Source organism: Erythrolamprus reginae, chromosome 2 (assembly GCF_031021105.1).
Source record: "Erythrolamprus reginae isolate rEryReg1 chromosome 2, rEryReg1.hap1, whole genome shotgun sequence".
Lineage (NCBI taxonomy): Eukaryota > Metazoa > Chordata > Lepidosauria > Squamata > Dipsadidae > Erythrolamprus > Erythrolamprus reginae.
In genome coordinates this window covers 204,125,035-204,269,213 of record NC_091951.1, presented here as the reverse complement: position 1 = coordinate 204,269,213, position 144,179 = coordinate 204,125,035, and the positions used below count along the sequence as shown (strand labels likewise).

The 144,179-nt window shown below is 41.9% G+C and overlaps 1 protein-coding gene across 3 annotated transcripts; it reads left to right on the top strand.

Annotated features, from left to right (window-relative positions):
- The first annotated feature begins 38,820 nt into the window (after positions 1-38,820).
- On the top strand, positions 38,821-125,713 carry L1CAM (L1 cell adhesion molecule). 3 transcript variants are annotated; one of them, XM_070741372.1, is made up of 27 exons: positions 38,821-38,995; positions 50,237-50,251; positions 50,502-50,607; positions 52,454-52,650; positions 54,691-54,813; positions 55,554-55,724; positions 59,665-59,776; positions 62,851-63,035; positions 64,348-64,479; positions 64,575-64,718; positions 65,436-65,547; positions 66,380-66,546; positions 68,749-68,926; positions 69,019-69,143; positions 71,401-71,502; positions 73,389-73,586; positions 74,248-74,318; positions 85,853-86,072; positions 89,037-89,152; positions 90,154-90,373; positions 91,533-91,655; positions 93,879-94,040; positions 97,425-97,547; positions 98,562-98,726; positions 113,282-113,398; positions 114,661-114,733; positions 123,798-125,713. In XM_070741372.1, the coding sequence occupies exons 1-27, from the start codon at positions 38,905-38,907 to the stop codon at positions 124,024-124,026; spliced, it is 3,777 nt and encodes a 1,258-aa protein (XP_070597473.1). In that variant the 5' UTR covers positions 38,821-38,904; the 3' UTR covers positions 124,027-125,713. The 3 variants fall into 3 exon arrangements, with proteins under 3 accessions (XP_070597473.1, XP_070597472.1, XP_070597475.1); XM_070741371.1 differs by having other exon boundaries at positions 113,282-113,410; XM_070741374.1 differs by lacking the exon at positions 50,237-50,251 and having other exon boundaries at positions 113,282-113,410.
- Positions 125,714-144,179: the final 18,466 nt, after the last annotated feature.

The following is a 144,179-nucleotide window of genomic DNA, read 5'->3' as shown; positions in this document are numbered from 1 at the left end:
TCAGCAGCCTTTGGAACCTGGCCTTTTATCCCTTAAATTACATTTCACTGGTGTCTTGGTAACAAATTGTTAGGGACTTCTCAGCCACAACTAGAACTATTTAATGGACACCAGGATGGCTTCTTCAACAAAACTGTAACATGTTTCAAGTTTCAAGTTTTATTGGATTTATATGCCGCCCCTCTCCGAAAACTCGGGGCAGCTAACAGCAATCATAGACAATATACAATAATAATCCAATACTAAAAGCAAATTAAAACTCCTTAATATAGAAAACCAAACACACATACAAACATACCATGCATACCATTGTAACGGCCTAGGGGGAGAAGAAATCTTAATTCCCCCATGCCTGGCGGCAGAGGTGGGTTTTAAGTAGTTTACGAAAGGCAAGGAGAGTGGGGGCAATTCTAATCTCTGGGGGGAGTTGGTTCCAGAGGGCTGGGGCCGCTACAGAGAAGGCTCTTCCCCTGGGGCCCGCCAAGCGACATTGTTTAGTTGACGGGACCTGGAGAAGGCCCACTCTGTGGGACCTAACTGGTCGCTGGGATTCGTGCGGCAGAAGGCGGTCCCTGAGGTAATCTGGTCCGGTGCCATGAAGGGCTTTATAGGTCATAACCAACACTTTGAATTGTGACCGGAAACTGATCGGCAACCAATGCAGACTGCGGAGTGTTGGTGTGACATGGGCATATTTAGAGGAGCCCATGATTGCTCTCGCAGCTGCATTCTGCACGATCTGAAGTTTCCGAACACTTTTCAAGGGTAGCCCCATGTAGAGAATGTTACAGTAGTCGAGCCTTGAGGTGATGAGGGCATGAGTGACTGTGAGCAATGACTCCCGGTCCAAATAGGGTCGCAACTGATGCACCAGGTGAACCTGGGCGAACGCCCCCCTCGCCACAGCTGAAAGATGTTTCTCTAATGTGAGCTGTGGATCGAGGAGGACACCCAAGTTGCGATGTACATGTACATGGCGAGGTGCCTCACTCAGCAACTTGGCTGTATCTGCCCCTTCAGCTGCAGCTTCCAAACCAACCGCAGTAGTAGCTCCCATTACGGGACTTTACAGCAATTTAAATGAGGTTACCAGTGAATAGATAATCACAGATAGACTCTATCCAGGAAAGTAAGTAATTGGTATACAACTCCCTCTGGCAATAGACAAGATCAAGCTGGATCAACAAGTGTTGCACTCATTCCTCACCCCCACTCTTTCACTCCCTTCAGCAACAGGGGGTCATCAATAAGGGCAACTAGGGCTGGTTTTACCCCAAGACAGACTTGAACACAAGAGACTAATTAAATTATACATTAAACCGTAGCAGTCGGCAGCCTCCCAAACTCATGTTTGTGGTTCTGGAAGCTCTATGAACGTTCCACCACATTTCATCAAGTAGCCAGAGAGTTGGCAGGGTGGATTGCTGCCAATTTGAGGCAGGAGATTGTAAGACCTAAGATTACACCTTTGGGAAAAGAAAAATCCCAAATTGCACCCTGGAAACCTTAGCCTCGACAATGGGTATGACTTGGCCTCATCTCCTTCACGTAATTGTCTCACCTCCTGTCAAGATTCCCCCTTTCTCTGAAAAAGCTATGGTAAGTGCCTTATGTAGTCAACCAAAGATTATTCACCACTGCTTAAACGGAGCCCCAGTTTAGAAGTCTTTTGAAGAGGACTAAGGCAGCCTCAGAGATAAGGCATTCAAGGGCCATTCATCAAATCACCTTCAGTAATGTTATATTTTCAGTATTATTTTGCTTATGTGGTATTGTTGATGAACGCATCTTGGATATTGCTGGTTTGTACGGCATCCAGAATCTTTAGACCGGGCAGCATAAGCATTACTGGGATAAATAAATAATAAGAAAACAGCAGGCTTCTCATAACAGGGTAGAAGGGAGGTCTTATGAGCCCCCCCCCTTTCTGGAAGGCAGGCCTTGCTCTGACCCAGCCAGGTTTTTCCCCTGTCCTCATGGATTGACGCCTCCACTCCTCGGCTCCTCTTTCAAAAGGTTCTGCTTCTTTGGAGAAGCCCTTTGGTTTGTGCGAGGGATGCTAACACATTTCCTGCTTCCAGTTTTTCAAACTCCTCGGTTGGTTTTTGAGATGAGGAGTAGTAGATGCTCTGAAACCACTTGCAGTCCACAAGATCTTCTCCTCCCCCACTCCAAGCATCCTGGAAGCCCGTCTTTGCTGTCTCTGTGGCTCCTCTATCTCGTCCCCTGAGGAATCTCTGGCTTGCCCATCAGAAACCTCAAATCCCCAAGAGCATTTTCACAGCCTTCAAGAGTGATGCAGTGGTTAGAGTGCAATACTGCAAGCTGCTTCTGCTGACCGCTGGCTATAATTCACCAGTTCAAATCTCACTACTGGCTCAAGGTTGTCTCAGCCTTCCATCCTCCTCCTCCTCCTCCTCCAATAATAATAATAATAATAATAATAATAATAATAATAATAATAATAATAATAATAATAATAATAATAATAATAATTTATTAGATTTGTATGCCGCCCCTCTCCGAAGACTCGGGTTGGCTAGGGCTTCTCCTTCAGATCTGTACAGTTACAACAGCCACCATCTCTAGCTGGCCAGCAGGGCCTCTTTTAGGGGAGAAAGGCTGTCGATCACCCTTGGGGTTTGGCTCGGAGGATCCGGCTCCGCTGCCTCCCGACCCGCGCCAGAAAACCTAGTTGGCTGGTTCCGAAGGATTTCGGGTTTGTAGAAGCCTTGCCGGGAACTGGGCGATCTGGGCGTGGACCTTCGAGCAGACTCGCAACATCCAGGAAACAGGGCTTCGAGAAGCAGCAGCTGGCTCCCTTCTCTTCATTGATTCTTCCCTTCTGCATTTGTATTTATTTATTTTTTGGCTCGGGCTCCCGTCTCCGGCATCCTTCTCTCCATCTGCCCCCCCCCCCCCATCCGCCGCCAAGGCAGCCTCTACCTTACCCGCTCATTTTGATTTAATCTGATTTATTTTATAATTTCCGTGCCAAAGGACTCTGGGCGGACTCTAAAGCACCCGGGAGGCGACCTTCCCTTCCCCGTTCCAAAAATGAGGGACCCCCCCAATCTCTCAGGATGCTGAGAATAGACCCCGTGCGTTAACCCCCCCCCCATACCGACCCCACCCGTGTTTCCCAAATTCTTCTTAGAATACGTCAGGGCGTGTGTGTGTGTGTGTGTGAATGCGCGCGCGGGCGCACGTACAGGTGCCAATAAACCCCAATTTTCAACTTACTCCTCCTCACAGGCTCGGGGGACCGAACCGGAGCCGGGAAGGAAAGGCGGGAAGAAGGGGAGGGGAGGTAGGGCGGGGCACGGAGGGAGGGGACTCTCCGCCGCCGCCGATGCCGCCGATTATGTCACATCGATCAGACGCTGCAGCCGAAGCGGTTGGAGCCAGCGAGGCGACCGCAGCGGCCGCGGAGTGAGCGGAAGGACGGGCGCGGCTCAGGTAGGGGGGCTAAGAGGACCCTTCGTGGTGGGGAGCCGAGCCGTTGCCCTTTTGATTAACTTCGGGGCTCTTCCATTCACGGTCGGATGAGGGGGTGTTCTAGTCTGAGGAGAGGTTCTGTCCCGTTCCCCCCCCCCTTCACACGCCCGGGGGGGGGGAAATCCCACCTGGGATGGTTTCTCTAAATCTTGGGGAGAGGAGAGAGAATGGTCGGGTTCCCAAATTGGCGCCAATTCTCCTCATGATTCCCCGGAGAGCCTTCTCCTCCTCTTCCCCTTTGGAAGGTTTTTCGGTGGGTCCCCCCAACCCCCGCGGCTGAGAAAAGTTGCGCGGCTGGGTGTGTATTGGGAGGGGGAGATGAGGACCCCCCCCCCCCGTATCCGGTGCAATTTAAAGGCTCTGCTATGGCGGGTTTGGTCGTCTGGTTTTTATGACAGAAGAACCTGAGGAGGCGGCTGGGAGGGAGGGAGATGGCTCCCCGACCCTTAGGCGGGCGGGCGGGTGAGCGGAGTAGGAGGGGGGGTCCCATCTGCAGAGAGAGAGAGAGAGAGACCTGCATGGGAATGCGGGGTTCCCGGGGTCGAGGACGGGGAGATTTTAGAGGAGAGGTCGGGAATCGAAATCTGACAAGTTGGTCCAAGGGACGTTGAAGACGGATAATGCGGAGAGGGTGATGGGGAGGATTGTAGCCGCGATGGAGGGTGGAATCCAAGCTATGGCCGTGAACGAAATGACAGGGAGAAAATGGTTCACTTTATATGTTCAGAATATATGCCGGATCCATCAGGGTTAAAAAAATATGTGTGCGCAGGTGTGTGTGTGTATTTGTGTGCTTGTGTGAAGGAGTAAGGCTTACACTAGGAGTAGAAAAGGAGTAAGGGCAGACTGTCTGCAGGATGGGGCATTTGTGTGCGTTGGTCAGGGAATGGTCTCTGGGTGTTTTGCAAATAGAAATAAATAAATAAATGATGATGATGATGATGATGATGATGGATGGATAGAGATGGATAGATAGATAGATAATCTCTGGGTGCCATTAGAGAAGGAGAGGAGAAGCAGAGACCAGTCTGTGTATGAATGTACCAGTGCAGAAGGGATGCTTAGTGAGCAAGGTAGTGGGGTGTGTGTGCGTGTGTATGTGTGTGTAAAGAGCACAGGGAGTAGGGGAGCCTGGGGTGTGAGAAGCGGAAGCATTGTGTGCTGGGAAGGATGCTGTGGGAATTGTGGCTAGCGTATGGGGGGCTGAGTTATGGCTGTGGAGTGAGCAGCAGAAGGGTGTGGCAATTGGAAACGGGCCTAAAGCAGAAGGCTCTTCCCTCCTCCAGCCAGCCCGGGGATGAGATCACCTTTCTTAAGCAGCTGATACGGAGGGAGGGGGGCCAGTTGCTCCTGATTTTACATATTAAAATTACGGTGTGTGTGTGTTGAATCTTGGGTTGTTCTTTGCCCTTGGCAGCCTAACATTGTGGGCTGTTTGCAGGGATCCATCTGGGCTCAGAAGATGCTTCAGGTTGTTGTTGCCTTTCCTCTACAGTCTATGTGTGTTGGTGTGCATCCAAGGGCAGGTGGGATGTCCTGCTGTTCATTTGTATGAAACATGATGGTGATTTTGATGAAGCATTGCTCCCGTGGAAGGTGTGTGGGGGGGTACAAAACGTGAAGCTGCACTGCTCTGGGGAGGGGGGGGACAATGGCAAATGGTTTGGGACAGAAGGATAACATTCAGGGGGAGATGTCTAAGATGGGGATGGATGCGTACAAGAGTACGGAGTCGTAGGTGGTGCTGGGCACGCTCGTCGTTGATACAAGCAGCAGACTTTTGGGGTGTAATAAATGGGGCTTGTGGGCATGGGGGAATATTCATTGGGTGGTTATGTTTCTGTACAGAAGAGAGTGGGGAGGCACCCTGGTGTTTGAAATATTGTGCATGCAGAATTGTGTTCTGTGTTATATGGAGGACTGAGAATGAAGCTGAGAATGGACAAGAATCCAAGGTTTTTGAGTTTACATGCATTTGCTATGTCGCTAGGTATATAGTATGACTAGTGCACTATATTGTACTATATTGCACTATATTGTACAATAGTGTACTATAATTTAGTGTGACTAAATTGCAGGTAAATGGTAGAGTTCTGGATTTTCTGCTTTTAATGGCGTTAGTGCATAATCTTTACTGTCTAAATCCAGTATTCAAGTATCTTTTGGACCTGTCAGGAATGGTTGATGGATATTGGGACATCTAATATATTTCTCTTTCTCTTTCCATGAAAAGAGAGGCAGTTTGTATGTAGGGAGCTATATGTATCCTGAGTGCATTATGACATTAAAATGTTCGTTTTTGTTTGGACTCCTTCTGTATGTAGGGTGTTTGAGAACCTTAGTGAACATATGAAGATATGTTCACAAGGTGGAGAAGTAATAGAATCTGTGTTCATGCAAGGGTTCTTCTAAATTGTGTTTTGTAGTATTGTGTGTGTGTGTGTGCCACAGGTCTTATTTTGTGCAAGAGCTTGCCCAGTCAACCCACATCGAATTGGCTGAAGCCTGGAATTTCATCATAAAGATTAAGCCAGTGGCCAAAAGCACTCAAGGGAAAACGCACAAATATGGGCCATTCTTCACTTACTACATAACAGGGACTGAATACGAACCTGGCCTTTTATCCCTTAAATGACAGGTCCTGTGAACAAGGGATCAATAATGCATGGATACGGTGGCTTTCAGCTTATCTCAGATTGTATCTCAGAGGGTTGTTTGAAAAGGATGTTAACTCGTATTGTATTTCGGCCATGATCTTTTTTGCGTGTATGTTGTACCCAGTGAGGGTTTTACAGGTAAGACTCTTCTAAAAGGTATGAATATCTGACCGTGCTAAGACTGATGGAAGCATCCAGGCAAAATTCTGCTTGTACCGGATTCTGCTTGCCTTTCTTTAAACATTCCGAAGTCATAGAGCTTTGATTGCATGTCCAGCTTGGGTTCTGTTTCATTATGGTAATGCCACCATTTTAAAAGGGTACTTTCTATCATGCACAGAGTGTTTTTCTCTTGCTAGAAAATCAGTGCAACTGAAAAAAGAGATAAGAACTAGATTTCAGTGGCTGTAATATTGCTTTTGCTTCAAGAAGGAAATACGTCCATCTATTTAAAGAAGGTGGTATGGACAGCTCATCACCCATTTTGATTATGTACTTTTAACACAACTTAAGCAGGGGATTCTTAATCTTGGGGTCAATGGATAGATTTAAGGGTATCCATGAACTTAGATGGGGGAAAGTACAGTTTTAATTTCACTAACTTCTAACAGAAATTTAAGTATTTCTGTCCCCCCTCCCGCAAACTCAAGGATTCTCCTTGGATTTCATTTTGGAGGAAAATAAATCCCATGCTTTAGTGGTCACGTGCTCTTATCAGCAAGACAGGAATTATTGGGATTTGCAATCCAGAACATTCAGACTATTAGTCCCTCACTTCTAGTTTTATGGGAAAAAAAGGATCAAATCAGATTTGTAGAGATTTATTTCTCTTTCGTTCATATTGGGGTGTAACGTATGGGGGCTAAGACTTTCTGTCATCCCACCCTTTTTACATCTCCTTGCTTGGTGGAACAAGGAATAAATCCTATAGGCCTGACTCAATATTGATAGGTGGGGAGGAGGAGATTAGTCCCAAATATTGGACTCTTACAAAAGCCTTGCTTATTCCAAAAGGATTTGAGTGGATAGACATAGCATCCTTCCTTAGACCCCTTCCGTGTTCGAATTCTTAAGATCTAAGCATAGACACTGCAGTAATCAATTGAGTATTTAGAAAAATGAATGGAAATGAAGGGCATTTTCTGCCCTGAGAGATAATGCGAAACAGGTCTCTGAAGCTGGGTTAATTAAAATGACTTGGAAATATATTCTGGAAAGCTGGAACCCTTTTGTGATACTGATTTTCTCATATTCAAGGAAAAGGGGAAAACCTTTTTCGCTTTGATTTTTTCTTTTGGTTGGGAAAAACCTTTCACATCATTTGATTGTTTTGCTGGTTCCCTTATTATTGGGGAGATGCTGTTCAGTTGTCGCTTTCATCAGCCTAATAACTAACCCAAGAATGCTAATATCCGAGGGACATAATTGTAGTAATAAAAAAAAAATCCACAAGGGTCATTCGGGAGGGGGGGGGTTGTTCTGCCTCTTTTATTCCAGTGGGGAGGAGGTGGTGGCCTGCGGATGACCTGTCCTCCCACTCTTGTGCTAAGCACAGTTAATAATCAAAATGTTCTCTTTCCCGGAAGAACGGAAGCAAAGCTGGTTCTTCCCCGTCTGTCTCTTTTTCCTCCAAGGCCCCGACAAGGGCGGGGGGAAGGGTTGGGGGGACGGGACTGGGCAGCAGGTGGCAATTGATTTACAGGAGAATCTGTCTTGCTTGCTGCTGGTGGGGATGGGGAACAGATAGCTATATGTTGCTGGGCAACAGAGAATTATGGACTGGCACCCATCAATCCAGCTTGTCAATAATGCTAGTGATAGGGCAGAGGGAAATACCAAAGGCCAATGTATCCAGCTGCAGAGATGCCCTTGCTTGGGGCTCCCATCCCTCCTAGCTGGAGCCCTTTTTCCTTCCTTCCTTCCTTCCTTCCTTCCTTCCTTCCTTCCTTCCTTCCTTCCTTCCTTCCTTCCTTCCTTCCAGCAACCAGCCCTCTCTCCATCTTATTATCTCTGCTCTCGTCTCTTCCTTCTGCATTAGATCCTGGTCCCTCTTGTTTTCCAGGAAAGCCTCTTTGTTCCAGGGAATCCATTTCCTCCTCCAATGGCCATATTGTCGCCTGCTTTGACGTTTCCCAGAGCAACAGGACTGGAGACTATGAGTCCCTTTTCCTCTGGGTTTGGGGTTGGCTGGGGGCAAAAGAGCCCAGGTGGCATAGTGGTTAGAGTGCAGCACTGCAGGCTACTTCAGCTAACTGCTAGCTGTAGTTCAGCGGTTCAAACCTCACCACCGGCTCAAGGTTGACTCAGTCTTCCATCTTTCCGAGGTGGGTAAAATGAGGACCCCGATTGTTGGGGGCAATAGGCTTACTCTCTGTAAACTGCTGTAAAAGCACTATGAAGCGGTGTATTAGTCTAAATCAGTGGTTCCCAACCTTTTTCTGGCCCTGCCCCACCTAAGCATCTATAAAATCCTGATGCCCTCCCCCGTGACATATAATTCTTACTATTCAAAAAGTGAACTCCTACTCATGCTGAGGAAGCCTAAAAGGCCATTAACTTGGTTTAAACAAGGTTCCAACTGCCCCCTTTAAAAATCAAATTGCCCCCCTGTGGGGCGTGGCCCCCACGTTGGGAACCACTGTTCTAAATGCTATTGTTATTGCTAATGGCAAGGAAGAGACTGGGATTCATGGCTCTCCATGACATGCAGCCTCGGGTTTTTCTCTGAATGGCGGCTGAGTTGATGTCACCTGGGTCCCCAGCTTCACTAGGGCTGCACCTGCACATCCATTAAATGTAACCGGAGACCTCGTGACTCACCCGTCTATCCACACTGAAACTGCTGTTTGGCCTGCCTTGAATCTCCACGATCCCTTCCTCAGCCTCTGCAGAAACAAGACGGCCCTTGAAAAAGAGGGATAAAGGGTACTAAAAGGTTGCCACCCCCCACTATTCCTCCCCTGGGTGCCTGTGTCCTTGAACTTTTTATTAGAGATAAAAGGGATGTTCCAAGAGTTAATGATTTCTTTCTACTGTTCCCCTCAGAGAAGCTACCAGAGAAATGAGAACGTTTAGCTTCCACCAACCTTGCAGATGATACTGCATTGCTCCATTGGGCCCTTTTCATTTGTGGATAAAATTGGAAGAGCCCTTCTTGCAGCTTGCCCTAGCCTGGCCCACTATGAGATCCAGATAGCAAGAAAGCACAAGCCAACTGAAGGCTGGAAGGGCTGAAATGGTAGAAATACCTCTATCGCTCTAGAAAATCATCCATCGCTTGGTTGCTGATTGTGATCAAGCAGGAAAACTTTCCTAAGTGGGAGGGAATTGGTTAAACCTTTGATTATGTCTGAAAATGACTAATATCACAGATTATTATTCTTATTCTTATTCTTATTCTTATTAAAATTTGTATGCCACCCCTCTCCGTAGACTCGGGGCGGCTCACAGCAATAACAAGAACAATGTAAGAACAAATCTAATAATTTAAAAAACACTAAAAATCCCATTATTAAAAGCAAACATACATACACACAAACATACCATGTATAAACTGTATAAGCCCGGGGGAGATGTCTCAGTTCCCCCATGCCTGATGGCAGAGATGGGTCTTAAGAACTTTACGAAAGGCAAGGAGGGTGGGGGCAGTTCTGATCTCCAGGGGAAGCTGGTTCCAGAGGGTCGGGGCCACCACAGAAAAGGCTCTTCTCTGGGGTCCTGCCAAACGACATTGTTTAGTCGACGGGACCCGGAGAAGGCCAACTCTGTGGGACCTAACCGGTCGCTGGGATTCATGCAGCAGAAGGCGGTCCCAGAGATATTCTGGTCCGATGCCATGAAGGGCTTTATAGGTCATAACCAACACTTTGAATTGTGACCAGAAATTGATCGGCAACCAATGCAGACTGCAGAGTGTTGGTGTGACATGGGCATTTCTTGGGAAGCCCATGATTGCTTTCGCAGCTGCATTCTGCATGATCTGAAGTTTCCGAACACTTTTCAGAGGTAGCACCATGTAGAGAGCGTTACAGTAGTCGAACCTCGAGATGATGAGGGCATGAGTGACTGTGAGCAGTGACTCCCAGTCCAAATAGGGCCGCAACTGGTCTGTGGAGAGGGGCAGCATGCAAATCCAATAAATAATAATAATAATAATAATAATAATAATAATAATAATAATAATAATAATAATCCAGACCCCAACAGCCTCCAGACACCGGCATATCACTTCCACTGCTTTGTTGACTGGACTTATCTTATGGTTGTTGAGTTAGAAAGTGGAGGCTGTGGCAGCTGTTTCTTCTCATATAGATACGTTGGGGAAGAGGGCAACTGAAGCAATAGTGAGATTGGCTTTAATGCTCATGATCTTATTTGCAAAGCTCAGTCCAGGCAGGACTTATTGAAATCAACAGCAGTTGCAATGTTACACAGATCTCAACTAATCACATTTAGGGAGATTGCCTTGCATATTTGTTGTTGTTGTTGTTGAGTTGCTAAGTCATGCCTGACTTAAGGACTCCATGGACCATAGCTTGCCAGCCCTTCAGTGCTCTTCTGTTTCTTAGAGTTTGGCCAAATTCATGTTCATTGCAACACTGGCATTATCTAACCATCTCATCCTCTGCTGTCCCCTTTTGTCTTCAATCTTTCCCAAAATCAAGATCCCCACTTCTCATTTGGTGGACAAAGTACTTGAGCCCCAGCTCCAGCATCTGTCCTTCCAGAGAAGAATCAGAGTTGATTGTCTTTAAGATTAACTGATTTTCCCCCCTATGTGTCTACTTACGTAAATCAAGATCTTTGGATGCCATATTAAAATCTTTCCCTCTTAAATGAACCTGTCACAGACAAAAATAGAATTCCAGCCAGAGTGGCCTATCAGATCTGGGAAGATACAGTGTCACATTTTTGCTCAAATAATAGCACAATCCATTCCATTCAACTGGCTACACATGTCTGTAACTCTCCACCTTCTGTCCTTTGTTATATTCCTGATTTGTCCAGAAATTCTATTCCTGGGGAAGGGGGAAAGTGTTAATTATATGCTGTGGTCAGGACCAGACACCCAAGCCTCTTTGAAATAAAGTTATGCTGTAGGCAAATCTTAATTTTGTTTCTACACTTCTATCTAGCAATATGTATTGGCAGCCATTAAAATCCCTGAGGCATCTCCTTGGTTCTTTTCATGGTTTTTGACCTCATTGATTATTATTAATACGGTTCATTTGGAGTATTTGCCCCTTGTACATTTCCCTCCTACAATCCCATTTCCCACCTCTTAGGGGCAAATCCACTTGTGTGGGATAAAGCTAAGAAAGCTGTACTTCCCCCCCCCCAAAGAACCTGTACCACTTATAAGCGGAGAATTCCTAGCATGAACAGTTAATATGAATTATGCACCTATTTCATGCTCCCTGTGGATTTCTCATGACAAGGAAAATAAGTGGGGGAAATGATAGAATAATATAGGAAGGTTACAAATGGAAGTCAGTGTGCCTGAAATTCTTGTAAAATGTTATGACTACATGCATCCTTTGAAGCACTCTAGCGTTTTATCTGATGGTTGTTGAGTTAGAAAGTGGAGGCTGGGGCCAGTGTTCCTTCTAATTTTTTGGGGGGGTGGGCGGAAAAGTATAGTGTCTGAGCGGCAGTCCCTTTGGGACTGGGCGGCACATAAATAATAAACAAACAAACAAACAAACAAAAAACCTACCCTGTTTTGCCTCAGAGAATTTCAAAATAAAATACTGTACTGTGTGTCTATAACAGTGAGCTCATAATAGGGCAACTCTATCAATATCAAAATGCCACTTAAATAGTTGAGCTAGTTTCAAACTAGATTTTGATTTTCTTTCTCTCTTCCTTACTCCCATTCTTTTTCTTTCTCTTTTCCTTCCTCTCTTTTTTCTATCTGTTTCTCTCTCTTCCTCTCTCTCTCCTTCCCTCTCACTCTTTCCCTCTCGGCTTCTGGGCAGGTTTGGAAAACTCTGAGTTGATGATGATTTTTAAGTGAGCGATTGCTCACTGCTCAGCTTAGAGGGAACTATGGCTGGGGCAGCTGTTTCTTCTCATATAGAGTAATCTGTTTGGTTCCCACATGGTTTTGCAGCCCCAAACAACTGCCTGTATTATGTATTATGGGTTGGGAAGCGTTAGTATTCCAGTAGCCGTTGGAACTACAGTTTAACCAGCATCCATCTCCATTGGACATGCTGGCTAAGGCTTCTGAGAACTCTAGTTTCTTGACGTTTGGAAAGTCAGAAGGTCATCTCATGTATGGGCAATGTATTTCTCTGTATGTTTGTATGTATGTATATATATGTATGTATATATATACACACACACACACACACACACACACATATATATGTATATATACAGTATAAATACAGTATATATATATGTCACATGTTTTTTTTTGCTGAATTTGAAAATTAAGGGCGACTAGGATAGATCTATTTCGGCCTTATTTTGGCCTCATCAGCTAGCCATACCCACTGGGACTTGAATATATATGCACGGTATATAAAATAACATACAGAAGTAACCCCAAACGAGCATGTGTTCCAAATTCTATGTCGATTTTAACCAGGCCTCTGAAAGCAGGACAGAAGGGTGAGGTGAGATCTTGGAGCTTATTTGGAGGCTCTGCAGTTATTCTGTGTCTTGTGCTGCCATCACTACTCTGGAATCTGAGTCCAGAACAATTGGGGCCTTGTTATACACTTGCAGTGTGCTGTTCACTGGGCTGCTTGTGGCCCCCAAGTTTCCGCTGCTGTGCCATCAGTCTGACCCAGCCTCAGGGCATCCTTTCTACAAAACAAGCTTGATTTGGAGATCAGGCAGACTGGTGGGATCTCAAAGGGAGTGGGTGGAATGTGCTTCAGTTATATATGGGAAGCAGGGTGGGGAAGGGCTACACACCAGCCGCTTATCATAGAGGGAGAAGTGGGAGAGAAAGGGGAAAGTAAATGGCTGGTTCTTTCTCTTGTTCTGTAGATAGGGGAAACAGGTTTTCCTGGGAAACAAGACATGTAGGGGAAATTTCTCCAAACCCAATGATGAGTGGACTGTGTACACTACATGCTCTGCTTAAGCCAAGTTTATATTGAACTGCATTAGAGAAGAACACGAGGTTCTGCCCACCGGAGAAGGGAATTAACCGCGTTTATATAACAGTACAATAAATACAGCTGATGTGTCAGTTATCATACTGTTTTGATAGCAAGAATTGGCTTTACAGACAGCCTTCATTTGCCCACTGTAATTGGGTTCAAAATCTCCATCGTTATGTGATTGTAAATTGAAAAACCAGGTGACAATTCCAGTAGTCTTGGTTGCTGTTGATAAGCAGGTATTGTTGGTTGTTAAGCAAGGACCTCATGTGACCATGACCTCCGGCATCCTGCCAGCTTCCCCACTGCTTTTGTTTGTGGAAAGTCAGCTTGGAAAGTCACAAAAGTATGATTATGTGACTGCAGGATGTTGCAACATTGTAACCACTGAGTTCCTGGATCACAGTCACATGACTGAAGGGATGCTGTGCCACCCATTAGGTCCGATTGTAACTACTACTCCTTCAACGCTGACATAAGTTTAAGCAGTGGTTGAATGAGTGGTTGTTAAACAAGGACCATTGGTATGCTTACTGTGTGATATACAGTTAGCAGAGCGTATACTGATAGTCCCATGAAAACTACAGTCATAAGACGTGATGGTTGTAAGTGGGTAATTATGTAATCAACCTGACTTTATGATCCTTTTGTTGTTTTGGTTATTAAGCAAATGCCACACTCATTGTTCATTATGGGGCGTTTTTGCCAAAACTTGAAAGAAAATATTGATTTTTGACAAACATGTTATAAATTGTGGTCATGTGATTGTAGGACACAGTAATCGCCCATAAACGCAAGCTCATTGCCAAGGCCTGAAATGTAGTCATGTGACCTCTGGGGAGATCTGTCTAAGTGACCAGTCACAAGTCGCAGACTATTTGTATCTGTGAAAGTCAGATTTTTGTGGTTACTCACTTCCCAATTTCCTGTCAAAAGATACTAATGCTATATTGCTGTAGTAATACATGGATATTAGCTGCAATTTTCTGTCAGCATCTAGGCAAATCAATGGAGCAAGTTAATAGAAAGGATCTATTGAATCTTTAGAGGCCTAAATAGATAAAAGATTTTGGTTTGTGTGTTAGCATTGGGTTTTCTCCCTCAGATGTCCTTCGCTGAGTTTTTCTTCCAGAATTAGGAGGCCCATTCCAAGCCTAAAAAGAGCAGGATCAGGAAAACAGGATGCAGAAACAAGAAAAGACCAAATGAAACCCAAAATTAGGTTTTGCATGTGTCTAAGATATAATCCTAGTATAGTTAAAATCTATATTGTATATTGTTTTATCACTGCTGTGAGCCGCCCCAAGTCTGCGGAGAGGGGCGGCATACAAATCTAAATAATAATAATAATAATAATAATAATAATAATAATAATAATAATAATAATAATATAATTCATCTCTCTTTTGGAATAAAAGACAAGACCTTCAGTACCATGTATTATATGTTACTTTTCATTTTTACCTGCAAAATCAAGAACTGGTAAATAAGATATCTTTCAAACTTGCTAATCATCATTATCATCAAGAACTGGTAAATGAGATCATATAAGTTTCAAACTCATTATTATGTCCATGCTGTGTATAATGTGCAAACTTTTTTTTATTCTGTTCAATCACACTGGGGATTGCCTGGATAAGTCCCTGAAGTTTTCTTGGCAAGGTTTTTCAGAAGTTATCTGCCATTGATTCCTTCCTAGGGCTGAAAGAAAGTGACTGGTCCAAGGTTAACCAGCTGACTTTATGCCTAGGGATTAGAACTCATGGTCTCCTAGTTTCTAGCTTGATCCCTTTCATACTACACCAAACTGTGTATCCAAGCAAATGTGAATTGCTTTTGAATTAATAATAATCTGGCAGAACTAGGCCTTTATGTTTCCATTTATACATTTATTTATTCATTGTAGATAGCTCAGCCAACATAAAAGACTTCAATGCATTAAAATTACAAACACAACAGCAAAAGTAAATCAAGATTAAAATAAGGAAATAAATGAATGTTCGCTTAAGATGGATACCTTCCTCTAAAATGAGGGGATTGGCCAGTCTTTCTCAAGAGGAATTGAAATCTAGCTTTCCAAGTGCCGTGTTCGTCAAATGGTCTCTACCCATGCCTGGCAAGAGAGTCTCATAAGACTGCCCTGTTTTAATTCACCTTGTTTTGAAACACAAGTGATATTTCAGCATTTTGAGGTCAGAGAATCCACTCAATCTCAGATGGAGTTCTGAATTCTCAGTTCTGAATAGGACCTTAAGCTTATTCTCAACCAATTAAATGCCCGTTGAAGCATGCAAGGAACACACGGTGGGTCCGTCATTTTTTAAGTAAGGCCATTGGGAGTGTGAAAGATGTTGGGTGTGTTTGTGGGATGATATTCACTCACTCCAAATAACCTTGAGCAGATCTCACTGGACATCCGTTCTCAGAGCTCAGAGTGAATTGGGTTGGCAGTGGGGAAGACTGAAGGATTAGAAAGCCAAACACTCTTTTGTTTCTCGCTAGCAGTCACTTTGGCCAACCACCAAGTAACCCTGAGGTTTTTGCTCTTTCAAACTCAGTGGAATGTGAAGGAGCTTGCTGTGACCCCGTCCATCTGTTGGCCAGAAGAATAACTCTCCACAAAGTGACTAGAATGGGATCATGTTGGTCAAGGTGGGAGAAACCAGCAAAAGAAACAAAAATATATTTGAAAATGGGCTGGATTAAATTTGGGACTGTGACCAGAAAAAAAGTATATAAAAAAAAAATTATCTCAAGTTTGCCAGTGGGAGGAATTGGGTCAGTGAAACATTCAGAATGCTACCATCTCTCTCTCTCACCCAGAACAGAGTACACAACTGCAACATGAAGGAAAAGCTGAAACATAAATGGAGAACAAGCCATCATTCCATTATACAGGGGGAAAAAATACATTGGAGCCACTGCTAGGAAAAGGGGTTGAAACAGGGGTGAAACTAAGGTTCTGGAGAACCGGTAGCGGGAAATTTGAGTAGTTCAGAGAACTGGCAAACACCACCTCTGGATGGCCCCAGAGACGGATGAGAATGGAGATTTTGCAGTATCCTTCCCCTGCCACGCCCACAGAACCGGTAGGGGAAAATTTTGAATTTCACCCCTGAGTTGATAGAATTCTACAAGTCGTATCCTGCATGCTTTCCCTAACTTGTGTAAGAGAACAAGACTCGCTCCTTGAGGTCTAAAAATAATAAATAATTCATTTTTAATTAAATGGAAATATTCTATTTGTTTCAGGGAGCTATTCTGCTGGCCACATTCCTAAGGTCACCCAAGAGCTGATTAAAAGAGAAAAATAAAATAATAAATCCTAAGGTATTTAGGTTTTTCTCAAAACCAATAGATTTCAGAATGATTTATGGTCAGCTCCAAATGGCAAAAAAATAAACTAAGCAACTTCAGAATGTTTCTCTCTTTATCTTGATTTTAAAATATAGCTATTTCAGAATCTGATAATAATGCATAAATGTCAGCTCTGAGCTGAACTGTTGGGTTCCTCATGTTCTTCAAACATGGTTATTTTTCTGCTGACGTTTCATTATCAGGGTAGGTAACATCACCCATGCATGGGTGGGTAGTGGGGAAAAATAAAATGACGCATTTATTTATTTATTTTTATCCCATCTTCATTCTGATAAGTAATTCAAGATAACACCAGTTCCTCTTCTTCCTGTTTTATTCTCACAATAAATTTGAAAGGTAGATTAAACATGAGAATTATTGACTGCCTTCAAAATCAGATCTAGTAAAAGCCTTATAGTTGACTTAGAATTTAAATCCAGGCTTCTCAGTTTTATCAGTGGTGCATCTAAATAAATTTCCAGTCTAGTCTTTAGTTTGCTCTTTGTGTGAAAATAAGAATGGATTCACAATGTTCGGGATGGACTAAGCTGGCCCCATTGTGTTTGAGGTACCTCTCAATTTGAGGTCCAACCCTCCAAGCATCTCTTATAAAGGGAGGTTGAGCTCTTTCAGGTGGTTTTAAAGAAGAGGAAATTACTACTTTTCTTATCTTTAAATTCCGTCCTGAAATTAGTCATCATACAGAGCAGCCTCCTTCAGTGTGGCTCCCCAAAACTACACCCCCCCCCCAACATCTGCAGGACAGAAGATAAACAAAATTTGCAGTCCTGGGGAAAGCTGCTGCAGAGAGAGAATGGTTAAGATACAAAGGGGTGGGGCGGTTACATATATCAACAGGAGATTTTCAGAGAGAGGTGGATAATCCTCAACTTTGTGGCTCATTTCTCCCTGGAAGGATAGAAATTGACATTAGTTCTCAAGTGAGAATTATAAAGGCTGCCTGTTTATAGATTCAGAGACAATTTCTTCCCATTCCCACCTTCACCCCACCCACCCCATAATCAGGGCCTTCTTTTCTCTTGATATATATATATTTTTCCCTGCCCTTCCTTGTTGGGATTTGCATGTTTTCTTTTGCAAATGAAACCAATGGAGGAAAGAGAGTCAGAGGTGGTTAACCCTTTAGTTCTGCAACGGAAGGGCTGGTCTTTGTGTGCTGGGGATATCGAGGCTGTTTTTCTTGTCTTTTCTTCCTGGGAAGAATTGGGAATTGGAGGCCCAGGTGCATCTCTTTCTGATTGTGGATAAGGTGTGTGTGTGTACGTGTGCATGTTGGGGGATTTACTGGTTGGAGCAGGTTGGAGCAGGAGCCAATTCTCTTGGGTTTTATTTTCCTATGAGCAATAAAGATTGCGCCTCCTCCTCCCTTTCCTTTGTGTACGTCTGCATGTGAGTTTATGACTCTTTGAAAACAAGTATGTATGTGGGTGGGTGGGTGGGTGAGTGGAGTCTTGAAGGCCTTGTTAGCTTATTTTTGCCCATGGTTACCCTGGAGACCATAGACTGGTATAGCAGTAGGTCCTGTGAGGAAGTTGGCCTTGAGCTGAGGAGGCACAATTCTATCACATAGCTTGTGAATCCAGAATATGCAACATTGGGATAATGTGCTCCCCCTCCACTGGTGGGATTTTTACTACCGGTTCTGTGGCCGTGGCTTTGTGGGCGTGGCAGGGCAAGGATACTGTAAAATGTTTCTGTTTGTAAGCCACCCTAAATCTACGGAGAAGGGCAGCCTAGAAATCCAAATAGTAAATAGTAATAAATAAATAAAATCTCCATTCCCTCCTCACTCTAGGGGAAGGTTACTACAAAATCTCTATTTCCTCCCAATCAGCTGGGACTTGGGAGGCAGAGAATTGATGGGGCCATGGCCAGTCAGAGGTGGTATTTACCGGTCCTCCCAACTACTCAAAATTTCTGCGAGAGCAATCATGGGGCTTCCCAGATACACCCAAGTCTCATCATCACTTCGCGGCCTGCACTGATTGCCAATTAGTTTCCGGACACAGTGTTGGTAAAGACCTATAAAGCCTTACACGGCATCGGACCAGAATACCTATGGGACTGCCTTCTCCCGCACAAATCTGCCGCACGAATCCCAGCAGCTGATTAGGTCCCACAGAGTTGGCCTTCTCCAGGTCCCGTCGACTAAACAATGTCCTCTGGCGGGACCCAGGGGAAGGGCCTTCTCTGTGGCGGCCCCGGCCTGCTGGAATCAACTCCCTTCAGAGATTCGAACTGCCCTCACCCTCCTCGTCTTCCGCAAGACTCTGAAGACCTACCTATGTCGCCAGGCATGGGACAATTAATGTTTTCCCTTGTTAATTGGTAAGATTTTTTTTGTTTTTAAATGATAGTGGGTTTTTAGCTTTAGTTTTTAATTATTGGATTTGTACTACATTGTTTATTGTTGTTGTGAGCTATCCCGAGTCTTCGGAGAGGGGCGGCATACAAATCTAATAAAATTATTATTATTACTATTATTACCCTTTCTCCAGACTTGGTCAGAACCTGCTGGATCCCATCTTTGTCTCCCTCTCCATGCTTCATTGCACATCAGGAGTGGAGTCTGACTTCAGTGGATCTAAGAGAGTGGGCTAAGGAAGGGCGTGATCTCACCAGAGAGATCCAAGCATGTATCACCCACTAAATAACCGGCTGTGGAGGTCTTGCTACTCTCCGAGCTTGGTTGTTTGCATTGCTCAACAGGTAACATCACTCCCATAGGTCAGCCCTGAGCTCTACTATAGATATTACCTACGTTCTCTTCTATTGTAACCTGAAGTACCTGTTTCTGACAACAATAAAGAAATCCCTGGAAGATGGGCTTCCTTCCCAGGAAAATGAAGTGGCCCTCCAGGCAGTAAGCATTGGCTGTGGGTAACTATAAACCAACACGTTTAATGAGCCCGGCTTCCTCTTGGGCATGTAACATTGAAATGAATGGCAGAGAAAAACAACTCAGCTTGTGTGCAGCTGCGCTTTATTTTAAATGGGTTTGGTGGAGAAGAATAGTGTGGTAGAATGTATTTTAAATGAAGGAGTGGGAAATGACATTCTGTGAAGATTGTTTGCCACAGGAACCAGAACACGCTGGGTCAGCCCTAGGAATCTCCCACGCTTCCCAAAATAGGCCCTCAAAAACAGGCACTGCCCGGAATATTTGGCCCAGGATCCCAATTCAGAGTCTTTGTGAAAAATGGGAACAAACGGCTTTGGCGTCAATTGCTTTCTTTCAGTCCCAGTTCTGTTCCAGGAAGATGGGGAGGAGATAACCCAGTGCCCTGATTATCCAAGCAGGTTTGCAAGAAAATAAAAGTCAGTTCAGACGGCCAGAAACAATCTTGTGGGATCTGAAGGTTTCTGAGGAAGAACAGGGGAAGATAAACTTCATGTCTGGGGTTTTTATATACAATATATAATTCTGAAATCCAAAGTGACTTGGTAGAAGAAAAGATCAGCAAGCTCTCATGTGGAAATGCCCCAAGGATTTTAATTCCTTATTTTTGATAAATGTAGTTGTCCTTCATAATTTCTTCTAAGAAGCCCATCTCTGGGATTTTCTTCATTTCTGTCAGAAGCAGAGATTTTGGGTCACTTTGTTTTTGTTAGCTTGGACTTCTGGCCAGATCTTGCCCTTCTTTGACATACTCCCTTAGAGCCACTGAAGTCAAGATTCTATGGGCACATTGAAATAAATCTCCAACATGACTGCCAGCATCCAATGATGGATATGACAAAAGAAGAAGATTGAAGGAAGGGGGGAACACATTGTTCCAGGGAAGCATATGAATCATTCTGGCCTGGGTGTAGATTAGCAAGTAATGTGACATACTGGTAATTGTCCATTTTCGGCTCAAGGCCAACTTTCTCACAGGACACACTATTAGGTCTATGCCAATGTATGGTCTCCAGGGTAACCATAGTCAAAGATAAATTAACAGGCCTTCAAGATTCCACCCAGCAATCCACCCACATGCATACATTTTTAAATTTCTTTTTCTGAGCATTTTATACATACACATTAACAAAATAATATTTAAATATTTAAACTTTAAAAAGAAAACAATCCCACATTGCCAGGCGCAAGAAACCAGGAGTTAGGATAGAGTTCAAAAGTACTATGAGTTTATTTCACACAACCTTACTTATGCACAAGAATCTGATCTACTAATGGTCAAGGCAAATTCGCTCTAGATTAGAGTCAACAGAATTAATAGGCTGTTTGGATTTAGGACTCTTATGGAAGCATGGTGACTCCAAATTGATGATGCATTTGACCCCACTTTCAGGCTCAGCCTGTTATCTTCTACACCCACAAACTAAAAATACCAAAACACCCTCTCCCTTCCCCAATACATATATGTTTTCATGATGGAGTTAGAGACAAGTCATTGCAGGATGCTAAGATGTCTGCCTTCGCGGAATTTATTGCTTTTTATATAGTTTTCCAAGCAGCAAAAGGTAGAAATGAGCAACACCATTTTCATTGGTGAATTCTTCCTGCACATCCTTAAGAACATCCTGTTGACACAACCTAGATGAGATCACATACCAGCCAGGGATAATGTCCTAAATCATTCTGGCTATGTGAACTGGGTGAGATCATGTAGGCATAAGAGGCCCATTAGGAGTAGGCAGTTTGCTGCATGGCCTCCATCTCTGCACTTTCATACAGTCACACTTTCATATGCAGTAATACACAAAGAAAAAAAAAGCCAGGAGGAGGTGGATCCTTATTGCTCATAGGAAAATAAATACAGTATATAGGTGTGGACTCATTGTGTAGCTTGAGCTTGGTTGTTATCCAGAAGTCTCTGTTGCTCAGCTATAAAATGGGTATACAATTTTTTTTAAAAAAATAAAGATAACTGAAAATAAAGCTTCAGATTTTTAATGCCTAGGTAAAACCTTTTGAGGAAGGCAGTGCTGTGTTAAAAATTATATTTTCTTGGGAAATTTTTTATATCTGCTTCTTTTATCCAAGAAATCATTTTATTGAAAAAGAATTTCAAACAAAAAAAAAGCTGAAAAAAGGAACAAAGATATCCAGCAAATGTAATCCATGTCATAAATAAATGCATGAAAACAGTACAATACATATGTCAATGGATGGAAGCCATAATTCATTGCAATCATCCATACTAATCTATATTGATGAGCTATTGGTTTGTGGATTGCAGGTAGCATCAATTCTGCAGTCCACTGCATATTTAGGGCAATGTTTCCAATGCCAGACAATACTTCTTTTGGCTTGTGAATAGGGTACTGAAAATCCATTTTCTTTCTCCAGATGTCAACTCCCATCTTCTCTTGGGAAAAATGGAAAGGGCCCTGAACTGGAAATTGGCAAGATTAAAGGCCAAAACTTGGTGGGATAGAACTCAAACGTGTAACTTATCTTTATTCATACATTTAATGAAACATGTCCAGCCCATATCCAGCTTAGATGTCTCTGTGTACAGTGGTATGGTGGTGCTGAAGTTATTCATGGGAATAACTGTGATTATCCAATCTCAAAAAAGATCAAATATATGATTAGATGACCCAGTCTCATGCAGACACCTGATGGATTTAGGATATAAATGAGATTACACTTCAAAACTCTTTCCAGTCTTGAAAAGTCAACCGGAAAAGGAATCAAGTCCATTTCACTCAGCCTTTCTCTACTGGGACTTAAATATGGTACAAGCATATCTGAGGGGCAACTTTTTTCTGTTGAGTGCTCACAACATTGTCTTTGACTGACAACGAGTCAGTTGAGGTGACTGGGGCCCGTTCTTGTCCATCTGTCTGGGAAGAGTTTGACCTGGTGACACCTGATGAAGTGGACAAGGCCATTGGAGCTGTGAGTTCTGCCACCTGTTTGCTGGACCCGTGTCCCTCCTGGCTGGTTTCACCAGCAGGGGGGGTGACACGGAGCTGGGTCCAGAAGATTGTCAACGCTTCTTTGAGGAGGGGGTCCTTTCCAGATTCCTACAAGGAGGCACTTGTGTGCCCCCTCCTCAAGAAGCCTTCCCTGGACCCAGCCATTCTTAACAACTAGTGTCCAGTTGAGAAGGTGGTGGCGCTCCAGCTCCAGCGGTCCTTGGAAGAAGCCGATTATGTAGGCCCCCAACAGTCAGGATTCAAGCCCGGCTACAGCACGGAAACTGCTTTGGTCGCTCTCATGGATGATCTCTGGCGGGCCCGGGACAGGGGTGTCAAACTCGCATCGTCATGGCGGCATCATGTGACACATTTGGGACTCCCCCCTGCTAAACTGGGTGTGGGTGTGGACAGCGCATGATGTATCCAGTCCGCAGGCCATGTGTTTGACACCTCTGCTCTAAGGGTACACACAAAATATATACAATCTTTTAGATTTGGTCCCCATTTTACTTTGGAGATGATTGCAAGCAATAACGGGCAGAATGAGGATCAGCAATGGAGACGGACAATGTTGTGTTGATACGGCTTTTGGCTGACTCAAAGAAGGATGGAAAATGTAACTTATCCATGAGGAAAGGCCTGAATGTTTTCACATATGAGGCTTTGGCTTTATTCAGTATTTAGAAGTGGCTAAGAGAGGCAGCCACAGAGGAACAGTTTTGCATTTGACTCTTACCTCTGCCATAAATTTATGAGGTTGCCCAAGGCTTAAAATATAGGTAGCTCTCATTTAATTGGGACTGGCAACTTGGCCATTAAGTGAAGTGATTTCTAGATGAAATTGTCCCTATACTTACAACCTTCAGTTTTACTTTGCTTTACAGACCTATAAAAGTCACAAATGCAAGAATTTGTCATAAACTTAGTTTTTTGTCACTAAATAAAACCATCGTTAAACAAGGTCTGCATATGTCATTTTCTATGAACTATGGGCCCTCACTGACAAGACAATAAGTTGCATCTGTAAGCATCAATTCTGTAGTCCACTCCAACCAATTGACCTCCAGTTGGGTTGGGATTTCAACACCCAGAATTCTGACCACATAGAACCATCACAATAGAATTTACTGTCTGTTAAACCATCTTAAGCTTTTCTTTGTCCCATTTAAATGGACTACTGCAAAACATTGTATCCTGAAATGAAACAAGTATTATCAATGAAGATGTTTTTGAACATCATAGTATATGGTTGGAATGGGAATCCCTGGCCTCAAATCATCATTACAGATAGTCCTCAATTAGCAACTGCTTCATTTAGCAACCGTTCACAGTTATGATGCTGTAAAAGTAAAAAGTAACTTTACGACCAATCCTCACATTGACGACATTTGCAGGTAAAGCAAAGGAAAGCTGAAATAAAATCATAAGCATTGTTGCGATATCAATTGTGTTCACTTAATAACAAGTTGTTCGCCCCAACTCCCAATTGTGCTAGTTAAACGAGGACTATCCGTAACAGTGTTTGCAAAACACAATGCACCAACTAACTATTCTTAGTTTTGTGTGTTGCAAAAACTCAGCCTACCAGGCAAGGTTTTGATTTAGTGTGCCAGAAAAAATGTGACTGATGGAATAAACCAGGATTAAATTACAGTATCCATTTGTAAGTGGATTTTGCAAATACAGATAATTGCAAGACTCACAGGATGGATTTGGCTGGGTAACTCACCTTCCACTTAACCTGTGCTTATTGTGAACTACACAATAGTTCACATATAGTTCAGATCTATAAGCACATATATATGTGCTTATAGATCTGAACTACAGTATCCTAAGCTCCTGGGAAAAAAGATTCAAATCTGATCATTATACTGATAACGATTAAACCACGTCAACCTGATCCAAATAATTTACAGAATTTAGGGTGGCATTAGAAATGTTACATTTAGTGTAAACACTAAAATCTCTACATTGAAAGCATCTCCAAGCATACAGTGAATTTACCTTGCACAAAATTGTGGAATCAGAGGACCCTAAAATCATAGAATTAGAAAGCTTCTTAGAGGTTCTGCAGTCCTATCACCTACTAAGAGAGTAAGGGAATTATCCCGCTTGCTAGAGGCAATTGGCTGCACCATGTATTCCCGGATAATTAATTAAAATAAACTGCTAATAGCATAGAACAAGAACAAAAAGGAGGCAGTGGAGAGGCAAATTCTTTTTTTTAAAAATTGCTCTCTTTGTGAAAAACTCATTGAGATGGAATGAATAGAGTGGTAACTGCTATGTATTAAAAGCAGCGAGACTTAGTCAATCTCAATTTGCATTGAGATCATTGTAGGTAGTTACCTTGACTATTTTAAGTGGGGAGCATAGCAGCCAAGCCAGTGATGGATTCAACATTTTTTTAAACTACTGGTTCTGTGGGCGTGGCCTGTGGGCATGGCATGGCTTGGTGGGCGTGGCCTGGTGGGCGTGGCAGGGGAAGGATACTGCAAAATCCCCATTTCCTCCCGATCAGCTGGGACTCAGGAGGCAGAGAATGGATGGGTGCCAGTCAAAGGTGGCATTTTCCAGTTCTCCGAACTATTCAAAATTTCCCCTACCTGATGAAACCCATTTCTGAACCAGTTTATGTATGGCTGGTGGAGGAACTGATTTGAACATGGAAGGAGATGAAAGGAGGAATGTGCTTGTCTTGACACATAATGTTTGAAATCCTATCCTCTGCGGTGCGTAAATTTAAATTCCCAGTTTTAATTCCCTTTGACCTTTTATTGTTTTAAAACACTGAAAACATGACAAAATCTCCCAGTGAAAATGCAAGACAATTCAAAAAGATGTGAAGAGCTTCACTTGATGGGTATTAAACAGATGCTATGTATATCCTCTAGAGCAGTGTTTCCCAACCGTGACAACTTGAAGATATCTGGACTTCAACTCCCAGAATCCCCCAGCCAACACTCGCTGACTGGGGAATTCTAGGAGTTGAAGTCCAGATATCTTCAAGTTGCCAAGGTTGGGAAACACTGCTCTAGAGGGCATCATGGCTGGTAATAGTAAACCAGATAATTTAAAAGGGAAAATAACACTGGTGCTGGGGATCAATTATTCTCATTTTTTAATTTCTCATTATGTTACAGTGGGGCGAAATCTACTTATTCATCAGAGTTTACTTTTACTTCTATGAAGAAGCAACAGTGTCCATTGTATTAAATTGTACAAATTAAGTAATTTAATTAATAACCCTTAGTAAGTCTATATCAGGGGTCCCCAACCGTGGCAACTTTAAGACTTGTGTACTTCAGCTCCCAGAGATCTGGGAGTTGAAGCCCACAAGTCTTAAAGTTGCCATAAAGTTGGTCTATATGTTGCTATTTCAGTTAGATGAGAGTCTGCTATCTTCAGATCATCACTGGAAATGTAGATGGTATCTAGCCAGGAAAAGCTCCAGACCCAGACGAGATAACTCCTCCTTGCTTAAAAATCTGTGTTGACCAATTGGCCCCCATTTTCACCTGATAAATCATTAGAGATGTGCTATGTTCCTTCTTGCTTCAAATGCTCTACTATCATCCTAGTGCTGAAGAAGCCCACCGTCAAGGAACTGGATGACTATAGACCAGTTGCTCTAACATATGTAATTATGAAAACCTTTGAAAGGCTAGTGATGTCCCACCTGAAAACCATCATGGATCCACTGTTGGACCCTCTGCAATTTGCATACTGAGCAGATGATTCTGTTAATATGGCTCTGCGCTACATCCTACAACATCTGGATTGAATCCCTAAAGACCTACGCAATGGTAGACTTCAGCTCAGCATTCAATATCATCATTCCAGATGTTCTTCTAACTAAACTAAATTAGCTAGCGGTACCTGACCACACTTGTAAATGGATCACAAGCTTCTTAACAAACAGGAAGCAGCAGGTGAAGCTAAGCAGAATCACATCAGATTCTTGCACAATTAGCACAGCCCCCACCCAAGGCTGTGTGCTCTCCCCATTTCCCTTCCCTCTCTACCCCAATGACTGCATCTCTAATGATCCATCTGTTAAACTACTGAAGTTTGCAGATGACACAACTCATTTGAGACAATGATGAATCTGCATACAGACAAATTCATTGTGCTGCAACCGGAACAATCTGGAACCGAACACACTCAAAATCGTAGAAATGGTGGTAGACTTTAGGAGAAACCCTCCCACACTCCCACCTCTTGACAATATTAGACAACACACTATTAACAGTAGAGACCTTCAAACTTGGCCAATAAAGAATTCTATTCTATTCTATTCTATTCATCTAGGATGCTGTCCATCAAAATCATATTGTAGCACATTCTAAGTGTCCAGTTTGTGGACTTTGTTAGGTCCGGCTTTGTGTGGGTCTATTTTACAGTATTTTGGTAACACCTGGACTAAAGTACACTGCTCAAAAAAAATAATGGGAGCACTTAAACAACACAATGTAACTCCAAGTAAATCAAACTTCTGTGAAACCAAACTGTCCACTTAGGAAACAACACTGACTGACAATCAATTTCACATGCTGTTGTGCACATTCAACTTTGTACAGAACAAAGTTTTCAATGAAAATATTTCATTCATTCAGATCTAAGATGTGTTATTTGAGTGTTCCCTTTATTTTTTTGAGCATTATATAAATAAAAAAGACAATTGTGGGTTTTATTCTGTGTATTTTTAATGTTGCAGGATGCTGGGAGCCACCGTGTCTGAGTTATATGTGGCCACATATATTTGTTTAATACAAATATAAATATTTGATTAATCCATTTAAAGTTAGACAATTTCTATTGGTAGTCTTAATTAAAAGGATTTTTTTTAGTCCTATGGTGATTTTGCCTCTAATATGTTTTTTTTAAAAGAAAGGTTAGAAGAAATCCTACATGCAGTGACATTTGAGCTCCTTCAAAGATCTCCAAGGCCTGTCATACAATCTCTCTCCCCCACCGCCCATCTTTTGGGCTCACTCTGTCTCTTATTATCTTTTTTTCCTAGTTCCTGTGACAGGAGCTTTTGACAAGGCTTGCCATGTCTTTTGTTGATTGCCCTGCTTCCAGGATGGAAATATGAAAAGCAAAAGAAATAAGGAAAAAGGTTAAAGTGAGGGTTACAATGTGTGAAGAAGGGCTGGCTCAACAAAAAATACAGTAGTGGGGAATAAGAAGGTGAAAGGGCTGTGCATAATTTGGATAAATGACTGGTCTGTGTGTGTTACTTGATACAGGTAGAAGATCCAACTGGAAGCCCACAAACATCTAAAAATAATAAAATTATCAGGATGATGAGCTTGGGGATTATTGATTCCGATTTCTTGCCCAAGCAGCCTCATTTAAAAGAATTGGAGCTGTTGAAAGATGATCTCTCCCCATTATTTTAGTGAAGCAGCTTTAATGAAAGAGTGGCCTCCATTCTATAAACCAGAGCTCTTTTATTTCACCCTGTTGGCCATCAATGATCTCATCAGCAATCTAAAATGCTAGGCTGGGCCATTTCGATGCATTCTGTTAATCCTTTAAAATAGCATCATATCATCATAATCTAAATCCAGAGAGTAAATATGTGGCTTTGCCTAGAGCAATTTCACTTGTGGTGCCAATGTTGTGCTAGGAAGAGGGCGATTTTCATAGACCTGTGTTAAGTCCTTTTTGTGAACTTGGTCTTCTTGAATCTTTGGAAGCATGGATTGAAGCATTGCCTCTTGGGCATTGTGCAATGGAACCCAGTGGTGATGAGCAGAATGCGCCCAAGGTTAGTTAGCTATTTCCGTTAGCAGTGAATAAATTGAGAATGCATTGCTACCCCAGACACATGCTGTGAAAATATATAGCATGAGGATAAGTTTCGATGGAGCCTAAACTCTGGGCTTGGGTTAAAAATCCAATTTCTAACAATAGACTGTGATTGTTTTTCTTCTGTGCAGTTAGGAGAGCTGGGAGCATGGTTATTTTTTTAGCAAATGATCAATGAACACTTGGAATTTCAAAGGTATGCTGAGTAGCAAATTTTGCCCAATTGACTCCTTTGTTCAGTTGGAAGATTTGACTTTTTAAATCCACCACTTTTGATTTTTTGTGTGTGAATAGAACATACTAAATCTGAGAGTTTGTTTGTCTGTTAAGGGCTGAACCTGAACCTGAATATTTCCAGTTCAAGTGTTCTGCATCTATGAGATTTACTAAATGCCTAAATTGTAATTATAAAGATAATAATGCTGAACTTCCTTGCATGGCTATTATCAAGATTGATTGATGATGTACCGTTAAATTTGTGTGGACTTTTAGAGACCACGGATGGATTTTTTTCCATGATAATCTGTCCTTAACTTGAGATACTACGATATATTAAAAAAAATATACAACAAATTGATCTACCAAAAATAGTTCAGCAATGTCTTTGGAGCCAGCCAAAGACTTTTTTTTTTTGTTTCCCAGGCCTCATGTTCTAAAAACAAAGGTCTGTAAAGAACCAAACAAACACCCCAAATTACCCCCAGATCTTTTACCCACGAAGTCTGCAATTCACAAGCAGGTTAATTAGAATTCGTGGGTTAACTGCATTTTCTAGTGGGAGGCATCAGTGATGTGAATTTACACCTCACATTAAATCACTGGCAGTTGACAACGAGAAAACAGGATTTGTTGGATGGGTTCCACCACTGTGCTTCTAATAGTTAGGTTCTGTAATTTGTGGGTTCATTGTTTCCATGGCCCAATTCTTTAAAAGTCAATTCTAATATGAATTATCCTGATCTTTCCACTACTGAAGGGGCGAGTATGCTGTTCTTTTCCCAAACATCTTATTTTTGATAGAGGTTTGTTTTCCCTTTCTCAAAAAAAATCCATTAAACATGGAAAATATTTTAGGTTTGAGGAAAAAAAAACACCCATTCCATAATCACTGTTGTTTCCAGGTACAATGTTTACCCTATTTAAAGAAGGCTTTTTAAACCCATCACAGAACGTAATAGTGTACCGAGGCTATTAGCACAATGAAAAAAACTAAGTAAAATGGAAACACCACACTTGGAGGCACACAGCCACGGATGCTTGCCAATTAAGTGTTGGAAAATTAAGACGGAGATAATCATGTCTGTCTGGGCTCAAGTATCCGGTCGCCTCTTCTGGAATCAGTGTGTCTGCTTCTTGAGCTAACCCAGTGCCTGGAGAAGGCTCTCCCGAACTGACAATCTCTCAAACTGACAATCTCCATAAATTATCCTGGAGAATATAATGCATGCAAAGAATGTCCATAATTCCTAGTCTCCTGTAACAGACCTGTCTGATGTTAGGTCTATTCATTATTATTATTTTTTATTTATATCACGATTTCTCCTATAGTAGCTGAAATGCTGAAAGGGCGTCGAAAGCTCCCTTCCTTGACACCAAGTGTTTGCTTGAGACTTTTTTCTGAGGAAAGAAGACGAAAAGATCTGAGAAACATGCACATTTTGGAGGGGTTTGTTCAGGCGTGGGCAGCAGGCAGGACGGGATGGAACGCAGTTCCACCGGTGGAAATGAAGATACTAGTGCAGCTCCAGCTGATCGGCGGTTGTCACTTCCTGGATTATTGGTCTCCGCTCAGCTCTCCTGCTGCTGCTGCTGCGCTCCTTGCTTTTTTCCTCCTTCCTCCTTCCTGGCTTTGGATGAGCTTCCCTCTCTCCTGCCTGGCTCCTCTCCAGCCTCTCGTCCTGCCCGAGGTGCAAGCAGAAAGTGTGGGTGGAAGCGGTGCTGGCAGCATTTATGCTTCTGGCAGCACCTGTTTGCCTAGCTACCCAGCCTGAGGGGGTGGTGGGACCCAGGAAGTAGAGTGCGGGAAACGCAAAGCAAATTGTCACCCCAGCGAGCGACACTGGTAAGGTTGTAAGTCGAGGACTTAACAGTTCACTTGAACGATGATGATCGTTCAAGCCACTCCCACCTGGTCACATAGCTGGCAAGCCACTCCTACCCAGTCACATGACCATTAAGCCACACCCACAGTGTGGCAGGAAATTTTTTGGTTGCACATTACTAGGTGTGTTTTTGTGTGTGTGTGTGATAATCTGAGGGGGCACAATCTGAGGTTAGTTGGGGGAAAGATCAGAAGCAATGTGGGAAAATATTATTTTACTGAAAGAGTAGTAGATGCTTGGAACAAACTTCCAGCAGACGTGGTTGGTAAATCCACAGTAACTGAATTGAAACATGCCTGGGATAAACATATCCACCCTAAGATAAAACACAGGAAATGCTATAAGGCAGACTAGATGGATCATGAGGTCTTTTTCTGCCGTCAATCTTCTATGTTTCTATATTTCTATAATCAAGAGATGTCCTGGTAGGCTTGTTGGCAGAGATGTCCAGAGAGTCCCAATCTGGTAAACTTGACCAGGAAGTCTGAGTGTGCGCACACATGGGGAAAGGCATCTCAGAAATTTTATTGATTGATTGATTGATTGATTGACTGATTGGATTTATATGCTGCCCCTCTCCGAGTACTATGCAAACTATTTCTGAGGAAATGGTAACCCGTGTTTTCGGAAAAGGGCATCATACAAATCTAATAAATTGAATTGAATCGAATTGTGCATGAAGATTTTAATTTCTGACAAAGATATGGTTGTGCTGGATTGTTCTCAGGACGGGGGGTGGGTGGGCTAGCATGGTTATCCTTGGGCTTCTTTTTGGACGTCCATCCAGCTTCTCCACTTCTGTTCCATTCTGGGGGTTGAATGGGCGCGTGATTAGAATGGCTTCTCTTTTCAACCCCCTATGATTTCCTCCTGCCCCCTGTCCCCAGTTTGTTTGCTCTGCCTTGACCTTCCACGGAAGGCTAATCAAAATTCCATCCTGTCCCCTGTGGGGGTTCCCCCCCTCCCCCAAGCCCTGGCTGACAGGTTGCTATCTCCCTCCCTCCCCCCCCTTAAATAATTCACCTCCCTGTAGCTGCCCCTTGGCTCCATCTGCATCCCGGTTGCTCCTCTCTGGGTCCCTGCCGTGCTAACAACATAAGCCCCTCGCCTGGTAATTGCCAGATGAATAGAGGACGATCATGGGGGACACCAGAGGGAAATGGAAGTGGCAGGGGGGGGGGGGGCTCTGGTGCAGGAATGCCATCCATCCATATGGATTAATGGCATCCAGGAGGAGTGCCGCTTCCCTGCATCTCTACATGTAATGTGTGAATGCAAATCACCTTTGGCTCACAGGTAATCTGGGATAGTGTGCTTAATAACCATTTGCAGACTGATCGCCTTCCTTGTTTTGTTGCATCAGAGAGGGGATTTTTATTTATTTTTATTATTTTTCTCCTCCTTTCGGAGGTGGTAACCTGAAGGAGGTATATAAGTTTCCATTACTGGAAACTAGAATAATAGATAATATTAGTCAATAGGATTAGCGAATAATTGGGTGCCTAATAGATATTAGAGACAATAGGATTAGCGAATAATTGGGTGCCTAATAGATATTAGAGACAATAGGACTAGCGAATAATTTGGGGAATGGTTAGAGGTTGTAAACTAGAAATGGCCAAGGCTGCTTGGTTTAATTCCAGAAATTGAGTAGTCCCTGGAACGGAGTAAATGAACAAATGGTTGTTTCAGCCAAAGTGCAGAATGTGAAATTTTTATTTTATCAAGTACGCATTGGTGGTATACATAGAAACATAAAAGATTGATGGCAGAAAAAGCCCTCATGGTCCACCTAGTCTGCCCTTATACTATTTCCTGTATTTTATCTTAGGATGGATATATGTTCATCCTAGGCATATTTAAATTCAGTTACTGTGGATTTACCAACCGTGTTCCAAGCATCTACTACTCTTTCAGTAAAATAATATTTTCTCACGTTGCTTCTGATCTTTGCCCCAACTAACCTCAGATTGTGCCCCCTTGTTCTTGTGTTCACTTTCCTATTAAAAACACTTCCCTCCTGAACCTTATTTAACTCTTAAACATATTTAAATGTTTCGATCATTCTCCCCCTTTCCCTTCTGTAGATATAACACTGTTTATATACATGAGATGGGTACTAATAAGAGGGAAACATTAGGACAGGGATGATAGGCATGCTGGTGCACTTATGCACGCCCCTTAAATTTTAAAATTTGGAAAGGATTCCAGGGTGAAGTCTAGACATGTGTAGGAAAGCTGCAGGCATGTCCACCTGATGATCTGGACTGTGCTGTGACCCTCTGCGTGATCTGAGGTCACCCGGAACAAGTATAAACGGGCATAAACAGCAGTTTTTCCCCCCTGAATGCTTTTGAGCCTGAAGTTGAAACATTGAAGAGGCACCCCCTCAGGATATTGCTTGTGGGGGATTCAAGGATTCCAGCCTGGTGAAAGATAGATGATTAGAACGTTTGTCCTTCCATATCTATGGCTTCAGGCATGTAAAACAACATCTAGAAAAATCAGGGCTCTCTGTGAGTTGCAGTGAATCATCTGTCACATGCATGTAGATCCAATATTAACACAAATACTGTATTGTGAGAAGAATAGGTTCCCTTGGAGAACTTTGAACATGTAATCTCCAGCTGCCGTGAAATTCATTTTAAATAAAAACTACGCCCAATTGGTTGCTACCCTCCTAATGGAAAATTTCATCCCTCTATCCTGGGGCTTCCAGTATGAAAAATATTAAATCCCTAAGATAAGGACAATTGTGCTGTTTAGAAAAAACAATAACCAGGCAGATGGACAGTTTCATATAGGTATATAAATTCCTTTATACAAAAATCAGCTGAAATACAGGTGGACCTCAACTTACAAAAGCTCATTTAGTGCCTGTTCGAAGTTAAAACAGCAATGAAAAGTGTGACTTATGACCATTTTTCACAATTGCGACCAAGGGTGGATTGCTACTATCACTGCTACCAATCCGCTGCGTGCGCAGCTTCAGCTGAGTTGCACGTAGGCATCGCCAGTGTGTTTTTGCTTCTGTCCCTGCGCAGGAAGCAAAAATGTGCTGAAATCTTGCACGGGGACACACGCATGAGATTTTGGTGATTTTTTTTTGCTTGTGCACATGCATGGAAGCAATAAGTGCCAAAATTACACGCATGTGCGTGTCCCCTCACAGTATTTTCCTTCTGTACATGTGCATGAAGCAAAAAATATAGTGGTGCTCATAGGACTGCCACTGCACAATCTGGTGGTCTCTACCAGTGCACAGTCTACTACCGCACCCATAGCAACCCACTACTGCTTGCGACCATTACAGCATCCTATGGTCACATGATCAAAATTCAGTTGCTTGGCAACCGGTTCATATTTTTGATGGCTGCAGTGTCCTGGGATCATATGATCACATTTTGTTACCTTCCGACAAGCAGAGTCCCAGGAAAGTCAGTTTCAGTATTCAATAACCATTGTGGTGATTCACTTAACAATTATGGCAAGAACGGTCATAAAATGGGTCAAAATTCGCTTAACAAATGTCTTGTTTAACAGCAGAAATTTTAGGCCCAGTTGTGATCATACAGTAAATAAAGTGGATTTACTGTATACTCAGTGGATCAGCCAGTTTTTTGATGTCCTGCAGAAAAATGGGCTCAGAGCTAGCAGATTATACAGGGCAGACCAGGTTCCTTGAAGAAAAGGAACCACAGAACCTTTTTAAACCAACCAATTTTTCCTCCTCCCTTAAAAGAACAACAAGAGTTGGAAGGGACCTTGAAGGTCTTCTAGTCCAATCCCCTGCTCAAGCCTTATACCACTTCAAACAAAAGGTTGTCCAATCTCTTATTAAAAACCTCCATTGTTGGACCACCCACAACTTCTGGAGGCAAGTCATCCCACTGGTCAATTGTACTAACTGTCAGGAAATTTCTCTTTAGTTCTAGGTTGCTTCTTCCCTTGATTAGTTTCCATCCATTCCTTCTTGTTTCCCGCCTTCAGGTGCTTTGGAAAATAAATTGACCCCTTCCTCTTTGTGGCAGCCCCTTAGATATTGGAACACTGCTGTCATGTCGAATGCCCAGAGCAATAGTTGCCTCAAGCGATTTCCAGCCTGGAACAGGAATTCTTGGACCATAAGATAGTTGGATTCAAATATCATCTGAATTCAGCAAGTGTTTTGGCTTTGGGTGTGAATGCCATTGCTTTTGTTTCCATCTATGGCAATAAGTGCAGGGCAGGGAATCCATTCTGTCAGTGCCAGAACACAGCTTGCGTAAACACCAGGACTGGTTTTCGTTCCAGATAAGGCGATCTTCCCCATCATTACACCTTCTGTATGCCTTGTGCTGGAACTCCCTTGCTCCGACCAAGGGATTTGCTAATTGTGAATGATGGGAGTCACTGGGAGATTTGGGGAGTCTGAGCCAATAGATATCCAGTGCCAGCCCTTGGAAATCCATTGCTACTCAGAGGGAAAATGTGACCTGCTATAGAACAGTTTAAATTCTTTGTGTAGATTAAAAGAGCTCAAGCAACAGTAAATAATTATTCCATTCCCATGTAACCGCTTTCATCAGCCATGGGTTCAAAAGCTCAAGGCTTTTTGTTCAGTCTCCTGTTTCTATATCAACTGCTGCTGGTGCTATTCAAATATAAATTTCCACATTATCATTTTACGGGTGGCTGAAAGGGGTGGGGGAGAAGAACCCACTTAGAATAAAAAAATAAATGGGGATTAAGACAACTGTCACATTTACTTTGACACAATGATTTTTATTTTATTTTTTTTGGCTTGCACCATGTCTCTTTTCCCCAGACCAAGCCTCAACTCAAAAAGAGCTTAAGCATTATTTTAAAAAGTCTTTGTGCATAGTTACAATTCAGCATAACTTGGCTGACCCAAACAGTTGTTGCCCCTGGGGAGATATTTAATCCCATGTCCTAGTAATGCTCAATTTCAGACACCCCAGTTAGACAGGCAAAGGTCATTTGGAGGCCATTATTATTTGGAATATCTTTGTTTTTTTCTCCTGCAACAGAAAAAAACATATCTATAAAAGGGAAAGAAAGACAAAATTGTTAGATGTTTTTTTTGTTTAAATTGTTGTCATTGCACGGTTGATCTAGGACCGTGATTGCAAACCTATGGCGTATGTGCCACAGGTGGCACACGGAGCTATATCCACAAGCCTTTGCCCTAGCTTAGCTCCAGTGTGCAAGTGCATGCCAGTGAGCTGATTTTCAGCTTGCACAGAGGCTCTGGGAGGGCATTTTTTGCCTCCGGAAGGGGGCAGGCCACCTTCCCCAGGCTGCAAGAGAGCCTGGGGAGACCAAAAAACGGGCCTACCGGGCCCACCAGAAGTCAGGAAATGGGGGATCGGTGGATTGGGCGAGGGGGGGTCATATGCGCATGCACACACACATGCGATAGTATGCACACATGCACTTTTGACACCTGGGCTTTTCTAGGACTTCATTTCTGTACCAGCAAGTCGATTTCAGATCTAACTCTTCAATGTCTCCCTTATGGCTAAGATACTTCAACCATCCCCTTTTCAATGATCCCCAAAGATTCATTGCAGGAGATGAAAATTAATTTAGCTGACTGACTTAATGACTTTCTCAGGGTATCAAGGAGAGATAGTTTTATCTAGTGGTTAAGGTACTGGACTAGGAGTGGAGAATTGTCATTGTATTAAGCACAGAAGCCATCAGTTACTGTCTCTCAGCCTGGAGGAAAGGCAGTGAAAAATCATTTCCAGAAATGTTGGCCAGAAAAACTGCATTGATGTGTAAGTCACCAGTAGTCAATATTGATTTTTTAAAAAAAGTTATGCCAGGAGATTCAGCCACCTGGGGACAGCCTATAATAGTTATTTTATAAGAGAAATCTTGGAGCGTTGGGTCTAGTCATTCTGACCCAACAACTGATTGGATTTAGGTGTTCACATGTTTTATAGAATTAAATGTCTCTCCGAGTCTGCGGAGAGGGGCGGCATACAAATCTAATAAATAATAATAATAATAATAATAATAATAATAATAATAATAATAATAATAATTATTATTATTATTATTATTATTATTATTATTATTATTATTATTATTATTATTATTATTATATAAGATGAACTGAAATTAGATTGCAGCCAATGACTTCATTCCTGGCAAGTTTATCATGTATCTCCAAAGCACCTGATGGTAGAACAAGAAGCAATGGGTGGAAACTAAACAAGGAGAGAAGTAACTTAGAACTAAGGAGACATTTCCTGACAGTCAGAATGGTTGATCAGTGGAACAGCTTGCCTCGAGAAGTTTGAATGCCACAACACTGGAAGTTTTTAAGCAGATGTTGGATAACCATCTGTCTGAAGTAGTATTTCCTGCCTAAGCAAGGGGTTGGACTAGAAGACCTCCAAGGTCCTTTCCAACTCTGTTGCTGTTGTTGTTGTTGTTGTTGTTATTTATTTTATTTATTAATTTAATTTATATGCCGCCCAACTCCTGGAGGACTCTGGGCAGCTTACAACAAAGAAGCAACATCTTTTAAAAAAAACAATTTAAAAAGATAGTTTAAAACGCATTAATAAAAATCATGCATATCTTTTGTGGTTGGATCTAGATGATGTAACCTTTGATCAATGGCCCCAGGCCTGCCAGCAAAGCCAGGTCTTTACAGCTTTCTGGAGAGCAAGTAGGGTAGGGGCAGTGCGGATCTCAGGAGGTAGCTGGTTCCAGAGAGCTGGTGCCACCACAGAGAAGGCCCTCCCCTCCCCCATGGCCCTGCCAACCAACACTGCTTAGCCGATGGGACCTGGAGAAGGCCAACCCTGTGGGCCCTTATTGGTCACTGGGAGCTGTGCGGTATATGTATATGGCAACTCCTTTCTCATGTGTAGACCCACTAAGTCTTTTTCCAGGTTAACTACAAAGGAACAGCCATAGGGGCGACCTGCCCTTTTTAACCTTACCAAGAGAAAAATCAAGTCAAACATAGGAGAAGCCGCAAAAAGTTACTTTAGAATCCTTTAGCCTAGGGGTAGGCAAAGTTGGCTCTTCTATGACTTGTGGAGTTCAAATCGCAGAATTCCCGAGTCAATCATGCTAGCTCAGGAATTCTGGGAGTTGAAGTCCACATGTCATAGAAGAGCCAACTTTGCCCCTGCTTTAGCCTTATTTAGGCATTTCCTTTCATTTGATGCCTCCTCTTTTCCCACCATGCCCCTTTATTTTGCAGGTGAATGCCTACAACAGGGATTTCACTGTATTATCATATTCCTCTCTCCCTTCATTTAATGTATCTGGAGGATAGCATTTGGAGGAAGGTGGATTCAACTCACAATAGAATACTGTACAGTACCTATGTAATGGGCTGCACCTGGCTAGGCGAATGACAGGGTCTTCAAGCAGGGATGCAGCTTCAAAACCGTGACTGGGATTTTTCTGACACCTACATCCCTCTGTGTTGACATAAACCCTTTCATCTATTGATTACCTTGCTTGTTCTGTTTTGTATTTTAAAAAAAAATAAAAAAATCTTCCTGGTCATTAGAAATATCTGCTAGCATATTATGAATACATGCTGACAATAAGAGCTGATAAAATGGAACTTCATTGAAATCTACTGTGTTTGATGTTTGTCTTCTGCATATCCATCTTATCTCTCCATCTTTATGTCTATAAAGGGTGTTCAAAAACTAATTTAATCTCCCCCCCTTCTTTTATCCTCCATTTTATTACTCTGTTTATCTGCCTCTCTCTCTCCACACTCCCATTCTCCTTACTCTGCTATTTCCATCCATCAACCCTCGGTTCTTTTCCATTAGTCCTTGCAAAGCTCCTTTCTTTTTTCTCCCCCCCCCTCTTCAACACCCGCCCTCATAAAACCTTCTCCAGATTCCCACCCCCTCCACTCTGCCTCCTTATGATCCACTCTCTCTCTCTCTCTTCCTGAACAAAAGAAGCCCTCCCCTTTTCCTTCCATACCGAAAAGACATTCCAGGGCAAATTCTCCGAACTGGGGTGCACTTTGCCTTTGTGCTTAATTTAAGGATATCCTAATTTCTGTTTCTCTTTGCAACCCTCTCCCCCGCTCCCTTCTTTTAAGAGTCATTGTGAAAAGAAGGATGCTTCACTAATTGCTTCTCCACTTCACACAGCACGCTCCTCCAACAAGTTGGACGGAAGGATGATACAAACAAATAAACACAGGGCTCCACGGCTTTTTCTCCCTTTCCTCCGATCCATTTTGCAGTCTGCACTACAGTCCTTGGGGAAAGGCCATTTTACTGGGAGGGGGAAGGAAACCAATTTACACTCTTTTTTTTTTTTTTTTTTTTGCTAATGCATGCTCTTTCTCTTGTTCTTTCTTTCAGCCACAAGTCACATTAGGGCTTGTATGCAGCTGTTTCCTTCTTGGCTATCTTGCTACCCAGGTGAAGGAAGGAGGCCTGGCCTGTGTTGCCAAAGAAGATGGCCTCAACACCAGCCTGTCTGCTGATGCTGTGGCCACTGGTTCTGATTTTCTGTGATCCAGCTGAATCCATCAAGTTTCCCGAAGGCTGTGAGTAGCAACGATATTCTGCTGCATGTGTTTTACAATGGGAAGGGTGGAAGCTCTCCTTGAACATAAGCTTTCACAAGCAGGAGGGTGTGGGAGGCATTCTGACTGATTTGGAGGTGTATGAGTGTTTTCTTTTCAATGCTTTCCAAAGCCACAGAAAATTGTGTTTAAGGTACCTTTCTCTGTTGTCTTGGCTGAATTAATATTCTGCTGCTTCTGTAAGAGGTCAAGATGACAGACAGAGAAAAGAGTCTCACCAATTTTATTACAAAACAACTCTGTGAGAAAGGTTGGACTAAGAGATGGATGGATGGATGGATGGATGGATAGATAGATAGATAGATAGATAGATAGATAGATAGATAGATAGATGGATACGCTCAAAGCTATCCAAGGAGATCTATAGTTAACGGGGAAACCACTCCCCAACAACTGTAGTACACTGTCTTTTCCATTATTTATAATATTAACTTTTCTAATAATGTTGCACACCTCAGTCTAAGCAGTATCATCAGAAATCTAGGGGAGAGCCACTTGGGGTAACAACTCATGCTCCCACCCTAATAGGACAGCCACCCCCAAATAAGAGAGATATAGAGGTAGCTCTCAAATTACAACATTCATTTAACAATCAATCAATCAATCAACATTCCTTTTTTGAAGTTAGAGTGACAATGAAATATATGACTTAAGACTGGTCCACACATTTGAGATCATTGCAGCATCCTTATGTTGACATAATCCAAATCTGGGCATCTGGCAACTGGCATGTATGAACCATGGTTGCAGCATTCCAGGGTCACATGATTACCATGTGCGACCTTCCTAGCTTCTTCTAGCCAGCAAAGTCTATGGAGGAAGTCAGATTTGCTTGACAACTGCATGATTCACTTAACAACTACCACAATTTGCTTAAAAACCATAGCCAAAAGGTTGTAATACTGGCTGTGACTCGCTTAAGGTTGAATGTGTATGATTGTATAGTTAGGGATTTTAATACGTATTAATGTTTTTAAACTGATTTAACTTTTACTATTAAATTTGTAATGTATTGTATCACTATTATGTTGTGAGCCGCCCCAAGTCTTCGGAGAGGGGCGGCATACAAATCTAATAAACTATAACTATAACTAACTTAACAAATTCCTTGTTAATGACAATAATTCTGGATCTAACTGTAGCCTTAGTAAGTTGAAGACTTACAACTGTATTGATGTTGATTGATACAAATGGGTGGTTCTCCATGATTTATGACAAGAGAAGAAAGATAAATAGGGAAACAGGAATCACAAAATCCAACACTGAAGAGGGTCTTTTGCACCCACCTGCTGCATCTCAGCTTTATGGCATTAGTTCTACACACCATGCCATCATTTGGTGAACTTCTTACTAGCCGTGAACATTTTTTCTGCATTCTTTGATATCTGCTGTATGCAAACAATTTCATATTTAACAACAACTTAGATAGATTGGTCACAATACCTTTTAAAAGGAGACAGACATTTCTAACAGACAATGAATATGAGTCATCTATAGTGTTAATAGTGAAAGTTACCTTTTTATCTTCTAGATATATAAACTCATTACATTATTTATTTTGGCTAACCATTGTTGTTTAAGACCAGAATATGTACTGACTAGACATAGTTTACACCAATACCGTTTACTATACTCCATAATTTCCTGTCCTTGAATACTATACAGTGATACCTTGTCTTACAAACCCCTCTTCATACGAACTTTTCATGGTACAAAAAGTCCCCTGAGGCTCCCCTCGCTGGGATTCAAAGCAGCGCCAGCAAAAATGAAGGGAATCCCAGTGCTTTGGCTGGCAATGGAAGTCCAGAGGTGGGGTTTCCCAGTGAGGGGAGCCTCAGGGGAATCCCTGCGCTTCGGCTGACAACGGAAGTCCGGAGGTGGGGTTTCCCAGCAGTGCAAGGCAAAAGAGGTGACCTTTGGGATGGGGTTGCATGCATTATTTGCTTTTACATTGATTCCTATGGGGAAAATTGCTTCGTCTTATGGACTTTTCATCTTACAAACCTGGTCAGGAACAAATTAAGTTAGTAAGACGAGGTATCACTGTATTTGCTTATAATTCATTCACTGATTCATGCAGTCTTTTCTTTTTTTTAATTCTTATCCCTCTCTTTTTATAATCTTATCAACTTCTATAACTTTCTATCTATATGCATCTATAACTTTCTATCTAAGCACATCTACTCTTCTTATATTTGTTTCACAATCCACACTTCATTCTGTCTACGACTAAAACTGCTAAGTGTGCTTGTCACTTGCTGGAGACTTTGTTTTATATTTCAGTCTACATTCATTCAGGACCACTTTTTCTTTACCCTATATCAGAGATGGCGAACCACGTGGCACGTGGAGTCATATCTGCTGGCACATAAGCCGTTGCCCTAGCTCAGCTCCAACGTGCATGTGTGTGTTGGCCACTGATTTTTAGCTTGTATGGAGGCTCTGGGAGACCATTTTTGGCTTCCAGGAGGTGGGGGTGGGGTGGCGGAAGGTGTTTTACCCTCCCTCAGCTCCAGGGAAGCCGGGAGGGCAAAACACGAGCCTATCGGAAATAGGCTGTTTGTGGCCTCCAGGGGGCGGGGAAGCTGTTTTCGCCCTCCCCAAGCATTGAGTTATGGGTGTGGGCACTCGCATATGTGCGATGGCGTCCGCACATGCTCTTTCGGCACCTAAGGAAAAAAAGGTTTGCCATCACTGCCCTATATAATCAGACAATCCATGTTATACGGAATATTTTTAATACAATATGAATCACATTCTAAATTGAAATCCGGATATCTATTTATCGGACCAAATTGCAATAGTAGCTGCGGCACAACACTCCAGTACAGGAGTTTATGCTTATTATAATTTGTCAAATATAGGAGGAGTTACAAATCTTACCTTCTTGTCTTTCGCATACTGATTTCAGCGATAGTTTTGAATCTTCTTGTTTGTTCCCCTCAACAAGCTTTTTTAAAAACCAGTTTTCAGCACCAAGGACAGCACAGAGAAACCAGGAAGCAGGTATTGTCTTTTAACGCTAGGGAGAGCATTCAAGGTTAGCCACTGCTGCTCCCACGAACACCATCATCCCTTTACAAGGTTTTATCTTGTGGTGGTACAGCTAATAAGCATGAATTCCTCTGTCCTGTCCAATTAGTGAAAGTGTACATTAGAGCAGAGGAGAACAATGGGGGGGAAAAGAACCGTGATGTGTTTTAATTTTTGTGTGTGTTTGTCTAAATCCGTGGAACAAAACTGGTGCTTCCTGTTTTGGCAACTTCTCTGTTAGGCATAATTCATACTCTTAGATGTGATATCAGGAGATGTGCTTGCACAAAAGTTGGATTTGCATTTAATGCAAAAAAGACATGGGTAAAAGGAGGGTTTTTATCTGTATTCAGTGTCAGTTGGAATCTGACCATCTGGAGGTTGTGAAAGTCTGAAAAGAAACGTATGCGTGTCTGAATAAAAATTATGCTAAGTAGTGAGTCAGCTGCATGAGAATGATAATCGTGGCATCGAAGAAATATTTTTTAAAAAATCAAATGGGCCAAAGAGTCTGTGAGGAGCCAAATGGCAGGTCCACAAGCATTTTGCTGCATACCCTTGATTTAAATCAATCTCCTACAATGGTTTCATGGAATAAATAGGATGTTTTTGAACAGGTTAAGAAGGACCAAGGTAAAGCCAGTCTGATGGATCTTTTGTGTCAGGGCATTCTGTGCTGAGTATATGAATTCTGAAAAGCATTTTCCTTGATGGTATTAGCCTGATTTTTTAAAAAAAACCTAGTTACTTGGCATAAGGTTTTAGAAGAGGACTTGAGCATATGAGAAATTTTATATGTGGATGTTAGGCTTTATGCATTGTGTTGACAAAATTTTGGTGACATCCATCACTGTTATGTAGATGTTTTGTGACAAGCACTAATGGCTGCATTTTTTGAGATCCTAATTGCTACTGACATTGTCCAAGAATCAAATTGTGAGGAAACACTCTTTAATCCACAATTATTAATGGAAACCAAAATAATATGATGGCTAAATTATGATTTTTATAAAAAATAAACAGACCCTAAAATAAGAAATAGATATTCTGGTCTATTCTGGATTTTAAATTGCTGTTGTATCTCAGTAAATAATGAACTGAAAAACTGGGAGACTGACACATATTTTAATTCACCCATGATAGCTATAGCCTCTTCCCTCAAAAAGCACTCCAACACACCTTTCTCAGTGATGGGCTCCTATGGGTATGGTCAGGTATGCAGAACCATAGAAACATTTTGGCCAGATATGCAGAATTGGTAGAAGAATTTTGAATATTTTTCTTTCCCCCCCCTTCTGGGCTCTGGGTATGTTTTTCCTATTGCAGTAAATGAGGTTGAATGGGTATAATTTTAGAAGAGCTGTGCATGTGTGTATGTACATACTCTTTATATAGTAATGTATATTTTTGTGTGCCTGTGTGTAATATGTATGTACATCTATGGCATATATACATAGAATTTAATAGTATGTATTTTGGATGTTCAGTAATAGTAAATAGATAGGGAAATATTATCTCTTTGAGATGAGGAGAGACCAGGCACTCTAACCCAAATTCTTGACGTGAGTAACGTCAAGGTGGCCACCTTTAAGCCACCTCCAGTCACATGATTGCCAACCCACTCCCATCTGGTCACATGGCTGGCAAGCCACATCCACAAAATAAGCCATGCCCACAGTGTAGTAGTAAATTTTTTTGCAGCCCTTCACTGACCTTTCTCTTCCTATTTTCCCCAGAACAGCAGCCCTGGGAGCTGGTTTGGGCTGGGAGAAAGTGAATGGCTCTAAGGCAACCAGCTGGCATTCATGGCTAAGTTGGACATGAACTCACAGTCTCCTGCTTTCTAGCCTGGTTCTCTTTTTGCATGAAATCACCAAGTAAGGCTGGATACTGATATTGAGATACACACAGAGAGAGAGAGAGACAGAGAGAGAGAGAGAGAGAGAGAGAGATAGTACATTCACACAATGTATCAAATTGCATTATAGTTTGATTGTGATGAAGGAACTCAGACATTGATTTGTGCTGTTACAGATGTATAGGTATCCACCATAAACACCTAGACATTGCAGCCATCCAGAAGGTACCAGTTTTGGAGAAGACTGCACTGATACTTCAGATCCTAAAATATTCATGTGCTGGATTCAGAAGAAAACCAAGCATTGCAAAATATGATGCTATTGGATGAAAGAGAAATTTGCCAAATTGAGATTAATTTCCATAATATTTAAATACAATTTCAGGATTATGTATAATTCTATTGTTATATCAGTTGTTTTAGTTGTCTTAAGTTGCAGTAGAATGCTTGGCTGCATAGCTAGAGGTATAACAAGCAGGAAGAGGGAGATTGTGATCCCGCTGTCTAGAGCGCTAGTGAAACTACATTTGGAATACTGTGTTTAGTTCTGGAGACCTTGCCTACAAAAAGATATTGATAAAATTGAACGGGTCCAAAGACGGGCTACAAAAATGGTGGAAGGTCTTAAACATAAATAATAATAATAATAATAATTTATTAGATTTGTATGCCGCCCCTCTCCGAAGACTCGTATCAAAAACGTATCAGGAAAGACTTAATGAACTCAATCTGTATAGTTTGGAGGACAGAAGGGAAAGGGGGGACATGATCGAAACATTTAAATATGTTAAAAGGTTAAATAAGGTTCAGGAGGGAAGTGTTTTTAATCTGAAAGTGAACCCAAGAACAAGGGGGCATAATATGAGGTTAGTTAGTTAGTTAGTTAGTTAGTTAGTTTGCTTGTTTGTTTGTTTATTCATTCATTCATTTATTTATTTATTTATTTATTTATTGGATTTGTATGACGCCCCTCTCCGTGGAACTCGGGGCAGCTCACAACAAACAAAAAATACATAATAAAACAATTTGATCCAATTAATAATAATTAAAAGACTTTAAAAAACATCTTAAAAATTAAAACATTCAATTAGCATTCACTCACTCAATAATTTATTCTAAACACATTCATTGGTCGGGGGGGGGGGGAGATCTAATGACCCCAGGCCTGGCAGCAAAGTTGAGTTTTCAAACTTTTTCGGAAAGCAAGGAAGGTGGGGTCAGTGCGAATCTCTGGGGGAGCTGGTTCCAGAGGACTGGGAGCCCCCACAGAGAAGGCTTTTTCCCTAAGCCCTGCCAGTCTACGGAGAGGGGCGGCGTACAAATTTAATAAATAATAATAATAATTGTCTGGTTGACGGGACCCTGAGAAGGCCAACTCTGTGGGACCTCACCGGACGCTGGGATTCATGCGGCAGAAGGCGGTCTCGGAGATAATCTGGTCCTATGCCATGTAGGGCTTTATAGGTTATAACCAACACTTTGAATTGTGTCTGGAAACCAATCGGCAGCCAGTGCAATTCGCGGAGTGATCTTGATATATGGGCATGCCTCAGAAGGCTCAATACCGCTCGTGCAGCTGCATTTTGGACAATTTGAAGTTTCCGAACACTTTTCAAAGGCAGCCCCATGTAGAGAGCATTGCAGTAGTTGAACCTCAAGGTGATAAGGGCATGAGTGACCGTGAGCAAAGACTCCCTGTCCAAATAGTGCCGCAACTGATACACCAGGCGAACCTGGGCAAATGCCCCCCTTGCCACAGCTGAAAGATGGTGTTCTAAGATCAGCTGTGGATCGAGGAGGATGCCCAAGTTGTGGACCCTCTCTAAGGGGGGCAGTAATTCCCCCCCCCAGGGTAATGGACGGACAGATGGACATGTCCTTGGGAGGCAGTACCCACAGCCACTCCGTCTTGTCTGGATTGACCTTGAGCCTGTTGGCACCCATCCAGACCCTGACAGCCTCCAGATACTGGCACATCACTTCCACTGCTTCACTGAGTGAACACGGGGTGGAAATGTACAGCTGAGTATCATCAGCGTACTGATGGTAACTCACCCCTGGATGATCTCACCCAGCGGTTTCATGTAGATATTAAACAGCAGGGGGGGAGAGGACCAACCCCTGAGGAACTCCACAAGGTAGGGACCTAGGAGTCGGTCTGTGACCCCCACTAACACCAATTGTGACCAACTAGAGAGGTAGGAGGAGAACCACCGTAAAACTGTGCCTCCCGCTCCCAACCCCTCCAGTCGGCGCAGAAGGATACCATGATCGATGGTATTGAAAGCCACTGAGAAGTCAAGAAGCACCAGGACAGAGGATAAACTCCTGTCCCAGGCACGCCAGAGATCATCCATCAGTGAGACCAAAGCAGTTTCCGTGCTGTAGCTGGGTCTGAATCATGACTGCCGAGGGCCTAGATAATCGGCTTCTTCCAAGGACCATTGGAGCTGGAGTGATACCACCTTCTCAACAACCTTCCACATAAAGGGAAGGTTGGAGACAGGACGATAGCTGTTAAATATGGCTGGGTCCAGGGAATGCTTCTTGAGGAGGGGGCGCACGAGTGCCTCCTTGTATGGAGCCAGAAATGATGCCTCCCTCAAAGAAGCGTTGGTAATCTCCTGGACCCAGCTCCGTGTCACCTCCCTGCTAGCCGAGACCAGCCAGGAGGGACACGGGTCCAGCAAACAGGTGATGGAACACACAGCTCCAATGGCCTTGTCCACTTCATTAGGTGTCACCAGGTCAAACTCACTCCAAACAGGTGGACCAAGATGAGTCCCTGTCACCTCAACTGACTCATTGTCAGCCGACTCTGCATTCCAATTGGAGTCAAGACCAATCCAGATCTGAGCGATTGGGGGAAAGATCAGAAGCAACGCGAGAAAATATTATTTTACTAAAAGTAGTAGATGCTTGGAACAAACTTCCAGCAGATGTGGTTGGTAAATCCACAGTAACTGAATTTAAGCATGCTTGGGATAGACATATATCCATCCTAAGATAAAATACAGGAAATAGTATAAGGGCAGACTAGATAGACCATGAGGTCTTTTTCTGCTGTCAATCTTCTATGTTTTTATGTTCCTAAGACCAGTTGAGGAGGGAAAGAGACAGCAGCTTTTTATTTTAGCTTATAAAATGAATTATTTGTGGGTCTCTTAGTACCGTTATTGGTTACAGACACACACAGTTTAGAAATAGGCAGACTCTAATTCAATTCATATACGGCATAATCCTATTTATTAGAAATACTGTAGTAGTATAGTGTAGTACAGTATATAGTGAGACGTATGACTCACTATAAATTATAGTGTAATAGCCTTTTTTTTTTCTTTCATAAATTGTCTGCAAATTACTCCCCCCCAAGTGAATAGATTTCTTATTTTAGCTATTGATTCTTATTAATATTCATTGATTTGATTTCCAAAAAGACTGGTGAATTATATTGTATCTATTAATATACTGTAAATTTGAGGTCCATTCTCCAGACTGTTTAGAAATCAAATCAAAATCACTTGTATTTTCTAAATAATGATTGATTCCCTAATAAATTCAAGAACTTTCTTCCATTTCCCATTTTTATTTTTTTGAAGAGCTACGAGTCTTGCTTTGGTCTTCAGCAGGCCTCTGGAATCAGGTTAATGATTTGCAAATCTTAATTTGCAGCAGTGATAACGGCGGATATGAATTCTCCCTCCGATAAGCTCATAAAAATTCACCTTTCTATTTCGGTTCTTTATTATTATCCCATTCCTCCACCACCCCGCCCTTCTTCTGTGTTTGTGTGTCTTGCTCTTCTCCTCTCCCCTTCTGTCTGGATGAGTAGGCAAGGAGATCCCCGGGGACCCTTTCCCTCTGCTAATTGGATCGGAGCTCTCTTCCAACCTGTCGCTGACTCAACCAAACACAACACTTCCTATAAGAATCAATTCGGCTTGTTAAATTAAGGGGGTTGAGGAGGCTAGCTGAATGTTTGGCCTTCTCCATGACACGTTTGATCTGTAAGGAAGTGAAAAGACATTGGCATAGGAAATGTCTTTCCACACATAGCCTACCCACAATAAGACCCTCAGGCAAGGGCATTGTGATCTGCAAAAATTCATAAGCAATGGTGTTTATTTCCCTGCTGTGAAAACTTCACCTGCTGTTTTCAAGCATTGTCACTGATGCTCAGGATGGTATTTCAGCACTCTTTCCTCCCCAGTCCACTGGCACTCCTGCACAGTACACAACCAGCTAGCTACCTGCAATTCCGATGGCCCTGTTCATTGTCCCTAGAAATGTCAGGCAACTTTTCTTATAGGGAATTGAATGAAAATGCTGCACTTAATGTAAAATGCACTGTCTCATGGTGCTGATTGACCAGTGAAATAAAGAAGATAGATAAGACTGTGGTTTTATAACAAAGCACACATGCTTTGCATACACAATAACCTGTATTCAGATCTTGACATCACCTAGTTATGCCTTAATATCCGGAAGATTTACTGATAGCCAATGTAGATAATGCTAAGTTGAATTCATTCACTGACTTAATTAAAAGTATTTTTAGGATAATTGTCCCATTATTTATTTTGGTAATTGTGTGTTTATGCATGTGTGTGTGTTTGTTTGTGTAAGTGTGAATAATGTTTCAAGTATAAAATATTTTGAATCTGAAGTGGGCTAACTGAATATTATTCCAATCCAATCTCACCAGGAGCTGTATCAGTTTGAAACGGGCATCCCAAATATAAAATGTCTTTGCTCTAAACTTAGCATACTTGCGATAGTACTTTCTGTGGGGATGGAACAACCTGTATTAGAACATTACTTACATATAAATATAAATTTGTGGAGTTCTAAATGTCCATTCCTTTTAAAAACATGTCCATATATTGTATACTATTATTGTATTTTCACTTTACATTTTTGGTCTGTGCTACAGCATAACACTGCAAAGCCTCAAAATTGTATTATATGTTATAAAACATACAGTACACTATCATCTATAGGTAGTCTTCGATTTACAACAGTTCATTTAGTCACCGTTCAAAGTTACAACAGCTCTGAAAAATGTGACATGTGACCAATTACAATCTTTGCAGACTCCCCAGGGTCATGTGATCAAAATTCAGATGTTTGGCAACTGATTCATATTAATGACAGACAGGTGCAGTGTCATGTGATCTTCTGACAAGCAACGTCAATGGCAAAGCCAGATTCACTTAACAAGGTTACTAACTTAACAACTGCAGTGATTCACTTAACAACGGTGGCAACAAAAGTCGTAAAATGGGATAAAACTCAATTAATAAGTATCTCACTTAACAACATAAAAAACACCTGATAAATCTGTATTAAAAGAGAGGAGATGGGAGAAGCACATAGGCGGTAAAAGTCTAGTTTCCCCCATCTCAAAATTTGCTTCTTTCAAGATCTCTTACTAATGAAAAAAAGAAAAGGAAATAAACCAACGAGGCAAGCAAAATTAACCTTCCTATCAACAGTAACAAAAACACACATTTTTTTCACACTGGAAGTTGAGCACAGCACCACCAACCATTGGTCAATCATCTCTTGCTTGCCAGCGGCATCTAGATTACACAAAGGGTAGAGAAAGTGATTTTTCTACTTTCAATGCTGCGATTTCACCGATGCTCCCTTCGCTGGGAAACCCCACCACCGAATTTCCGTTGCCAGTGAAGTGCTCATTTTTGCGAGGCTGGGATTCCCCTGCAGCATCGCAAAAACACAGAAGTCCGGAGGTGGGGTTTCCCATGGAGGGGAACCTCAGGGGAATCCCAGCAGCACAAAAACGGGCGATTCGGATGGCAAAAGAGGTGAATTTTGGGCTTGCACACATTAATCGCTTTTCCATTGATTCCTATGGGAAACATTGTTTCATCTTACAAACTTTTCACCTTAAGAACCTCGTCCCAGAACCAATTAAGTTTGTAAGACAAGGTATCACTGTACTGTTTTCACATTGCCTTGCTTTGAATTCTCTAATGGTGCAGAGGAACACAACTGTCTCATTCACTGAATATGGCATGTTGACATCCAGCTGGCTTTCCCTGTCACTTCTGCCTGATCATCACGCATATGGGCTGTGTCTTGCCCCCTTGTACTTCCTACCAAAAAGTGTGCTCCTTTGACTGATCATGTTGTGGCTATGCATTTTTCTTCCTTTCGGTCTTGCTCTCACAAACTGCATGCTTATAGTTTTCTTAAGGCACAGCTATGGTGGAATGATGATAATAATAATAATAATAATAATAATAAGCACTTCTTTCTCTCTCTCTTTTTTGTTCTTGCTGACGCAGTTGACCGGACAAATTGTGAGTCTTCCATGAAAATGGGTGATGGTGATGATAATGGTGATTGGGCTGGGATGAGAGAGAAGAAGGCAAACTGTGATTGCTTTGATGATATGAATAGCACATTGCTATAATTTTATACTCTCTCTGCAGCGTGAAGCTATCACATTATTCTTGGGTAGGGTGAGGTCTTCAAAATATTGGACCAATGGTCCTTTATGTGGTGGGTTTTTGGATTGCTCATTTTATGTCCCACTTTTCTGTTTCTTAGTACAACAACCACCTGAATTCACAACACAACCAGACAAGGAGATTGTTTTATATCCCACTGATGAGATTATCCTGAAATGGGAGGCTACAGGAAATCCCTCAGTGACGTGAGTATGGACAAGCTTCAATATTGTCCCCCTTAGCCCAGTTCCATCCCAAATAGAAAACATTTAGTGGGAATGTCATCCTTAGGATTTTAGGATAGTTCTGTCCATATCTCCGAGAGCTAAAGACCAAATAATATATTTCTTTGCTTTTAATTGTTAAAAAATAGACACATTTCTGTTAACTGTTTTTTCTTAAGCAATTTTTCTGGCTCTCTTAATTTCTCTGGTTCTCTTTTTTTCCCAAGGCAGGGACTGTAATATCAGCAGCTTTATTTTGGAGGGGGGGAGTTGGGTTGGGGCCATAGTTTGGATAAAAACAATTAGCTACCATTCCCTAGTGCTGTGGCCATAATTTAATTTAACATCTCCTTCCGTCCTCTCCTCCCCTTCAACCACGAAGAAAAAGGCATCAGAAGATCTAATCATTTATCTCCTGAGTCAATATAGTTTGGCCTGGAGATACTTTTTTTTTTTTTAGAAACAGAGGCCCTTTACATGCTGATACTGAAAAATGTTATTGTTGGAAAGACATCCCCAACTTGGGGTTTGATGATGCTAGGAAAGGTGGGAGAAAAGAGAAGAGGATGACCAGTAGCAAGGTGGATGAACTCAACTACAGTGGCAATGACTGCACTGTTGGATGATCTGAAGAACCAAATTAGGGACAGATTATCTTGGGGATGGGGGAGGGAAGAATCTACGTTGTCACTAAGGCTCAGCACTGACTTGATGGCACGTAATCAATCAATCAATCAATCAATCAATCAATCAATCAAATGAGGTAGCTTGCCTCAGAGAGACTGATTGACCTAAAATTCTCCAGTGATTTTCTGTGACTGAGATGGACTAGGTAATCGTAGATTCTTTATAATTTTCTCCATGTGTAAGAGTATTTGGATGTGTAATGTCAACCTCACTCATCTTATATTGGGCTAAGAATACTGATTTCCTTGGAAAGACGTAATAGAGATAATATATGTAGAGAAAGAATATTGGGAACAACAAAAAAATTACCTGGCACACTTCCCCCCACCTTCAACTCAATATTGAGTCCTTACAATTGTCTGGAATAGGCCCCACAGTTTTCTTGTCAAGGTTTTCTTCAGGAGTGGTTTGCCCTTGCCCCCATTTCAAGGGCTGAGAGAAAGTGACTGGCCTGTGGTCACCCAGCTGACGTCAGGCATGGCTAGAACTCAGGCTCTCATGGTTTCTTTCTAGCCTACTTCCTTAAACACTAGACCAAACTGGATTTTAAAAGATACTATACAGCTTTAATAATACAAGACATGATAATTCTGCTAGGAGCAAATCTACATAAATTCCATTTTTTTCAGTTATAGCCTTCCTCTGTTTCAAGTCTAAATCCCAATTTTGATTCAAGACATATCAATCTAAAAATAGTATTTATCTCCTATATATACACAGCCCTGCTGGAATGGCTTTCCAGTATTGATATTGGGCTCTTCACAGCGCACAATGCTCCTAAATTCTGCTCTGTTCTTAATATCTCCATTATTCCCTCCTATGTTGGAAATGTCCCTGACCTTACTTGGACCTCTGCTCCTCTCCTAATTGATTTCTCTCTCCCTTACCCCAGTTCTTGTGTGTGTCAGAGGGATGATTGTTTGCCTGCTTTTATATCCCTGGACCATACATTTCCCCCGCCACCTCTCCAGTCACACACACCTTAATCAGTGCAGACTGAAAACCAAGGTTATTTATAGATACAGAACATAGATCAACCTGCCAGTCAAAGGTTATTAAAAAAATAGCACAGGAACTCCATACGAAGATTGCATCTTCTCCGTCTCCTTCTCCCCTTTGTCATGTGTTTTCCTTTTGGTAGGTACCGCTGGACCAAGGATGGGGAGCAGTTTGATCCAGAACAGGTGCGAGGGATAAAACAGTTGGAAAATTCGGGGACTCTGATCATCCACGCAAACAATGGGAACGTGCCAACTAGGTTCAACGGGCTGTATCGCTGTTATGCCAGCAACATATTGGGCACAGCCGTGAGTTCTGAGAGCCGCATCATTGTTGAGAGTGAGTACCTCCCTGCCTTTCCCCCTCCCTCTTCTATAAGTGTGCCCACCAGTTCCCTGCCTTCCTCCAGCTCTGCATCACTTGCACACACCCATCTGCACAACCCATCCACACACAAATGTTTCTCATTGTGGCTTTGCCAACGAAGCTTATTTCAGGAGCCCCGATGAGGCAGCGTAAGGTGTCCGTACACAAATATACCCTCCAATTGTTTAGAAATACATTTCTCCCTCCCGCAAATGTCTATGCCTGGGTCTTTCCCCTTTTTTACCTGCCTGGACTCCCTGGAGTGCAGCCGGTTGCTCTTGTTCCCATGGATACCGTTGTCATGGTAGCATCGTGTCATGTGATGTAATTGCCAGCCCCTCCGCCTCTCGCCTCCTTTCTCTCCCGCTCAGCCTTGCTTTCTGCACGTCTGTCAAGGAAGAAGGAAAGATTTAAAAGCTGGAGGGACTACAGGAAAAGGAGATACCCACTGATTTCAAAAAAAGGGATATATTTTTTCAGCGCTAGTAGTGATGGTTTAAGAAGGTGTTCTCTTTGTTCCAAAATTGCCCTGGTCCTTTATTCTTCATCTTGGCTGAAGTTCTCAAAATAAACCTGCCTGCTATTATTAAGGGGCATGCATAAGTGCACCAGAGTGCCTTCCGTCCCCTGTCCTAATGTTTCTCTTTTACTAGTATCATGTTAATAATAATAAAAATAATAAGAATCACCGAAAGAGCCTCGGTGGTGCAGTGGTTAGAGTGCAGTATTGCAAGCTACTTCTGCTGATCACCGGCTGCAGTTTGGCAGATTGAATCTCAGTAGGTTTAAGGTTGACTCAGCCTTCCATCCTTGCAAGGTCGGTAAAATGAGGACCCAGACTGTTGGGGGCAATATGCTTACTCTCTGAAACCTGCTTAGAGAGGGCTATAAAGTGCTGTGAAGTGGTAGATAGTTGGTATATATGGTAAGAGTCCCAGCAACCGGTTAGGTCCCACAGAGCCGGCCTTCTCCAGGTCCCGCCAACTAGACAATGTCATTTGGCGGGACCTAGGAGAAGAGCCTTCTCTGTGGGGGGCCCAGCCCCCTGGAATCGGCTCCTCCCAGAGATTCGCATTGCCCCCACTCTCTTCGCCTTCTGTAAAAGTTTAAAGACCTATCTGTACCACCAGGCTTGGGGCCATTAGACTCTAGCCCCCTGGCCGATAATTGTAGTATGTCTTGCTGTGTGAATGGGAATAAATGATTTTAAATGTTATTAGAATTTTTAAAGTTTTTTAGCTACATTAATTGGATTTTTTAGATATGTATATTGTATATTGTTTTGATATATTGTGAGTTGCCCCAAGTCCTCGGAGAGGGGCAGCACACAAATTAATTAATTAATTAATTTCATTTTTGTGTCGCCCTTCTCCTTAGACTCAGGATGGCTTACAACATGTTAGCAATAGCACTTTTTAACTGAGCCAGCCTATTGTCCCCACAATCCAGGTCCTCATTTTACCCACCTCGGAAGGATGGAAGCCTGAGTCAACTTTGAGCCGGTGATGAGATTTGAACCGCTGACCTACAAATCTATAGTCAGCTTCAGTGGCCTGCAGTACAGCACTCTACTTGCTGCACCACCCCGGCTCTCAATAAATAAATAAATATAAGTCTAAATGCTATTGCTATTGCTAGAATGCTAGGGTGTCGTATTAATAAAGGATGTCGTATTAATAAAGATTTCAGTCCTTGGTTCAGGTCGGATCTCAACGAGAGTGTATAAATGACTGCTAGTTCTCCGAGACAAGCAGATGGGTTGGTAAACTCTCTCAGCTTTAATTGGCTGAGTATGGCAAAGCATCTCCACTCTCAGTGAGTAATGATCAAAAACCTGTTAAAATACATTTTTCCCCAAGGCACAGTGAATAACTGGATATATTAAAAACCTAGCCCAGAGGACTATGCAAGCCAATTCCTCTCCGTGTGCAGTTGTCTTTTCCCCCCTCCGTAATAATTCCACCCCCCCCCCACTTCACTAATTGCTTCCATTCCTGTTTCATTGCCTTCCAGATGCCCCGCAGTGGCCAAAGGAGGAGGTGGCACCCATCACAGCAGAAGAAGGGACCCACACAGTCTTACCCTGTAACCCACCCACCAGTGCCGATCCGCCTAAAATCTACTGGCTCAACAGCAGTGAGTATTAGAAACTGTCTTTTCTAAAGCCTGTGAATTTGATTCTGACAGATCACAACACATGGACTGATTACTTTTCCCAAAGAATCAGAAGAGCTGGCAGTAAGCCATGTGCTTTGGATCAAGGGGTGGAAGAGAAGGAATCTAGAAGCGTTTGATGGATAGGGGTGGTAAATGGGTAAGTGAAGGTAGATGAAGATGGAAGGGTGGAAATATTGGCACACACGTTTTGCAAAAACATGATTCCCAGGTAATTCTTTGATCATGTCATTCAGGAAAGATGTTGTACTCTTATAATCTGATTAAAGATTAAATCTGATTAAAGATAATCTGATTAAAGATAAAGAATCAGATAAATGCACTACGTATGGTGTTTTGCTTTGAACTGGCTGCTGGATCCTTTCAGAATATATTACATGCCAACTTGCGTAATAGTCTGAGAACATGTGGGAAAGCGAGAGAGAGGAAAGGCTTTCTATAAACTTGTAGGAGACCTGGTCTTGTTGGGCAGAGAAGGTTTGACTGGAGAGAATGTGGGTCCAATCCTCCACTTGCAGGGATTAACTTACACTCTGCTTAGTCCCAAGTGTTTGGAACCTGTTTTAGAAGTCAAATCCCCTTTTGAAAAACAGAAAAGAATGGAGTTTCTCTATTGTGACCACCCATTTGCCTGTCTTATGATAACTCTTTCCGCTTTGCTGTGTCTCATTTGCCTCTCCTTCCCATCTCTCTTTCTGCAGAGATTGAGCACATTGCCCAAGATGAACGTGTCACTGTTGGGCAGGATGGAAACCTCTACTTTGCCAATGTACAGATGAAGGATAGTCAACCTGACTATATCTGCAATGCCCATTTCCAAGGCCCCCGACTCATTATCCAGAAAGAACCCATTGAACTAAAAGTCATCCCAAGTAAGTCTTCCAGGACACTCTATGTTGAGGTGTTCCGGGTGGTGGAGTGAGGAAGTAGCTGGCGATTGCAGGAAGATATTGACCACATTTTTTTTATCCTGATCTTCTGCCCACCCAGCTTAATTTATAGCCTTAACATGTGAATTGTGAAGTTCTTGCCTGAAATCTTCATTAGACTCCATCCATGGATTTTTTTACCAGTCATTTGTCTCAGATTTAGTATTTTAGATTTACCTAACCAGTTGCCCTCCAGATGTGTTGGGTTTCCATGGAAATTAAAGCCTAAGCATCTAATAGACAACACATTGAGGAATGCTGCAGTGCTTTGTTCCCAATATTGTCCTTTGATGTTTCTAACTTGGTATCTTATGGCCAGCATTGCACAGTGCTGCTATTCAGTGAATCGTAAAACTGGAAGCGCTCATCTAGGCCAGGGGTCTGCAATCTTAAACACTCCAAGAGCCATTTGGATCTGTTCCCCACAGAAAAGAAAACACCGGGAGCCAATAACGTAACAACTAGTGTGACTGGATGGGCATGACCAACTCGACGTCACTCAGTCCCGCCCGGTCACATGACCACCGCCCCCAGCCACGCTTACTCAGCTGGTCATTAAATTATTTGCTCCGCCTGCCAGGGCCCGCCTCACCCCTCCCCTCCCAGCCACTTCTTGCCACACCCAGCCTCAGGTATGCTGTGTTCACCTTTTTCTGTGTCTGTCTGTCTGTCTCTTTCTCTGCCTGTCTTTCTGTCTCTGTATCTTTCTCCCACCTCCCTCCCACTCTCTCTCTCTCTCTCTCTTTTTTCTCTCCATCTTTCTCCCTCCCTCTCTTCCTCTCTCCCCTCTCCTTTCCCTCTCTCTTTTCCTTTCTCTCGCTGCCTCTTTTTCTCTCTCTTTCTCTCTGTCTGTCTCTTTCTTTCTCCCTCCCTCTCTTTCTCTCCCTCCCTCTCTCTCTCTCCTCTTTCCCTCCCTCCCTCTCTCTTTCTCTCTCTTTCTCTATGTCTCTTCTCACTCACTCGGAAAGCTGAGGCTGGGCCGACCCAGAGAGCTCTCCTTGAGGTTCTTCATTTCTCTTTTTCTTTTTGGAAATCCAGGCTGGCTGAGGGCCGAGTGCAAGCATGACGGAGGCTTCCCCAAAGATGACCCTCCTCCTTCTCCTCATGCGACCACTTAGGCCAGGGGTAGGCAAAGTTGGCTCTTCTATGACATGTGGACTTCAACTCCCAGAATTCCTGAGCTAGCATGATTCTCTCAGGAATTCTGGGAGTTGAAGTCCACAAGTCATAGAAGAGCCAACTTTGCCTACCCCTGGCCTAGGCAGTTGTGGTGGGGATGGGCGAACCTCCTCAAGCGAGTGACTGGGCCCGGCCAAAATGCAGCAAAGGTGTGTAGGGCTGGTGGGTTGACTGGCTGATGGGCCAGCATTTTTGGTGAGGGCGTTCTGGCTTTCTCTGAGTCTGACACCTGGGATGGGCATGCAAGGTTCAATGGAGCCAGCCCCCTTTTCCTGCTGCCCTGAGCTTCTTTACTCCTCCAGCGGAGCAGTGTTACCAGTGGCATTGATTGAAAAGTGTCCTTTGGGCAGCAAAAGTCCCCTGTGCAAGGTTTAAATCCACTGCTGGGTTTCTGCAGGCCCTTACGCCTTTCCGTTGTCACTGAACTGCAAAATGTTTTTACCAATTTGGCAGGGAGCTGCAGCAAAGGGCCACATGTGGCTCCGGAGCTACAAGTTGCTGACCCCTGATCTTGGCTGTTGGTTCACTGATCAATGTTGGCACCCAAATGAAAAAATCCCAGCTTAATAGCTGCCCAACTTCTGACTGAACACATCCACAAAGGAAAATTCTTCTGGCAAATAGCTCTTGCCATTTGGAATGTTTATATAACATTGAACCCAAATCTGACTTCCTTAATTGAAAGACTGTCTTTCAATTCTATTCTGTGTCCTGCATTATCTTCCGGAAGGACACATTAGTCAGAATGCATCCAATCAATGTGGAATAAGGTAGAATGTTGGGTTTTTTTCTTTTTTAAACTTGAGAAACTGCCTTTAATGTTTCGCAGCAAAAATCTATTGCTCCCTTAGGGAGCTTAGAGTTAAGTGAATCAAAGAAGAGGAGACAGGGTTTGTGAAATAACCAGTGATGAAATTATGAAAATTGAGAAGTATATTCATGCAAAGATTAAAACTCTGAGAAAAGCTTTATTGCAGTGAATTATGGAAGAATATGATGTATCATTTATTATCATTACATAATTGCTCAGCAACTAAAGGATTTACCCCAGATAGCAAGAAACTACACCAAAGATGAAGACTTAGAGAAGTGATGTGTAGGACCCTTTTGTATGTTCCTAGCAATGACCGAGACAAGAAGCTGATGAATAAAATTGGTGACACTAAATTCAAGTCTTCCTGATCACAGATCTCATTGAGGGAACTTTCAGCTGGTCTCTTACTGCCTAGTATACATCATCAAGCTGTTCTGGAAATTAAAGAGGAAGAAATATCCAAGGGAATTGCTAAAGTTGCTTCTCAGAGTGAGATAGGCAGCATATACATGGGGCTACCTTTGAAAAGTGTTCGGAAACTTCAGATCGTGCAGAATGCAGCTGCGAGAGCAATCATGGGCTTTCCCAAATATGCCCATGTTACTCCAACACTCCGCAGTCTGCATTGGTTGCCGATCAGTTTCCAGTCACAATTCAAAGTATTGGTTATGACCTATAAAGCCCTTCATGGCACCGGGCCAGAATATCTCAGGGACCGCCTTCTGCCGCACGAATCCCAGCGACCAGTTAGGTCCCACAGAGTGGGTCTTCTCCGGGTCCCGTCAACCAAACAATGTCGCTTGGTGGGACCCAGAGGAAGAGCCTTCTCTGTGGTGGCCCCGACCCTCTGGAACCAACTCCCCCCAGAGATTAGAATTGCCCCCACCCTCCTTGCCTTTTGTAAGCTGCTTAAAACCCACCTCTGCCGCCAGGCATGGGGGAACTAAGATACACTTTCCCCCTAGGCCTTCACAATTTTATGTATGGTATGGTTTGTATGTATGATTGGTTTTTATATAATGGGTTTTTAGCTGCTTTTTTAGTGTTGGATTTTGTTGTACTGTTTTACCGCTGTTGTTAGCCACCCCGAGTCTGCGGAGAGGGGCGGCATACAAATCCAATAAATAATAATAATAATAATATAAATTTAATGAAGGAAGGAAGGAAGGAAAGAAGGAAGGAAGGAAAGAAGGAAAGAAGGAGGGCAGGCAGGCTGGGTCATAACCTCACTTGGAAAGCTTGGAAAGTTGAAGGCAGCTTTATGAATGAGTATGTGTCAAACTGCCTTTAAGTTAGTGCAGCCAATAATACATTCTTTACCCTCAAAATATGAAGATAATCAGAATATGAAGTCAGTCGAAAGCTAAACATCCTGCAACTTTGTTGGCTAGGCTGACGGGCCAGCGTTTGCCCATGATGGCAAACCTATGGCATCCGCGCCACAGGTGGCACACAGAGCCATATCAAAGGGCACACAAGGTGTTGCCATGTGTCAGCTCCAGCACGCATGCGTGCGCTGACCACTGCCTTGGGAAAGGTCATTTCACCTTCCAGATGCTGCAGGGAAGCTTCCCTGAAACCTTGGAGGCAAAAAAAAATATCACCCATTGGACAAACCGGAAATTTGGAAAAACACACTTCTGGTTTGTTCGTGGGGTGATTTTTAATGATTTCTAAAATCCTGAGATCCCCTCCCTACCCCTGACATATAATTCTTACTACTCAAAAGGTGAACTCCTACTCATGCAGAAGAAGCCTAAAAAGCCATTAACATGATTTAAACAAGGTTCCAATTGCCCCCATTAAAAATCAAATTGCCCCCTCCCCGTGGGGCAGGGCCCCCACATTGGGTACCACTGGACTAACTCTTTTCTTCTCTCTCTTCCACAGCTAACACTTTCTCATACCAGAAACCAATTTTAATTGTGCCAGAGACCACACGCAAAACCTACGTGGCCTTGTTAGGAAAACCTTTGATACTGGAATGCATTGCTGCAGGACTGTAAGTATTTGGAGACATCTGCCAGCAAATATTATATATTTTATATCTCTATCCATCCATCCATCCATCCATCCATCCATCCATTTATCTATCGTAATGAGATTCTATATCTTTCAAATGCCGCGAGTCCAGAGAGACTTCTTTGCCCGGGGAGCTTAAGTCTATAAATGGACGAAAATGAACGTTAGCCAAAGGACTGCTAATACAGATTTGAAAGGTATTTTGCTAAACCCATAAACTGATGAAATATAGGTAGTCCTCGAATTACAACCACAACTGAGCCCAAAATTTCTGTTGCTAAGTGTTCTGTCGAGCTCTCTGGTAGAATCCTCCCCAAAATGCACAGATACAATTTCAGACACACACACACGTTTGAAAAGTCAAAACAATGTTCTTTATACCGAAAATGCAAATAAACAGAGCACTCTTTTTGTATAGCAAAGAGCACTTGTCTCCAAACAAATTGGTAATTTGTACAAGTACCTTATCAGTTCTGTGATACTTAGCTTGCAGCTGTGAGGCAATTCACAGTCCTTCTTCTTTCACAAAGTGAAACACACTTTGCTCTGGGTTAGTTTCAAAGCGGGGAAAAATCAGCACACAAAGATCAAAGTCAGCAAAGCAGTCATGAAACACAATGATCAGATAATCCTCCACAATGGCCAAATCCACACGCTGCTCTTTATAGCAGCCTCGCTAATTACCACAGCCCCACCCAACCACAGGTGGCCTCATTTTCTTTGATAATAATCTCTCAGTTGTTGTTGCCTATGCATTGCTCTCCGCATGCGTGGCTGTATCATTAACGCTTGTTCTGAATCCAAGGAGGAGCTAGATAATTGATCTCCTTCTGAGCTGTCTGCCCCACTCTCCTTCTCCCTGTCACTCATGTCTTCTTGGTCAGAGGAGCCTTCATCAGCAGATTCCACCGGGGGGGGGGGGAAACAGGCCTGCAGCATGTGGATGTCTCCCCCACATCCATAGTCCTTGGGGCAGGAGCAGGGCCAGAGCTAACCACAACACTAAGTGAGATAGTTAAGTAAATTTTGCCCTATTTTATGACCTTTCTTGCCACAGTTGTTAAATCACTGCAGTTGTTAAGTTAGTAACATGGTGGTTAAATGAATCTGGCTTCCCCATTAAGTGAATGGGGAATGGGAATGGGAGAGTATACCTGTTGGGCAATGAAGGGCTACCAAATTTTTTATTACCGCACTGTGGCCGTGGCTTATGCATTTTCTTTCAACATCTTTCAGTGCAAATTGGGTGCTCTGGGGTAGAGCTCCATTTTTGCTACCCCACTGTGTTCCCCCCGCCTGTCTGGGCAGCAGCCCACCCCTGGTCTTGGGTACGATAACAAAAACAGCCAATGAGACAAGGGTACACCTTGATTTTAGTAGCTGTTTCTAATGCTATCCCCATTCTTTTGTGGATAGGTTGGTAGGTTGGAGAAGCTTATATCTGCATGTATGTTTGAAAGGGAATGGCTGTGTTTTAAGGCAGGTGTGAGAAACTGGCGGCCCATGAGCCAGATGCCTCACACACGGGCCACACCCACCCCAGCTCTGCGAAGGGGGGGAAATGTTGTGATACGTCATGGGACGGCAGCAAGTTTGACACCCATGTGTTAAGGAGTTGTGACTTCTGACTTCTAATTGCTTGGGAAAATACAGCTTGGGGTTTCCTTGCTGGTTTGGAGAGGCAATGGAAATCTCTAATCCAAAGTAATTTCCCCCCCTTTTTGACTGCATAGAAATCACTCCATCCTTTGAGTGGCCTTGGAAGTATTTATCTAAAACATTTCTATAGCCGCCGGTCTTATAACCAACTCTGGGTGGCTTCCAATCAAGTCGGATAGAAGCAGAGATTTAAAAACCAAAATACATTCAGCAGTAATTAGAACAACATTTTGTTCGTCTGCTACTCCAGGGACACTCAACTCCTCCTGCCATTCAGCTGCTGGTTTGATGATGAGAAGGGAAACATCAGCAGAGAAGTGGAATGATGCCCTTTGATTACATGCTTAGTAGTGGTTTAATTAACTATGCTGTTAGGTAGCAACAAACAAACAATAATGAGCGGCAAAACAGCCTGGAGTCTTGCTGAGGCAGTTGGCAATCCCTGCTCTGCTATGGAGCTCACATTTCTCTAGGCCAAACCACTTCACAGGTTTCTTATGAACATAAAATGAATATGGTAGGAGCTGAGTATCTGGTGAGCTGATCATCTGTGAATCATCCATTTCTCCATCATAACACCAAATGCATTTAAATCAATGAGATAATTTAATCATGGTACAAATCAGCTTCTTCTAGCACTTTCCAGACGTATTGCACTACAACTCTTGTTATCCCCAGACAATGAACCTATAGGGATCTAGATGATGGACTTTGGAATCCAAGAAAGCCAAAAAGTGCTAATAGCAATAGCATTTAGACTTATATACCACTTCATAGTGGTTTTACAGCCCTCTCTAAGCAATTTACAGAATTAGCATATTGCCCCCAACAATCTGGGTCCTCATTTTACCCACCTCGGAAGGATGGAAGGCTGAGTCAACCTTGAGATGGTGGTGAGATTTGAACTGCTGAACTACAGCTAGCAGTTAGCCTGCAGTAGCCTACAGTGCTGTATTCTTAAATACTGTGCCACCCCTGGCTCTTAGTAAGTTGGAGGTGGAGAAGGGACTTAACAGATTTGACTGATATAACTAGTACTAGTCTCTTGATCCAGATGCACCTGGTGAGTTCTAAAGAAAAATTAATTTCAAAGATAATAAATGCAGTTCCTTTACAAATAAACATATACTGGTACTGTACATGTATAACTACATTCTTCCTCACAAAATGCAGTATCCCTTTCAGCTTTATGTCCAGGAGAAAGATGCCTCTTCTAAGATGACAAATTCTCCCATCTGCAATTTTCATATGATCTTGTTTAAATCAAAATTTCAAATATCAAGTTCTTTTTAACTGAACAATATGATTTTAAGCAGTGACCTAGATCAGTAACACTCAACTGAGTTGGAATCCAATTTTATACACATTCTTTTTTCTTCTTCCCTTTCTCTGCAGCCCTACACCATCGGTGGAGTGGATCCACCTGAATAGACTGAACCCTTCACCTGGGGTGACCTTTGAGAACTACAACAAAACCCTTTGCATCCCACGTGTGACCGAGGATGACGATGGAGACTATCAGTGCATCGCTCGTAATGAGCATGGCAGCATCCGTCACACCTATACCGTTAATGTTGAGGGTATTTCCATCCACAATTTTAATCCAGTAGGGCCCCTTAGGATAAATATGGGAAATATTTGGAGTAGTCAGACTGGCCAGTAGCAAGATTTCCCTTTTGAGAAAAGATTATGGTGAGGTGAATAGATGTTACAACACAATGTCACTCCAAATTCTTTTCTCCTATAGCCTACCATTTGATGTGACATTATTAGGTTGTGTTTCTCTCACTAAATGACATTCAGATGTGTGTAGAAATTCAAGTGGAATGGAGGCACAGCGTAATTATGTCATATACTGTGATTTGGGATGATAGCAGGAAGAGTGGGAAAAAAATAGGGAGGCAACAGCCATTTTTTAATATTTTGGGATAAAAGGAGAAAATGGAAAAGGCATGAAGGGAAATATTTAAAAAGGCAGCTTACTTTGAAAGATAAAATTTTCTAAAAAGTGTAGTTATCCAATTACATATATTTTCAACCCACAGATCTTGGCAGCATTGAAACATTGACTGTGAATAAAAAACTAGGTTTTAAGCTTAACCAGACATGCTAGCTATAACACAAACAAAACTTAGCACTCCGTTGCATTCATTGGAGAAAATTAAAGCAGATGCTTTGTATTTTCTTTGAAGGCCATTAAAATTTAAATTTCCAAATTTCAATTGGATTGTTCTCATTAAATAAAGACATTATGTCATTATTCAATTATTATCCTGATATTTCATGCTTTTAGGGCTTAAGCTTAAGTGGTTGCCAGCTAGAAACATTTTTTGCATTCCATGGACTACACCACATCTTAGCAAATCTTTACACAAAGTTTTATTGCAGCACACAATTTCCCCAACAGTAGCCTGTAGCTTTGCGTCAACTCCACTTTTCTAGACAAAGTGATGTTGCCATGCAAATGTGTCTAATACTCAACCCTTTATATTCAGTCATTTCATACTTGGTCCCAAAGCTAAATTGACAATTATTTGAAATAGATAAAATTTCCTAGTTGAAGAAAAAGACAGATTCTTCCCTGCCTTGAAGAATATATAAAAGAAGGGCTATGCCCTCCTACTTTTGCCCTCCAGGTGTTTTGTATGATCATCACCCCCCAACTCTCTAATTATTGGTTGGCATGGTGATTCAAAGCAAATAAAGCATGGACTTGCCTGTACCTGATTGAAATATGAGAAGTAATAGGAAAGGAGTTTGAGGACAACTCATTATAAAGTGAGCATTGTGTTAGTCCATATAAAAAGAGATTTGGAAGGCTGACACTCCTCACTGTAGTGAGCTAATTTTGTCTTAATGGATGCTATTTTCACCTGGTCTTCTTTTTCTCAGCTGCTCCACACTGGATAAAAATGCCCGTGAGCCAGATTTATGGACCAGGAGAGAATGTCCGCCTGGATTGCGAAGTTGATGGAAAACCTAAGCCTAAAGTGTCATGGAGCATAAATGGGATTCCTCTAAAAGGTGAGTGAAAGGGTGACAAAAAAAGACAGAGAAAAAAGCAGAAGACTACAATGCCAACTTAGTTTCCTGGACCTAAACTCTTGCCTGATTTTCAGATGTGATGCCAGATTCAAGAAGGAAGATTCAATCAGGGGCTTTAATCTTCAGCGAGGTGCAGCCCAACGACACCGCTGTTATACAGTGTCAGGCCCACAATAAGCACGGCAGTCTCCTGGCCAATGCATACATCCTCGTGGTCTGTAAGTTTATCTCTCCACTTTGAATCAAAATGGGGCTGCTCACAGTTTAAAAGGCAGGCAAAAAACCCCAAGCAGTCTATCCCAATTATTCTATCACATCACCAACCTTGCAGTTTTCATTGTGAAATTCTTCCAGTAGCTCTTTCACCTGCATCAAGATAGGAGTGTGAATGAAGTCTATGCTTCAGTCAACTTTCCAGGGACTGGCACTCAGTATTTATAAATTATATACAGAGTCTGTTTCTCTTTTTGCTCACCTCTGATGACAAAGGCCTTGCAGTGACAAAGACCTTTTTAAACCTCCAAATCAATGGCATGGATGTGGCGTTAGAGATAGCATCCCACTGAGGAATTGTGTAGTCATCTTAGTGGGTTTAGCAATGGCTCTTCCCAGAAGCCTTTAACTTAAGGAAAAGAAGGAAGAAAATATATTAAAAAGTTAGTTTAACTTAACAAGTTAATAAGAAGAACATTTATTCTCTCCTGCTAATGTTAATGAGAAGAACACTTATTCTTACCTGCTATTCTGGCCTGTGTCCACCATCTGTGCTCATCATGGTGTTAAAAAAAACTGTGAATATGTTAAGTACACAGACCTTTTTTTCTGGTTGTTTTCCATTGACTTACAATCTCCTTTTTCTGGAGTGTTGACAAGCTAGGTAGGATTTCTTGAGGAGATGAGTATCCTGCCTCATTGAGCTTTTTATTTTACTCCAGGGTTGCCAGCAGAGATCCTGACCCCAGATGGCATAGAGTATGCTGTGGTAGAGAACCAAATAGTGATCCTACATTGCAAGACTTTTGGGGCACCCAGACCTAAAGTGCAGTGGTACGGTTTTCTGTTTTGGGTCATTTTCAGAAAGCACAATATTTTTTGATTTGTCCACAGCTGCTCTGACATTATATAGTTCCACTTATATATCATCTTTTAAAAAAATATCACTCAGTGATAGTCTTTTTCATTTGTACTTGGAAAATCAAATGCCTCTTTGATTAGCTTAGCTCTGTCAAATAACAAACGTATGGGCAAAATGCCAGTGCCAATGTAGGAAGAGAATTGGGCCAGTGAAAACCACAATTATACTATTAGCATATTCAGGAAATTGCAGAAGGGAAAGAAGTGGGGGGGGGGAATCAAACATAGATATTCCATTGCTCTAGTCTCTTTTGGGATGAACAGTATTAGACAAAATATTGTAAAGGCCTAAGAAATAGCATTTTAAGCAAAAGAAAGTCAATTAAAGCTGTTATATATGAAAAGAATTATTAGGAGCCGGATTGTGTTGCAGAATACCCTGAGATGTACTATAGAAAGAGATATCTATTTGTCATATCCAGTAGTGGATTCTAAATTAGTTTACTACAGTTCATGCATGCACAACGCTTCTGCGCATGCGTAGAAACAATCCAGGCAGGTGGGCGGAGCCTCCCGCCGCTGCTATCAGTTCACAGAACCGGGCCAAACCGGGAGCAACTCACCACTGATTATTTATTTGATTGTTTGTTTGTTTGTTTGTTTATTGATTGATTGATTGATTGGATTGTATGCCGCCCCTCTCCGCAGACTCGGGGCGGCTAACAACAGTAATAAAACAGCATATAACAATAATCCAATACTAAAAACAGTTAAAAATACTCTCCTTCTCATTTTCATTTCCCAGGTTTATGGAAGACATGACCCCTGCCCTGAAAGATGAACGAACCTTTATATTCACCAATGGATCCCTGAAACTTCAGGAAGTCCGACGCGAAGATGCAGGGAACTTCACATGCTTGGCTGAGAATGATCAAAACAATGTCTCCATCATTGCCCGCCTGGTTGTCAAAGGTGAGATCAGGTTTCCCAACCATGCATTAAATCAAAGAGAAATATGACAGAAAGTAGTTGGCCCTAAGACAGTGATGGCGAACCTTTTTTTCCTTAGGTGCCGAAAAAGCGTGGGCGCACGCTATCACGCATGTGTGAGTGCCTACACCCATAATTTAATGCTTGGGGAGGGCGAAAAAAGCTTCCCTTGGCTCCCCAAAGCCCTCTGGAGGCTGGAAATGGCCTGTTTCCCAACTTCTGGTGGGCCCAGTAGGCTCGTGTTTCACCCTCCCCAGGCTTCAAAGGATTCTCTGGAGCCGGGGTGTTCTGCCAGGCTCTCTGCTGGAGCCTCCCGAAAATTCAAGGGTACAAATTTCAGACACACATACGTTTGAAAATTCAAAACAATGTTCTTTATCACAAAATTCAAAATAAACTAAGCACTCTTGTTGTATTGCAAAGAGCACTTGTCCCAAAACAACTGGGTAGTCTGTACAATTTCCCTTAATCAGTCATTAAGTACTTAGCTAGCAGCTGTGAAGAAACTTCACACCCCTTCTTCTTCCAACGAAGTGAGACACACACACACACGTTGCTCTGCTTTGTTTTCAAACGAGTGAAAAATCAACAAAGTCCAGAAACCAGCAACACAGGATTCCTGACGAACTGCAACCAGATACTCTTCCACAATGGCCAAACCCACATGCTATTTATAGCAGCAGCCCTAATTACTGGAGCCCCACCCAAACACAGGTGGCCGCTCTTATATCCTGTAATACGTCCTTACTTGGTCTCTTCTACACATAATTCTGCACTTGCGTGGGTCCAAAACGTCTTCATCCGAATCAATGGAAGATAATGGAGATTGACTGCCTGGGCTGTGTGCCAAGCCCCCCTCTTCCAAGTCACTCCCACCTTCTTCTTCGTCCGAGGAAACTAAACTCTGCACTGACTCTGTTGGCAATAACACAGGCCTGTGACATGTTGAAGTTTCTCCTGCATCCACCTCCACATTCCCTGGGGCAGGAGCTGGGCCAGAGCCAACCACAACACGGGGTAGGGTAAAAACACCCCCCCCACCCCCTGGAGGCTCTCTGGAAGCCAAAACCGCCCTCCCATAGCCTCTGTGTTAGCCAAAAATCAGCTGACCGGCACAACATGCACATTGGAGCTGAGCTAGAGCAATGGCTTGCGTGCCAGCAGATATGTCTCCCTGTGCCACCTGTGCCAAACGTGCCATAAGTTTGCCATCACTGCCCTAAGAGATATGATAGGAAGGGAGTAATCTGGAACAAAGTACTGTGGCTTTCAACTAAATCCTCTAAAACTGTTTCCTTCCACAACGTTCCACTTCATAAGTGGATGTGGCAGCTTATGCCAGAGCTTTTACTATTGGTTGTAACGTCAGGGGCTTCTCTAAAATCCAATGAAATGAGCATTGTGTCATGATGTTCTATTCCTTGCAAACATGCACACGGCATAGAATGTTGTGATGCTCATTTCATCACCTGCCTCTTCCTCGCCTCCCTAGCGATGCCCACGTGAATGAGGTTCTGCCAGGCCATCTGCCTGTGGCATCAAGCTAAGCTTTTAATCTGGCAAGCCTTTCCGGCAGTTCATACCCCTCCTGGGATGAGGATGAGGGAAGTTGGTGTTTATTTATGCTTGCTAATAAATTCTTTGTACCTAAAGATGTATTGTATTTTCTCCAGTGTGGAGAATGGCTTAAAGATAATCTCTTCATGTGGAAAATGACCTGAAGACTTTTATTTAAAATTAAATAGAAGGCAGTTTTACTTGAGAGCGAATGTAATGGATGCTTTAAAGCAGTGTTTCCCAACCTTGGCCACTTGAAGCTATCTGGACTTCAACTCCCAGAATTCCCCAGCCTGGCTCTTTCAAGGCATTTGCTAGCCTAAAATGTTGTCTTGTTTGTGGTTCAGTCTGTGTTGAGAAGACAGTCTCTGTGAAAAGTGTAGGACAAATTTTCAATGGAAGGAATCATGTTTTACTTCCTTAAGGTGAAAACGGGGGACTGCTACTGAGATTTTCAAGCTGGAAAATGTCTTGGGCCAGTCATAGTTGTATTAGGACACATTCAAATACAAGAATGATTTTTAAAAAACCCATCACCTGGGATAAATGTATGAGAGGACTATAGATACTCACAGTAAGAGTTCATGGGTGGAGAGGCTACAATACAGTATTCAATCCCTATTCCAGGAGCAACACAGATCGAAGAGGGACCTATTAACATGGAAAAGAAGCAAGATGAGAGTGTGACCTTCAACTGCAAGGTACTGTTTGATGAGAGTATTCCAAAACGTGGTATCCAATGGCGCCTAGATGGAAAAGATATTGAAGAATTAGATGACAATAAGAAATCAGATGACAATAAGAAGTAAGTTCAAAGAGTACAATCACGTTGAATAAAAGCTTAGGGTGCAATGTACTTTTGCATTAACTTTACTCTGAATGTTGGTCTTTTCTTAGATATGTCATTGGTGACATGTCTCTGACCGTCACCAGCGTGGACTTCTCTGATCAAGGAACATACAGCTGCCTGGCCTGGACCACCCTTGACTCTGTAGAAACAAGTGCCAATCTTTTGGTATATGGCAAGTATCAAAAAAAGAAAGATTAGGTTTGGATTGTTTCTCTCTTGAAGTTAAACTTCAAACCAGGGAAATCTCAAAGGGATGCAGTGATATTCCTGCCACATGGGTACTAAACTGATATTTTAAAAAAAAGAAGTATTAGCTTTTTGCTGTGTTTCTGTTTTTGCAAATTGGTCCATGTACCGTATTTTTCGGATCATAAGACACACCCATGTATAACATGCATCAAAATTTCAAATAGGTAAGTAAGAAAAAAAGTTTTTGTCCTTCCCAGTCCCAGGAGCACTCTGCAAGCCTCTGTGCACCCCATTTTTGTGAAAAACAGAACAATTTATTTGCAAAAATGGATGCAGGGGCAAGGCTTTGGAGACCAAAATGTGTGTATAAGACGCACCGACATTTCCACCACCTTCTTTTTTGGGGGTGGTTTGCAAAAATGGGGTGGGCAAAGGGTTTGGGAGGCCTGCAGACAGCTCCTAGAGGTTGAATGAAGACAAAAACCTCCCAATGTTTGCGCAAAAGGGCCCATTTTCTGTCAAGTTTTTTTCACAAAAACAGGGGTGTCTTTGCCTTCCCCTAGCCCCTAGGAGCACGCGGCAGGCCTCCCAAACCTTCTGTGCACCCCGTTTTTGCAAAAAACAGGCCTATTTTTTGCAAAAATGGATTCAGGGGCAGGGCATCAGGAGACCAAAATTTATGTATAAGATGCACCAACATATCCACCCTCTTTTTTTGCAGGGGGAGAGGTGTGTCTTATACTCCGAAAAATATATATTTCTGACAAAGCCATCTATAGTACAACAATAAAAACATACTGTAATTGAACCAAAGCAACCTGTCAACAAATAAAAATAACAGTAATTATACCAAAGGTATATACCAAATATACATGAATTTCAAGAAGGGAATGCTAGTTACAGAAACAGGGTTTTAGATGATCATTTGAAGCAATTAAAGAAGGTGTAAATTGTACCATAATAGGATGGAAATTGCGCAGCATTGAAACTGCTACTGAAAAGGAACTTTTCTATACATATATTGCACTATTATTTTCTTTACTTTCCTTACTTTTTCCTTTTAAAATATTTATTGTTTTTAATTTTTTAATTCACCTTTAATTCTTTAATAATAAAAATTATAGGTAGTCCTGGATTTACAACAGTTCATTTAGTGACCATTCAGAAACAATACCACCAAAATAGTGACTTATGACAATTTTTCACATTTACAGCTACTTTAAGCAACCCCATGGTTACACGATCAAAATTCAGATGCTTGGCAATTGACTCATACTTATGACCATTGCAATGTTCTGGGGTCATGTGATCACTTTTTGCGACCGTCTTAGAAGCCAGATTCACTTAACAACCATGATACTAACCTAACAACTGCAGTGATTCACTTAACAACTATGGCAAGAAATGTTGTAAAACGGGTCAAAATTCACTTAACAAATGTTTCAATTAACAACAGAAATGTTGAGCTCAATTGTGGTCATAAGTCAAGGACTACCTGAGTAAGAAAAGGCTCTGCCTCCAGTTGATTCCAGTTAGGCCACTTCTGCATACCCTCAGAAATTCAAGATGGTATGTTCTGATTGGTAAATAAATTAATTTTAGTGGGATATTATTCCGGAGGAGATTAACTATTAAAATTAAGCTGGATGATTCACTGAAATGTGGAAAATTCTAAATATTGATAACAAGCTGCCCATCTTGCAGTTCAAGCGACTTGTAAAATAAAATTCATAAATAATATAAATGTAACTGCTATAATTTACATACATATGTAATATCATTTACATTTTATCTACATATAAAAACATAGCGTATAAAACAAAGCAGACATTGGTCTGTTTTTTAATGAAGTAAATTTGTTTCTATTGTATTATAAAAAATACAGACTGAAACCCAATAAATAACGTCTTTGAACCACAAGTGCACAGAAAACTGACCGATAAGTTCAGAATTTTCAGAAATAAGCCTTTGTTTAAACAAGCTGGTTTTAATTACATTTAATCAATCTTTAGCCTTTAAAGGCTATAAATTCAATCAGCTTTAGGTGGTGGATTACTCTGTCATCATATAATTTGTAATAATTAATGTAATTCTGTCCCTGAAGGTGGAATAAAAGGATTCAAAATTTCACATTGTGGGACAGGCTTGGACAATCTGTATGGGGAAAAATATCTCGGATTTTTCTTCTGTAGCGAGGACAGATAGATGAGCAGCTGTCTCATTGCTGTTTTTTTTGTCAGGCATACCTGGCCCTGTGTTGGATCTGGAGGTGGAGAAGCAACAGAATCATCAGGTAAAGCTGACATGGACACCTGGAGATGACCACAACAGAGAAATAAAGGGTAAGGAATCGTGCCGAGTGTCTCGCCATTAGGGACAAATGACCTCTGGTTAATCAGAAGTTGTGGATTTTCCCCTTGGAAAAAGCATCCACGAGGCCTGCTGCTTTCATCAAAATGACAAGCAGCAGCCTTGTTGCCACACAACCTTGGCCTCTTTTGTATCCGCGTAAGGGGTCACGACACATGTACGGAAGGGGCAGAGCTGACATTACAGCACTGCTTTCATCCTTTACTTCTCATTTGAACCATCCCATGGATGTCTCTGCTTGGGAGCAGTTCGGGTGAGTAAAGCAAGAGGTTGATCAAAGAGATTCCTTGGTTTCTGTTTTTCTCTTACAGCAGCAAGTATTTGCGGCTAGAAAGCACCATAGGCAGCCATTTTATACAGGGTTGTTCAACAAGAATGAACCGATTTGACGCAATATTTTTATTAAGGAAAAGCATTACAAAACTCCAGCCAAGTCACATGTATTCTGCTCACCATCAACTTTTATTTCCTGTCTTACAAGGATTCAATGTGCCCACCACTTGCAACCCAGACAATATCAATGTGATAAGAAAATTCCTCCCAGGCGCATATCAACAATCCACCGGGTTTATCGCTGTTGTTACTCGATGTTTAGTCGAATAACAACGGGTTAGTGCAGTGATGGCAAACCTATGGCACCTATGCCACAGATGGCACGTGGAGCCACATCTACCATTGCCCTAGCTTATCATATGTGTGCAAGCCAGCTGATTTTCAGCTCATGTGGAGGCTCTGGGAGGGCATTCTAGGTTTCCAGAGGGCCTCTGGTTGTGGGTGGGAGAAGCCTCTGGAGCCTGGGTAAGTCAGGAAATGGGCCATTTCTGGCCTACAGACGGCCTCTGAGGGGGCAGGGCAGCTGTTTTCGGCCTCCCTGGCATTGAATTATGGGTGTGGGCACTTGTACATGTGCGATAATGCACACAGACAAGTGCTTTCGGCACAAGAGGGAAAAAAGGTTTGCCATCACTGGGTTAGTGGGTCATTGTGGAACATAAACGTGATCTTTTACTTATCCCCACAAGAAAAAAAACCATACACTGTTAGGTCTGGGGATCTCACACAAAGAGCAAGGTCTTAGGCCCCCCCAATGCAGAACACCTTTTCCTGAGGACTCACTATTCTGAGGGAAAACAAAAAACTGAATGTTGCCAGAAGAACGACACAACTACATCGCCCCCGTGGCAGCCATTCAAAGTTTAGACCAGTGTTTCCCAACCTTGGCAACTTGAAGAGATCTGGACTTAAACTCCCAGAATTTCCCAGCCAGCGAATGCTGGCTGGGGAATTCTGGGAGTTGAAGTCCAGATCTCTTCAAGTTGCCAAGGTTGGGAAACACTGGTTTAGATCACTCCTCTTTCAAATGGTCACTGATTCATTACATGACGATGCTTGAGAACTGTAGCAATGCATCATGAAATCGGTTCATTCTTTTTGAATAATCCTGTATTTCCTTGTTTACATCACCACTGTTATTTGTGACTTCGCACAGTGTAAAGCAATCAAATGAAAAAAAGACTGATTGAAAAGATGCACTTGTCTGTGAAATGGCTATTCAGTACTTCCTTGGACACATATCCCTAAATTTTAAAGCTAGATATAAATTACACATTGGTGAAAATGCCATTTTTACATTTCTTGGTTTCTATACATGTGTAGAAATACAGAAACTATTCAGTCAATCGAGGTACTGAATTAACCCAAATGCCTGGATCATGCCACACAAAAAGTTAGCTTCATCTATGTACAGGTGCATTTTAGCTCAAGTCGTAGGGGCCTAGTGGAAGGTGATAGCAATTTTAATAAGCTTTTTTTTTTAATCATTCAAACTCGGAGATGATGTTTCTCTTCTCCCCCACAGAATATAATGTGTTTTGTGAAGAAACCAAATTTGGGCCAGCAGAAAGGCAATGGTTAGCCACGGTCCCAGGAGACCAGCCATGGGCTATTCTTCAACTCTCTCCATTCAGAAGTTATAACTTCTATGTGCAGGCCATCAATGACCAGGGGAAAAGTGAATTAAGCAGCCAGTCTGGCAGTCATGCCACAGATCCTGCAGGTAAGAAAGTTCAAGATGTTGGAAGAAGGAAGACTATAAGGCCAGTGTTGTTATAGGTCGGTGATGGCGAACCTATGGCATATGTGCCACAGGTGGCACACCAAACCATATCTGCTGGCACATGAGCTGTTGCTCTAGCTCAGTTCCAGCATGCATGTGCACAGCTGATTTTCAGCTCATGCAGAGGCTCTGGGAGGGCATTTTAGGTTTCCAGAGGGCCTCCCGGGGGGGGGAGGGCGTTTTTGCCCTCCTCAGGCTCCAGGGAAGCCTCTGGAGGCTAGGGAGGGTGAAAAACAGGCCTACAAGGCACACTGAAAGTCAGGAACTGAGCTGTTTCCAGCCTCCAGGGAGCCTCTGGAGGGCCAGGGGAAGCCATTTTTGCCCTCCCCAGGCATTGAATTATGGGTGGGGGCACTTCTACGTGCATGATAGCATGTGCGCACGCAATGGGGGAAAGGTTCGCCATCACTGTTATAGGCAATGGTCCTTGTAAATGTTAACCCAGCCATGCCATGCACAAAATAGCGTTGCCTCTCCAACATTGGCTCCTAATGTCTCTGGGACAGGCATTTTCAGTCTGGGAGACGCAGTGGATATTTGGTCTTAGTTGATTTAAAACATAGAGAGAGCCCACTATAATTCCTCTCTCTTTGCTTTCCAGCACCTGAGCGAAACCCAACTAATGTCAGAGGAGAGGGAAATGAAACCACTAATATGATCATCACCTGGACGGTAAAATATTGATTCTTTCACCTCAGTGATATTGGTCCCAATCTGTTGTGCTCCTTGCCCACAGATTCAGTGCCACTGAACCTGTGGGTAAGGATTCATAGTTGTAGAACCACGTTGTAGTGCAAGGAGTGGTGGCTGTAGTTGCTGAATTTTTTACCGGAAAGAAATTGTGATTTTTGTGTAATTTTTCAAGGTTGGTGGATTTATTTTTCACAGAAAGATTGGTTCTAAATAATGTATAATGTCCTTGAGCGTGTCTGTATGAAGATAGCCCACCATCATGAACACAGTCCATGGGATTAACATTGTCAGGTACATGAGAGACTTAAACAAACCCCCCAAAGGAAAGTAGCTTATGGGTCACTCATAGATTAAAACCTTTCATTTAGTTACTAATTAAAATGACAATGGCACTGAAAAAGTGACTTATGGCTGATCCTTGCACTTACAATGACCACAGAATCCCCACGATCGGGTATTTAAAATTTGGGTGCTTGGCAACTGGCATGTGTTTATGATGGTTGGAGTATGCGCCAAGGCAAATTCCGTGTGTGTCCAATCACATTTGGCCAATAAAGAAGCTGTGTCCTTTTGCATACTTGAAAATTTTCAGTTCACACAGTTATCTAAACATGACCACACTTTATGAGAAACTTCAGCGGTCTTTGTTTATATATCCTGCCCCCAGTGATCAAGTGGATGAGTACGCAAGGGATTTTTAAAATAACATCTTGATTGTGGCATTTCCTCCTGAGAAAGTGCGATTTATTTCTACCTAATTCACTTTTCTCATCATTCCTATCATCCTTTTCCTCCCACTTAGGACTGTATGACTGTAACTTGTTGCTTGTATCCTAAGATTTTTATTAATATTGATTGTTTCTTCATTGCTTATTTGACCCCTATGACAATCATTAAGTGTTGTACTACATGATTCTTGACAAATGTATCTTTTTCTTTTATGTACACTGAGAGCATATCCACCAAGACAAATTCCTTGTGTGTCCAATCACACTTGGCCAATAAAATTCTATTCTATTCTATTCTATTAATAATTTAAATGAGAAGCAAAGATCATCTTGTATCATCAAGCTCTTGATGCTATATGTTTATCACATCCACATTCCCTTTTTGTGGTTTGTTTATTTAATTATTATGAAACATGTTCTTTGCCATTAGGTATCTGTAAGCCCTTAAAGTGTCCAGCAATACTGATGAGTTAGCTTATGTGTAAATATGTTAAATTGCTATTACCGGTACTTTGCTGGCTTTCTGTGCCGTTCAAATGAACTATTTCATGGTGAATCTTCCTTGCTTTAGCTTGTCATGTGTGCCAGTGGTCAACTTGCCATGCATGCGGGAGTGACAGAAAATGTGTGTGTGTTGCAAGCCTGGAAGTTGTGTTTGTATTGAAACAGTGTGTGCCCCCATACCCCAACTGTCCATTTTAGTCACTTAACTCTGTTTGGGTTTGCTATGTTGTTTGCGTTCTAGTAGAAATAGGTGGCAGCATACCAGTGTGCTTCTCTTCCAGAATTGTTCCTGAATTGTCACGCTTGTCATGATGATAGGTTATTTTGGCTGAATTCCCAGGAGGGAACCGATGCCAGATGCTTCATTTCAGAGAGGTTTCTACCACATTCAGCTGCTATTTCTGCTACAGCTGGCCTGGCACTGGTTGCTCCGCATGGTTCATTTGTATCGCCTAGAGGAAGATGCCATGTAAAATCCCACACATTTCAAAGATGCCACTTGCCTTTTGTCTCCTGAATTAGAAATGTCTTTCCCTTCATGGAAAAGGGGGAGCTGGTTATGGAAATCCCCTTCTTTGTTGGTGCCAACAGGATTCCCACAAGTGCCTTGACTCAGAGTAAAATTGGGATAATAACACTAGCGTTGTAATCAAGAAGTATTAGGCATATCATGCGCTTATTGGGAGAAGGTGACATGAAGAGAAGAATTTAATGGTGTGTGGTGGTGGGGAATCTTAAGATTTTCAGCATTTCCCCAGTAGAATTAGGGGCATAATATTGGTACTTTAAAAAAGGTTTTGTTTGCTAAGACAAAAAGTAAGCCTTGCTTATGAGTGATATTTGCATTTGAGAACTGTCAACAGGCAAACTTTAACTTTGCTTGAGCCATTAGCTGAAAGAACAAAAAGATGACCACTGAAGAAAATTTGCAACATGCCTTATTATGTTTCCTTTTTTTTCTTGCCCCCATCTCATCCGTCTTTGTGACTCCACCTGCTAGTGTTTGGAGACACGTAGCACTTCCAATGCATGGTTTCCTCAATCTTTCCTTAGGCAGTGTCTGCCTTCCAGATTTGGCCATTGCAGCTTACCTCTTGTTGTATCAAAAGATGGAAAAGCAATACATCTCTTGTTGGGATGGCCACAACCCTAACCCACTGCAAACAATTGGCCATGGCGTAATTACTCAGGCTGACATTTGAAAAGGAAGTGGCAGACTGCCATTCTTTCCTGTTTATTCATTTCTTAAACAAATTTATGTAGCGGCCCAACTTACACGCAGGTGAGTTTGTGTGGCTCACAAAATTTAAAAGAATCCACCATATAATAAAAACCTATTAAAAATCCACATCCCATGACATGAACAACACAATCAAATTAGGCTCTTGATTGGCTCCATCTCCATTCAGGGTTGCTAGGTCCACTGACAGTTTTTTTAGGGCTTTTTGGAAAGGCAACAGAGTGGGAGTCAACTGTACCTCTTAGGATTGTGATACAGTGGTAACTCGACATACGAGTTTAATTCGTTCCAGACCCGAGCTCGTAAGTCGATCAACTCGCATCTTGAACGAATGCCTTTAGACTTTGTTTTTTGCGCCGATATAACCGGAAGCAAGGAGATTCTTGCGCCACCTAGTGGAAGCTCGGCTCGTATCCTGAATTTGAGCTCGGGTGTCGAACAGAAATTTCGCTCACGTCGTGGCTCGTAACTTGGAATGTGGAGCAGCTCATATCTAGAGGTACTACTGTATTCCATAAAGAAGGACCCACTGCCACACTCTTTTTTGCGTTATCACCAGATGTACATCCCTAATTGATAGATTTAATTTACAGACGATGAAAGTACAGTTTAAAAACAACAAGCATGAAAATCTTTGGCTGGCTCTTCCCCTTCTGCCCCATATTCCATTTTTTCAGCTCTTGCTCTGTTGGTGTATCTGGTGCGATAACCAGTAATGGTCAGCCAAATTTTTTACTGCCACACTGTGGGTGTGGCTTATTTTGTGGGTGTGGCTTGGTGGTCATGTGACTGAGTAGGGGTGGCTTGCCAGCCATGTGACCCGTGGGAGTGGCTTGAACGATCATTATCATTCAAGTGAACTGTTAAGTCCTCGACTTACAACCTCACCAGTGTCGCTTTCTGGGGTGACAATTTGCTTTGCATTTCCTGCACTCTCCTTCCTGGGTCGCCCCCTGCCTAAGGCTGGGTAGCTAGCCAAATGGATGCCAACCAGCTGTTGAGAAAAGATGGGGGAGGAAATGGGCCCCCTGCAACTCCTGCCGGTGCTGGTCTCCCTGCCGCTTTCCAAGGAAGAGGAAGAGGATGGGAGGGGGGATAGTCAGCTGGAGCTGGGCACACAGCTTCATTTCCACCAGTGGAACTGCGTTCCACCCCGTCCTGCTGCCCACCCCTGGCGATAACCATGATTACAGGGGCAGAAAAAGCAGCATATTCTACTCCATAGATTTTGTGGCTTCCAATCTGACAACTTTCTGGTGCCGTGATTCTGGCTGTTGCAACAAAAATCAAGAGTGGACAGTGTACAGTAGGCACAAGAAGAGTTCATAACAAGATGGGAAATCAAATAATAAATACAAATAAATAATTGCTGAGGGACAGGAACCCCTTGCTGCAACAGTATTCTTCAGACTCATGGATTTTTATTTTCTCCCATCAAAGTTCATGTTATTAAAATGGACACTACTTTGGGATGTTCAGACCTCTAATTTGAGCTACAAAGAGTATATTTTTAAAATACAATAATCTCTCCTGGGAATTTGGATGAGATGAGCTCAGTTATCTAGTCTACTGTGAGTGATATCTACCTTTTTATCCTATAAATATCAGAAGCTGACTTTCCTATCTCCAAGACAGAGGAAATATGAAATAAATAGCACCTGTTAGCCGAGCCTCTTCTTCCTGCATATCTGAAATATCCATGTATTTTTTGTGAGGATTAGATCACAACTTGATATAAATTCAGATTTGGTTAACTCTGCTGTAAGGTTGTCCATTATCTGCTTGTCTTCTGAATACCTGAGAAAAACTATTTAAAAGAAATGGGGTAAATCCCCTTCCTAAACTATCTGAGGTCAGGTAATATATTAGTTCTGTAGAAATAACAATTCAATTGCTAAAATTCCTGTAAACCCTAATCTCAACTCAACAATGACTTGTTAATGGAGGCACTGTGCTTGGAAAGAGTAATTTTAATCAGGAGCAATGTTCAAAGGCTACAGATTTGTCTTCTACACCCACATGTAATATTCTGATAATATTACTGTTCTGCCGGTGTGTCTCAACCGCCCGTAATTACAGAGTAATTAGTCCAGGAAGACACACACCACACGATAAAAGGAAAAAGTTTTTATAAACAGAAAAACAGAAACAGCTCCCTTTTTAAATGTCAAAGGGATTTTCTGGTACACACAAGGCACAGGTTAAATGCAGTCCCATTGCTCACCCAATAACTGGGAAATTGAGTGCAATTCTAAAGTCCAGAGAGTCTACACACACAATCCTGAACAGCAAAAACCATGATCTTGACGAAACAATGAATCAGATAAACTGCCATGAGGCTAAAACACCAGGCTGCACTTTTATCTGTAGCACTAATTACAGCAGCCCCACCCAATCACAGGTGGCCTCATTTTCTCTTGTAATAATCCTTCAGTTGTTGTCTCCTATGCATCACTCTACGCATGCGTGGATGTGTCATTAATTCTTGTTCAGAATCCAGGGATGATACAGATGATTGATTTCCTCCTGGGCTGTCTGCCAAACTCCCCTCTTCCCTGTCACTCACGCTTCCTTGGTCAGAGGAGACTTCGTCGGCAAATTCTACTGGGAGCAAAACAGGCCTGCGGCATGTGGATGTCTCCCCCACATCCAACTCCACATTCCTTGGGGCAGGAGCTGGGCCAGAGCTCACCACAAAAATTACGATGGATTTTTATTTCCATATTTGCTATTAAAAGTGTAATATTCTTCAGTTTTTCTTTAGCCTAAAGTAAAAGAAAAGAAAAAGGGTCTAAACCTGTCATTTCTTTGATTGCATGATTCACAGCTAATTTATATATTAAAAAAGAATAACAGTAATATTATTATTCTATATTACATGGATCTGCTCCTGAATTTTGGGATTCAGTTAACCCAGTGGTCTGCCTCAAAATTTTAATCCCTTCAACTTTGATGCAGGCTGATCATAGTCTGGTGACTTTTCATTGTAATCTCTGGTCCAGAAGTCAGATACTGTACCTACATTCCACCTTCCCTCTACAAGAGAAAAATACCCCTTTTGTGAAACAGTTATCATTTTTAGTTTTTAATCAATGCGCTAACTTATACTCCAGGTACTGCCTACATTACCTATGAAATGGCTTGGCTACATCCTTCCTTCAACCCATGTCTTGCTAATGGAAAACCTGAATAATATAAATCAGGGGTGTCAAGCTCGCATGGTCACATGACATCTCCGGACTTTCCCCCATTCGCTAAACTGAGCAGGGGCATGGCCAGCACGTGACGCATTTGGCCCACGAGCTGTGAGTTTGACCCCCCTGATATAAATAATAATATAAATGATATTTTAATTTGATTTAAATGCTAAATATCCTTGTCCCTAAACTTCCACGTTCAAACTACTGTACTAGGTTCCCAAAATTACTTTCCAAAACATCCTCCATTTTTTCAGTTACATATGTGGTCACGGCCGCCGATAGGCCAGTATTACTGCTACTGGCGTCAGGGGCCCAGCCAAATTGAAAAATGGGGGGGGCGGTTTTGGCCCGCCACCGTGCCAGCCCCCTGGCGCGCGCAGCAGTCATTGTGCCCAGCACCGTTCTCTGTAGGCTGCGCACGCATGCGCCAGCGCACCCCAAAACGCCCCCCGTGCACCCTTTTCAAAGGGCGCGCACGGAGCCGCCCCGCCCCCCCCCGCACCTCTAGCCCGCTCGCACCACTGGCTACTCGCCGCTGCCCCCGCCCGATCTGCCTCTCTTTCTCCTCCGCTTCCTGACTTGGGGCGCAGCTCCTCCTGCAGCGGGAATGCCCGCCCCGCTGCTCTCGCAGTCCCTTTGCTGAGAACACTTTCGTCCCGGGCTCTCAGCGAGGGGGGCTGCAGGAGAGGCGGGGCAGGCGTTCTCACAGCAGGTGCCAGCGAAGGTGATTTTGAATGTTCCGGGCGGGCTGGCAGGGGGTTGGGGAGAGCGCGCGCCGGCCTGCACCCCCGACATTGAAAATCACCTTCACCGGCCTCCGGAGAACGAGAGAGAGTGAAAGCGACAGAGCAAGATAGAGAGAAAGTGAGAGAGAGACAGAGAGAAAGAGGGGGGGGAGAAAGAGATAGCAAGAGAGAGAGAACGAGAGAGAGAGAAAGAGTGAGAGAAAAAACAAGAGAGAAAGAGTGTGAGAGAGAGAGAAAGCAAGAGAGAGAAAGAAAACAAGAGAGAGAAAGTGAGAAAAAGAGAGAGAGAGAAAGAGAGAGAAAGAAAGAGAGATGAGAGAGGAAGGAAGAGAGAGGAAGAAAGCAAGAGAGAGAGAAGAGTGGAAGGAAGAGAGAGAGAGAGAGAAATAATAGAAAAAAGGGGAGAAAAAAAGAGAAATGAGAAAATGATTGAGGCAGAGAATGACATGAAAGAGAGAGAAACAGAGAGAGAAGTGAATCTTGATTTAAAGCATATGGTAAAAGCACTTAAATAATAACAGAGAAAAAAACCCCAGCCCTCACCTGTTTTTATTAATAGTTATGTTTTTGGTTTTGCTGGTTGTTTTAGTTTGTAGTGGATTTTGGTTTTTTTAAATTATTAATTTCTTTTAATTGTGAAAGGTAAATTTAATACATAATTGGTATGTCGCAAAATAAAGTAATTTTAAAATGGCGGGGGGGGGGGGGGGCAGACACTTAGGCTGTATGGTGCCCCAAAATTCCTGATGGCGGCCCTGTATGTGGTTCCTTAGCAGATTTGCTTTGCTTAATTAAGGTTGAAATGGATGCATTCAGTGGGACATTGCACTGGTAATATTGAAAACCAGCCAGCCATGTTAAGCTGGATATAATCATTCCACAAATGGATGCCTTAATCTGAAGCCTTGCAGCTTCTCTTCTGCTCAGGCTACATCTATTTGCATCTACTAACAAGCAGTGTCTGAGGGTTCTATTCAAGATCAGAATTTCCCAGATGGTTCACAACTGGATGCAATCACTTTTATAGGTGTTTGCTCTAATCCTTCACATTACTGAGATATATTCTTGCTTTCTCCAGCTAATATCACTATGCATTTTAATAACCCCACACTGACAGAGGAAACTGAAGGTTGACTTTCTCACTGGGATATTCTCTGCTTATTTGAGAAAACTTATTTTTCAAGGAAACAGCAGGATATATTACACTGACCTCCAATGCCTCCATTTGACAGTATGGATTCTCCTATGCAGACATTCAACTAGAAGGTCACATTGCTAATTCTTAGAAAAACCTGTACCCTTAAGATGGACTTTTATTATTATTATTATTTATTTTTTATTGGATTTGTATGCCGCCCCTCTCCGTAGACTCGGGGCGGCTAACAACAATGATAAAAACAGCATGTGACAATCCAATAATAAAACAACTAAAAACCCTTATTATAAAACCAAACATACACACAAACATACCATGCATAACTTGTAATGGTCTAGGGGGAAGGAATATCTCAACTCCCCCATGCCTGGCGGTATAAATGAGTCTTGAGTAGTTTACGAAAGACAGGGAGGGTGGGGGCAATTCTAATATCCGGGGGGAGTTGGTTCCAGAGGGCCGGGGCCGCCACAGAGAAGGCTCTTCCCCTGGGGTCCACCAAACGACATTGTTTAGTCGATGGGACCCGGAGAAGGCCAACTCTGTGAGACCTGATCGGCCGCTGGGATTCGTGCGGTAGAAGGCGATTCCGGATGTATTCTGGCCCAATGCCATGTCTAAGTTTTCTATTAAAAATTGTAATAGTTCAGTAATTTTTCAAGGGTTTCTTTTTGCTTAAAAGGCAAAAGGTCTAAACTTGTCAGCTGTTTCAGTTAAATATTTCCCTCTAACAGGTTATACTATCTTCTTGCACAGCTAAATGTTTCAAAGATCTGTTCAGTTTATATCCTCTGTTCTGCCTGTGATGGCAGGCTGTCTCCATGAATCCAGTTGCAACATGGAGTCAGTTTATCCTTCTCAAGTCTTCTAACCGCACAGCTGTGCAAAACTGCAATATCTATTGGTATGCACCCGTCGACCCGCAAAGATTGCAAATTCTGAATGGAGTCGCATGAGTGCATTGGTCATGAGAATGCCATACCCTTCTGAGCAGCTATTTCATATCTTCTTTTCCATGAAGTCATGGCCCATGTTTCCTTTTAATTGAAAGCTACTGTCAAGCGGACGGGTGGGATCATATTTTATTCTAAGCCACTGATGGTGAACCTTTTTTGGTTTGCCTGCCAAAAGGGTGTGTGTGTGCATGTGCTAGCTTTCCAAACCCATTCCTTCCCCCCCCACATGCACAACCCCTCTGCTTTCCACTGCACACCCCTTCCCCACCCTGCACAGGCCTCATTTTTGAGGGGGTATAAAATTTTCTCCAATATACAGTAAAAACAACATAAGCAGTAAAAAAAACCACAGAATCAGTGACTAAAATAATAATAAATGATATGGTTACATTAAACATTCAGAAAAAAAACCCCTAACAATGCCTTTAATATACTGTTTTAAATGAAGTGATTTCCTCTTTGCTAAATTAATTAGAATTAACTACACATGAGACGTATTTCATCTACACATAGCAATATTATAAAATCTATTCCCTTATATTCCCTTTTTCTATCTATAATAAAACACAAACTTCTTAACTCAATATCTAATTTAATCCTTTCACCTCTGTATTAACGCCTTATCCATTGCTGCCACCAATCCTTATTTCGTCATCTGGGGTCTTTAGTAAATTAAAATTAAAATCGTCATGTATTCCTTCAAAAGTGATTTAAAAGATTATTTCTCAATTGCTGTATTTTTAGTTTCCAACCATTCATAAAAGTTTCCCCAGATCTTATAGTAATCACACTCTTCTTTATCTTTAAGCTTTAAAGTAACCCTATTTATTTAAGCACAATCTAAAATCTTACATAATATTTCTCTTTCATTTGGAATTTTATTCAACTTCCAATTCTGTGCATATGCTCTTCTAGCTGCTGAGGCCTCATTGAAGCCTGGGATAGTTTTTGGCCTTGGAGAAGGCCATTTTGCACTCCGGAGACTTCGGGGAAACTTCTCGGAAGCCCCGGAGTGTAAAAAATGGCCCAACGGGCAAACTGGAAGTTCAGAAAAACGGTCTTCTGGTTTGCCCATCGTCTTGTTTTATGCACTTCAGGGCTTCAGGAAGCTTCCCTGAAGCTTCCGGAGTGTGAAAAACAGCACAATGAGCAAACCAGAAGCCCATTTTTTCGAACCTTCTGTTTGTCTGTTGGGCTGGTTTTTTACACTCCGGGGCTTCAAAGAAGGTTCCCTGAAATCTCCGGAGTGCAAAATGGGCTTCTCCGAGGCAAAAAAATCAGCTGGCTAGTTCACGGAGGCGTATGCACACTGGAGCTGACATAGGGCAATGTTTTGCATACCTTCCAATATGACTCTGCGTGCCACTATCACTATTCTAAGCTATAATGAAGTTCACTTAAACTAAGCAAAATGCATGAGTCCATTCATTATACAGTAGTCCCTCGCTATACCACGCTTCACCTACTGCGGCTTCACTTCATCGCGGGTTTCTGAGGAAGTCGATCGGCAGATTTAAACAGCCTGCCGAACTCGATCGGCAGGTTTTTCAAAAAAAAAAAAAATCTAAAATTGTAAATACTGTATTTAAATACTGTATCTAAAATAAATACTGTGTGGGAAGGGTTTATAAACACTTAAAACAATGAAAACTTACCAAACAATTACAATATAAATACTTAAATAAGTACTATCAGTCGATAAATTCCCCATCGCAGATTTCACCTATCGCGGCCAGGTCTGGAACGTAACACCAGCGATAGGTGAGGGACTACTGTAGTTTACTTCGGTAGATACAAGATCGCTATAATTTAGAAGCCTTCACATTATGTGTAAACACAATTAACTTATCCCTTCCATGAATTTACTTTTTTTTAAAAAACTGCCCAAACAGATAATCACCAACTAATCATTTACATCCTATGCTAGGATTAACTTCATAATGTTTCAAATGCCCCAGAAAGGACAGGACAAGAGCAGGATAGAAACCTTCTCTTTGTGTTCCTGAACAATTAGTGTCAAGAGGCCTACTCCCTCTGATCCTGAAAATACAGTGACTAATAGGCATTGATAATTTTATCCCCATCTTGATTTTTAAAAAAATATATTTTAAGGGTAATAAAAGCAATGTTTATAGCCACTACTGCTTATTAAGATAGCAGAATCCATGCACTCTTGGATGCGAAAAGCCTATTATTTAGTCTGTCACAAATCTTTCACCTTTTGTCTTCTTGCTGGTGGCCTTCTATCGCTGCGCTATAGAGAGTATTTTAACTTACTGCACCTGTGTCCGGTTTGCCAATTGCACAATGGCAGATAGGACAGCACTCTAGAGGGTTAACATCGTTGCCCAGAGGATCATTGGTTGCCCTCTCGTCTCTTTGGAAGAGCTTTATAGCTCCCAGTGCCTTAAGAACGTTCAAAATATACTTAAAGTACCATCTGGCAGACGTACAGGATAATAAAAACAAGGACAAATAGGCTGAAAAAACAGTTTCTTTCCCAGGGCAAGTAACTATACGGAATTGTATAGTACAATACTAATGCAATATCAGGTTTTCAATTGTGAAGGATGTGTGTTTGTGTTTAATTTTCATAATTATATGCTGAAGACGGCATTTAATTTCATCGTACAAGGTGCAATGACAATAAAGTATCTAACTAAACCTGGAGTTCTAGAATTATAAGAGATGATGAAACACTTCTGTTTTCTCTTTGAACGGTGTTTTCTCGCAATTCTTCTGCCATGCTGGCTGGAGCTGCTAAGAGTAAAAATCCAAATTCATTAGCGGGTCACTTTCTCTGTTTGAGGGCAATGTACAGTTTTGATTTGCTGTTGTTATACAGGAGTGAACGTGATCTCATGGCCTGCTTAAAAAACCGCATGAAAAGATTTTTGGAAAGCGCTCCCATTCAATGAAGCTTGTCTCTCACCCAAGGTTGCTGTTGATCATACTTTTTTTTCTCTTCCTGCTGCTTATTTTTCAGCCCTTGCCTTACAAGGAGTGGAATGCCCCAACGATGAATTATCATGTACAGTGGCGGCTTGAGAATGAAGGCCAATGGGATGAGGTGGAAATTGAAAACCCTCCTGTAGTGGTGACCGATACCCCTGTCTTCTCACCTTACGAGATCAAAGTGCAAGCACAGAATGATTTTGGCAAAGGGCCTGAACCTGAACCTAAAAGAGGTTACTCAGGGGAGGATGGTGAGTAATGAGGGATTCATTTGCATTAATCTCATTCAAGAAAACTCAGCTATGTTACAGATTGAAGGAGTTTTAATCCCAGCACATGTGGAGGAATCAAATGTGTTCTGCCGGGCTCTCTGATAGAAGCCTCCTGAAAATTCAAGCGTACAAATTTCAGACACACACACGTTTGAAAATTTAAAACAATGTTCTTTATCACAAAAGTCAAAATAAACTAAGCACTCTTTTTGTATTGCAAAGAGCCCTCTTCCCAAAACAACCGGGTAGTCTGTACAATTTCCCTTAAGCAGTCATTAAGTACTTAGCCAGCAGCTGTGAAGAAACTTCACACCCCTCCTTCCAACAAAGTGACACACACACACACACACGTTGCTCTGCTTTGGTTTCAAAGGCGTGAAAAAGCAACAAAGTCCAGCACACAAGATTCTTGATGAACTGCGAACAGATATTCTTCCACAATGGCCAAACCCACATGCTGCTATTTATAGCAGCAGCCCTAATTACTGGAGCCCCACCCAAACACAGGTGGCCTCCCTTATTTCCTGTAATATGTTCTTACTTGGTCCCTTCTACGCATAATTCTGCGCTTGCATGGGTCCAAAATGTCATCATCCGAAGCAATAGAAGATAAGGAAGATTGACTGCCTTGGCTGTGTGCCAAGCCCTCCTCTGCCAAGTCACTCCCACCTTCTTCTTCGTCCGAGGAAACTAAACTCTGAACTGATTCTGTCGGCAATAACACAGGCCTGTGACATGTTGAAGTTTCCCCTGCATTCCCTGGGGCAGGAGCTGGGCCAGAGCCAACCACAACAAGATGGAGGAAGGGTGGAGCTAATGTAGATTATTTCAGTACCAACCGTGGCAGAAAATCAAATAAGATGCTAAGCACCGACCTTTTTTCATAGAATTCAGTAGAACATTGCTATGCTATCATTGCTCTCCACCCTGCATCTAAGGTTTCCATTTCTCTCACATTTCTAAGGTCGTTTTCAAATCCTTGTTTCTGAAAATGTTTGTTTTTGAAAAAGAAAAAAAAAGTTGTAATTATCTTCTTTATCGTCTTTTAGAGGTAAGAGGATCCCTCACCTCCCATGTTTATGTAAGAGTTATTTTCTAAGTAGGATTCAAATGTGTTCCTCCAATGAGAAGAAGTCTGATAGCATCCTTGCAGGCTTGTTAATTTAAGAATTGCTGCGAGAAATTTTTTGCTGCCTCCTAATTTTTGAAGCCCATAATCCAATGTTCTCAACCTGGGCAGCTTTAAGATTCATGGACTTTAAGTCCCAGAATTCCCTAGCCAGCAATGCTGGCTTGGAAATTCTGAGATTTGATATCTAGACATCTTAAAGCTGCCCAGGTTGAGAAACACTGCCACAATCTATTATGGCTTTTTCTCGTATAATGTCTGGCTGCCTTTAAGGACAGATAGCTCTGTTGGATGAGGAATGGTTTTACTACTTAGTAAAACAAATGGAGCAGGATTTACTTCTCGGCCATATACAAAACTACGAAAAAGATAAGCAACAGTTTACACCAACTGTCCTGTATAATTGGATGTTTTAAGCATCCAGAAGTCTTTAATGACAGAATTCAGTTATTGCTTTAATCATCATAGTCATCTTGTTCATAAGTAGATAAAAATATTGGAGACAGGTCCTTGAAAAGGCTGGATTTTATTTTTTCTAAATTGTGGGTGGGCTATTGCCTGCTTGTTCAGCCAGCAGTTTCAAATAAAACTTTCCCAAAAGTTGAAACTCAAATTTGTGCAATACTGGAAGGCCTTGACCCAATTAATATTCCAATACTGAACCTACTTAGCTAACCTCACTGGGAGATTCCTTGGTAATCATTTCTAAGAGTGAACAGTACATTAGAGATTTCTTCTATCACTTCAACTTAATTTATATTTGTGCCCCCTGTGATAGCCCAACTTTTTTCTCGCTCATGCTGGCAGGGAGGATTTTATTGTACTGCTCAGGAGGATGGAGAATGCCATTTCTGATTTTCCCCTCCCCTTTGCCAATTTTGCTTCCAACATGTTGTACAACTAAAAAGCTTGCTATTGTACTACTTTGTGACACCAGGGACTATCTTAATAGAGTAATTCCCTAGTAGGGCTATCTTTGGGGATTTGGAGTCTAGCACAATTCCCAATGCCACATCTCCAGAGGTGGGTTCCTCCCAGTTTGGACCAGATTGCCCAAACTGCTAGTGACCCGCTGGAGACGTAATGTTGGCCTCACGGATCCAGTTCTGTTGGTGGTGTTCCATGCACACGGCCATCTTTTTTTCTGAATTTTCACCGGATTTTCCTTCTGTTTTCTTCTCCTCGTTCTCTGCTTTGATGGGCGAACCAAACTCGCACAATTCGTGTCCATACCGAATGTTGCGGTGTTCGGTATGCCGAACCCGAACCCGAATTTTTTTCAAACTTCGGGCAAAGTTCGGGGTCGTGTTCGGCGTTCAGAGCTTTGACGTCACCGGCAGGTTGCTAAGGACGCCAAGGTGATCACTTCCTGGATTCCATGGAATCCAGGAAGTGATCACCTTGGCGTCCTTAGCAACCTGCTGGTGATGTCAAAGCTCCACCCCCGGAATCTCTTCATGGGAGGGATTCCCCAGCTCCTTCAAAGGGAGGTCTTCATGTAAAAATAAACATTGTTATTTTTACGAAAAAGGACACCACAGCGGTGCTGCAAGCAAAAGGCGGTCCTTTCATGTAAAAATAAACATGTGTTTCGGGATAAATCCACCTTCTAAGCATGCGCGGAACTGAAATTGCACAAGGGGATGCGCCTGCGCACGCGAGAGAAGCGAGCGCATGCACATGAAACGTTGTGATGCAAACTGGTGGTGAAAATAAGAGGAACCCACCCCAGCATGTCTCTTTATAGAACTGCTTCCATTTCCCCTTCCGTTCTTGCTAAAATTGTAAATGTGAAGGATCCCTCTTTTCCCCAGTGCCGGAGGCTATCCCGGAAGGTCTGTCGCTTATGATGATAAACAGCACTACCATCAAGCTTTCTTGGATCCTTCCCAACAGAGAGAAAATTTGGGGACATCTCAAGGGATTCAAGGTACTGCACAAGAAAGTCACATTGCATCCTGGAGGACAGCATTTGAAGCACTTTTTAAAATACTCGGTGTCTTAGAGATATGTTAAAATTGGAAATATCTAGTGATTGGCTAGAATTCTGCAGCCTAAGTGCAGTAGTACTACTCCTAGACTCCTCAAAGGGCAGACTGTCTGGAGTATTATGGGTTAAAATTCAAAATATTTGGAAAACTCCAGATCTGGGTTAGGTGGGTAGAGAGAAATCTGTTCCGTCAGAACTACTGTAAACATTGTCTCTTGTATAAATCCTGTTAACTGCTTTCATGCTATAAACTTTATCCTTGATATAAATTCCCAAGCTACTGTAATATAACATCTCCAAGTAGTAAAACCAGAGTAAATAATGTAAAAAGAGTCAACTGATGCAGAACAAATTTCAGCACGTAAGAAGAACTGTGGAAAGTCCTCAGGTATAATATATCCACACAGGTTACAAGATGCGGATGTTTATGGTAGAGAACTGAGATTGATTTGCTGCAGAATTGCTTTTTAATTTTTTGTTTTTTAAACTCAGGGTAAACACTGGCCTGTGGGACTTCAGCAAGACTCTGAATAGAACTGCCCTTCGGCCAGAAGTTTACTGACCAGGCTAGAATTACAACTGAATGTAAACCCAGAAATTGTATGTTTTGTTTGTATCATTTCCCTGCTGTTTGTGAAAGATTCCATGTTAAAGGTGCCCTTCAGGGAAGGGAAACATTTGATACATGCTGAAAAGCATTTTGGCCTTCTATGCCTTCTATTCATACAAATTCAGAAGGAGACATAATTCTTGACATGCTCAGAGGCACTCTTCCAACTCATTTTGGAGGGGAGGAGTGAGCAATTCCATTTACGATGACAGGCAATTAAAAAAAAATCCTTGCCAATATTGAGTGAGCTGGTGGATGTGGGTGTCTTGAGGTCTGGGCTAATAATTTCTCCCTCTTTCTCTTTCTTTCTCTGAAATCCCACCTTCACCAGGTGTATTATTCCAGGCTGGGAACCCTGGCAGAACGTAGCCGTCGACAGGCCCATCTTCACTCCCCTTCTCATGGGGAGCTACTGATTTGGGGGAATGTGTCTGAAGTCATACTGGGGGGCCTCAGGCCCTGGAGCCAGTACCAGGTTCAGCTGGCAGTGTTTAATGGGCGGGGGGAGGGCCCCCCCAGCGAGGTCATGCCGTTTGCTACACCTGAGGGAGGTAAGGACTGGCGGCCTTTCGCCCTCAGAACTTTCAATCTGTGCTTCCCTCTACACACCTTCTGAACTTCTTTCCAACTTCTGCTCCTACTCCAGATATTGGATAACCATTTGTCTGAAGAGGTGTAGGGTTTCCTGCCTAAGCAGGGGGTTGGACTGGAAGACCTCCAAGATCCCTTCCAACTATTATTATTATTATTATTATTATTATTATTATTATTATTATTATCATCATCATCATCGTAAAAAAACAGTAATAGACAGCAAATGAGATTTATATGCTGGATTTCATATCACATATTACAAGTCAAACACTTCCCAAGTGTCTAGGACTGTGTGATGTATTTTCGTATGATGCGCGCAGATCGAAGTACGGTGGCCTTTTGCAACTGACAGATCATGATTTTGTCAATGTGTATTGTTTTCAAATGCTGGCTGAGGTCTTTTGGCACAGCACCCAATGTGCCGATTACCACTAGGACCACCTATACTGGTTAATGCCAGAGTTATTGTAGTTCGATTTTAAGATTTGATATCACTAAGTTTTTCATGTTGTTTTTCATTTATTATTATTATTATTATTATTATTATTATTATTATTAATCTAAGTGTGAGAGTAAAGCTGGATTGGAGGAAATTAGGGGTTTTCTTTATGTTATTAAAGTTAGTGAAAGTCTCATTAGTTAGCATCATTTATATGCTGCCTCAGTCATAGATTCTTGTTGACTTACATCTAATATTCATGCTAAACTCAAAAATTCTAAACAATAAAAATGCAAACCACTAAAAAAAGCTAGAGAGAAGACAAGGCCCTTTGGATTGATATTATGAAATCTAGTCCCTTATATTCCCTTTTTCTATTTATAATAAAACATAAACATCTTAACATCTTAACTCAATATCTAATTTGATCCTTTCATCTCTGGGTTAACTCCTTATCCAATGCTGCCACCAATCTTTATTTCGTCATCTGGGCCTTTAATAAATTAAAATTAAATCATCAAAAGTAATTAAAAGAAAAATTACTTCTCAATTATTTTTAGTATCCAACCATTCATAAAACTTTCCCCAGATCGTATAGTAATCACACTCTTCTTTATCTTTAAGTTTTAAAGTAAGCCTATTCATTTCAGCACAATCTCCTTTGCCTCCTTATGTAGTACCCAGCAACCCTGAATCCTTTCGGTTGGACTACCTTTCGGACACATCCGTGTTGCTAGAGTGGGAGCCCCCAAAATTCCCTAACGGGAAAATACTGAGATACATGTTGGGATACCAACAAGGTGAGTCTGTAGCAGCTCCGGGTTTCTCTGGGGTCTGTAGCAATATTGGGTTTTTACTGGTGTGCTTGGCACCATCGCACCGGCAGCGAGAACGGAGCTGCGCGTGCAGAACGGGGGGGCCAGTGGACGGGTGCACATGCTCGTGTGAGAGTTGGAAGCCAAATCTCGCACAGGAAGCCAAATCTCGCACGAGGACACTCATGCATGAGAGATTTTGCCAATTTGGGGCAGTTTTTTGCTTCCACGCAGCAAAAAAGGCCATAAATTGGTGAAATCTCCTGGACACACACGTTCTCACTCGAGATTTGGCTTTCTGTGCATGCGCAGAAGTCAAATCTCACACGGGCGCTTGCGCCCGCCCACCGGTCACCTGGAGCTGTGGGCGCAACCGCACTGGTAGTGATGGCGACAAGGAACCCTTGCCTGGTCTGTAGCACAGGATACCTTGTGAGGAAAATCTTCACTCATATTTTATATACAGTGGTATCTCTACTTATGAACTTAATTCATTCCGTGACCAGGTTCTTAAATAGAAGAGTTTGTAAGTAGAAGCAATTTTTCCCATAGGAATCAATGTATAAGCAAATAATGTGTGCAAACCCATTAGGAAAGAAATAAAAGCTCGGAATTTGGGTGGGAGGAGGAGGAGGAAGAAGAGGAGGAGGACAGTCGCTGTCCAGAGCGAAGGGAGTGTTTCTTTTCTCAGGGTGCTAGCAGAGGTTTATTCCCTCTCCAAGTGCCCAGAGAAAGGAAAATGCTTTGTTCGCTCTGGACTGCCAAAGCCTCCTTAAGCACCACCGAAAGGCTCCTCTGGCAGCCCAGAAAAGCCTGAGATGGCCAGGATTAAAGGGGGAAGGGCAGGAAACTGGCCGGGCCTTCTTGGCGCTCTCAAATTTCCTGGGAAATTTTTCCAGGCTCGGGTTCTTAAGTAGAAAATGGTTCTTGAGAAGAGGCAAAAAAATATTGAACCCCCGGTTCTTATCTAGAAAAGTTCTGAAGTAGAGGCGTTCTTAAGTAGAGGTATCACTGTATAGGTATGCTGCTTTTGATGCTGTTGTTCATGTCACAACTTTCATTGAGTGGTTATTACTTCTTCATCAATATTGTTAATCAGAACTATACAGTCAAAGGACCTTTGAAGGTGATTAAGGTTCAGCCATGAAGGATGCAGTTAGAGACTCTCTGTGAGGTGACTATCGGGCCTGTACTTAAAAATCCCCAGCAAAGAAGAACAACTGTTTCTCAGATCAAATACTTCCCTGATGTTCTGCTGAAATTTGCTTTCCTGCTGTTTCTACCTGATGTTGTAATCCTATCTCCTGCTGTAATACAGAATAATTCTACCCCCAGTCTTCCAGTTACTTCAAGAATCCTAACATTTCCCCCTGTAGTCTTGTTTTCTATAAAGCTGAAATTACCTCTTCTTTCAATATTTTTTTCAAGGCAGAGACTGGTTTCACGGGACTTTCACCATGCTGGTTTCCATGTATCAACGTCTTTGTAAAATATGTGGCACCAGAATGGGTGGTAGCTTTTTGAAAGCAAAATAATTACGTCTTTCTTCCATTCCTTTATTTCAGTAGTAGATAATCACGTTTCTCATGAATCTGAAGGGACTTACGGAGACTCAGTATGGGAGAGATATTAAAAATGGAACCTGACTTCCAGCATATTGTGGCAAGACTCACTAGCTAGCAGTCGGTGATTTTTGCCACAATATGCTAGAAATCAGATTCCATTTATAATATATCTGCCTTCCCTTAATGCAGTGTTTCCCAACCTTGGCAACTTGAAGATATCTGGACTTCAACTCCCAGAATTCCCCAGCCAGCATTCGCTGGCTGGAGAATTCTGGGAGTTGAAGTCCAAATATCTTCAAGTTGCCAAGGTTGGGAAACACTGCCTTAATGCATGGTTTATTTGTTTGTTTGTTTGTTTGTTTGTTTATTATTATTATTATTATGATTGATTGATTGATTGATTGATTGATTGGACTTTTATGCCACCCCTCTCGGAGGACTCCTGGTTCCTTCTTATGTGTTTTACCCTTGTTGAACACTGCCAACTTAGCAACAGGATTTGCATTTCCTGGGATGATACCCACCTTGACCAAGCTGACAGGTTCTGGGAAATGAAATCCGTCAGTCATGGACAGCAGGTTGGATGACAATGGCATTATTTTCTGATAATTGACCTGTTCCACTTCTGCCATCTTGTGCCTAGCTAATCAGACAGAGATGAGCATCCACATCCCGCCCACCCAGTTAAGCGTCAATCTCAGCGAACTTGATCCCCACACTCCCTACAAATTCTCCTTGTGGGCCGAAACCAAAGAGGGTCGAGGAGAAGTATCCTTGATTGAGGAACATACAATGCACGAGTCAGGTATGTGAAGCCTTAAAAATATTTCCCACTCATCTTAGAGAAAGAGATGATATATTTCCTACAACATTCTCCCAGAAATCCTGGTCAATCTGCTGAGCTGAAATACGCTTAATTTTAAAAATTATTATTTCCTGTTTGGTTTGCTTTCTGCCTTTTGTTAAGAAGCTCATTTTGAAAACATAATGCTCCCTGTTTCAGTTTTCGCTTTTAATAACTCTGTAAAGAGACTATGACTGCCCTGATAGTCTCCTGAGAGCATCCATGGCTTTATGGCCTGCATTCGCACTTACAACCCTCACGCTATTCCAGCAGTCACGCAATTGCAATTTGGGCACTTGGCAGCCGGCTCACATTTAGTTGCAGCATCCTGCGGTTTTGTAATTATAGCCTTTGGGCCCATTGGGGAAGTTGGATTGGCTTAATGACTTTATGATTCATTTAACAACCATGTTAAGAATGGTCATAACATTGAATCCGGTCATGTAATGATTCACTTAATGACTGTTTTGATGACGGAGATTCTGATGCCAATTGTGGTCATAGGTCAGTGATGGCAAACCTATGGCATAGGTGCCACAGGTGGCACATGGAGCCATATCTGCTGGCACGTGAGCCATTGCCCTAGCTCAGCTCTGATATGCCTGTCTGTGCTGCCAAGCTGATTTGAAGCTCACAGAGGCGATGGGAGGGTGTTTTTGGCTTCCAGAGAGCCTCCAGGTGGCTGGGGGCAGGGGTGGGCTACTGCCCGGATGGGGGGAACGCAGTGGGGTAGCGAACATGGAGCTTCATCCCAGAGCACCCAATTTGCACTGAAAGAAGTTGAAAGGAAAGGCAGGGTGTCCTGCATAAGCCACGCCCTCAGTGTGGTAGTAAAAATTTTGGTAGCCCTTCACTGGCTGGGGGGGAGCATTTTTACCCTCCCCCAGCTCCAGGGAAGCCTTTGGAGCCTGGGGAGAGCGAAACGCTAGCCTACTGGGCCCACCAGAAGTTGGGAAACAGGCCGTTTCCAGCTTCCAGAGAGCCTCCCGGGGGCGGGGAAAACTGTTTTCATCCTCCCCAGACATTGAATTATGGATGTGGGCACTCACACATGTGTGATAGTACTCGCCCACGCTCCTTTGGCACCCGAGGGAAAAAAGGTTCGGCATCACTGTCATAGGTCAAGGACTCCTTGTAGACCAGTGATGGTGAACCTTTTTTTCCTCGAAAGCGCAGGTGCATGCACTATTGTGTGCATGTGAGTGCCCACACACATAATTCAGTGTCCCCCTGCCCCCCACGCTTGTGTGCATGACCCCACCTCCGCCCCATTTCCAGACTTCCATTGGGCCTGGTAGGCCTCTTTTTCACCCTCCCCATGCTCCCTGCCCCCACCTGGAGGCCCTCAAGGATGCAAAACGCCCTCCCAGAGCCTCCATGTGAGATGAAAATCAGCTGGCCGGTGCACACATGCACGCTGGAGCTCAGCTAGGTCAACGGCTTACAAGCCAGCAGATATGTACCACAGGTTTGCCATCACTGCTGTAGACCATAATTGGTTCTATGATATTGCCATAGATTACATCTCTACTAGGGTCTACTCAAATGGTTTACACTGTTAGCCCGTGCCTTTCTCTGTCACAATTCTTTTAATTTTAATTTAATTAATTTCTTATTCAGCTGTGAAAAAGCTTTGTGAGTGTGTTTGGCCTACTATGTCATACAGAGTTGGGTATTCTAAAGAAAGCATGAAAGTCAAATTGAATACAATAGAATTAGTTACTTAGTGTGTGGCCAAATAGGAAGAGGTAGGGCTGAGATTCAATGAGTGCTGAATGAACGTGTATGTAATTCAAAATAAAATGACAGTATAGATCAGTGAGGGCGAACCTTTTTTCCCTCAGGTGCTGAAAGAGTGCGCGCACGCGGTATCGCGCATGCGCAAGTGCCCACTTCCATAATTCAATGCCTAGGGAGGGTGAAAACAGCTTCCCCTTCCCCCTGGAGGCCCTCTGGAGGCAGGAGACAGGCTGTTTCCCAGCTTCTGGTGGGCCCAATAAGCTCATGTTTTGCCTTCCCCTGGCTCCAAAGGCTTCCTTGGAGCTGGGGAAGGGTAAAAAGAACTTTCCCCATCTCCCTGGAGGCTCTCTGGAAGCCAAAAATGCCCTCTCGGAGCATCTGTACAAGCCAAAAATCAGCTGGCCAGCACACACAAGCACGTTGGAGCTGAGCTAGGGCAATGGCTCGTGTGCCAGCAGATATGGCTCCAACTGTGGCACCCGTGCCATAGGTGTGCCATCACTGGTATAGATTTTCAGATGGTCTGGTCCTGTAGAGGGAATAAGTATTGAACTGTACAACAACATTTAGAAACATAGAAACAGGAAGAAACATAGGAAGATCAAGTGTTGAAAAAAAAGACTAAAAAATCATGGTTGTATGAGTTGTTGAGATCTTGAAAAAAACAGAGGGGCGTTTGTTTGTTTGTTTGTTTGTTTGATTGATTGATTGATTGATTGATTGATTGATTGATTTGTATGCCGCAATATATGAAGCAATGTGTGGATGCTGTGTAGAAGGAATGCTTGGTTTGGCTTGATATAAAAAATATGGAGAAATGTGTTGTACGGTTTGGGTGTTCTAGCTATGTTTCCTAATCCCCCCCCCTTATCTCACCTTCTAATTGCTTTATCTAACTATTTCTTATTCCTTTGCTGTGCTCTACATAATGCTGCTCTCCCCAAAGGAAATAACATGATATGTACATATGTATATACATATCTACTCAGCGATACTGAAGTATCAGATGTCATAGTGGATGGTCCAGCATTCAAAGCAATTTGAAAACAAGAAACTGCAGCAGCCGTGTATCAGGTTGTGTTGGCAACATAATCAGAACTTATGGAGAGAGTAACCATTAGACACACTCAATGTAAAAACCCTGAATTTTTAGCTAAGGAACATTAATATTCACAGGGACCTACACTACAGCAGCTCCTTCAGGATGCGAGTGCTTTCTTTGATCTCAGCTTCTTTTACCTTTTTTCTTTCTTTACTTTTTAAAAGCTCCTTTCCAGGGATTCACCCCCCCTTCCCCCAAATGTCTGATTTTGTCTGGGCTGGGAAATTAAGCAAAGGCAAGCATGGATGGGAAACCACCACAGAATCTGCAGTCAAGCCATGGACTGCATTGGCAAACTAGTTTATATTGCTGCCACAGAAATTGAATGAGTATGTTTCAGTTCCCACAGTGGAAATATAGTTAATCTGGTAGTTTTTCCCCCCGAGGTCTTCATGACCTTGCTGTTCGCTCTGAAGCCTGCAAGGGTGGGACTTGTGTAGATTCTCCAGAGATTGTGATTTTAATACTTTCCTCTCTCATTTCCTCCCTGCCTCTATGCCCAGTGAACTTGTCTTTTGTAAACATCAGTGTGGAGGAGACAGGAGAAAACTTCACCACCATCACTTGGACCCCACGTCAGAATCAGCGATATGTGGAGTTTGCCGTCCATATTATGAGCAAAACAGGTAAAAAGAGGGAGGTGGGTGTCCTCTTTCTTGTATGGGTCTTCGTGGTCCTATCTCAGCCATGGATAGGCATCTTTTGGGATGAAAAGCTCTGTAGATCTATCACTGTTGGCTTAGAAGCTACCCTTGTTCTTATGTATGTGCCACTTACAAAATCCTCTTTCAGAGGGGGTGGGGGAGAGACTCTTTTCATTCCATTCAGGACTAGATGGAACTAGATCAATGGTTCTCAACTTGGGGGTCAGGAGTCGATCGCCTGTTTCACAGGGGTTGCCTAAGACCATGGGAAAAGACACATTTCCCATGGTGTTAGGAGGAACTAAAGCTTCTATTCTGGTGCCTTGGAACTATATTTTTACAATCCGACCAATCAGGCATTTACAGTGGGTGGGGGGGTTTCCCTCTGCCTGTCCTGCCAATCAGCTTAAAGCTCTGTTGGGAGGATTGGCGCTAGACTTATGGTTGGGGGTCACCACAACAGGAGGAACTGAATTAAGGGGTCGTGGCATTAGAAAGGTTGAGAACCACTGGACTAGATGTTCTTTTCTACCCTCTTTCCAGTCATTTGTAGCAATATCTCTGGCAGGGGTGAGGAATTTTCTCTGCCTACCCAGCTGATTTATTGAAATTGCAAATTTTATATGTTGGGAAATCATTGATTTTCAAATGTTAGAAGGGGACAAGCTTCTTCCTTTTGAAGGCCTTTCTCGTAAATTCCTACTTTTCTTATGAGGAAATAAATGGTTTTCAATCACTGGGAGTCCATAGTAAAGTCCACTTTCCATCAGCTAGCAGCTGAAGAGTAATGAAGAATAAGGTCTTAATCCATGACAGCAATAAAGGGAGGGAGAGAGAGAGAGAAAGAGACAGAGACAGACAGACTGACAGACAGAGGCAGAAAAAATAATAACAATAAATTACAACTGGCTGGATTCCTATTAGACTAAAATCAAAGGCAACACAGATTGGGGGAATCAACCACAACCTTTCTGTCCTTCCCTTTATTTCAAACAGATAAAGGACAATGGCGTGAGGTAGGGAAGGCCAGTTCTGGCCAGGGCTCATACAGCATTCCAGATTTGCAGCCAGGCAAGCAGTATCGTGTCCGACTGGTGAAAGAGCACCGAACTGGGGACGTTCAAATTATTTGGGAGTCAGATGTGGAGACCAGTGGTGTAGGTAAGTTATACTGGAGAACCAGGAATCATCCAAAACATAATTATTCCTTATTAATTAATTAATAATATAGAAATGATCAAAATTCATCTTTTTTTAAAAAATTAACTTGCTGGTTGTTTCCTGAACTGATTTATTTAGCCAGAATGGGATCAGACATTGGAGGACAAACTAACCCTAATTAGGGCATGAGTTCCTTTATATTGGAACAACAATTTTATCCATAGATTAATGTGGATCTAGGTTACAAACTATTCCTACAAATTCCTCACTCAATCAAAAAGTTGGGTATTTTGATGATAAGCACCACCTAAACGTCACATTTAGTAAATTTTGATATTTCCTTGTCACATTAATGAATGAATGAATTAATTAATTAATTAATTAATTCATTCATTTTGTCCAATGCACAACAATACACAATGAAGGTTATAGAGGTTATACTCATGTAAAATATATTAGAGAAAGAATAGAAGCTAAAATTTAGGAATACAATACATCAATTAGAGAATAGAAGGATATTATGAGAGTAGTATAAGAAGAATAGAATAGAAGAATAGTAGATACGATATATGCGATATAGGAGAGACAATAGGACAGGGGACAGGAGGCACACTAGTGCACTTATGTGCAAAACAACTGTTAGTAGAATGCAAGAAGGAAGGAGGAAGGAAGGAAGGAAGGAAGGAAGGAAGGAAGGAAGGAAGGAAGGAAGGAAGGAAGGGGTTTCTAGTAACAAAATAATGCATTGGGTCTATTGTGGTATAATTTTAAAGTAAATGAACAATACCTATTGGCAGTTAGCACTCCATGTTCTCTTTGTAAACTCTTTGATACGTATGCAGTGAAAGGCTACCAAAATGTTTACTACCACACTCTGGGCGTGGTTTATGCAGGATGCCCTGCATTTTCTTTCAATATCTTTCAGTGCAAATTGGGTGCTCTGGGGTGGAGCTCCATTTTTACTACCCCACTGCGTCCCTCCCCCCCATCTGGGTAGTAGCTCACCCCTGTATGTATGTATACTTTAGAGTAGGGTTGTACAAAGCCTGATGAATGCTTTCCCAAGGATGGGTCCCGACATTTGGGAACACCTGATTTAATAATTAATTTCCACTCATTTCCCAGTTCAGTAGCAAGTTGGGAAATTTCAAAATTCTGCCTTCCAATGATCAAGCCTAACAATTTAAAGAAATCTCTCTATTGTTCAACTTCAAATTCAAGTGACATCCTCACTTTTTTGTTTTGAGATGGAATATGATTACATTGAAAAGGAAGAGAGTTTGCCTTGTTGGGAATCTGCATGGCAAATTTCAAAGAGAGACCCCGAGGGGCTGATTGTAAAGGGACACCCGTTTTGTTCACAACTGTCTATCAGATTAACCAAATGAATCCACTAATCCCTCCCAGGGGGGTCACTGTCACTTTCTCCTTGCTGCTGTTGGTCCACCCATCACAAAATATCCTTCCCTGGCTGCATATCTGCCAGTGTTATGCTGTCCAGAGCCGATACTGTGCTAGGATGATTTCCTAAGCTAGCACTGAATGAAGCTGACCATCCACTACTAGCCATTGAGAGGGCTGCTGTTTTGCTGCTTCATGGACTGGGTGCTCCCAAGGCTAGGAAGGTAGGAAAAATGAAAATGGTATGGCCATGCAGTTTCAACTACTTGGCCAATGTTGGGATCTGGCCTTGTATTCAAGTTTTAGGGCTTTTCCACCATATAAACCACATATACCCTGTTTCCCCGATAGTAAGACACCCCCGATTGTAAGACGTATCGGGGGTTTCAGGGGGGTCGGCTAATATAAGCCGTACCCCGAAAGTAAGACATATGTCTTACTTTCGGGGAAACACGGGGGTATTGCCCGGGGGGGAGCCCGATGACCTCGCTTCCAAGCTCCCCGCGCGCCCCTCGCCTTCGCCTCGCCGCGGCGCCACTGCCTCTTCCCCGGCTTGGCAAAGCGAAGGACGGCGCTGGTCCGAAGCGAGCCAAGCGGGCGGCGGCTTGCAGTGAAGGCGCTCGTCCCAGCAACCGAGTCCTGCCGAGGCTCGGCTGCAAGCGGCCAGTGAGGCCGACCAGCTCCGAGGCGAGCGGACGGAGCTGCGCCCTCCTTCGCCCGCCTCCTTTCCGGCAGGCAGGTGGGGCTGCCCAACTGCGCAGAGCGGCTCCTCCCCTCCAGACACACGCTTCCCCGACACGCGTCTGTGGCTCCACGCGTGCACACCGCTTGGAGCCCTGAGGTTGAACTTGGAAAAGGGCTCACGAGGCTCCTGTCCCGCGGCTGCCCTTCTGGACTCTGGGGAGATGCCTTCGGGAACGCGACCCTTTCAATTTTTTTCCAATGTAAGACATACCCCGAAAGTAAGACGTAGTGGGGCTTTTGGGGGTAAAAAGAAACACGGTACTCAGCCACCCCGAGTCTTCGGAGAAGGGCGGCATACAAATCTAATAAATAATAATAATAATAATAATAATAATAATAGTAATAGTAGTAGCAATAGTAATAGTAATAATAATAATAATAATAATAATAATAGCATTTCATGATTGTGCGATTCTCTGACATTGAGAATTTCTGCCGCTTTTTGATTTGTAAGCTTTGTTTGTTTTGTCCTGTAGCTCATTTGTCGATGGCTGCCCAGGTTCCATAGCAGCCACCACGGTCCTTTTTATCCTGGGCGTTGACCGAGCCAGTATTGACTTCTTTTTGTTTTGTCTCTCCATTAGTTTAAATGGGTTAGGTACGTTTAGTCTGGCTCCTCTGCTCTGACCACTCCGGCAAGGTTAGACCTACCAGTAGTTTACACTACCACTGGCACAGCTCTCAGCTTCATTGAAGCACACAAGCCCCACTACCACGACAAGGCGTACCCATAATTCGCCGCTACATCACTCAGTCTTAGGTGCTTGGGAAGCACCCGACTGGTGATGAAATACGAAATCCAGCATAGTGATCTTGTTTGCTGTGTTGTATTGACAAATCCTATGGCATCTCAGGACTCCTCCACAACTGGATTACTGCATTCCTGTCAAACAGGCAACAAATTGTCAAAATTGGTAGCGCCATCTCCACCCCCGTCCCTGTCATAAGTGGTGTTCCCCAGAGAAGCGTACTAGGTCCTACTCTCTTCATTCTCTACATCAATGACCTCTGTGACCATATCGAAAGCAACTGTGTTCTTTTTGCCGACGATGTGAAACTTTTCAACACCACTGACAACACACTCACTCTCCAAAAAAACCTGGACTTTGTTTCAGACTGGTCTAACACCTGGCAACTTCAAATATCAACCAACAAATGCTCTACCCTCCACATCGGCAAAAAGAATCCAAACCGCACATATGAACTGAATAAACAATCTCTCACTGCCAACCCATACTCAGTAAATGACCTTGGAATACTAATATCGAATGACCTAAGTGCTAAAGCCCATTGCAACAATATCGCCAAAAAAGCTTCTAGAGTTGTTAACCTGATCCTACGCAGCTTCTGCTCAGGCAATCTCACACTACTCACAAGAGCCTACAAAACTTTTGCCAGATCCATCCTAGACTACTGCTCATCTGTCTGGAACCCATACCACATCTCAGACATCAACACCCTTGAAAATGTCCAAAGATATTTCACCAAAAGAGCCCTTCACTCCTCCACTCGAAACAGAATATCCTACGAAAATAGACTAACAATCCTGGGCCTAGAAAGCCTAGAACTACAGCGCCTAAAACACGATTTGAGTATTGCCCACAAGATCATGTGCTGCAACGTCCTACCGGTCAATGACTACTTCAGCTTCAACTGCAACAACACAAGAGCACGCAACAGATTCAAACTTAATACGAACCACTCCAAACTTGACTGTAAAAAATATGATTTCAACAATCGAGTTATCGAAGCGTGGAACTCATTGCCGGACTCAATTGTGTCAACCCCTAACCCCCAACATTTCTCCCTTAGACTCTCCACGATTGACCTCTCCAGGTTCCTAAGAGGCCAGTAAGGGGCATACATAAGTGCACTGGTGTGCCTTTCATCCCCTGTCCAATTGTCTTTCCTTTCTCTCACTTATCATATATATTTTCTTTCTTTCATATATCCTCTCCTGTAAGTTCACTTTACCCTTATATATATTACTACATGTCAATTTTTCTTCCTATGTATTTGTGTATTGGACAAATGAATAAATAAATAAAATTAATAATAATAATAATAATAATAATAATAATAATAATAATAATAATACCACCAGATAGGAATGAAAGCAGCTTAAGAAATCCCTTTCCAGATTTCAGCCCTTTAATTGGAAATACTTAGGATTATTTTTTTAATATTCAGTCAAAATGGGGCTTCCTATTGGAGTGGTGCAGTGGCCAAGAGGTGGAGCTCTCACCTCACAATCAGGAGGCTGTGAGTTCGATCCTAGGTAGGAGAAGGTATTTCTCTCTCTGGATACAATCTGCTGAACAAAACTCTACATTGGTGATAGGAAGGGCATCTGGGCAGTAAACACTCTGCTAGCTCCATTCACTTGCCCAGACTCCAACCCACCCCGATTCCTCGGAGAGGGGCGGCATATAAATCTAAATCCAAATCAATTAATCAGTAAATCAATAAATCATTAAAAGATAATAATAATAATAATAATAATAATAATAATAATAATAATAATAATAATAATAATAATGGGACTTCCTATAACTTAAATCCGTCTGTGCTCAACAACCAAAAGGTTCTTTTTCTAAGTGACATCCCTCCCGGTATTTGAACCAACTTTCCTCATGGGACTTAAATTCTAGTCCTCTGATCATCTTTATCGCCCTTCTCTGAGCCTGCTCCAATTTCTCTGAATGTAGTGCCCAGAAATGACCACACTACTTAAGGAGACTAGCCAAAATAGTTGAAATTTCTGCGATTTATGAATTAAATTACACCTTTTAAGCTTACCGTATATTAAATTATACAGCTATTGAAAAGTGGTTGAACATGCTTTTTGATCCACTTAATTATCGTGCTATCCAGCCGACATTTTACTTACTTTTACTTTACTCGTGACATTGGGATATTTTGTCAGATGCTGAAATCAAGTTACAGTTGTGCCTACTGCATTCCCACAATCAATTTTAAAATGATAGAAATAGATAAGGAAACCGGCAAGAATTGTTCATGACAAATCCATGCTGACTTCTTAGTTTATTGTTTCTAAAATGCTTTGAGATCCATATCTAAATGATCTGCTCTAGATTTTTCTGAGATATTAATCCCACTAAGTGGTCTGTGCATTAATTTGCTGGATCTTCCTCTTGCTGAAGAAGGAGTCCATATGTCCAGATTCAGAGACTCTAAAGCAGAGGTGTCAAACTCGGGGCATCACATTGTCATCATGTGACGTATCACGACATTTCCTCCCCTTCGTTAAACTGAGGGTGTGCATGGACAGTGTGTAAATGCACTTGGCTTGCGGGCTGGGAGTTTGACACCCCTGTTCTACAGTAACTGTTGATTGATTTTGAAGTATGCTACATTTTGCAGATAAAGCTTTGAATTTGAATGACTCTTAAATGGAAAATCCTTATTGAACTGGAAGAAGAAGAAGCCAAAATATCACCTATCTATTGTTTGCTAAGTGCTATTGCTAGCTTTGACTTGGTAATGAAATACTTGTCTGAAAAATAGTTATTTACTAGATTTCCACCTTATCTTTCACTTGAAAGCTCACATAATCGAGCTTTTAATGGACATGGTCCCATTTTTCCTCGCAAAAACTCTACACAACTGATTGGTCTGAGAGAAAGAGAGAATAATTGGCTCCAAATCACCACTTGAGCTTCCACAGCCAAGTGTGGAACCTGGATCTTCCCACTGCAGTCCAACTTCTTAGTATTTACTCCATTTAGAAGAAGTTATTTAACTTCTTCTAAAAAAAGGTTCTGCCCTTAATTTAGAGCTGTGGAAGCCAGGGAGGGTTTCAGGAGCTCCATTTTTAAAAAACTTATTTCCACCATCGGTGCTGAAACATAGTTAATTGATAAAATCTTGACTTCAATTTGTAGGTCTCAAATTTTATTTTTATTTTGGACCCCAGAATCGGTTCTGGATTTTCCTTTTGCTTTTGCTTTTAGCCTACACTTTTCTGACTTTTAGCTTGCCTCTTGATCTTAGGTTCAGTCACAATTTTTTTTGGCTGGACTGTCAGGAAATAGATATTCAAGAATATGCTCTGTAACCTTCTGTCATACTTTCTGTTCTCTCTTCTGCCCATCATGTTCATAAGATTCTTTTTTCTTCCCCAGTTTTACTGAGAGCCTCACTCCTTTAATTTTTTTCTCTTTGCACTTTGTAGACAGAAACGCATCTGATTTCTGTGCAACTTGTGGATTTATTGGTCCCGTTATCCCTCTTCTCAGTTAAAATCCCATAATTACATAAGTAGTTTTTCATTGAAATCACTGTTTTGGGCTCCCTTTGCTTTTGTAATTTCTTTTTGGAACATTACATGCAACAGTTCAATTGTTGGTAGAAACGTTTATTTTGTCCTCCCTCAGGTTTTGCTTACCCCAAATACACTAATGCAGGTCTCATTTTAGGGCAAGGCAAAGTAGGCAGTAGCCTAGGGCACCAAAGCTTAAAGGTGTCGAAGCAAATCTCCTTCTGAATCATTCTAAATATTCAATCTTTGCATTAGCAGGAGGTGGCGCCATCAGTCAAAGTGGCCTAGCAGTGCCCTATACCCTTCCTCTGCCAATGTCTTAAAGCAGGGGTGTCAAACCTGATTTGATTGAGGGCTGCATCAGAGTTGTGTTTGACCTTGGGTGGGGGCGTGTGTGTGTGTAGCTGGGGGCAGGCGTGGCTGGGGCGTGGCCAGCTCAACATCACTCATCAAGGATCTGTTTTCGGCAGCGATGGCCTCCTGCAAGCAAAAAAGGAGCCTGGATAGGCCACGCGCAGCTTCCCTGAGCTCCGTTCTTGCTGATAGAGGGCTGCAGGAGGCCACTAAGGCTGAAAACAGAGCCTGGGAAGGCTGGTACTTCGTTGTTTCCAGGACAACCCCACAGGCCAGATCTGGCCCCTGCAGGCCTTGAATTTGACAACCTTGCCCTAAAGAAGGGCTGTCCAACCTTGGCAACTTTAAGCCTGGCGGACTTCAACTCCCAGAATCCCCAAGCTGGGAGTTGAAGTCCGCCAGGCTTAAAGTTGCCACAGTTGCAGACCCATGTCCTAAGCCTAAGGCATAGCTCTTATGCATTTTATTCCCTTTTGGACCACCAACTACAATTTGCATACGTTTTCTCAATGTTTCTGTTTCTTCCTTCAAAAATGTATTAAGATGAAAAAGATTGGAAAGAAGCACAATGCCTTTTGATTCGTGTCTTTAGTAGCTTTCACTTGGAAGGGCTATTACTGTACTCTTTATGTTAGGAGTGCTATTATTAGGAAAGTTCATAGATGCATTTTCCTGGCTCAGAGAATAAAACCTCTTTGAAAAGTGAAATTGGATTTTTTTTTAAAAAAAATTACTTATTTCATTATTGTATTTATTTAAGGATATCGTAAGACAACATTTCCATTTTAAAAGTAAATTATTTGTGAAAGGTTCTAGGTTTTTAAAAATTCTATTCATAACTAATATTTTTGAATATATCAGAAGGGATTTTTTTTTTTGCAAAAATATGTTTTTGTAATTGCCATATATTTAGTTTTAAATATTGCCTCCTTCCTGATGTCTCAGGCATTTTAATACATTTTGTAATTTATTATTTATAGTTGTTTTATTTGATGTGACATTTCAAAGAAAGGAAAACCACTCCAGTGTTTGGAAAAAAAATTCCATTTTCATACTGTTGGAAAACGACAGGTTGAAGGAGACCCTTGAAATGCATTAGTCTTTGGAAAAGATGAAGAAAGCAGGGAGTTAGTGACGGTCTTGCAATATTTTAAATGTCATAGCAACAAAGACAAGAAAGCTGCTTCTTTCCTTATATTTCATAGAATATAACTGATAAATGAATTTTGGAAAGATCTGAGTATGACAACACGTTTATTGTGCATAAAAATATGTTTATTGTGGCTTAAAATATGAGAATAGTGTTTTTTTTGCTGTTTGTGATGGGGAGAAATTTTCAGAAAATGTTTATTTCTTATTGACATTTCCTTTGCTTACTCTGTGATCCAAGCCTATGGGAAGGGGATAAAGTGGTAGATTTTTTTTTTGCAGGCTGCATAACAACTTTTTATGCACTAGATAAATTATTTTATGCTTTCTTTAATTGCTTTTGAGCTGCTATGTTGAGTAGTGGTTCTTGGGTTCTAATTTATTTTCTTGGGTTTTGAGGAATACATTTCAGGATGGGGAATAGGTGATAATATTTTTATTTTGTTGTAAGCCACTTGGTCACCATGTATATGAGTGGCAATTGGGAGATATAAATAGTAAGTAGATGAACAGACACAATTTTTTCCCCAAAACTGTACTCTGCTTTTTCCTGTTAGTTTGACTCGGCTTTTATTCTGTGCTGTGCTGTTTTGTTTTAATTTACTTTAAACTTGTATTTATATACTGCCTAGGAAATTAGCAGTAAGTGGATTGGACTTTTTACAGGACTTTTCAGCTTCATTAAAATAGATTTAATTTCATAATTATCGGATGGCTTTTATAACTCCAGAGTCCCTCCACAAATGTCCTGAGGTATATATTAAAAAACCCAACCCAAGATGAATAAATAAACAACCAAAAAAAGCCACTTTGAGTCCGTTTTGGAATGAGCGGCATATAAATAAATAAATAAAAATACCCTTCATCCCAGCCAGTTTTCTACCAGGTTGGCTGGGCACAATAAACCGGGCTCAGCGTTTGATCTTGTGAAGCTCAGTGCCTGGTAGGCAAGCTGCCTTCCTGTATGGAGAAACTTTTTCCCTTTTTCTCCCCTCCTTCTTTCTAAATTCACCTCTAATTCTAGATTTCTCCCAAGCAATTCTATCTGCAGAGCGACCTGCTAGAGGAATGTAGTCAATTTTACAGGGTTATAGTATTTGAGAAAAGTGTCTGGCAACAAGAAAAGCACTCCACTCCTCCACTCCACTCACAACAGAATACCCTACGCAACTAGACTTACAATCCTAGGTTTAGAAAGCTTAGAACTACGTTGCCTTAAACACGACCTAAGCATAGCCCATAAAATCATCCTGGATACGACTCCTTCAGCTTCAACCACAACAACACACGAGCACACAACAGATACAAACTTGAAGTAAACTGCTCTAAACTCGACTGCAGGAAATACGACTTTAATAACTGGAGAATTGATGCATGGAACTCACCATCTGACTCTGTAGTATCATCACCTAACCACTGTTCCCTCTAAGCTCTAAGCACTTTTCAAGCCATGATGGGGAACATGCCTCTCCGCCCGCCTGGGTCTGGCTGCTGACACTTTCCACCCAAGGAGATTCCCCTCCCTCTTGCCCTCCTCCCCCCTTCCAACAGCCTCCAACTTTGCCCCTCCGCCATTGCTGTTCTTCGCTTCTCCTGCTTTCTCTGTGGGGCTCAGCACCATTTCTACCCCGCCCGATGGCTGCAACCTTGGAGAGAAACCTACCCCGGAGTCTAGTGGGGGGCGATCTGCTCCTCCCAAGACCGGTTTCCCTTCTGCAGCCCCCCCCCCCCAATCTGCCTGCATAGAGCGCCTCCCACTCTCAGCTCCGTGGGCCATGCCCTGGTCAATGATGCGGCTGCCTTTAGACAGGATCCCCTCAACCTCCTCCTAGGGAGAGTCTCCAAGTCCCCTTTCTCTGGACATCTTCTCCAGCCCTTCACAGACAAGACAAGCTTGGAAGAGGAGCAGAGAAAATGCTTTAGGCAGAAACTGTAGAGTGGAAAATTAAAGGGCCTGAAAACTGATATTTTATTTCTCTGGTTGAGGAAAGAAAAGAACACAGTGGAAATTTATTTACACTTTTCATTTTTTTCCCCTCCCATATTTGGGCAGACTAGGGTGATCCAATAGAAAACAAAACATAAGATTCTTCTCTGGTATAAACTGAAGCAGAAGTGAGCCTGTGGTTTAGAGCAGTGTTTCCCAACCTTGGCAACTTGAAGATATCTGGATTTCAACTCCCAGAATTCCCCAGCCAGCATTTGCTGGCTGGGGAATTCTGGGAGTTGAAGTCCAAATACCTTCAAGTTGCCAAGGTTGGGAAACACTGGTTTAGAGGTTAAAACCACTGCTTTGCAAGGCAGAAGGTTGGAAGTTCAAATCCCAATAAGAATATGGCTGTCTGAAGAGAAAATAATAAATGAGCTTGAAATAGATCAGCAAAAATATGTTTTATATATTTTATTTATTTATTTATTTTTGTGTGAAATACACACCAATCCCAAACTAAAATCCCAGATAGTGTTCTACTGAACACATTTTGCAAAGGAAGTTTTGCGAAATCAATAACACTGATTTCGTTGTTGTCTTGGGTGACATCTGTGAAAAAATTTAAGGTGCTCAGGCATAAAAATGTGCCGCTCAGACTCTATACTTTTCCGCAAACGCCCCCACCCTACTCCAAATTAGAGGGAACAAGGGCTATCCACTGTTGACCTCACCCAATTCCTAAGAGGTCAGTATGGGGCGTGCATAAGTGCACCAGCGTGCCTTCCATCCCTTATCCTAATGTTTCTCTCTTACTAGTATCATGTATATAAATATTGTTGTATCTTTGTATACCACCAATACATACTTGACAAAACAAATAAATAAAAATAAATAAAATAAAAATAAAACAAGACTATTCTTATCATGGCATTTACCAAAGGTTTCAATCAGTGAAGGGCTACCAAAATTTTTCCAACAACACTGTGGGCGTGACCTATGCATTTTCTTTCAACATCTTTCAGTGCAAATTGGGTGCTCTGGGGTGGAGCTCCGTTCTTGCTACCCCACTGCGTTCCCGCCCGCCCCCCAGTCCGGGCAGCAGCCCACCCCTGGTTTCAATAGACAAGATAATGGTGAAAATGTGGCAATTTTCCTACTGATCAGCTGGTGGGGGAACGCTGATTGTTTCCTTATTTTCTCACTTTGTGCAACATCAGCATAAGTGAAGCTAATCACTCCAGAGAGCCTGAAGGCTTCAAATACTTTGGGGGATTGAAGAATGCAAGTGATGGAAATAATGAGAAGTGGAAATGGCCTCATTCTATAATTATGGCAGTGTGGAAGGATCCACTGAGATGAAATGATATTTCCAAATTCTACATTGGGCATGTGGGAGAAAGGAAAACTTTAATTAGCAGTTTGGGGGAAGGGCCAACAAAGAACCTTTCTTAGAACTTTTCTCTTCAGGAAAAATGTGTTTGGGGGGGAAAAAAACCAATTCTAAGTGAACAGAGGAGAAAATCCTTCCAATTAATTACCACCACAGAGCTATAACCATTACAATGTTTGAATTCTTAGGAGACCCTCTGATCCAGAATTATTTGTTTGTTTGTTTGTTTACACATGTGTGAGATTTTGGCAATTTTCGGATATTTTTTTGCTTCTGCACATGCACGGAAGCAAAAAAAAATTGCCCAAATCTTGTGTGCCCACGTGTTCCTCTCACAAGATTTTACTCCCTGTGCATGTGCAGAAGCTAAATCTCATTCAGACGCACACAAATGCCAATCACCCGGAACTGCGCCCGCACCACACCGGGAGTGGCAGTACCCTGTTTACCCGAAAATAAGTCACCCCTGAAAGTAAGACATAGGAGAGGTTTCGTAGAATTGCCTAATATAAGGCATCCCCCGAAAGTACGGTAAGACGTAGGAGACTTCTCATTTCGCAGCATTCCTGAGCAGAACACATATAAGACTGCTGTCCATAAATTGCATCCCAAAACGCTGCATCAATCAGATTTAAAATGCATCCAACACGCATCCAACATGCGGCTGCGTGTTTGGATGCATTTTTGCTGCAGCAGGATCGCACCCTACCATTTACCATAGTTTTAAATACAGTAGGGGGTCTTTCAGATCAAGAATTGACATGTCAATTCTTGGAACGGATCAGAAAGATGCATACAGTATAAAACACACATCGACGACACTGTTCCCTCTAAGCTGCATTTTTTTCTTCATTTTAAAAAAATATGACATCCCCTGAAAATAAGACGTAGCACATATTTGGGAGCAAAAATTAATATAAGACGCTGTCGTCGTCTCCCCCCAAATTTAGAAAATTAGAAAAAAAAAATAGAAAATTAGTACAGCAGCTTCTCAAGATCCTTTCAAGCTCAGGAAAGGCAAAAAGAAGCCCTTAGAATTAGTCCCCAATATTCTCCCACCAACCAGTATGTTTTTTTTCCAAGGAGAGCAACAGCACTAGGTTGTCCATCTCTGTAGCTTATTGTCAATTTTTAAAGTTTTTTATTTTTATTCTCATACAGATATTTTCACATATTTATCATTTCATTTCTCGTTTCATTCTCTTACAAAATCTTTATACATATATTCTATATTTATCTTATTGTGTTATTAGTTCTATGTTGCTTTTTTTTTACCATCCTCCCTTCCCATCCCATAGAGCCCTTCCTTCTTTCTTCTTATCATCATCTTTCTCTTTCTAAACCTACTTCTCCCACTTTCCTTCTCTTCTCCTCTACTTTCCCCCTGCCCTCTTTCCTCACTCTCTTCTCCCTTCTTCTCTTCTTTACTCCTCCTCTTTCTTTCTTCTTACTTCTCTCTTCCCTTCCTCCTTCCTTTGCAGTTCTTTCACCATTTTTCTGGGATGGTATTCCAGCAATCTTGAATTCTTTTACACAGTCTTGCATTTTTCATACTGTGTTCCATATATATTCCATTAATCTATTTATTTTATCTTTATGTGTTTGTTTATTAATAGATTTCAAAGTTAAAATTTGTTTCGCTCCTCCACCCTTTCCTCTTTCAAGTGTTACATCTGAGTTACATCATTTATTTATTTATTTATTTATATATTTAACCATCCATAAAACTTCCCCCAAGTCTTATAATACAATGGGTGTTCTTTGTCTTTTAATCTTAGTGTTAATCTGTTCATTTCAGTCCAAAATTTTCTTTATTATCTGCTCATCTCCAGGAATGATACCCTGCTTTCCAATTTTGTGCAAATATAATCTAGCTGCTGTTGATATATGTATTATTAAATATGTATGTTCTTTTTTGCATTTTTCTGGTAACATTCCTAAAAGAAAGATTTCTGGTTTTAAATCTGGTTTTCTTTCACCATTTTTTCTAATCTTGTTTGTATCTTAGTCCCATTTTTTTTTGCTTCTTTACACATCTACTACATATAATAATAAGAACCTGGTATTTGTTGACATTTCCAACATTTTACTAATTTGTCTTTAAACATTTTTGATAATTTTTCTGGTGACATATGCCATCTATAAAACATTTTGTACATATTTTCTTTATTTGCTGTTGCCATGTTTAGTTTGTAATTTCTTTCTTGTATTTGTTGCCATTTAACCAATTCTGTCGTATATCCAAAATTCCTCCTCCAAATTATCATTGTTTCTTTTACCACTTCTCCTTCCAATTCAACTTTTTATTTATTTTTATTTATTTATTTTGTCCAAAACACAATAATACACAATGAAGGTTATAGAGGATACACTCGAAGTAAAATATATCAAAGAAAGAATAGAATAGAAAATATGGGAATAAAATACAGTGGTACCTCAAGATACGAACCCCTCGTCTTACGAACAACTCAAGATACAAACCCGGGGTTCAGAAAAAATTTGCCTCTTCTTGCGAACTTTTTTCGTGTTACGAACGCCAAACCCGAACTTCCGGGTTTGGCGTTCGGAGGCTGCTGGGAAGCCGCGCGGCTGTTTTAAAAGGTCACAGCCGGGCGGCAGTGTTTTTTTTGCGGGGTTTTTTTTGGGTTGCACGGATTAATTGACTTTACATTGTTTCCTATGGGAAACAATGTTTCGTCTTACGAACCTTTCATCTTACGAACCTCCCCCTGGAACCAATTAGGTTCGTAAGATGAGGTATGACTGTATATCAATGAGAGAATAGAAGAAAAGATATAGGGATAGAAGAGAAGATATAGGAGATATAGGAGAGACAATAGGCCAGGGGATGGAAGCACAATAGTGCGCTTATGCACGCCCCTTAATGACCTCTTAGGAATCTGGAGAGGTCAACCATCGATAGTCTAAGGGTAAAATATTGGGGGTTAGGGGATGACACTGTGGAGTCCGGTAATGAGTTCCATGCTTCGACAACTCGATTACTAAAGTCGTATTTAGTAACAAATAATTATATAATTTCTTAATCATATTTCCATCACTCCCTGTCAATGTCTCATCTAATTCTGGTTCCCATCATAAATCCATTTTTAAAAAAATCTTTTTTCATATCTTGATTGTATTTGCAAATGTGTGAATTCCCTGTTTCTCTAGCTCTTGTCTTGTTGTCCTTATGGGGTGGGTTGACTGCTGACATCTTTGTGCCCCTTGTTTTGGGCAAGCGCACTGCTTGGTAGGTAACAGGCAGTGAGATGATATTAATGCTAAGCACCACTTATTTCCCACAGTTCAAGAGAAACAAAGAAGCTTTGTTGCGGAAGGTTGGTTTATCGGATTTATCAGCGCCATTGTCCTCCTCATCCTGGTTCTGGTGCTTCTCTGCTTCATCAAGCGCAGCAAGGGCGGCAAGTACTCGGGTGAGGTGCCCCCAGCCCCACCCTAGCACCTCACGGCAGACCCCGTGGGCATCCCCCCAGGCTATTATCAGTTATCAGTTATAGAGCACACTTAGTGTGCCTGGTGCCGTTGGTCCTCACAACAGTCCTGTGAGGTAGGTTGTTATCGTTCCCATTTTACAGAAAAGAAGCTAAAGTTTTCAACTGAGTTCGAAGTTTGACTCTTGGGTCCAAAGCTCACATCAACGCTTGAGCTGCAGGTCTGGGGTAAATGCATTGAAGCCAGACTTCCTCAACTGGAGTTATACTACTACATCCATAACCGCCTGCCGGGTTGGCAGAAAATCATGAGTGTTTAGTTCAGTAATCAAGATAGCACATCAGGGTCAAGTTAGGGAGCTAAAAACATGGTGGGGAAATATTGAAGATATTATAGACACAGCTGTGCTATCTGCTTAACCTGGTTTAATGATTAATAAAACGAATAAAGCAGGCTGGGAAACATAGCAGGCAAGTGCTCTTCCAGCAGATACCTGGCTTTTTAAAAACTGCAACTCCCATCACTGCTTGCCAAAGAAGATGAGAAAACATGTTTGTTCTTTTCAATCCAAGAATAAAAAGGTACCCTTGAGCAGAAAGACAAAACAGTAAATCAAGATAATGATGGTAGCGATAGTGGTGGTGGTATTAAAATAGATGTATTGTTCTTACAGCACTATTGCTTCTTTGTATAATGCTTCACAAGTGTCTTAAAAACTGTCCAGAGATGAGGATGGATTAATGTACTTCAATCTTCTCTGATTCTGCACCTTTCAGAGGTGTGGGGCATAAATCACTCTTCTTTTCTATCCAATGCTGTGACTGAATATTCTGTCCGTGAGTGTTGGGAGTTGTAGTTCTAAAGCATCTGGAGGGCCCGGGGGTGGGGGTGGGGAAGGCTGTGGTACAACAAGGGTGGACATGTTCTTTTTTACAACGGTCCCTTTAACTCCAACCTCCTAGCACTATAGAGTTGCTCTCAACCCCCACCCGCCATCTTGCATTCACATCTTGCTGGTTATGCCCTTATTTCAAGGAGCTAAAGAGAAATCTAGCCCCACTGATAGAAACACCCACATGGACACACGTCCTTCTTTTCCCATATTTTTAAAGTTTTCCTCATTGCTCCTTGGGAAATCCCCCTGCCCACCCCCTTCCCAAGCTCCCACTTTGGAGGGTCCCTGCCCCCCAACCCTTTTGCCTTGTGTAACATACTTTCTCTTCTACCCTAGTGAAAGACAAAGAAGATACGCAGGTGGATTCTGAGGCCAGGCCTATGAAGGATGAGACCTTTGGAGAATACAGGTACAATAAATCATTGTTCCTTTTCATGGCTAGGAAACAGCAAATTGCACGAAATAAATGAAATACAGTGGTACCTCTACTTAAGAATGCCTCTACTTAAGAACTTTTCTAGATAAGAACCGGGTGCTCAAGATTTTTTTTTTTGCCTCGTCTTAAGAACCATTTTCTACTTAAGCCCGGAAAAATTTCCCAGGAAATTTGAGAGTGGCACAAAGGCCCGGCCAGTTTCCTGTCATTCCCCCTTTAATCCCAGCCATCTTGGGCTTTTCTGGGCTGCCAGAGGAGCCTTTCGGTGGTGCTTAAGGAGGCTTTGGCAGTCCAAAGTGAAGGAAGCATTTTCCTTTCTCTGAGTGCTTGGAGAGGGAATAAACCTCTACCAGCGCCCAGAGAAAAGAAATGCTCCCTTAGCTCTGGGCAATGACGGTCCTCCTCCTCTTCTTCCTCCTCCTTTCACCCAAATTCTGAGCTTTTATTTCTTTCCTAAGAGTTTACACGCATCATTTTGCTTTTACATTGATTCCTATGGGAAAAATTGCTTCTACTTACAAACTTTTCTACTTAAGAATCTGGTAACGGAACGAATTAAGTTCTTAAGTAGAGGTACCACCAGTTCCTTTGCTTTATCATGTAAACTCTTTTCATGATTATCTTGATACAAATTTGTATAGTTTGGGTACAAATTTAGCCTTGATTATTTAAATCTTTGGGATTATCAGCCATAGATTTAAGGGTATGAGGAAGAAGTATGACAGCACAACAAGAATGCAAAAATGACAGAAGTGGGAATGTGATATTTTCCACAGAGTCTAATGAAAAGCACATTCACTTGCCAACAGATGGTGAATGTTGGGAGGGAGCAGGAGGAGATAGAATGATTTAATACACTTACAAGACCCTGTCAGCAAGTTTTTGGTGGCTTGGTATACCAGAGGAGCAAAAAGATCTAGGTGCTGTCATTCACAGTGTATCAATAGAAGGCTGGGGCTATCAAGACTGCTAAATTATGCTCACTGGTATAAGAAGATAACAAAAAGGACAAGGATTGGCAATGAAGCAAAAGAAGGGAAGTTCATAGTGTTTCCCCTTTATATGTATGTATATATCTTTGTGGATATGAACCCAGCCATTTGAATAGTGCCAGGATCTGTTGGTGCCTTCTGTTTCTCTCCTTTGACTTCAACTTACCTTCTTTGACATATGATGCTACTTTTTCTCTTTTTTTCTCTAATCTCTCCTGCCTTTTACTTGACTAACCCAGGTCCCTGGAGAGGTAAGAATGCAAGGGGTAAACAATTAATTTTGCACTGCATGTTGCTGGGGAAAGGTGAGGTTAGAAGGGCCAGGATAACATTACCCATTGGCATGCTTCTGGATTTCACTGGCCTTATTACATCCAGGAGAAAGAAAAGGCGTTTCCATAAAGGGAATTTGAGAGAAATCTTGCGTCACTTCCCATAATTAAGTTGGCATATAAATCCAATAAATAAATAAATGGGAAAAATAATCCTAAAAATGGCTAAGGATAATTTAAAAATAATTCTTTTCTGTTTTTACTTTCTAATGAATAGCAGTGGCAAGAGGGACAGTTCACATTAGAAAGAATATTGATTAGGGCAGGGGTGGGTTCCAACTTACCTAGCTGGTGGTTTGCTTCCTCCCATGCCGTATGGCTGCACCTTCTGGGCACACACATGGTGCCAATGTTTTTTTTTAAATCCCCCCTCCAAAGCCAAAAATCAGATGGCGACACATGCACAGTGCTGGAAACTCGGCTTCTGCACATGTGCAGAAGGAAAAAAACTGGGGAGGGATCATTTAAAAAAAAAAAAAGATGTCAGCATCCACAGACCAGCATTGACAGAACCAGTTCTGTGACATCATTGTGACATCACCAGCGGCTTGCTACCAGTCCAGGAGAACCGGTCCGAACCAATCCGAACCCACCTCTGGATTACAGACTATATTTGAAAATGGCTTTTAAAATTTCAGAATACATTTTTCCTCTAATATGCCATTTGTCAAGGTCTCCACCTTAATTCCAGGCAGAGTGAAATTTAGCTTGCTGTCCCTGAAGTAAATGCATTTGATCCCTGACATCTTTTTCAAAGAATCATCCCTCTTTCCTTCAGAGGGAACATAAAATCTAATCAAGTTGTTAAAAGGAAATACTGAGATTTCATACTTCTGGGTTACTTTGTTTAAAAAGTTCTCTCTTTTGTGTTTATATATGTGGATATATGTGCCTAAGAACAACAGAGCTGTCTTTGATAATCTCAACATTATCTTTCTGTCTTACACCAGAATTCTGATTTCCATTCTCTAGGAAGCAGTTTTTTTATTAAGAATGGAAATTCAGAAACAGAAGTGCCCCATTGTTTGAACAACCCCAAATCTTCTACCAGGCTATATACAGCAATAAGAAAACTTAACAGGGTCCTTGATGTCCTCTAAGCTTTCTTGCAGATCTTTCATTATCAAACTAGGTGATACAGTCTGCCGATGTTGTTACTTAGTTTGATAATGAAATGTCTGCAGGAAAGCCACGAAGCTCAGAGTGCACCAAGCACCCCACAATTCAACCCTCAGCTACAAATAGTCTCTTCTATCAGTACAATGATATTTGCTGGGTATCTTTGGTGTATGTTCAAATGTACGTGTGGATAGGCATTGTTAATGCTTTTGGAATAAATGTGATCAGTGCTAACTATGCATGATTTGTCCTCCCTCTCTTTCTCATTATCTCCCTTTCACCAAGTTCATCAATGATTAGATTTAGGTAACAACCTTCCCTTCCCCTGCCTGTCTGCCTGTCTGCCTGCCTGCCATATCTTGCTATTTCCTGTCTAATTTACCTCCCCAGGTATCAAAATTGTATTTAGCCAGCTGCCCACCCCAGTTGGATCTTAAAGATAGGGATACTGGATGGCAGCCCCTCTTTTGAAAATCCCTGGCAGATAATAATAATAATAATAATAATAATAATAATAATAATAATAATAATAATTTATTAGATTTGCATGCCGCCCCTCTCCAAAGACTTGGGACGGCTCACAACATAACATCAATACAATATAAATGCAAATCTAATGTTAAAAAATTTAAAAACTAATTTAAAACACATTGTTATAAAAAAATTATGTACTACACAATCATACACAATCAAACTGACTGAACATAAATATAATAAAGGTCAGCAAAAAAGGAGGGGGGAGATTAATCCCCCCACACCTGGCAGCAAAGGTGAGTCTTCAACATTTTACGGAAGGCGATGAGGGTAGGGGCAGTTTGAATCTCCGGAGGGAGTTGGTTCCAGAGCACCGGGGCCGCCACAGAGAAGGCTCTTCCCCTGGGTCCCGCCAGATGGCATTGTTTTGTCGACGGGACCCAAAGAAGGCCAACTCTGTGGATATTGTGCAGTGTGCCTGCTTCTCTCTGCTAAATCTACATAGTCCTCTCTCTAGTACTTGGTCAGTCTATACAGCCTTTGACTTGATTTCATACTCATTTGTAAGAATCTAAAATGAGCTTCCTGGGTTTAAAATGAGATTCCTGGGTGCTCCTTTGGCTTTACTAATTCCCACATCTGCCTGTTGATTCTAAATGCAAATCAAATATATTTGTCTGGATCCTTTTTCGATCAGTTTCCGCTCTCCTCCACACATGTACACAAGGTTTCCATTGCACATTCAATGCTCAGTGGGGCCTGGAATTCAGAATCCTAATTCTGCATGCTTCCCTTTTGTGCATTGGAGCCTTCCTCACCCAGTGAGGCAAAGCTGCACATTTTAATGTTAGGGTGGGGTAAACCCAAGCCCATGTCCGGGATTTGATATCTGCTCCTAAGTGTGTTCTCTTTCAGTTAAACTATTGTAAACTTTGATGTCTCTTAATGTATAGCTATCTTCTTTGAAATACAGGCTTTCCTTCACCTAGGGATACCCATACTCTAATCCTTTTCTTCTGTTTCACTCCATGGTTGCACACCCATCACTTTAGATATGCATTGCTGTTCTTGCAAATCTGCACAGTGGAACTAGGAAACATTGTGCAGATTTTTCCAGGGATGAAATGCCAGGCTAGGCATACAGTGTATGTGTATCTTAAGCACACAGGGCCATTGTGATAGCATGGAAAAAAGGGGTTAAGGGGTTGGGAGTGGGAGGCACTGTTCTTCAGTGGTTCTCCTCCTACCTCTCCAGTCGGTGGTGTTAGTGGGGGGTCAGAGGTCGACCTCTAGGTTGCTCCCTTGTGGGGTACCTCAGGGGTCGGTCCTCTGCCCCCTGCTATTTAATATCTACATGAAACCGCTGGGTGAGATCATCCAAGGGCATGGGGTGAGGTATCATCAGTATGCAGATGGTATCCAGGTCTACATCTCCACCCCTTGTCCAGTCAGCGAAGCAGTGGAAGTGATGTGCCGGTGCCTGGAGGCTGTTGGGGTCTGGATGGGTGTCAACAGACTCAAACTCAACCCTGATAAGACGGAGTGGCTGTGGGTTTTGCCTCCTAAGGACAATTCTATCTGTCCATCCATCACCCTGGGGGGGGAATTATTGATCCCCTCAGAGAGGGTCCGCAACTTGGGCGTCCTCCTCGATCCACACTCACATTAGAGAAACATCTTTCAGCTGTGGCGAGGGGGGTGTTTGCCCAGGTTCACCTGGTGCACCAGTTGCGACCCTATTTGGATCGGGAGTCACTGCTCACAGTCACTCATGCCCTCATCACCTCGAGGTTTGACTACTATAACGCTCTCTACATGGGGCTACCTTTGAAAAGTGTTTGGAAACTTCAGATCATGCAGAATGCAGCTGCAAGAGCAATCATGGGCTTTCCCAAAAATGCCCATATAACACCAACACTCCGCAGTCTGCATTGGTTGCCGTTCAGTTTCCGGTCACAATTCAAAGTGTTGGTTATGACCTATAAAGCCCTTCATGGCACCGGACCAGATTATCCCAGGGACTGCCTTCTGCTGCACGAATCCCAGCGACCAGTTAGGTCCCACAGAGTGGGCCTTCTCCAGGTCCCGTCAACTAAACAATTTCATTTGGCGGGACCCAGGGGAAGAGCCTTCTCTGTGGTGGCCCCGGCCCTTTGGAACCAACTTCCCCCAGAGATTAGAATTGCCCCCACCCTCCTCGCCTTTCGTAAGCTTCTTAAAACCCACCTCTGCCGTCATGCATGGGGGAACTGAGATATTCTTTCCCCCTAGGCCTTTACAATTTACGCATGGTATGTTTGTATGTATGTTTGGTTTTATAATAAGTTTTTTTTTAGTTATTTTAGTATTGGATTGGATTGTGACATGCTGTTTTTTTATCATTGTTGTTAGCCGCCCCGAGTCTACGGAGAGGAGAGGCATACAAATCCAATAAATAAATAAATAAAATAAATAAGAAAGTCAGGTTCATATCCCTACTCAGCCAGTCAGTAATGTGAGGGCGGTTGTTATTTCAGAACCCACAGGGTTATTCTGAGTTACCCAGGTGGGAGATGGAAGACCTTTTTTATACATGAGTCTGTGGAGGAAAGGTAGGACCTTAATAAACTAAAAATAGGCTTATCTTTGCCCAGAAAGCAGAAATGAAGCGGGCCTGTAGGTTGAGCAGTGTTCCACACTGCTGCGTTTGCTCCTTTAATGCCTACAGTGCTTAAGCTTCCTTATTGTACTGTAATCATTATTTTGCTTTTTATAGTGCCACTTCTGACCAAAAAATCTCACTTACTTTAGTCAGAGAACATTATATATTTTCTTTGGGAGCATGACTATTTGCTCAGGAAAAGAACTAAAAGGGGAAAAAACTATTAGAAAGCACTGCAAGCAGGAGTAGAGAGGGAGGAAATAACAACAGATACCATCCTGGTAGATTTCTGCCTTCCTACTGCTTAATGGCCTCCACGACCGCCATTTTCTGAAAGGCCCAGTCTCCCAGCAGTCATTTTTTAAAAGCATCCATAAAATGGCTTCAAAATCCCAGATGTGCCCATGAATCTATAACATTCGAAAGCATGCTCCTAATTATACTCTATTTTATTTTCCTTGTGATTATTTGCCTTAATACACATATAGTAGTCCATAAACTCCAGACTTTAGCTAGTCAACAAAAATAATGAATATGCTTAACTTTAAATAACCCTCAACTTCATAGATAGATGTGTGTGTGGGGGGGGGGGGGAGAGTTTTAGCTTCATGTCTATTAATATGGAAATGAGATCGTACAAATGCATAAAATGTATGTGAAATAAATATAATGGATATGACAGTGTAGGAACATTCTCCTGAGTAATTTACAAGAGACTGAATGTTGTCTGCTGGGGTGCTTTCAGATTTTATCCATTATATCCCAAGCTCACAGATTGAGGTCCATAAAAAACAGAGCTTTATTGTACTATAATAACTAAATTGTGCAGGCTTTTTGTTTTTGCTTTCCAGATGTATGGGCTCCTCTCCCATAATCTGAAGCTATGGCAACAGATTTTGGGAATTGAATTCCAGCACATTTAGGGACCACATACTTGGAGAAAGCTGTTAGTTGCTGATAAGTGAAAAAGTATTGTGTTTTTAAGCATATGCTTTTCCCAATTTAATCAAATAGCTTGTTAGCTGTGGTTCATGCCATATGGGCCTTTTTAGGTAATCTGCATGACTGTATGACATTGTTGCTCAAAATATCACAAAACATAGGTAAGGATACAAATATTTTGTAAGATGGCCACAATCTCCTCTAATTTCAGTAATTTGTTTAAAATAATAATTTTTAATATTGGGATCTTAGATACATTAAGTGAGAAAGTCATGCTGTAATGACGTCCTTCCCCCAAGAGAGAAGAAGGGCCTAATAAGGAAATTAATTAATTAATTAATTAAGTGAAAACATGTACAAGATAGTAGATATAGTACAGACATAAAAGAAAAGTACTTACAGGAAAATTAGGCAGTAGGACAGGGATGGTAGGCACAATGGTGCGCTTATGCACGGCCCTTACATATTGGGAATATCTCTGTGAGATATTGAGAAATACTGGATGATGAATGTTTGCATTTTGTTTCATTTTAATTACATTCCATTTTTGAATGAATTCATTACAATTCGGCAAGTAAGGCGACCTATTCACAGTTTGACATAGCCAACCATGACTAACAGATTATAATGAAATAAGATGAGACAAGATCCAACTAATGAGATGAGATCCCTTTTATATCACCATGAAGTTGTCTTGCGTTGTGCCCTTCGTAAGTGACCTTTCCTGTTTTGCATGATTTTACTTTGCCTCTAGAGAACACATCTGTGTACACAAGCACACTTTCTAGCCTCTTTCACAAGCAGCCAGCCCTCCCTTGGGGGAGTGACATCAAGGAGGGAATGACAGTTTGCCAGACTAGGACAACATGGATGTCCTCTTAATGAGGATAGCTCATTCATTAGTCAGTACTGGGGCTCCAAAACAAAAATAAATGACAACTCTGGTATACTAAATACAGCTTGTGCTTTAGCACAGTGTTTCCCAACCTTGGCAACTTGAAGATATTTGGACTTCAACTCCCAGAATTCCCCAGCCAGCATTTGCTGGCTGGGGAATTCTGGGAGTTGAAGTCCAAATATCTTCAAGTCACCAAGGTTGGGAAACACTGCTTTAGCATCCCATCCTCTCAAAGCAGGTGTACACAAAATGTGACCCAGGGCTGAATGAGGTCTTGTGGGATTTTTTGGAATTCTCCTCAGGGAAAATGAAGCTAATTGTATGGAACTTGTCACCTGGAAGTGGATGGGGGGCAGGTTCTTTGACTCTTAAGTATCTTTAAAACTCATGAATTCTTCTTCTAAAATGGGCCTTGGCTCTGCCTACTTTAGTATTTACAGTGTGGCCTCTGACATGTCACCCAAAATTTGGTTTGTTCCTTGATTTGAGGAAACCTTGTCTTGAAGGCCATTTTTTTTTTGCATTCCAAAGGAGATTGACAGCATGCTGCCCACTGAAAGATTCTTAGCATGTATTTTAATGGAGAAGCAACCAGGGTCTTGTGTTCTGGCCTCCTGAAGGGAATGATCCAGATGGACTGATGGCTTCACCAGCTATGAAAAAGATGCAGGGGTGAAATTCACCAGGTTCTGACAGATTCTGGAGAATCAGTCACAGGAATTTTGAGTAGTTCAAAGAAGGTGTAAATACCACCTATAACTGGTCCCACCCCCATCTATTCTCTGCCTCCCGAGTCCCAGCTGATTGGGAGAAAATAGGGATTTTGCAGTAACCTTCCCCTGGAGTCGAGAGGGAATGGAGATTTTGCAGTAACCTTCCCCCTGCCATGCCCACCAAGCCACAAACAAGGAACCGGAAGGAAATATTTTGAATTTCACCCCTGTTTATATGGGATGACTTCTGCGTGATTTAAGCCCCATCAGATACTTAATAACCTTCTGCCTAAAGATGGGCATTTCATTTGTCATGCTGTGACAATGTCATTTTGGTGTGAACGACAAACTCTGGTCTTCCATGAAGGCAGCTGGAGTTTCCCCTCCAGTCATCCTGAGATTGTATGAAGCCCCCTTATGGAATGTAAACTGGCATGAGTTCATATGCATGTTCCCCCATACATGTTGCTTATATGTGCAGATAGATAATACTACTACGCTTCCCTCTGTACTACTATATTATATTCTCTTAGCATGTTGTGGCTTTTATCAGGATTGCCAGCTTAGTGCTTGCTAGATCTTATGGACTGCAACCCCTAAAAGCTCCAAGCAACATGGATCTTCCAAATCAACCCTGCTGTGGATTTGGAACTGTTTAGTCCAAAGTAACAGCAGGGTTTCAGATTACTGGTCTAACTTTTGAATTTCTTTTGCTGTAAATCAGTGTTTCCCAACCTTGGCAACTTGAAGATATCTGGACTTCAGCTCCCAGAATTCCCCAGCCAGCATTCGCCGGCTGGGAAATTCTGGGAGTTGAAGTCCAAATATCTCCAAGTTGCCAAGGTTGGGAAACACTGCTGTAAATAAAGATATGATTCTTCCCACTCTAATGTCCTTTCTCACTGTTGTTCTTTCCCCCCCTGCAGTGACAATGAGGAGAAACCCTTCACCAGCAGCCAACCCTCCTTGAATGGTGACATCAAGGCTCTGGGGAGTGATGATAGCTTGGCAGATTATGGGGACAGTGTGGATGTCCAGTTCAATGAGGATGGCTCCTTCATTGGCCAGTACAGCGGCCAGAAAGGCAAAGAAGGAGGTGGAAATGACAGCTCTGGGGCTACCAGTCCTACCAATATGGTCACTGCCCTGGAATAAGTGGAGGCGTTTTCCCCAAAGGATTCTCCCCCCGCCCCCAGTCCTGGAGAAGAGGATTTCCCTATGGATTGCTGGGGGCAGGGGAGGTGAGCACAGGGTTAATCACCTCACCCAGGCAAAGAATCAAAGAATCAATGTTCTTCGAATGGAAATAGTAATTGGTGGAATCTACCCTTTGTTTACTGTCTAACCCTACCCAAAAAAAATCCCCTAATCAGGGAGGGTTAGAAAATCAGGGGATTCCTCAAATAATCCACCTAAAAAGTATCTCATTTCCACACTTTCCCCCGCAACCAGTTATCCTTCAGCCAAACTATGTCCATGTTTTGTGTGGTGGGAAGGGAAGAGGAAGGGAGGGAGGGAGGAGGGGAAGGGCATATGACATGATCCAAGGGATGCGTTTATTGATGAAGCCCAGGGCTTCATAAGAAGGGGAGGGAATCAAGGTTCAAAATTGCCAAAAGTGCAGATGACCCCCCCCCCCCCACCTTCTCAAGATCTTCAAACGTTCATTCTTCTTCAAGAAGGGGATGTTAGATGGTGCTGCAATGTCTAATCCCAACCCAGATCAGGACAGGAGACAAAAACAGAAGGTGACCTGGAAGAATTGGGAACCAAAAAACAGGGAATCCTTTCTCCGCCTCTGAGAGGAAGGGTGATTAGAAAGAGCTAGAAGCCAGAAGTCGTGGCTATGCATAAGGAAGGAATACCAATGGGCTGAAAGTCAGGAAGGGTCTGGGCCTTTCAATTTTTGCCATTTACCACCTTCTCAAGGATTCAGCTAAGGATGGTCTCCTGATGTCTCTTTTAGAAGGGAAGGGGTGCTCCAGCCAAATCTTCTGATTACCTCTCTGCTAATCTGTCAGTCACTCTTTCTTCCCTTTGTTGCTCATTTTCTAAATCAGGCCTTGCCAGGGCAGCAGTTCTCTCAAAATTGTGGCTTTCAAGCTTTTTACCTTGAGGAAAACCTTTTCCATGTCTGCTCGTCCACTTAAGAAATTCCCATTTTTCTGTCATGGAAGTTGAGGCCTATTTTTGCCTTCATGGAAGCTATTGACCAGTTGGTCTTATTAAACATCCTTTTTACCTCACCTAATTTGACTCCATACCTGCCATTAAAATAGTATACTTATCTACCACAGCCCTCCATGATCCTCTGATCAATTGCCAAGAGATCTCAAGGTATCCTAGAAAGACAGTTTGAGAACTGCTGCCAGGCCTGGTCTCCTGGTGCTGAACAGCCCACTTAGAAGGATCCCTTTGTCTTGTCTGTCATGTTAACTCACCTTCCCTCTTTCATGGGGCGATCAAAACCCAGTTCTTTCCACTGGGCCAGATCCCACCATTTGACAACCTCCTCTTTCTCTCCCCTCTGTCTTAACTCTCCAACTCTCCTCTCAAACAGCAGGAAGAAAAAAAAAAAGAACCACCCAAGACCCCCTCTTGCTTCTTGAATGCATCTCACACAGCTGCCTTGCGACACACTCTTGTCTTTCAAAAAGTGGCTTCTTGTTCACTGAATCAACCCTTACCCCATTTCCACCTCTGTCTATTGTAATGACGACTATTTTTTCTCTTGCTTGTCGGGGATGAAATGAATCCTTGCTTTTTTTGCATACAAAGTTTTTTAAAATAACAATAAAAGATAATAAAAGTACTCTTGTGTTTTGAGCAGCCCTACACAAAATCGTTCCCGCCTTTTCCCTCTCTGTAAATATCTCCAGCCCTTGTGCTTGAGTTTGTTTTAGATGTCTTAGGACTGGTGTTTTTGAAGTCTTTTAGTGGGTCTATTAAGGTGGCTTGGAATTAAAAAGAGAGAGGAAAAAAAGAAAAAAGTATTTTAAATAGTCCTCTTTCTCCTGAACCATGATGCTATTTCCATCCACCCATCCTCCCTGCCCTATGTATTCTTCTCTTTTGTCAGGCCTGTTGCGATCTAACTTTCTCTCTTGATAGCTTTTTATATATATATATAAATATGTATATATATAAACAGAATTATAAAATGATAAATAAATGATAAAATTGGAATTTGCTTGGACTGGTGATGGGGAAGACATGGTTGGGAAAATTTATCTCATGTACGTTGTCATAGAACTCCTGCCAGAAAGTTAGAAAACATCTCTTAAGAAATGAATGTTCCTTTTGCCAATTCCTCTGGGGAATTCTACAATATAGAGCAGAAAAACTAAATCAGGGTAGAACCATTGCAGGTTCAATCACTGATACCTCCAGTAAATATATATGTGTGTGTGTGTGTGTGTGTGTGCATATATAGAGAAAATATGACAGGAAAGTTTGTCTGAGACTACAAAAAGTTGCTCCCAATCAAAACTGATAATATTAGACAAATTGGAGTTTGATCAGATTTCAGGAAACTAACCTGGTTTTCTCTGTGTCTTGTTGGCAATGTGTGTTTTTGTTTGTTTTTGTTCTTAAAGGAGGAGGAGGGAGGTGTCTTTGTTTAACAATAGATATGGAGCATCTGTAACCTCTCTCGGAAGGTAGAATTATCACGTTGTGTGTTTTCTTGCTGAGACAAATGCTCCATGCATTTCTACCATTCCTTCTTCTATCTTGAGATCTCTTGAGCTAGACGTTTTAAAACATTGGGTTTTAGACCCTTTGTAGTAAATAGCGAGCTGCGAAGAAAATAAGTAGGGCAAGGAGAAGATGAACCTACTGCTAGATATACCTGTATGCTTGTCATAGATCCCAGTTAGATACCCCAGTTATTGCTGCAAAGAATTTACTAGGCTAAATATTGTTTCTTTTTACTGGTTTAAAAAAAGATACATATAAAAACAAGAATAGGTTGGGCTTATACCTCTTGCAGCATCTATTTAATCAATGTAATTTAATCAATATAATTGGCAGAGTAATCAAGGTAAGCTTTAATCACAGATTAAACTTTGCCCTTGATTAACTAGTATTTCTGAGTCTGAAGGGCACACTGATGTGTAGAGGCTAGACGGCACCATTTTCCATTCTTCTGCCAAATTTGATTAATACAGAACAAAAAGGTGAGTTTTTATAGTACCTGTATTCCATAAGGGCAGATAATTTTGTCTTTCCAATTATAATTGCTAGAAAAAGCAATATGCAAGCAAGTCTAGTCACATTTGACTTAAATTAATATATATATTTTATATTTCCCCAAATCTAGAAATGTCATAATTCTAATGAGATATGTACATGTTTGTTAGGAAAGACTATTGTGGATCTGATATTTTAATGTAATGTGCATATTCTCTGATTCCTAAATTTATAGCAAAGAAAATACAGATCTTTTTCTTGATGAACAATTGTTTCTCAAGTAAGTGTAGGAAAAGATGAACAAATATAATCATTTTATATTCAAAGCAACTAGTAGAAAAAGTCAATTCTGGATTTTTTTGGATGAGATTTCCAAACAGCCCATTTGGTCTGTTAGCATTAAAAATGTCCAGCTTTTTTAACTAAGGCTTTCATTGCTAACTAATGTGCCATGATACCTCTGCATGTTACTCATTAATGTTACACCCTGAGAAATTCCAGGCTTCCTAAATAATTTAAAAACCATTACGAGAGTATTAAGATGAAATTGAGGAATAATGACTACCGGTAATTAAATGACATTTTTTGTGTGCAAAATTTTTAATTCGGATTTCACTTTTTGTAGCTACCAGGAAGCTACCACAGTTGCAGAATGCCTCTTGCAAGAAGAATGACAAAACAAAAACAGCACAATGTATGCCAAGGCTGTATTTAATTCACCTTTGTGTAATGCAATTGCTAGTATTCCCAATTCTCTTTACATCAGTAAGCACTGGCTAATTTATCTGTGATAACTCACAGATGCAGGCAAGAAGCAGAAAGAATAGCTTAACTGGATTTCTTTTTCCCTTCGCTCTGCATCTTGAAATTGTAACAATCAGCCAAAAAAACAAAACAAAACACCCTGGGTCAGACCAGTAAACTTTTGGGGATGTAACAATAGAGCCAGGAAAATCATTACCTACATTAATGGAAAAAGGAATAAAAAGTGAACAACTGCCAGCAAAGATAAAGGTAATGTTATAGATTCAAAGGGCCCATCTGGTTACCTAGGTTACCATCTTAATACCTTCATTAGTTGCAACAGAAAACCACAGAGGTGAGCTAGATGGCATTCCATCTTGTTACAAGCCAACCTTTCCCAAGGTGGATTCATCTATATATTATAGATCGTAAGTCCCATAATCTATACTCCCTCCTCATGCTGGCTAGGGCTAATGAGAATTGTAGAACAAAGGCAGTGGCAAAAACCGGTGCTAAAACAAAGCGAGGAGTTGCAACCCAGTACTTAAGTTATTTGGATGTATTGTAAACCATAGATGGCTTCCTAGCTGCCAGGCAGAAAGCTGGATGAAAAATGACTTCGCTTAAACCCCACAATTTCTTTCCTTCAACTAGATACAATGACTAGTTCAAATTGTCTCTATACATGGCGGGGCTTGCTTCCAACTAACTGTGCCAAAGCTTTAGTTACCCTGAATGCCAGTGAAATTATCTTATTTGTTGCTACAAAAGGAGACATTATAGCCCTCAAAATGCAAGCAAAGATATCAAAAGACCAAAAATGTTTTAGCAACAACGCCGGCAATGGTTTTGCAGAACATAAATAGATACATGAAATGACTGCAGATGTGGGAGTTGGGCTTGTATGCAGCCTCTCCAAACAAATGATCAATATTATTACACAATATTAATAATGAAATTTAAGTTTAATTAACAGGTGAGTCAACCTTCACTTATTAAGAATAATTAACAGCAGGTCATACCACAAAATTATCAATAGTTTTCAAATCTATAAAATGTTAATATATAGCCTCTAAATCAGTGGTTCTCAACCCTTTCTAATGCCACAACCCCTTAATATAGTTCCTTATGTTGTGGTGACCCCCAATCCAAGTCTAGCACCAATTCTCCCAACAGAGCTTTAAGCTGATTGGCAGGAAGGTCAGAGGGACCCCCCCCCCACTGTAAACGCCTGATTGGTTGGATTGTAAAAATATGTTCCAAGGCACCAGAATAGAAGCGTTAGTTCCTAATACCATGAGAAATTTGTCTTTTCCCGTGGTCTTAGATGACCCCTGTGAAATGGTCATTCAACCCCTCCAAAGGGGTCCCAATCTCCAGATTGAGAACCACTGCTCTAAATTCTAATGCACTTTACACTGAGCTCAGGAAAAAAAAGACAGAAAGGCTAATGGGCTGCAGGTTGCCTTCCAATTCCACCTTATTTGCCTACCCAGAGGGCTTTTGCAGTCTCATGAAGAATCCTTATGAAAGACTCTCAAATTTTGCATGGTAATAAGTAGCCTACATATTTCATCTCAAAATTCTGAAGCAAATCCCTTCCTTCTTGTGGCCGCTAGGAATCTTGTTTATCAGTCTGAAACAAGGATAATAACACATGTTTATGCTGCCCTAGCAACCAAGTCTATTATGCTCCTCATTGTGATAGAGCCGGGATGACGCAGTGGTTAGAGTGCAGCACTGCAGGCTATTTCAGCTAACTGCTAGCTGTAGTTCAGCAGTTCAAATCTCACCACCAGCTCAAGGTTGACTCAGCCTTCCGAGGTGGGTAAAATAAGGACCCAGATTGTTGGCGGTAATACACTGATTCTGTAAACTGCTGTAAAAGCAGTATGAAGCGGTATATAAATCTAAATGCTATTGCTATATGCACGCACGGATAATCCTACTGTTTGGTATGGTGTTTGGCAGAGCTTGGTTTTACAGTTAGAATTCTCCCTACAGTTTTAACTTTTGTAGAAGTGACACAAAAGATGTTGAAACAAGAAACTGAATTAAATAGTTGTGGGTATTGCCTGTAGAGGGAGCTTAATATTCTGCTGTTGTTCTGTCGTTCAGTCTCCTGAAGGGTTCTTCCCCAAAGCCCAGTTAAAGTGCCTGTCATCAGTCCTTGAAAACTGTACTGATCAAAAATGTTCTGCCCCCAATGGAGATCTCTATCCTGTTGTACAGATCATGCTAAGGAAAGGGATTACTGGATTCCCCAGCTTGGCCTCCCTCCCCTCCTCTCCCCTCTCCTCCCATCAAACATCATTAGGAAAATCTTCAGCAACCACTGGGGAGAAAGTGAATTTCTACTGGAAGGTTTATCCATTGATCAAAAGTCCTTATTTTGTACAAGAGCACAGATTCAAAGAAAGCCCAGCTAACAGCTAATATAAGTTCTTCTGGAGAGTAATGGTGTTGTTCTGGAATAGTACTAAAACTCATGTCAGGGAAAAAAGGCTATTATCAGTTGATATCCAGAAAAGCACTAAATCCACATTCTTTAGACCAAATAAAAGCTGTCACTTGTGTCTGTGTGTCATATTGGTGATGGGAAGTGAAGAAGCACCATGGAGGAAAAAATGGTCTCTCTCCAGCCACCCCCAAAAAACAAATACTACTCACCTGTGTTTAGGTGCAAATCCAAGTTTCTGATCTGAAGAATGGCTCAGTGTTTGAGCTGGTTGGGAAAAAAACTGGACTATCAGCTGCCCAAATCAGAAAGTCATTCTTAGTCAAAGTCCCAGGATGTTTAAGGAAGGAAGTAGCCCCACACCAAGAGGGTGCATAGTGCTGATCCTACCCTCTACCTAAAGCATCACCTTTCTGCCAAAGAATGATTGGGGAAGTGCATCAGATCGTACTATATATTTTTGGGACAATGGGGAAAACAACCCGAGTCTGCGGAGAGGGGCGGCATACAAATCTAATAAATAATAATAACAACAACAACTAAGGAGGACCTAAGGCTGCCTCAGGGATGGGCTGATGATGGGATAAAGCCACGTGAAGACACATCAGAAACGAGATTACTGCAGCATGTTTGTGTCACTCTGGCATGGGAGGAAAGTGCGTACATTTCAACATACTTTGTAAATCAGTGCCCTCCTAGATCAGAGCTTTGAACAGGGTTGCAGACTGGCCCATTCCCTCCACTGTGACTCTCTGCAAATATGCAGTGCCATGACATGGAGACAGTGTAGAGATCACAGACACAGAGACATGATTTCTTGGGCAACGCTTTGTCCAGGTTGGAAATATCTCTCTGGGGATGAGCAGAGCTGCCTTGTATTTCAGAAGCTCTCTGTTCCTTGGACCTGCAGTTTACTTTCTATAACAAAATTATTGTGTATACAATTACAATGATTGACTTACCCCAAAGATAGTTAACTAGTAACAGGTTAATATACAGAATACAGATAGATCATATAAGCAAGCAGGTGAGCATATGATTGCTAGCTTAACCTTTTGCTATTAGCTAGAAAAATAGAGCTGAATAAGTAAGTAACCTTTACCCTAGATCAGTGGTGCTGAATTTCCCCCCGCCCCAGGTGCCAAAAGCACATGCGCACACACTATTGTGCCTGGGCGAGTGTTCATACCCATAATTCAGTGCCTTGGGTGGGTGAAAATTGCCTACCCTGCCCCCCGGAGGCCAGAAACAGCCCATTTCCCAAGAGCTGGGGTGGCGCAGCAGGTAGAGTGCTGTACTGCAGGCCACTGAAGCTGACTGTAGATATGTAGGTCAGCGGTTCAAATCTCATCACCGGCTCAAGGTTGAAGCAGCCTTCCATCCTTCCGAGGTGGGTAAAATGAGGACCCGCATTGTGGGGGCAATATGCTGCCTCTGTTAAAAAGTGCTATTGCTAACATGCTGTAAGCCGCCCTGAGTCTAAGGAGAAGGGCGGCATTAAAAAAAATCAAATAAATAAATAAGCAAACAAACTCCTGGTGGGCCCAGTAGGCCCATTTTTCACCCTCCCCAGGTTCCAGAGGCTTCCCTGGAGCCTGGGGAGGACAAAAACGCCCTCCCTCATCCCCCTGGAGGCCCTCTGGAAGCCAAAAATGCCCTCCTAGAGCCTCAGTGCGATCCAAAAATCAGCACACATGTGTGCTGGAGCTAAGCTAGGGCAACAACCTGTGGCACCCATTCCATAAGTTCGCCATCACAGCCCTAGAGTAGCACAAGTGACTTTTATACTTAAACAAGGCAGAAGAATGATATGCTTTATTGACAAGATAGGTTTAGATTAGATTAGATTAGATTAGATTTATTGGATTTATATGCCGCCCCTCTCCGTAGACTCGGGGCGGCTCACAACAATGATAAAAAACAATACATAGTAACAAATCTAATATTTAGCAATCTAAATTACAGTTTTAGGTTAAAAAATCCAAAAGAAACCCCAATATATAAAAAGCAAGCACACAATCGAATCATACACAGAAACTACATTGACAAGGGGGAGATGTTTCAATTCCCCCATGCCTGACTGCAGAGGTGGGTTTTAAGGAGTTTCCGAAAGGCAAGGAGGTTTGCGATATCATTGCAATAATAGACAATAGCCTACAGACAGTACACTGGAGAAACTGTTATACTTGTTGGTCCCACCAGGACTGAGGACTCTGTTCATGATACCTTTCGGAGGAATCCCCCACCTGGAGCACTGCATGCCTTCTACAGCACTTCGTCCTTTCAATCCCACATCTTGCTATGAGTTTTCTGGGATCGCTTCTTTACATTCTGCAGCTACCTATAGAGACTCCTACATAAATATACACGTGGGAATTGATAGGAACGCTATCAGTGTTTTAATAGGGAGACCAGAATCTCAAGCATTGTTAATAGCAATTGCATGGAGACGGGAAAAATTGGAGAGTCGAGATTGCACTTGCTTATTGGTGAAGAAACGGGGTTTCCTCTACTACTAGGAGGTATTGCTCTGTGCCTCTAATTGACGATTTCCCAAATCCTCCTTCAAGCTGTGATTAGAAGAGAAGAGACCCAAAATGAAGCCTACGAAGTTAGGTGGGCATACACCCCAGCGGTGTTTTCTTGGGTCCCTTTCTGCCCTGCTATTTAAATGACGCATACAATTGCTTCACAACTATTGTGGGAATGTGTATAGATCAGAGGTGTCAAACTGGCGGCCCACAGGCCAGGTGCATCACACACAGGCCACACCCATCCTCACTCCACAAAGACAAAAAAATGTTGAGGTACATCATGTGACACAATCTAGTTTAACATCTATAGTATAGTGCAGGGGTCCTCAAACTTAGCAACTTTAAGACATGTGGACTTCAACTCCCAGAATTCTCCAGCCAGCATAGCTGGCTGGAGAATTCTGGGAGTTGAAGTCCACAAGTCTTAAAGTTGCCACGTTTGAAGACCTCTAATATAGTGTGTGAAGATGAAAAGTTAAGGAGCGGTCACACACAACAGGAGGGCATGGTATCACAATGATCAGCTACTCTTGTGCTGCATTGCCACATTACAGGTAGCCTTGGACTTACAACGAATCATTTAGTGACCGTTCAAAGTTACAATGGCACTGAAATGTGACTTAGAACTATTTTTCACACACTTATGACCGAGTCTTCGGAGAGGGGCGGCATACAAATCTAATAAATTGAATTGAATTGAATTGAATTGAACTTTGCAGCATGCCCATGATCACAGGATTTACATTTGGATGCTTGACAACTGACTCACACTTAACAATGGTTGTAGTATCCCAGAACCGTTTGATCCCCTTTTGCAACCTTCTGCCAAGAGGTCAATGGAGAAGCCATATTCACTTAGCAAATGCAATGATTCACTTAATAACTCTGTTCCTAATTTAGGAACTAATGCAGGAATTCACTGTGTCAAGAAAAGCTGTAAAATGGGGCAAATCTCACTTAACAAATTTCTCATTTAGCAACATACATTTTGGGCTCAATTGTGGTCGTAGGTTGAGGACCGCCTGTATGCTGATAATGAAGAGTATGAATTTGTACAATTGTATACGTGGTCATTCAGAAGGAAGTGTTTAATGGTTCTTATTCCATGTTCCATATATCTAAAGTGTGATTATAACCAGAGCTGGGTTTGCTTAATACTGTGTTTTGTTTTGTTTTGTTTTGCTTTGTTTTATTATTCTATGCTGCCCAACTCCCTAGGGACTCAGGGCAGCTCACAACAAAAACAAACATGAATCAGTATAAAAACATTTCAATTTAAAATAATTGCAGCCATCCATACATTCATGGGCCAACCTCACTAGTCATCCCCCTGAGGTCAATGGCCCCAGGCCTGTCAGAAAAGCCAGATCTTTATAGCTTTCCGGGAGGCCAATAAGATGGGGGTAGTGTGGATCTCAAGACGTAGCTGATTCCAGAGAGTTGGAGCCACCACAGAGAAGGCTCTCCCCCACGGTCCTGCCAGCCAACACTGTTTAGCCCTCGGGACCCGAAGAAGACCAACCCTGTAGGACCTTACTGGTCGATGGGAGGTATGTGGTAGAAGATGATCTATGTAGATGGAAGACTATGAAAATCTGTACACTACACTAGAAATTTTTTTGGGGGGGCAGGGATATCAGAAGAAGACAATGACAAATTGTTCATATATTGTGGCTAAAGAAGGTACATAGACGTACCTATATACACTGCTCAAAAAAATAAAGGGAATCCTTAAACAACACAATATAACTCCAAGTAAATCAAACTTCTGTGAAATCAGACTGTCTATTTAGGAAGCAACACTGATTGACAATCAATTTCACAGGCTGTTGTGCACTTTCATCTTTGTACAGAACGAAGTATTCAATGAGAATATTTCATTCATTCAGATCTAGGATGTGTTATTTGAGTATTCCCTTTATTTTTTGAGCAGTGTATAAAGTATGTCAGGAATTAAGTTCAATTGAAAGGCTGCTCATCTTAAAAGGTAATGAACACTGTAATATTACTTTGCGGTTGGGGTTCTCCATTAGGGTCAATACATGCAGTATGTATTGTGGTAGACCCATAACTCATCTTAAAAAACCCTCATTAATATTTTAAAGCAATCATGCATTTATTGCTGAGCGGATATGATTTTAAGCTACCGGTGCATGTTTTCCCTTATGCAGTTTTCAGCATAACCATTTAGTGTCCTACCCCCAAGATTAGAATATTGTAAATATTTGCTAGAAGAGGACACAAGGGGGCATACAATTCCATCAAATGGACATACTCCAATTGATGTTTAGGGATATAAGTGGAGAATAATTACTATAATTTATCTCATCTACCAGTAAGTAAAACCTGACCAGATGATTACTTGGGTCCACTCAATTTGTTGTGCGAGAACAAACTATCAATGGGCAACCTCAAAGCATGTCTTGTTCTTCCGTGTATGTGTGCTTTAAAATACCATTAAAGTGAATCGAAATTAGACAACCCTTCAAGTAAAGGTTATTTTAGTTGATTATGTTAAACATTTTAAAGAAGAATATAAACAAGGAATGATAAAAGACATGCAAAAAAATAAAAGGGTAAAGTACAAGCAGTGAGATGAATAAGTAAAGAGTTCTAAAATATAGGAAATAGAATTTCTTAATATATCCTTATATCTTTGCAACTATAAATGTATTAATAGGAACAGGAAAATCTAAGAGTCACTTTTAAGCTTCATGTTAAGAGTATGTGGTTAACACAATATAAATCACCAACTAAAATCATAAGCTATATCAGTTAGTAGTAGACATCCAATTTCTCATGAATTTTAAGTACAGTATATAGAAAATCCCAAATTTGGGGTTTGGTACATAGCTGCATATTAAATTATAATCCAAGTGTAGTTTCCAGTTATATAAAATTTAAACTTCCCTGACCTGTGTGAGATGCCTTCAATTTTGCATTTTTTTCCACAGTAGGGCTTGAGAGAGGGATCAATAAAGATATACAACCTGGACTTTGGCAGAAGAAAAATTAAGCACCCTTTCCTCCCAACCACAGTGATCCATTCTCACATTTGCTTTAAAATTAAATCAATGAAGCCATGGCTTTTTGATACCAAGTCCCTTTGATCCTGAGTGACTATTGCTTATTTTTGTGTGAGGAAGATTAAAAGATGAGCAGAGCAATTTTCAGCTGTGGAAGAAGCCAATGGCATAAAAAAAAAAACAAGAAAAAAACCCTTAGCTCTGCACTGGCTGGTTTTGCATCTTTCCATCCTACTATTATTGCCTCAGAGGAAAATGAATGTATTACACCAGTAGTTGATTAGGATTGTTTTTGGTTCAGATTTGAGATCAAGGCTAAGCAGATATTTGAAACATCTGACACTATCAAGAGAGAACTTCTAGAAACTCAACTGACACATCTGCATTATTCAGCAAAAACTGCAGTCTTTTGTAATCCTGTTAACATGTTCCACTAATTTTAGTTAGAGTTCCTTTTAAAGCAATGTGTATAGAATGGCACAATAAAATTGCTATGAAATGCATTCTTGCTGAGAAATAAACTCCAGTCAAAACAAATCAATCCTGAATCCCAAAGAATTCTGGAAAGGAATAGAGTTTGCACACATTGTTTTAGCTGACTGTTCTACTGAATTTGATCTGACTTTTGTGTTAACTTCTCTGTAACTGCACTATTACTTTTCTTTTTGTGCTTTCCCTCTGGCTGAAATTCAAATTAAGACCCCTCTAAAGTGCTTTCATACTTGTTGAGAAAATTGGGGAAATTTCAATAAAAACTATTCACTTACAATCATGACACTTTTAAGATCTCTGGGGCAAAAATATAGATGTGGTGACATCCTTCAATAGTAATGAGGGAGAATCTAAGTTCCATTAACTCTAGAGTTCAGTGATCTATTTGGCATCCAAAAATAAAATCTCCCTCCAACAGAACTCAAGTCCAGGTCATAACTGTCATGACAATAATGATGTCTAGCAACAATACAGAAGTATTAGTTCACCATTGCTTCCTCTGGGATTTCCAACTTCTCTGAGTATATAAGCCTGGGATTTCCTGGCAGTCAACCATACCTCATTAATTAATTAATTAACATTGTGCTTACAGAGCCACACACATGTGTCTTTGTCGGGACCAGTTTGGTACCTGTCCAATTAAATTGTTCCAAGCAAAATCACCGCCTCAGCTTTTCTATAGTGCTCAGTTGGGCCCCTATTTCAATTACATTGAAATAGACCAGAAAATAGCAAGTTTACAGCCATCCAAATGCACCCAAATGCATTCCTAGATGCAGAAGACTGAAACCAGACCTAGAATAACAATTTCTCAGTTGCTGGCTAAAACTAAGCATCTTCCCACTTGCTTTGTTCAATACAAGCTGTAACTTTAAAACTATGACTCCTTGGCCTTTGCCTGGATACTTCACTCTCCATAAACAGCAACCAGCAGTAATGTCCTTGAAGCCGCATATAGAAGGTGTAAATCTTTAACAAGAAAATAAGTTCCCAAATAGGAGGAGACAGCCTCATCTGCCTCAGAGGGAAACCTGCCACTCATCTCTTTGTTATTGCATTCCCTAAAATAGGATTTGACTTGCTTGTTTTTGGAAATCGGACAGGGCAGATTTAGTAACACCCCACTCAGGGAGTTCACAAGTCACTGAAATCAGGAATTCTGGGGATTTTAATTGTAATTTGCATAGAGGTTTTAAATTAAATTTGAAAAATTAATTACAGCCTAGCAAAATCAAACATTTACAAATAATAAAGCAAGGACAGAGCAGGTAGTCCTCATTTAGTGACTGCTTCAGACACTGATATGACAGTGACCAAAAAAAATAATTGTAAATAAAAAGTAAATCCTAGCATTTATTATCTCTGCAGGTCTGTAAAGCAAAGGAAGGCTGACATGAGATCAGAATTACAACTGCAATTTCACTTAATGACCACTTTGCTTAACAATCAAATGTCTGAAGGTGTTTGGATGTCTTAGGTATAAAATCTAAGTCAGTGTTTCCCAACCTGGCAACTTGAAGATATCTGGACTTCAAGTCCCAGAATTCCCCAGCCAGCATTCGCTGGCTGGGGAATTCTGGGAGTTGAAGTCCAAATATCTTCAAGTTGCCAAGGTTGGGAAACACTGATCTAAGTAACACAGAGCAAAGAATCCAGCAGGAAATTATGTGGACGCACGGCCTGGGTGCATTGAAAAATTATTCCAGTCACTACGTTTATTTGGATGAGGTTTATGAGAATGTTTCAATACAGAGATTTATAGTTTGTAGGATAATAAAAATCCCTTTTTATGAACAGGCCCCTTGCCTGGGAAGGGATCTTTGAAGCTTGAAGAAACTGCTGGATTTCTTGCCTTGCAGTGGACAGATCTAAAGCTTTCCTGGGATTATTTCTACCTCTGAGTGCCTACTTTGCATTTTTATTCTTATTTTAATTTGCGCTTAAGAAAAACCAAAAGAAAAGGAAAAAAGAGAGCTCCAGATAGAAGTAAACAAACAAGCGATGTACAAGCACCAGAAGAATAAAAGTACATATTCTCAAAAAAACATTTAATTTAGTTCTACATCTTGCATCGTTTTAAAAGTACAAATCATCATTAAAATCAAATTAATGCATAGGTATCCATGACAGTAATCAGCCGAGTGTGAAATTTAAAGTGAAAAATTACAATCTGTACTAGTCAATAAACAATGACATCTCTTGGGACCAGACCTTTGTGTGTTGTGCCTGGCCTCTGCAACAGCATTCCCCCTTGGATCCTACACCGATGTTATTCAAGAAAGCTTTGAAAACCTCAGCCCTCACCTCAGCCCTTGGGTTAAGGGGCGTGCCAAATCCCCTGCAGGATTTTATTTGTTGGATTTTTTTTTTTGCCAGATTCAGGTTGATTGTGTTTTGTACTGATTTACTATTTTATGACCTTTTAATGTAGTGAGCCGCTCATTCTCCTGCCATTGGACACCCTTAAAATCCAATCCAATCTATCAGAACTCTAACCTTGCTTAACTAATCATCCATGACTTAAAGTTAAAGAGAAATGCAAGCTCGGCTGTGGTATAAGTCACGGGTGGCATCAGAGTCCACAAATGGCTCCCGGGTTAAATTAAATTCTCTGTCGGATTTATTTTTTAAAAAGTGAGGTTATTTTAGAGATCAAGGCACATCCTCGCAGCTTAATTCGCCATCCTTTTGACCCAAGAAAATGTATGGAATTTCCAAGGAGAAGCAGAGTATCCTAACCATTGTTAATACAAAGCTGGATCGGTATACTCTGTAGAAATATAAGGTTTAGCAACCTTTAATAGAAGGAGGGCAGGTTACAAAGGGAAGTCAACTTTCAGAATTGCTGGGTTTTACAAGCCTGCCTTGTCTGTTGTTAAATCAGTAGCAGAGAAGGGTGTCATTTTTTTATTTTTCCCCCCTCCACTTTGAAACGCCCCAATTCTCCAGCCTTTTGCTACTGCCTTGTAATGGTTCAGAGATCTGCGAGCTGCTTGGTATGTCAAGGGGCAAGAAAGGATGCTGTATGAATACTGATTTTACATTTGACACCCACCTTCAGAAGCTGAAGGGTTAGATCCTTCCAACCGCAAAGGCTGGGGGAATGAAAGGACCAAAGGCCGACTGAAGGCTGACTTTCTCAGGTTCTTTGACTCTGTCCCCCATGCTAAATGCCTTGCCTGTATTATACACCCTTGACTAAGTGTGAAAAAACCAGACACTCCTCTGCTTTGGGGGATCCCGCTCTGTATGGGATCATCTGATGACATTAAACGGCAGCGTTTGCAAATAATATGGCAGCATTTGCAAATAACATTTCTCTCAAGCAATTTGCGAGGCTCGGGTAAGAGATTGAAAGGATGCAGATTTTAAAACCTTAAAAGAAAGCGCACTCTTATCTCCTTTAAAACTCCCAACTAAGGGATTCGGGTTTTAAGCACAAGAGGATGAAGGTGACAGAGCTCCATTTCAATTGGCTGTTTTCCCTCCTGCAGTGAGCTTTCTCCTTTTGTCTACAAACTGTTTTTATCCTTGCAGGACTCACTTCTACTACTGGAACTTGGGGGAGGGGGGAGGGGCAAGGAGAAAAATAACCTCAGCAACCTGGGGAGGAAGAGGGGTGGGTGGGAAGCAAGGGAAAGGAGGGGGGTGCTGGAGCAACTCCTCTCTTCTCCGCTTTAACCCCTCTCACCACGTCTTTCTTAACTAGGTATGGCGCTGCTTGATTAAGGCTGCATTTAAGGACGCAGTTCTAGTGCTGATATTATTTACAATACATGACCCTTATATTTTATCTTTGCTCTGGGAAATCAAGATGGCATAAATGGATGGTCACCTCTAACGTCATCCTTACAAGAACAACGCGGCACAGGAAACTAGGTTGAGAGATTTATTTATATATTTGCAGAGAGGTTATTTATATATTTGCAGAGAGGTTGGTTAGACTGGTAACCTGTTTTTTTCCTTCAGGAAAGGTGGTGGACTGTGCCTGCCCCTCATTTTTTTTACCTGTAGCCCTGTGAGGTGGTTTGGGCTGAGAGAATGACGAGAAACTGAGTCTCTTCGGGACCACCAGTTCATCATGTTTACCATTATATCATCCTACCTTCCTTCTGCATAATGCTGCCATGCCAAAACTGACATCTCCTGGATTAATTGGCCTCCTATCCAGAGCTCAGAACAGATGCTCTTTGGTCCACTTGGGAGGCGGATGCTAGGTTGGTAAGGATGATGTAAATCCTAAACAAAGATCTCAGTATTTATTCGTTTTTTTCCCAGATGTTCACACACACATGCACATACACAATAACAAACATAGACACAGACAGTCCCTACTATGCATTGTAATTGGGGGGAAGATTAAATGAGAAAACATTAAATGGTAGGAAGATTATAATTTCTGGTTTGGGGGCCTTTTCACCCTTTTTATCCCATTTATCCTTGAAGGGCACAGCCATCTCCAGCGATGCTCCCTTTAGTGCTCACAAAACGGGATGGAAGCTACTTTGACTCAACACGTCCTGCCTCAGAGATTTGCGGTGCCTCAACAATAGCCGTGACTTTGGCAAGCTTTATGCTCAGCCAGCAAGCAAACCTTGGGAAAGGAATTCCATGACAAGCCATTGTACATTTCATAACCCCATTACCTCTTTGCTCGGGCTGCTCTTTCTCCGCTCTTCATCAGCTCTGGCCTGTCACAATGAATCAAAGAATCAATTTACCTCTCGACTCACTCCATGCCTGGAATCATTTATGCGATGTTGTGGGGGAACCCCGAGGCAAGCATTGCTGTAACAAATGGCTCCCCGTTCTCTTTGCTTACCCGCTCTAATCCCTGCCTTATTTTAGACCCATTCCCACAGCTGGCATCAGTTGGGGCTGATGGGGATGTGGGTAAAGGAATCTTGCTCACATAGACCTTTCTTAACCTTGATCGAGGGGAGTTTTGTTTTGAAGTGGAAAAATATGATAAATGAAATTAACTAATTGGAATTGAAAACTAAAAACAGCAGTTCTAATAAAGCAATAAACTGGAAAAAGTTCCAACAAAGAATATTAATATAGAACAAGCTCTCCCCTGTTATATGTTATTAAATCTAGGTCATATGGAATGATAGTGTTTTATCTTGCCCTTTTTACAATATATGGAAATTTGCAAGGTTAACAGAGAATAGATCTCTTGAACTTGCTCTTTAACATCTAAAGGTTTGCTTTCTTTCCAGCTATGAAAAATAATCCTCTTAGTAGATACACAGACTTTCTTGAGCCAATGTTCTTCAGGAAATGTCAAATCCAATATTTTGGGGTCATAAGAAATATGGACATTCTGGTGCGTAAAGGGCATACTCTGTGAATTTATCTAACCAGCTTGTTTATGAAGTAACCATAAAACTGGATGGATTCACATCACATGGCTTGGAGGCAGGTTCTTGCAGGTGACTGGGCAGTTATGAAATTGTCTTCCCTTCGGGGAGGAGGGGAGGTTAAACAGAGAGAACAATGGCAGACAAGGAGAAAATGACCTTGCTGGGTTTCCCCTGCTTATCTTCTCATTAGATATCAGACTGCCCTTTCTGCCTTATAGTCTACACTTGCAGCCCATAATACTCTTGGCTAGGGAGTCAGGATACTAGTGTTTCATACTACCTGGTTGATGTTTACGTATTTCTTGGTTAGATTTATATTTCACCTTTTGTTTAGAAGCTCAAAGCAAGGTTGCATATATTCCCCCCCACCCCCCTGTGTGTATGTGTGTGTGTGTGGTGTCTTTTGTATCTTTTGTTACATTGCCATCGATAGCCCCTTTTTCTGGTTTAGAAATTAAGCTGTTTAAAAAAATTACTTGGATGGAATATGGGGAAGAGACGGGGTAACTGTTCTGCCCCAGCTCAGGGCTGCCGATAGGCCAGTATTACTGCTACTGGCGTCAGGGGCCCAGCCAAATTGAAAAATGGGGGGGGGAGCGGTTTAATACATAATTGGTATGTCGCAAAATAAAGTAGTTTTAAAATGGCCGGGGAGGGGGCAGATTTAGGCTGTATGGGGCCCCAAAATTTCTGATGGCGGCCCTGCCCCAGCTACAGACTACAAAGCACGAAGCACACACAAAGTCTATACTAATCTTAGTGTACTCATTAAGTACTACTAATGAGTTTCTTAGTAGTTGTCAAACACAAATACAGTTTAAAGCAGACTTTTCTGAACACCGGCTGTTAATTCAACTTCATTAATTAACATCCAGCACAAGTCCAAAAAATAATAACTCAATTCTGAGCAAACAGTCTTGTAGATAGCAGCATTCCTACGATGGTTGGTAAAATGCCCAGAAGCAATTTGCAGGAAAAATTCTAAGAGAGAGAACAAGAGCTGATTAGAAGGAATATGAACGAATGGTTCTGTCATCCCTTAAATAGGCTAGGGGAGTGACCAATTAGCCCCAAGGCTTACTCTTGATGAAACCTCCTCCTGAGGAACCATTCCTGCCTTTTGGCAGCTCTGTGTGCCCATGCATTGAGAATAGGCTCCTCCTCTTCTTCCTCGTCACTGATGGGAGTTTCTGGAGGTTCTGAAGGCCCTGGCTGAATTTCCGCCTCTAGCACCGAGTCCTCTCCAGCCTCCTCATTGTCTGACTCGGATGCCAGCTGAACAGGCCACTGGCGCATCACCACATCAGCCTCTTCGCTGTCAGAATCAGCTACCAGCTGTACAGGTTGCTGGTGGGCCACAATATTAACATAGAGATCTGGTTAATATGGGAACAAAGGAGCAAACAGACTTTTTAATTAAATAACTAAAAAGTAAGCTTTAATCAAATTTACATACCTTCCCCCTTCTGCTTCTGCTCTGAAAACCTCTAGCCCTGACAGATGGAGATTTTGGCAGGCAGTCTAGGGCTCTCAATCTCCCTCAGACCCATTTTTCCCTGCATAGCTCCTTTCTTTGTGGTTATCCCATTCTCCTGAAATATAAACTGGAGTTGGTGCTCCCCATTTCTATGATTTGATTGGCAGTTTCGCCAATCATCATAGTCATACATAACACTTGTTTGTCTCATTCCAGCCCAACAATAGCCCTATAAGGCAGGTTGGACAGAGAAATTCAAGGCCTCACTACTAGGTTGACTGGTTGTCCTGAGATGTGCTGTCTTTTGTTTTGTTAGTGTTGTAATCCTAGGTGTTCGAAATTCTGAGCTTAAATGCAGGACATGTCTAACAATATACAGTAACCCTTGAATTATACACATAATTCAGCCCAAAGTTTCTGTTGCTAAGTGAGAGTTGTCAAATAATTTTTCCCCATTTTACGAGTTTCTTGCCACAGTTGTTAAACAAATCTCTGCAGTTGTTATTAAATTTAATTATTTAATTTAAATTAGTAAATTAGACCTTTCTTGCCATAATTGTTAAGTGAATCTGGCTTCCCCATTGACTTTGCTTATCAGGTCATAAAAAGTAATCCACATGATCCCAGGATACAGCAACCATCATAAATATGAATATTTATTTATTTATTAGAGTTGGAAGGGACCTTGCAGAACATCTAGTCCAACCATCTGCTCAAGCAGGTGTCCCTATACCATTTTGTACAAATGTCAGTCCAATCCTCCCTTGAAAGTTTCAAGTGTTGGAGCGTTCACAACTTCCACAGGCAAGTTGCTCCACTGTATTGATTGCTCTCACCAGCAGAAAGTTCCTCTTATTTCCAGGTTGAATCTCTCTTTGGTCAGCTTCCATCTGGCCTTCTGGTGTTTTGGAAAACAGTCTGACCCCCTCCTCTCTGCGGCAGCCCCTCAGGTATTGGAACACTGTTATCATGTCTCCCCTGATCCTTCTCTTTGCTGGACTAGCCATGCCCAGTTCTTGC

Coding starts and splice junctions, on each gene's coding strand:
- L1CAM (XM_070741371.1), top strand. CDS start 38,905: ATGGCCTCAACACCAGCCTGTCTGCTGATGCTGTGGCCACTGGTTCTG. Junction 55,725..59,664: donor TGAACTAAAAGTCATCCCAA/GTAAGTCTTCCA, acceptor TCTCTTCCACAG/CTAACACTTTCTCATACCAG. Junction 74,319..85,852: donor ATATGATCATCACCTGGACG/GTAAAATATTGA, acceptor CTTATTTTTCAG/CCCTTGCCTTACAAGGAGTG.